The following is a 143,529-nucleotide window of genomic DNA, read 5'->3' as shown; positions in this document are numbered from 1 at the left end:
GTGTCTTTGAATGAAAATGTGCCATTATTTACTCACACTGGGAGAAAAAAAATGGTAAACAAATTTTTTTCTCAGAAATGGCTGGTAAATTCCACACATAATTAGAAAAGGATGCCAATTAACACATTCAATTAAATGTGACATTTTGAAGAAAGACTTACATAAAACTCAGATAATCTCTTTTTTTTTTCTTCTTTTTTTTGACAATCTTACAGTGCACCACAAACTTGTATGATTTCCTCCTGTGCAACACAAAAGCAGATGTTTAGCTGGATGTTTCATCACATGAAAGTCAATGGTTTCCATGGGCTGGCATGCACAAGAAAGCATCATAAATATTGTACATATGACTTATGCACTATATTCCAATTGTTCTGATGCTATATATTTTAGACTTAACCCTTGCTTTGTTTTCTGGAGAGGATTTTGCTTTTCCCAAAACTGTAAATGTCATCGCATTGGACAAAAACTTACTGACTTGCTCACACAGTGTATAAAAACCGGGTATAACAAATTTTAATATCGTGCAAAAGTTCATTTATTTCAGTAATTCAACTTAAAAGGTGAAACTAATATATTATATAGACTCATTACATGCAAAGTGAGATATTTCAAGCCTTTATTTGTTATAATTTTGATGATTATGGCTTACAGCTTATGGAAACATTTTCACAATATTCTCATTTTGAACTGTAAGCTGCAAAATTATAACAAATAAAGGCTTGAAATATCTCACTTTGCATGTAATGAGTCTATATAATATATTAGTTACACCTTTTAATTTGAATTACTTAATTTTCAAATTTTTCAAGTTTAACCTGTAAATATATATACACTTGTGGTGTTCTTGGTCAAAAATGACCCACCTACATAAAAAATTGCTTTTAAAGTCTTGTTATGCAATGTTATTGCCAAATATTGGATTCAATCTTTTTATCAACTTGTTTTCTTTCGATTAGCACAGGTTTTGTGTTTCTTTATGATCAACTGATCGATTATGGGCCTCGTTGATCTGAGATGATCAGTTTTTTTGAGGTAAATAATCTTGAGTGAACTTTTTCCCTCAGACACTGAGCTGATCAGCTCAAGCTAAAATACATATAGCACCTGTGCTAATCAAAAGTTGACAGATTGAATCCAATATTTAGTGATAATGAGCATAATGAGATGTACAAGCAAAAGGATTTTCAACACCGCACAATGTTACATTTCTGTTTATCATCACTATCATCAGAGGAATATAAACATAGTGCATGAGTCGTATATAAACTACTGTTATAATGCTTTTGCTCATTCACTGCAAAAAGTGCAAAAAATAGTATTTTCTAAGCATTCTTTAAAAAAAGATATGGTTATCTTTTCTGAGAAATATATCAATTTTAAGTGTTAAAATTCTCTTAGAATGAGATCTGCTGTTAACACAAGTTTGACTGTTCAGTTTTACAGAATGAATGTTTTATGTTGTCTTGTAGTTTATTCTCTATAATATGCTGAATACAAGCACGCATACATCAGTGTGACGGTTTACAACAGCCCTTTCCTAAGTGTTTGACATGTCTATCATCTCATCCCTCTGTTTCTCTTTCATCCCGAGCTTTAATCCTGATCTAAACGCCCAATCTCTCACTTTTCTCTTTAACAACCAGCCGAATGCTATGGATTAGACGCAGGTAACGCCATCTGTGTGTTTCTCTCCGTTTCTTTTCTGGTTTTCTCTCTCCGTCTCAGTTTTGCCGTGTGCTTGTGTTGTTTTAGTAGCAGGTTCCTTCTCGTATTATTGGCAAATGCAGGTTTTCATAAAATGTGTCAAATTGTGTCGTATGGGATTCAAACCCTTGACCTCGGCGCTGTTAGCGTTACGATCTACCGGTCAGTCCGGGACAGAAACAGCCTTTTAACATGGCATATGGCTTCTTTAATGCTTTATATTATTATTAAGCATCTTTGTTTTATTATTATTATTATTAATACAAATAATATGATTATTAATAATAACCAAATCATAACCAAATATTAATACAAATAATATGATTATTAATAATAATAACCCATGAGCTTAAATACTTTGAAACTGAAAACCTGCAGAAGTCATTGATATGTAGACAATGAATAGTTTTTTGTTTTGCTTATTTATATTTCTTAGTTTTATTGTTTGTTTGTTTGTTTTAATAAATGGTGAATTTTTTGGATTTAATGATTAATTATTATTTTTTACATTTAAATTTTTTTTTACTATGATATTCAGCAAGGACACATTAAATTGAACAACAATTTAATTTATAATGTTACAAAGGATTTACTTATATTTTTTTATTTTGCTGTATTATGATTTTTACATAACATTTAACACTTTATTGAATACTTATTTGAATATAGGTTATGTACAATAGTCAGGCTGAACGCCATATTTAATATGACAAATGAAAATGTCTGGCATATTTGTGCAGTTTGCTCAATCTTAATACTTCATCTTAATCAGCATCATCTTTCATCTTAATATTTTATGTTACCTTTAATTTTCATAACCAATTTTTTGTCATCTAGATTTTTTTTTTTTGGATAGACACATTTTCAATGTGTTGTTGGAACGCATTAAACGCATGTCTTTCTGTCGCTCACAGCCTCGTCTTGATTTGTGGATTATTAAATATGGCTTTTGTTCATGACCTCAGTGTTTCATTGGCAGCGTTTGGTGAACCGCTGAGTCGATATTGTGCTAGAAGTGTGTTGCGCTCCGCCAGAGCTGCTCGTGTGCAGTCGCTCCTCTGAACACACGTGCCGGTCAGGGTTTGTGATGTTCCCCTGATGATGAGCTTCAGGTTTGTGACGTTTGCTTCCTTGTGTCTTTCGTGTGTAGCTCAGGACTATGAGATCCAGCGGGACAGAATCGAGCTGGGACGGTGTATCGGCGAGGGACAGTTCGGTGACGTCCACCAAGGGGTTTACATCAGTCCGGTACACTGCATATCCATCATCATCCACACAGTCCAAACAACAGTCCACACCAAACTAACACTGTCAGGACCCGGGAGACGTATCACCAGTGGGTCCTTCCAGATTCTCATTTACGAGTAGAGTAAAGCCTGTGGTGAACATAACTTGACGATACTTTGATGTTTTGTACACAAGCTGCACACACTCATACTCGAAATGCACATTTTGAAGCAGTTATGTTTATTTTTGAAAACATATGTTTCTAATAAGTGACTAGATTTGGGCAGTTTACATTGTAGGACAAAACGTCAAAGTAACGTCAAGTTATTGATTATTATTTAAATTTATCGTCAAGTTATGTTTACCACAGGCTTTATTTTACTCACAAAAATTATCATTAAAAAACTCGATTATACAACCCCATAGGAAAATCTCGAAGGAACGAGCGGCGGATTAGTCTTCCTGGTTCTGACATCATCCCCGCTCCGATCTTTTCAAAGACCAAAAATTGTATTGTTAGAAATCTTATATAAACTATTATTTAGCATTAAAAGTAGCTAGTCTTAAACTAGTCTAACTGTAGTCTAATGCATTCATTAAGATTAACCTTAAAACCTTGTTATGATAATTAATTGTATAAAAAATTATCAAACAAATAGTTTTCTTTAATTAATGGAAAATATCTTTTGATAAATAAGTGTATTAGTAAGAACAAATAAGTTTAGCAAGTTATAAGTCAACATTTGGTCTCAAATTAGCGAGTCTAACAGAGTGAGATCTTAAATTAGACTAAATCTAACGCTGTTACCCATTCTTCTGTTTTGTCTTTTTTTTTATATACCGGTAGTTTTTTAATAAATATATTTGGAATTTAAAATTAATTTAAAATGTAAAAAATTAGTACATTTTTGAATTTATGACAATTTAAACTATTGATTTATGTATATATCTTATTGATTTTCATCAGAATTGTTAATTTTTATATTTTACGTTGTCTATTGTCACACAAATCAGAGTTTTAAACTGAATTTGTAATATAATTTTTTTTGTAATGTCCCAAAAGTGTTTTTTAACCTATTCCTTTTGCTTCCTTCTGCTCTTTACTGTGTTCTGTAACTGTTAAAACACACTAAAATGCCACTGTTTGTTGAAATACTGCGCTACTGTTCACACGGTTCTTGAGTCGCATGTGTTTGACATGATCATGTGCTCTTTCTGACAGGAGAACCCTTCATTATCGGTGGCCATTAAGACGTGTAAGAACTGCACGTCTGACAGCGTGCGTGAGAAGTTCCTACAGGAAGCTCGTGAGTATTAAGTGACGCTAGTTCACACACTAGTGACCTAAATCACTTCTGAATTATATTTAGCTGATTCAGTTCTACTTTAGGAGACGTTTCTTTTTTTTCACCCATGGTTATTCCGTCTGAACACATGACACATCGTAGAGTAATACAAATACATCGTTCTTTTGAAGTTGAATATGAGGAAGCTACGATGTACCACAGTTTCAGAGAAGTCAGAATCCCACAAAACCATTGAGTGTTGTTTGCATGAGAATGTTTGTGATGTAACGTTTGACAGTGACAATGCGGCAGTTCGACCATCCGCACATTGTGAAGTTGATTGGAATCATCACTGAAAATCCCGTCTGGATCATCATGGAGTTGTGCACGCTGGGAGAGGTGAGACTTGCTGTTGTTTTAAAGTGCCCCTGTTGTGCTATTTTAACGGTTCCTATAATGGTTTTGCAGTCTCCTACAATAGGTTTACACGCATCCAAGGTCAAAAACACGTTCATTTTCTCATAACACACTCTGCAGCATCAGCTCTCTTCTCACAGTGTCTGAAACGGTTTGATAAATTATTCAGTCTCTCTAAACCCCGCCTTTCTGAGAGCCTGCTCTGCTCTGATTGGCCAGAAGGCCTAATCTGTTGTGATTGGTCGACCTGCTTGCAGTGTGTGCTGGAAAACCAAACGCAGTTTTGTATATCTGAATTTCAGCTCTTCCTCAGAGCTTTATACACAGTGATACGCACAAAGGCGTCGGTTTTTCTTTTTATCAATCTCATCCTTTGAAAGTTGAGCAAAGTGGATTTGCTTTGGCAGCAGAAAACAGCGTCTTCTCAAAAACCAAACTCTTCCAGTCTCAGACACAACTACAGTGTTTGAGGGTCAAAGTAGACATTGTTCACGAGACCATAGACCATACCTGTCAACACTCCCGTTTTCCCCGGGAGTCTCCCGTATTTCACACCCATCTCCCGCCCCCCTCCCGTTTTGTCCTTTCTCCCGTGAAACTCCTGTAATTTGTATTCCCAAACGTTGTTATATGAATAATCACATCAACGGTTGCCCAGTTGCCAGATCTTGTATGAAACCCACCCTACTCGCGCAATCAACACATCATACACATTTCAACCCATTTCTGAGCTCAACCTGGCAACCTACAACTCAGTAGCGCTGTTGACGTGCGCAGATCGACGTTGGAAATTGAATAAAGCGTCACTGGTAGAAATGGGAAGAGAAGACTCTGTGGTAAATATTTAACGTAATTAACGCAGCATCCGTTTTTTCTGTCATCCTTTGGCTGGCGTTACATTATATGATGCGAATGCTTTTAAACCATTCACGCAAAGACAAATTGAGCGCCAGAATCAAGTTCTCTTTCTGCTTGAAGTTGACCGAACTAACACGTCTGTTTTGTCGAGTATCCTCATAAGAGCAGACTGAGCACTCTTAAACGAGTTAAATAAAGTCTTAAATGAACATAAAGAGTTGTGAGAGAATGAGGCGCGTGTGAGATCCTCTGTCAGCGGCGGCTGCTCTTAAAGGGACAGTAGCCAAATTAAGCTTTCTGCCAGTAAAGTTAAGAACAAAGGGAACAGAGAAAAACACTCACTGCTCTTGACTAAAGAACATTTGCAACTTTAATAAGGATTAATCTGTGTATAATTTAACATTTAGGCAGTGCAAACTGTTTGGTAACTTTATTACATTTCTGTATATTTCCTACCTTTTAGACAAATACTTAAAATATACTGTCTTTGTTGTTTCTACATTAATTTGGAGATTAAATGTGAAATTATTACATTATAAAATATATTAAAAACATAAGTTTTTTAATGGCGATTCATCGGGAGTAATCACAGAATTTTTCATTTTTAACCAAGCCATCCAGCATTGCCATAACCCATAGACTGACATGCAAATATGTTACAAATGTCATATCAGGCAATTAAGAATCGCTTCTTTATAAAACAATAACTCGATTTATTGAGTATTTTGTTCTTTGAAACATTGCAGAGCTTTTACATTCACACTGCATGAAAGATTATATCTAAAAAAGCATAATAGAGAACATCATGGTTGAACATCATCTAGACTCACTGGAAACCCCTCTGGAAATCACCATTGTGTTTATTTTTTTAGCTGAGGTCGTTCTTGCAAGTAAGGAAGTACAACCTGGACCTGTCCTCGCTGATCCTGTTCTCCTACCAGCTGAGCACAGCGCTGGCGTACCTGGAGAGCAAGCGCTTCGTGCACCGGTGGGCATCAGTTTGAAGATCTTCACAAGCGCAACTCTTTTCTGATCCCGATGCACTGAGATAAACGTGTGTTTTCCGCAGGGACATCGCTGCCAGGAACGTGCTGGTGTCTTCCACGGATTGCGTGAAGCTTGGTGACTTCGGTCTCTCCCGATACATGGAGGACAGCTCCTATTACAAAGGTGATTCACACTGCCATTTAACAAGCAATTAACCACAAAACAACATAATGTACTTAAAGGAGAACTCCGGGCATTTTTTAAGTTAATCTTGATCGTTATACCTTTGTGAGTCCTGTCTATAGAAAAAAAAAACGAACCGGATTGTTGCTTGCAACACGGAGCTGCTACCGCTAATGCCCAGAGCTCCCATTTAGCTAACAGCAGTTATGGGGAATATTCATAAAGAGTGTTTTTGTGCCTCTTAATAGACACAAAATGTCTGTCCAACATGAACGGGGTCCTTACATGACAACAAGATGCGTTTAGCAACTTAGCCATTGTTTAAATTCACCTAAATGGTGTTTTAGACGGCTAGCTGTAGTCTCGCGCTGAAGTCCCGTTTAAGTTGCTAAACGCATCTTGTTGTCATGCAAGGACCCTGTTCATGTTGGACAGACATTTTGTGTCTGTTAAGAGGCACAAAAACACTCTTTATGAATATTCCCCATAACTGCTGTTAGCTGAGTGGGAGCTCTGGGCATTAGCGGTAGCAGCTCCGTGTTTCAAGCACCAATCCGGTTCGTTTTTTTTCCTATAGACAGGACTCACAAAGATATAACGATCAAGATTAACTTAAAAATTGCCCGGAGTTCTCCTTTAATATGGATGTGCAGTAAAAAACACTACAAGTCACAGAGGTTTTCATTATATGAGGTGAGTAAGAAAGGTACAAAAGCTACAGGTTAAAAAATTAAACTTGATCTGCCGTCCGCCTCAGAGGCTGACAAAAACTGATTTTAACCTCTCAAAAATATATAATTAATGCAAGAAATAAGCATGCCCAGAATAAGCAAATAGCGGCCTCTGGTGGACAGTGAAGGCATATTTGATTTGTTTATAGTCTGTAAAAACTTGTCTGTAAAACATGTTTTTAGTCTGCCTAATTGTTAATGCCATAAGATGGACCCAGAAAGTACATGTACATAATCTTTAATAAAGTTGTATATCTTTTGTAAAGTTGCATTTTTGGTTTATTGTTTGTAGAGTGTTGAGTCTGTATCTGTCGTGTAATGAGCTGTGAAGCTGATATGGCAAAACATTTAAATACAAAATACAAATACAGTGTGTGTGTTTTCCAGCTTCTAAAGGGAAACTGCCGATCAAATGGATGGCTCCAGAATCCATAAACTTCCGTCGGTTTACGTCAGCCAGCGACGTCTGGATGTTTGGTAACTGCTATTCTGAGACATTTCTAAATAAATGTTTCATCATGCTGTGTCTCACAGTTTGACTGCTCTTAAACACCATAAACTTATGCTTTGAACAACATCTTTCTATTATTAAAACAATATTAGTTTGTGTTTTCATTTTTTTATTTTTTATTAATTTGATAATTTTACTCTTAATAATAAAACATAATTTTTTTTTGATTTTTATAGTGGAGAAATTGTATAAATCCCACATAAGATGCAAGTTTGAGAAGTGTGCAGGATTTATATCTTTTTTATAAATATATTAAATATAAATTAATAAATATAAATACATTTATATAAAAATTATTTTAATAATAAAATATTATATTGGACTTTAATCCTACGCACCTATGAATGAATCGTGTGTGAGGGTCTATATTTTATTTTCTATTTAAATTTTTATTTTGTCCATTTTTGTGCCTCTTTAGATATGACAATAATTAGATTGGTCAAGCTTATCCTCTCTGATCAAATCATAATATCATTTATTTTTCATATATTCTCTAATAACTGTTTGATTGCATTTTTTACTTTGCCAAATGCAGTGTTTATTAGTGTGTTTGTGATCATGAGTCAGATTTCTGCTGGTGTCTCTCGCTCAGGTGTGTGTATGTGGGAAATCCTCATGTTCGGCATCAAGCCCTTCCAGGGCGTGAAGAACAACGACGTGATCGGGCGGATCGAGAACGGCGAGAGGTTAGCGATGCCCCAGAACTGCCCCCCGACCCTCTACAGCCTCATGACCAAATGCTGGGCGTACGACCCCAGCAAACGCCCGCGCTTCACTGAACTCAAGACTCAGCTCAGGTCAGTGTGTGTGTGTGTGTGTGTGTGTGTGCACTGCGCTACTCATGCTTCTGTAAAGCTAATCTGGATAAAGGCGTCTTCTAGATGTAATGGTCATAGTAAAGCAATCTGATGGTTTTATGCTTTTCTTGGTTTCTGACACTAGAGGTCTCTGTTTAGCTTTCAGAGTTTCACGGTCAAGCTCGAAAAATTAGAATATGGTGCAAAAGTTCATTTATTTCAGTAATTCAACTTAAAAGGTGAAACTAATATATTATATAGACTCATTACATGCAAAGTGAGATATTTCAAGCCTTTATTTGTTATAATTTTGATGATTATGGCTTACAGCTTATGAAAACCCCAAATTCAAAATTAGAATATTGTGAAAAGGTTTTCATAAGCTGTAAGCCATAATCATCAAAATTATGATCATTGTGGGGCTACTTTTGAGCCTTGTTAGTGGTATTAACAAGCGATTTCTTTTTACTTATTCTATGTCCCATTTACTAGCGTTATAAGCTAATCAGTTTTTAGAGATAAAACTCTTTACATTCTATAGACGTGTGGCGGCAACAGCAAAGGCTCTATCTCCCTTTTTAGACGGGAGCAAGGGATAGATAAAAGAGCCCTGTCTGAAGATCTTAAAGATCTAGTGTATGCGAGAGGAGTAAGAAGATCTCTAATATATAAGGGACATCAAAAGTCAGTCTAATCACTGCTCTAGCCAAATAAATGCAGAAAATGCTGTTTTTTTCCTCATTCTTCTCTCTCTCTCTGTGTGTGTGTGTCCCTTCAGCACGATCCTGGATGAGGAGAAGGCCCAACAGGAGGAGCGTTTCCGTATGGAGATGAGGAGGCAGGTCACCGTGTCCTGGGACACTGGCAATTCAGACGAGGCTCCTCCGAAGGTGAATCTCAGTGACACACACATGTATATCAGAGATCTGCAGTACCCTGAGCAGATCTACAGGAAGTGTGTGTGTATTTATTAGTTCGAGGTCTGTTTTAATCAGTGGTTTTGGTTTTCACAGCCCAGCCGACCTGGATACCCGAGTCCTCGATCCAGTGATGGATATTTCCCTAGTCCTCAACATGCTGGTCAGATCAATCATTACCAGGTAACATCACTCCCGCCCACATCGGCATCTTCATGCAAACACACATGTGACCCTGGATCACAAAACCAGTCTGGAGCCGCACGGGTATATCTGTGGCAATAGCCAACTATACATTGTATGGGTCAAAATTATCCATTTTTCTTTTATGCCAAAAATCATTAGGATATTAAGATCATGTTCCATGAAGATATTTAGTAAATTTCCTACCGTAAATATATAAAACATGTATTTTTGTGAGTGAATGCAGCACAATCGTGAACATAAATGCACAACTTTAAAGGAGATTTTCTCAATGTTTAAATTTTTTTGCTCCTCAGATTCCAGATTTTCAATAGTTGTGTCTCGACCAAATATTGTCATATCATAACAAACCACACATCAATGGAAAGCTTATTTATTCAGCTTTCATATAATGTATGCATCTGAATTTCAAAAAATTTACCCATGTGACTGGTTTTGTGGTCCAGGGTCACATTTAACCCTCTGGTGCTCTTGGGTAATTTTTGACCGAAAATTGTTACTTTTATTTTTATTTTATTAAAGATTTTGTATTATTCTTCATCGGAATGGTACGGAACTTGGTAAAGATTTTGGCACTTTCTGTGTGAACAAAATGGACATGATTCGGACAGGTTAAATGGTTCATCAAAATTCGTCTTTGAAAAGAGATCAAACTTAAGTCTGTGCTCTAAAGCATTTAAGATTTACGACAATTTAACAAGTCTATGCTCAAAAAGTGAATAAATGGATTATAAATACAGCGTAAATATTATTTGGTACCATAAATCCCCTAAAAATGAAAAAAACATTATCGAATTAAAATATAGTACATTCCTTTCATTTAAAAAATAATAATAATTCAGTCGTTTTTAACCGACACGTGAAGAGCACCTGAGATTAATTAATAAATAACAAGAAATATAAATGTTGGGGTGCAAGTTGTGAATGACTTTTCTTCCCCTGCTGGTCACATAATGTCACTGCATTGGAGAGCCTGTTATTCATTCAACAAATACCCAAAAATATCATTCAAAAAACATACCTGACAAACTCAAGAAATACCCCAAAACTTCCCATCATAAACATTCAACAAACACCCAAACACACACACTTCAGAGAGCACTGCACTTCTCTCTAGCCACACACCCTGATTTACTTCTGTGTTTATTCAGAAGAGCGTGTGATTGGCTGGCTTCAGCTCGATGAAGTTATTTCACAGCTCGTCTCTGACAGCAGGCATTTCCTCTGGGCTCTTTAAAGACCATGCTATTGTTGACTCCAGATACATTCCATCACACACACACACACACACACACACACACATCACCGCTGTTATCGCAGCTCTGTTTTCATGCCTTAAAAGGCTTTTGTGCTCAATCTGCTGGTTGTTGTGTCCGGTTCTGAGAGGAGTGAGAGACGGGGTTCGAGACTCTTAAAGACGACCTGAACCGGCTTTCATAACACGTTTTACTTACATAATGTGACATTTATGAGAGTAAAATTATTTTTAACAAGGATATAAATACTACAGTACAGTATCAAATGGTAATATTGTTATCTAATGTTTTTAAAAATTCTATTTAAAAAAAATTCTATTTAAAAAAATCTATTAAAAAAATTGTCAATTGAAGCCTATCTGAAATAAAATATAAATGTTTTATGAAAAACTAAAACAAATGTTTTAACTAAATAGAAATAACTAATTAAAATGAGAAAAGCAAATAACAGCATTTGTTGAAAATGTATCTAAAACAAAAATATAAAAAATGAAGCTAATTCAAAGCTAAAATAAAAAGAAATATTAGATGAAAACCTAACTGAAATAAGTTTGTTAATATATTGTTTAAAAAACAAAGAGTTGAAAACAAATTAAAACTAAAGAGAAATATAAAAACTAATAAAAAATACAAAAGCATATTGCAAAATTAAAAAAAAAAAAATTAAATTTAAATTAAATCTGATAAATATAAAAATAAAGGTAATTCAAAGCCAAAATAAAAAATATTAAACACTACCTGAAATAAGTTTTAGTTGTATGTAAGTACTAAAATGACTAACTGAAAAGTAGTGTAAACTAATACTTCGATTAAAAAAATGATAATGTTAAAAAGTGAATAAAATAAATTAAAGCTAATTAAAATTACTAATAAAAACTATAATAATAATACTTAAAATAACACTGATTGCTACAGTATACTTTTTAGTATTTTTGAAAACTTTTACCTTTTTTTTTTATAAATAAATGTAAATGTGCTTTAAATCAAATGTCTTGTCATCTGTCCAGGGGTCTGGATATCCCAGTGCACTCGTGCCCGGAGCGGGATTCCCCCCGCAAGCCTCAGTCCTCGACCCACACGAGACCTGGAACCATCACAGACCCGACGCTCCCGTGTGGTCTCCCAACATGGAGGTGAGTGTGTGTGTGTGTGTGTGTGTGTGAGCAGAAGAGAGCGTCTACTCTGTGAATGCGTGTTCAGTAGCCTGACAAGCCAGGCCCACATCAAGATGTTGGGTCTGGGAACACACCATTGGCAGGGCTCAATCCGAGGGGCGGGATAAACGGTTGTTTATCCCGCTCTATCTTACACCCGGCGTAATGCAGCGCCTAGCGCGATGCAATTGTGTTTTGCTAGTGTCAGCCAGACGCAGTTTTCATTTTCACGTTCTGCGCCACGTTGTTTAAATAGCAAATGCATTTGCGCCCATCTGTGGCAGAGCTGGTCTGAAAACGAGGTGTGTGTTCAGGCGCATTGATGGCGCGTTGCTATTTTGAGGAACTGAAATAGACTGAGCCATTGACCAACTGAACCCTGCTCTAAAGTCAATGGCGCAATATATATTTTTTGTTATTTAAAGAGCGCGTTAGTAATGTGCACCTATAGGCGGGTCCACAACACGCGTACACTCTGCTTATTACACACACACTCTGCTTATTACACACACACTCTGCTTATTACACACACAGGGACGCACAGCAGCACACAAACATGGCAAATATTTAACATAAAAGGATTACAATGTAAAAGATTATTATTGTGTACATAAAGATATGGTGGAATCCGGCTTGTCCTGTAGAGCAGTGGTTCCCAACCATTTTTGTCTGAGACCCCCTTTTTCCCAAGAAAATATTTTAGGGCCCCCCTTTACATTTAATGATATTATCGCTCTTGTAAGCTTGCAGCAAGGATGACAAAATATGTTTTGTCAAATTTTCAAACAAACGGTATGTTTACTATAACCAGATATGTTTATGCACAAATAATAGCCTATAATATTGAAAATACAATAACAAAACATCAGTAGGCCCTTTGTAATTTAAAAACGTAATTCTAGGAGTAGCAATAACAAAATGCTAAAATATCAGTATTCACACTGGTGTGTAGGTAAAAAAGAAAGAATATAGGCTATTACTAAATGACTGCTGTCTGGAGCCTCAATACTTGCATGTTATCTGTGAGGCTTTATCAATGTGAGGCTTTAGGCGCTATAGCGAGTGATAATAAACTTGCGTTTATTAACAGAATAATGCGTCTTTCGTAAGAACATTGTAGCCGGAACTACTTCTCTCTGTGTACGTCTATGTCGAGTCACGCACAGGGCTACTCCGCATCCGAACCAGTGTAAAATAGTCCCAATGTAAACACTTATTATTGGTGTACCATAGTGCTTCAGGATAAGACAAAAACACAGTTTGGAAAATGGATTCATGATGAACTCGCTCATTAAATAATTGTTGTACATTTTTAACAGAAAAAAGTTAAGGACTTTTATTTAATGCTCATTGCTCAAAGCTTTTCAAACTATGACACGACCCCCCACAGAGCTCGCTGAGGCCCCCTTGTGGGCCGCGACCCCCCTGTTGGGAACCGATGCCGTAGATGGTCTGCTTGCGCACTTTTACCTCGCGCACGAGCAGATCCGTTTGCGCTCTGGAGACGCCTTCTATCTTTCCACTATCAAATTCTGTCATGTAAATACCGAATCCGCCATGGCGCGAGCGCAACTGGCATTTAAAGGGAATGGGAGATGAGACTCTGATTGGTTAAATGCACGTAAAACCCAAAACACACACATTACTCATTAAGAGAATAGAGACAAAACACACATTACTCATTAAGAGAATAGAGACAAAACACACATTACTCATTAAGAGAATAGAGACAAAACACACATTACTCATTAAGAGAATAGAGACAAAACACACATTACTCATTAAGAGAATAGAGACAAAACACACACATTACTCATTAAGACAATAGACATGACCCTTTTAGCAAAAGTGGATTCGGACACGCCCTAAGAACACTTGCGCCCTGCGCTTTAGACCATGCGCTTAGAATTAGATCGTTAAAATAGGGCCCGTAGTCCGGACACATCTTCCTTTTTTAAGAATGACTTCAGTGCCGTTCTCTGTTCTTTTCTCAAAGAAAAGCTCAACTCCAAGTCTTCCCGTCGCGGTTAAAGCCGATTCGAAAGGCCGCTGTTCGCCATCTTCTTTGCTTTCAAGTAGCAGGGATTCACGCGGAACCGTCGCAACCCTGCCGTCATTTTGTTAAGCCCGCCCACCGACCCTATACATGATGTGATTGGCCTGACTAGAGTCTGGGTTTTCCAGCTTTGCAAGCCAACGGAGAGTTGCCAGACGATCCTGGCTGCAAATTACATTTGCTGCCGCTAGTGTGCGTCTAGATTTCGAAGCTAGGTGTTCAGTGAGCGCGGTCATAAACGCTGCTGTGTTGTGTGTGTGTGTGTCAGGATGGGGCGGCTCTGGGGCGGGGTCAGGGGATGCCCGTCACACACCTGATGGAGGAGACGCTGATGAAGCAGCAGCAGCAGATGGAGGAGGACCAGAGGTGGCTGGAGCACGAGGAGAGCTTCTTGGTACTGACACACTCATACACCAGACTATTCAAATCTGACAAATATTAGTCAAATTAAAAATGTATGTAAAAAGTCCTGGAAATTTCTAGAGTGAAAATAAGAAATACATTTTTTTGTTACTATTTATAGTCATTAAATATATATAAAAGAAAACGTTCTAAATATTTATGGACATTTAAAAATAAAATATTCAGGGAATTTAAAAAACAGTTTTTTTAAGCCTGGAAAAGTCCGGCAAATTTGAGTTTAATTATAGTTTATGAATAATAGTCGTAACGGTCATGCTATTTAATTGTTTTTATAAACTATTTAATACAGTGCTTTGTTTGGTTTATATTTCTCATTATGCCTTCTTGTTAGCACACTCCTCTAACTAAAATTATGTCCTTAAAATTAGAATATTCTTAGCTAATATTAGTATCATTTTAGTAAAAATTCAATTTCTCAACCCTTTTGACAGCCCTAATACTATTGACACTGTTCTAGAATTCTCAAAGAATTTTAATGAATAGTTCCATAAAATCTTAACAATTTTTTAAAAATCCATAAATCTTAACTATTGTTAGTGTTAATGGTTCAACACTTTTCTAGCATTTTATTTTTCTCTCCTGTCCACTTATAATTTTAGAAAACTTAAATCTTATATTTAAATATAATAATAAATAACTACTAATAAAAATAAACAAAAAATGAAATAAATGTAAATGAATATTATTAAATAATAATAAATGTTTATTGCATCGCAGTCATAATTTAGTTTTTGATCACTTTCCACCCTCTCTCTGACCTTTAAACTACTGTACCTTTAAGACTGCTATATGTAAATTAGCTCAACTCTCTGCGTATGAAGATGTAATTCACATTCATATGTAAATATGTGATAGTCACGTTTGCAGTTTAGTTTCATAAGTGGTCTTGATGGACCAGAAAGGAGGTTTTGAGTTCGGAAAGTCACATTAAACATTTCAAATGAGCTGTTTTTCATGAAATGATTCATAGCTGTCATAATTCACTCCCTGCTTTTTTCTCTGGCTTGTTGGTCACTCGAGTGTGTTTGGCATCCATTGCTTCTGTTGTGGCGGTTGTTACTCCGAGAAAGAGAAGATGTCCCGTCCTGAAAACAGAGCTGTAAATCTGTGCGCACCTGCGAGTGAAACTCTTCTCTTCGCCAGAGGAAACTATATTATCACATCCCTGCCAAGCGCTCGCCGTGCCCGATGTCTTTCTCAAGCTGCTGCTCTCCAGATGATGTTTCCACTGGCTGTTTGTGTTGCTGAGACCAGAGAGAGGCGTTTAAAGGGAAGCTTCGCCGATTATTTATATCGAAAAACTGATATAAATCCGATTAGTATTTAAATTAATTTATCAACTAAATCGTCACGGAGACTCACGATAAAACGGCGTCTTTTCAGTTTCGAGTCAACTACCGTATTTTCCGGACTATAAGTCACACTTTTTTTCATAGTTTGGCTGGTCCTGCGACTTATAGTCAGGTGCGACTTATATATCAAAATTAATTCATACTGACTGAGATAAACCAAGAGAAAACATTACCGTCTACAGCCGCGAGAGGGCGCTCTAGTTAGCGGAGTTGTTCAGAAGCGACACCGAGGAAGAACTCAATGTATCCAGTGTTGAGGAATGAGATCGGGAGCTTGGTGAACTTGCTGACCGGTAACTTGTTGGACTCGCTGGCTAATGTTAGTTTAGCCTATTCAGCCTCAGCTATATGATCTTTATGCTATTGTGCAGCTGAATAACTGTTAATGTGTTACGCTAACACACCGGACACTATTCAGCTGTTGTTCTGTGTGCTGTTGTGGAGCTGAATAACTCGCCTTTCCAGATTAAATGTCTGTTCTTGGTCTTGGATTTTGTTAAATAAATTTCTAAATAAATGCGACTTATAGTCCAGTGCGACTTATAGTCCGGAAAATACGGTATTAACCTAGTTGTATAATTTCTTCCGATACTGGCCTCTGTAACCGGTAGGCGTGACCTCGTAGGGCAGCGAAGCAAGTGCATTCTGGGAGTTGTTGTCTTTCATCCACATGAGCCAAAAATACATTTTCTGGCTTTTCTCAGTCTAGAAGGCACCAACTTCTAAAATAAAGTCACATTTCTACTACATACATGACCCCATTTATATACACATTCATCTTTCCAGCGGTGAAGTACCGCTTTAATGAGCCGTTACCAGATGTGGCACTCAGTAGATTTCCTCCGCCGGCTGAAACTTTAGATTTGAGGCTTGTACTCAGCGGAGATGTGACTGTAATATCGCTCTCTGGCCAGTGGAAACTTGGGCGCCGCTTCACGCGTGTATCATAAGTCATCGTTTCATTTGGCAGCAGGGGTTTGTGGGAATCGGTGGAAACCCGTGTGGTTCGTGCCTTCCTGAGAAACGCTGGTTTCTTCTCATTCTTCAAGGAAAAAATTAAAAGCTTTTCTCCAAAGGAAAGAATCCGAGTGTGTCTGGAATGAACACATATATACTGTATACTTCATGATATTATTTAAAATGGTGTGATGTTACTAAAATCTCATGATTATTACGTATTACAGCACAATATAAATATTTATTACTGGTTATTCAATTTAATTTTTTTTAATTTTTTTTACAATTATCTGTCAAGAATTCAGTAATTTCAGTTATAATTACAACTTCAATTTCTATAAAGCATAAAAATATATTATTAAGTCAATTATTCAGTGACCTTATTCTATAGTTTCATATATTTGACTGAATATTAATGTCTTTAATCCTCCAGTTGTCAGTTAAATACTGTACAGCTGAAAAGTGCTTCATCACATTTTACTATTTCCTCTTTTATTGGGAACTTTATGGACGCAAATCAAAAGATCAGACGGTTCATAACACATGAATGAGTCAGTCTGAAGTCAGCGAAAGTTCAAAACAATGTAATTCATATTTTAAAACGGTTCAGAAGCTTTTGAAGCCGTTTCAAAGTAGTGCATATTTTCCACCTCGTGCAAGTTCATCCCCATTTTGAGTTGTTTGGAAAATAAGTTAATGTCAAATTATCATCTGAAAAAATTAAATAATCAAAATAAAATAGTGTATTCACATTTTTTATCTAATTTTGCATATAAAGTCTCCCCCCCCCCCCCCCCCCCCCCCCCCCCCCCCCCCCCCCCCCCGCCAGCAGTCTGATTAAATAACAGCAAAAACCAAGTGTGACTGATCCGGTTCGGTTCATTCACAGGTCATTCATTGCACAGGAAATGGAAAGTCAAGTCGAGCGCAATGCATTATGGGATAAAGTGTTCCATGCAGTTGTCTGGTTGTATTCTTGGTAAATTCAGAAGGTCATTGGTTTTTCCATGCATGCACATTTGCATACTGCATATTACTCTCTGCGTATTAAAATAGTATGTAGTTGGTGCTTGAGATCGAGCGTTCAGCAGCGCATACCAGGAGCTTTTCTGTTTGAGGAAAACCAGCGGGAGGAAAGGAAAGCGTGGGATGTGAGAGAGAGGGAGAGAGCGAGCGGAGAGTTTTCTTTAGCAGGAATCTGAAGGCATCTCGCATGGAGACACACACACCGCGCTCACGCTCCGCTCAGAGGATGCATCTCTTCAAGTTCTGCTTCGGGAAGCCGGTAACTAGACTTCTGTAGTGAGGGACTGAGGAGCTCTTCATGTTCTTCATGTTCTTCAGCTTTTCCAGATCCAGCATCGTGTGGGGAAAGCTTTACTTTGTGCTTTAGCAAGTTGTGAAGTTTGTTGCTTTTCTTGAGGCTTTGAGGTCTGTCAAAACGGAAAGTGGAAAATCAGGAAAATTTTACTTTGTCATTCAAGCCTGGTAAAATCATGCATATTTATATAATCTTAAAATGTGATACGCATTTCTAAAGTTAAAATCAAGTTTTAAAATCAAGTTTTAAAAAATAATACTTAAATAAAAAATAAAAAATCTAAATATGTTTAAAATAATATAGATTTTAATATTAAAATGTTGTTTATTATGAGTAGTAGCAGTAGTAGTATTTATGTGTGAAATTTCAGGGAATTAAAAAATTTGATTTCCAAGCCAGGAAAAGTCATGCAAATTAATATAATCTTAAAATGTTTTGTACATTTCTAAAGTGAAAATAAGAGAAAAAAAAATACATTCAATGAAACATTAAATATTTAAATGTAATATATAATTAGTAAAAAAAAAATGGTGGACATATTTATAAAATATTACAGATATATAAATATCAAAATGTTTAATATTATATATTTATCAAAACCTTGAATAATTAGATAATATGAAATAAAGTAACCTTTATAAATAATTTGTATTTATACTTAAATAAAAAAATAGATAAATAATTGTCAATTAATGTTAAAAATAAAATTAAACAAATTTAAATGTTTAAACTATTGCTGTCATATCGATCAATCACATAACATTAAAGTTTATAAATATATATGTGTGTGTGTATATATCTCACATATATAATGTGTTTACTAACTTTTATGTTATATGCAATTAATCGATTTGACAACACTAGTTTACATTTTATTTGAATTATTATTGTTATTATTGTTGTTGTATGATTTTAATCTAGTAATCACAAATGTCATAGAAATCCATCAGTCATGTGATGTGGGAACCTGATGATGACATAATCATATGGAAGTTTATCTCATGAATATTTGTGACCCTGGACCACAAAACCAGTCACATGGGTCAAAAAAATTAAAACTATTGAAAATCTGGAATCTGAGGAGCAAAAAAATGTAAACATTGAGAAAATCTCCTTTAAAGTTGTGCATTTATGTTCACGATTGTGCTGCATTCACTCACAAAAGTACATGTTTTATATATTTATGGTAGGAAATTTACTAAATATCTTCATGGAACATGATCTTAATATCCTAATGATTTTTGGCATAAAAGAAAAATCTATAATTTTGACCCATCTATTGCCACAGATATACCGTGTGTCATGTGACTGGTTTTGTGGTCCAGGGTCACATGTGATAAATCCTCATCTTGAGTGTGAAGCGTGATTTGGAGTGTGTGTTTGATGAATGTATTGTGTTTGTTCAGAAGCCGGAGTCGAGGAACTCGAGGGGCAGCATCGACCGGGAGGACGGCGCTCTCCAGATCCCGGTGAGTTCCCATAATTCCCTGCTTGTTTTTGTTTCTTCCCAGAGGGAGATTTACAGTGCCACAGCGAGGACACGATCTGCTCCTCACTTCCTGTCCGAGTCGCAGCCAAACTCTTCCAAACAGCTGAACAGTGCAGATCCTGAACTCATTCCTGAACACACTCATTCTCCGAAAGGCTGAAACCCTGAGAGGAGCAATAACAGCAGGAGGGCATCATGGGAGCTTTACTGCGGTCACAGATGGCCAGCATCATCTCTGGTGTGTAATGAGTGAAAAGCAGCGTCGCTCGTGTAATGGCCGACAGAAGATCTGAGCGGGTGCAGGGCGAGCGCGCTGTGTTTGCTCAGAGTAGTTGAGTGAAACTCATTTTTGGATTTGGCCTGAAATATGCCTGGCTTTCCCACAAACTACCCACAATTCCACAGGGCAGCAGGAACCCAGTCTGCAGGAAAACCACTGTGTGTTTTTAAACGCGTGTGTGTGATTGTGCTTTCTTTCAGATGGGGAAGCAACACGTGTACCAGCCGGTTGGGAAAGCAGGTATGAACACACAATCCAACTCTCTGAACCTGAATACACCTTTTCATTACAAATTATACAATAACTTGAACTAGTTATCATCTTTTAGTTTTCTTACTCAACACAGATTGTTCATAGCAAGAGCGTTTCCACGGTCAGGACATCTGGAAATAATCACAATTGTGATTTTCAAGTCTATATATATTTATATATATATTTATACAACGTTATAAAGTCTAAATAAAGTTAATAAAATAAAACTTGTGGAAATTTTTGTAGTGAATAGAATATATATATTTATTTATTGATATAATTTATTAATCATGATTATTTACATCTAACATAAAAGTAATAATATTACATAATATGATGTATGTATGCATTATAATACTGTATGTGGATGCATATATACGTAGGTGTGTGTGTGTGTGTGACAGACGTGCACACACACATAATACATACATGTATATGCAAATATAATAATAACATATATTAAATAAACACAAACTGTTATGTTAAATACAATTACGATTAATTGATTTGACAGCTGTGTGTGTGTGTGTGTGTGTGTGTGTGTGTGTGTGTGTGAACTTGTGTTATGTTTATTATAAATAATAATAAAATAAAATAGAAAACTAAAAAAGGTCTTGTTGCACAGTTTGGCTAAAAGACACTTTTTACACATAATTGTAATATTTTTGTGGTAGGTTTGTAATAAATCTAATGTTTATGCAAATTTGATACATTTGAAGACCAACTTTAGTAGAGTGAATAAAATGGCAGTACTTGCATGTCGGTATCTGTGTACAGTGTCTGTTAATGTCGAAATATAAACTATAAAGCCGTCCTGAAAGAATGCTATTGGCTGTTTTAATAGCAAACTTTTATAATGAGTCTATAGAATTATTATATCTTAAGAGGTTTGCAGTTCTCAGGTAATTTTTTGCATTTGTGTAACACACAGTAGTTGTAACGTGGTGAGACGAAAATATCAATAATGGTCATGGTAAATATGATTTAGCTTATAGTGGGAACTGGCAACACCCGTCCACTTCTTTCTTTCTTTATGTGTGTGTGTGTTTTGTTTTTTCAAACTGTTCTATTTATTTATTTAACTTATTATTTATATTGTTACCATTTATTGGTAAACTGTGTTGTTTTATGTATATTTTTGATATAGATTATATATATATTTTTATGCCAAGTACATGATTGTTTATATAATTTATTCTTTGCAAATGAGAAAAGCAAAGTACAAATCATAAAATGATTGTTTTATAATGACTAATATGTTCATTGTAGCCCAGAATATGAGTTCATGATTTGGAGTAACTGATGGTTTCTGTGTCCTACAGATCATGTGGCCCCCCCGAAGAAGCCGCCCCGTCCCGGCGCTCCGAGTCACCTGACCAACCTGACGCCCGTGGACAGTTACAACGAGGGCGTCAAGGTACCTCAGCGATCCTGCGTGAGCGGAGCGAGTCTGAGACGTGTGCAGCATGCGGATTGGCTGTTGTGTTTTGCATGTCGAAAAACTAAACTCCACAAATGCTTGCGTTTCCCGCACACACACACACACACACACACACTCAGAGTTCACATAGAGTTGATATTCGTCAGCAGAACCCGGTCCAGTGGATCTGAGCTGCTAAATTGAGGCGATAGTACAGCCAAACCTCAGAGTACGAGCACACACACACACACACACACGCGCTCGTTCAGTCAGAAGTTCAGGATCAAACACACATCATGCTGTTTACTGAGCCTCTCCTGACTAATTTTAGTAATGACATTTTTTTTGTTTTAGTTAACTATTATAACCCTGCGTCTCACACACTCTCTCACACACACACACACACTCGTATACAGACACACACACACACACTCGTATACAGACACACACACACTCTCTCTCTCTCTCTCTCTCACACACACTCGTATACAGACACACTCTCTCTCTCTCTCTCTCTCTCTCTCACACACACACTCGTATACAGACACACTCTCTCACACACACACACTCAATCACATACACACACACACACTCTCTCTCTCTCTCTCACACACACTCGCATACAGACACACTCTCTCTCACACACACAACACACACACTCTTTCTCTCTGTCTCTCTCTCTTACACACACACACACACATACTCACATGCACTCACACACACACACTCTCAGTTGCGGTAAGAATGTTTCTGGTCGTGTGTTTATGTGTCCCGTAGCTCTTATCTAAGAGGTCAGCTTCGCCTGCTTCTATTTTTTGGTTTTCCTGTTTTCTTAAAGCTTCCAGTGATTCTCATGAGAAGCCGTTGAAACACTGCAGATGATCGAGAGAAGATCACGTACTGCGTCTCACACACACACCTGTCTGCAAACGTCTGCTGAACAGTGTAAATGTCATGTGATGCGAAATATTCCTAGTTGATCTCCCGAATATATAAAGTTCACCAACCCAGCAAACAACAATGTGTTCGAAGAATGTTTTGCTAACTCTCCATTGAGTTCCTGTTCTTCTGATCGTTCAAAACCTCCAGTTTATTCAACGTTTTTTTTTTTTTTATTGGTTCTGCGAACATTAAGTGAACATTCTTGTGCAAATCCCAATGCTTAGATAATTCAACGGCATCAACAGTCCACAGAGAAGCTGAAGTAACAGTCATGTGACTCCGTCCGTGTTTCTTCTGGATGTAACGTGACACGGGACACACACTCTCAGCCGCGGCCACTCTGTACTTGAGATGCATGACTTTATTAGTTTTGGTTTGTTTGCTTGTTTTGGACTAATAATGATTTGTTCTGTTTTCCTGCATCCCGCTTCCTCCACACACACACCCGCTCACCTGCTTTATCCTGCACTGTTGCATGTAGCCCTGGAGGGTAAGACCTGTGTGTGTGTCTCTGTGTGTGTGTGTGTGTGTGTTGTGTGTGTGTGTGTGTGTGTGTGTGTCTCTGTCTGTGTGTGTGTGTGTGTCTCTGTCTGTGTGTGTCTCTGTCTGTGTGTGTGTTGTGTGTGTTCACTGTATGACCAATAGTGGTCGCTGTTTTCACACACATCTGTTTAGAGTCAACAATGGTTGTTTTTGTTTTTACATTATTTAAATATTATTTTATCTTAAAGAGGTTGTGTGTATTAACGAGCTTAGTATTTTTCAGTAAATGATCATGTAGAGCTTGACACTTTCAGTATTACATCTAAAAATCCAGATCTGATCTGTTTAGAGATCAAATAAAATCCACATCTAGTAATAATAAGTATTAAAAGTGTTTGATCTGTGGTTCAGTGGATGATGTGGAGCTGCCGCCCCCTGCTGTTTAACTCCAGAACTGCATCACAGACGCTGATGCTCGTGTGTGTGTGTGTGTGTGTGTGTGTGTTCAGATCCAGCCTCAGGAGATCAGTCCTCCTCCCACAGCAAACCTGGACCGCTCTAATGATAAGGTGTACGAGAACGTGACGGGTCTGGTGAAGGCCGTCATCGAGATGTCCAGCCGGATCCAGCCGGCCCCCCCGGAGGAGTACGTGCCCATGGTGAAGGTCAGGAAACTGGGAATGCTGGGATAATCTCACTGTGTGGAGTGTGTGTGTGTGTGAGTGTGTGTGTGTGATGAGCTCATCTGGTGTTTCCTCAGGATGTTGGACTGGCGCTCAGGACGTTACTCGCGACGGTGGACGAGACCATCCCGGTGTTACCGGCCAGCACACACAGAGAGGTCAGAGCAACACACATTTTAATAAAGTATTATTTAATTTCCTAATATCACTGTAAAGCTGCTTTGAAACTGTGACCCTGGAGCACAAACCAGTCTGGAGTCGCACGGGTATATCTGTGGCAATAGCAACTACACATTGTATGGGTCAAAATTATACATTTTTCTTTTATGCCAAAAATCATGAGGATATTAAGATCATGTTCCATGAAGATATTTAGTAAATGTCCTACCGTAAATATATAAAACATGTATTTTTGTGAGTGAATGCAGCACAATCGTGAACATAAATGCACAACTTTAAAGGAGGTTTTGTGGTCCAAAGTCACATATTAGTAAAAGCGCTATATAAATGAAGGTGACTTGCCGTGTGTGTGTGTGTGTGTGTGTGTGTGTGTGTGTGTGTGTGTGTGTGTGTGTGTGTGTGTGTGTGTGTGTGTGTGTGTGTGTGTGTGTGTGTGTGTGTGTGTGTGTGTGTGTGTGTGTGTGTGTGTGTGTGTGTGTGCGCGTGTGTGTGTGTGTGTGTAGAGTTCTGAGAATATGAGGCATGCGTTCAGAAAATGTGTGTAAACAATCGAGAAAAACTAATACATTTGATTCATTACACTTTTTTTCCCCTTGGTCGAACATTATTAAAGTTAAGAGTTTATTTAGAGCGGGGAAAAGCCCGTAAAAGTCCCGGCAGAAAGCGATGCAAGGTTGTAGTGTAGCGACGCCCAGTTCCAGGAGTGCACTAATATTTTGTTGATAATACCAGTTTACAACAATTATTAGTTAACATTAATTTGTCAACACTTCAGAAAAAATAATCATTTTGTTGTGTTGACTCAGATCGAGATGGCCCAGAAGCTGCTGAACTCTGACCTGGCTGAGCTGATCAGTAAGATGCGTCTGGCGCAGCAGTACGTGTTGACCAGTCTACAGCAGGACTACAAGAAGCAGATGCTAACCGCGGCTCACGCGCTAGCCGTCGACGCCAAGAACCTGCTGGACGTCATCGACCAGGCGAGGCTGAAGATGCTGGCGCTCTAGTTCCTCCGGATGACTGGATCATCAGAGGAGAGCGTCGCAAAGAACTGCTTTTAACGTTACAAAACAGAAACAATTTTTAATAGAGATTTCCACCAGGAGAGGATATTGCAGAACATATTTTTGTTTAGAAGCGTCATGTTGGTTTTATTATGTATCCAGAAATGAAGTTGGTCTTACTCAAACCTGCAACTGGAACTCGAGCCGAGGGCTCTCCAATAATCCAAAGGCTTATCGACACGTTATTTTGTATTGCCGACGTCAGACGTCAGTGATGGAGGAGCATCGAGGGCTCAACAACATCCTCTGAGAAACTCAGGGGTTCAACGGCTCACCGTGACTCTAAAGCCAAACCACAGTCATATTTTTTTAAAGGAATCACAACTGCTTGACAAAGAGGGAAAATCAAGTCGCCCGACGTGAGCATAATACTTTACGTCAGGGACGGAAGCGAATATATATTAGTCACATATCAGTCACTTGAAGCACATAATAGTAAATTGATATAATCAAAGCTGCCTTCTGATTTCATTTCAAGAACTTTTATTCTGTAAAATCATGTTATTTTTTACCACACACACTAAGGGTTGACACGACCCCGTTGAGTTTGGACTTTTGTGTACAGAACAATCGTGAAATCCATGTTGTCGTTGATATAAATTATTCTCAGGAAGAAGCAACTGTACAGATCTTTTAACTAATAAAATGTTATCATTATCTTTAGCTGGATGTATGTTGGTCTCATCTCTGCTCGACTCATTTCTTCTGATTTCACTTTTTTGTGTTGGTAATTAAAGGTTAAACTGGTAATGATTGGGTTTTAAAATGATTCCATTATAGTTCATAGTTGTTGAATTTATTACTCTATGCAAATGGAAAATTTGAGCCATGTTTGGAAACCAAAACTCCTGAACATGCTTCGGATAAAAGCATCTGATAAATTATTTGATGCAATGGAAATATGGGCTTATTAAAGAATCTAATATATTTAACACAAAAAAAACTATTTGCATCATGTATAAAAAAAAAACTAGGCATATCATATTCCTATAAAGATAAACATATTCCTTAAACATGTTTAACACTATAATAATTATTGTCTTGATTTCTGACCAGTCTTTAAAAAAGAAAAGGACAGTAAAGCAGAGTAACCTTTCTGCACTGAAGCCTTTAAACATTAATAATAAACTTGTTAGAATAATAAATTCTAACAGTTCTTAAGCTGTATTAGTTATTTTAAGTGTCATTACTCGCATATCAAAGCTGGCAAACTTACAAAAAAAAAAAAAAAAAAAAATCTGAAAGCAGTGCTCAATGATATGGTGTGAAAACATTTAGATTTCTGGTTATAAGTGTTTGTTCCCTATAAAGTGCTTTCATTTCAGAAGAAAAAGCACAAGGAACTGAAGTTTCCTCAGTGTAAAGTAACTGATGCAACGCAAAGAACAGCAACACTTCACAATAAGACTCCATTAGTTAATGCATGAACATTAAAAATGAATCGATTTGTTATTAAAGTATTTAACATTTATAAAACAACTGTTCATTGTTCATGTCAGCTCTGGACAATTAAACATCAAGATACCATGTTGAATGCATCATCACACATAGAACACGCTTTTATAAGAGCTTTTTCCCAGCCACAGTGAGACTCTTGGCCAAAACAAAATGAACTATTGTCTCCAGGGCCTGTGCAATAATACTAGTGCACTTTATAACGCTACTTTGTACTATAATATAATATATTGTGTTGTCTATGGGGCCTGTGCAATATGCAATATACTCGTGCAATTTTATAATGCAAATTTACACTTTTAATGGGTTTTGTGCAATTTATAATGTATATGTTTTATAGATTTTTGTCTTCCTTGTGTGTCTTTTAAACGTGACTTGACTCTCTGAGCAATAACCGCACAAGAGTTCCTGTGTGCAAACACAAATGGCAAATAAAGTTCTCGACTCTTGAAATGCACTAAATGTTGAAATTAACACCAAGATCAATAAATGCTTTAGAAGTAAATTTAGTAAATGTGAACTTATGTAGTTAAATGAAGCCTTATTGTAGCATTACCCAAACTTTATTTTAAAAACATGACTAATTCTGTCAGTAATTACTCACGCTCATGTTGTTCAACCCCGTAAAACCTTCCTTCATCTTCTGAACACAAATGAAGATATTTGTGATTAAATCTGAGCTGTCTCACTCCTCCATAGGCTGTCCAAGTGACTACAGTGGCTCAACCTTAAGTATTCTTGTCGCTTGTAGTCACTTGGACTATTAAACATTGTCTTTAATAACTTTCTGGGCCGGCAAGTTTCAATTACAATAGAAGCGAATGAAACAACGCTCAGATTTAATCACAAATATCTTCATTTGTGTTCAGAAGATGAAGGAAAGTCTGACGGGATTGAACAACATGAGGGAGAGTCATTACTGAGAGTTTACATTTCTGGCTGAACTAACCCTTTAACTTCTTTCGGACTAGTGAACGCTTCGCTTGACTAGAACTAAACCCCAAACCAACAGTGAGACAAACAGCATTTACAGTTTTTATGTTTTTTTATTAAAAACTGCTTTAGTCGAAAAGACCGAAGCCCATGTCGTCATCAGACTCCTCAGACTCGTCTTTCTTCTCCTCTTTCTTCTCTTCCACCTTGGCTGTAATGCAAACAGAAGACGGGTTAGTGTGAATAAGAGCAGATGCAGGTGTGAAGCGTCTGAATGAGTGTGTGTGTGTGTGTGTGTGTGTTACCTGGGGCGTCTCCTGCGGGAGCGGCAGCAACACCAGCGGCAGCGGCCGGAGCGGCTCCTCCACCGGCTCCAACATTACAGATCAGACTCCCGATGTCAACACTGGCCAGAGCCTAACACAGGACATACATCACACACGTGCACTACTTAAAGGATAGTTCACCCAAAATTACAATTAGCCCATGATTTACTCACCCTGAAGCCATCCTAGGTGTATATGACCTTCTTTCAGACGAATACAATCGGAGTTATACAGCCGAACGCAAGTCGACTTAAGAGTACCGCTACAAGAGTACCGTATTTTCTGGACTAGAATTCGTAAATTTTTTCATAGTTTGGCTGGTCCTGCGACTTGTATATCAACATTAATTCAGACCGAGATGAACCGAGAGAAACATTACCGTCTACAGCCGCGAGAGGGCGCTCTAGTTAGCGGAGTTGTTCAGAAGCGACACCGAGGAAGAACTCAATGTATCCAGTGTTGAGTGAGATCGGGAGCTTGGTGAACTTGCTGACCGGTAACTTGTTTGACTCGCTGGCTAATGTTAGTTTAGCATATTCAGCTTCAGGTATATGATCTTTATGCTGTTGTGGAGCTGAATAACTGTTAATGTGTTACGCTAACACACCGGACACCTTCAGCTGTTGTTCTGTGTGCTATTGTGGAGATGAATAACTCGCCTTTCCAGATTAAATGTCTGTTCTTGGTCTTGGATTTTGTGAAATAAATTCTATTGAAACTAAATAAAGTAAGACTCAAGGTAAAGTTTTAAATATGGATATTTTTTACGCATCGCTTAACTTCAAAAGGCCTTTATTAACCACCAGAGCAGCATCGAGCACTTTAATGATGGATGGATGCGCTTTGATGGACTTCCAAAAAAATATACCCATCAACTCCCATTATAAGGCTTGGAAGAGCCAGGACATTTTATAACAACTCCGTCTGAAAGAATAAAGTCATTCACACCTAGGATGGCTTCAGGGTGAGTAAAGCATGGGCTAATTTTCATTTTTGTTTAATTAACAATGCTAATTCCTCTGTAGAGCCAACTTGATAATTGAAGCTACAAAGTTTCCCAAACATCCACATTGAACCATTTCCATTATCCTCGAAGGATCTTATAGATGCAATGGCTGAGACGAACTCACCTTAGCGAAGAGGCCAGGCCAGAAGGGCTCGATGTTCACACCGGCGGCCTTGATCAGGGCATTGAGCTTGTCCTCCTGAAAAACAGATCAAGAACACATCAGTTCATGCTGGGATTGGGATGCAGAACAACAGTAGTGATGGTATCAGGTGCTAATAACATGGTCCTGTCAAAAATAAAAACACATGGTAGTACCACGGTACAGAATAATGTGATACAATTATATCACATATAATATTCTTCCTAGAGTAAGATGTAAATACCATGATATAAGTTTATTAATCAAAGTATATGGTCAACAAATGTTCATCATGCCACTACTTAACTTACTAACTAACAGTAGTGTTGTGATTAGCATGGTAAGTCACAGGAATATAAAATGGTAGTACTCTGTACTTAACTACCAATCACAATTGTACATTTTAAGAATAAAGCACTTAAACTGAATTATAAAGTGTGTAAAAAAATGGTATATTTTAAAACAGAAACCGCGCGCGTCTCTTGACTTATTTCCCACAAGTTATTCAAACGGTTTTCACACACTATTTAGGTTCTAGTAACACACTGAACATACGGAGTAACAAACTAATATATATACAAATGTTAATCTCTTAAATTCACTCAATTGTGAGCGTCATTATGTACACAGATAGTGTCAGAGACCCGGATGTTCATTTCGCGCCGTCAGCGCGCGCTCAAACCCCTCACTCACCGTAACGGTCACTTCATCATCATGGAGGATGAGAGCGGAGTAAATACAGGCCAGCTCGGATACAGATGCCATTGTTCTTTCAGGAGGTTAAGGTTTCAGACGTGGATGCCTAAATTTGACGGTGCTAGTCGCCGGATTCAAAGGCCTTAGCTTCGGAGCGAAGAACCGAGCACCTCAAACACAGCGATGTCAGTGAACGGAAAGGGCCGAAAGGGGGCGGAGCGATGGTTTATATAGCATTAGGCGTCACTTCAGTGGGCGGGACTGACACAGTGAAGCGAGGATGTGATTCGTCCGTTTTTTCTGTCAGTTATTTTTGACATCCGCGTGGATGTAAGAGCGTTATATTTATTAGATATATCATTTAAATATAACTGGAAAAATATAAAAAAGTTAAACATAAAATAAAAATGTTAGTTTTTGTTTATTTATTTATTTACATGGTACATAAAATGTACATGGTATTTATATTGTACTTCAAAGTATACCATCTAGAAACATGGTAATACCATGGTACTTTTTTTTTAGATTTTTTAATGTATTTGTTTATAATTATTAACACACAGTTGGTTCAGTAGGTAATAATAGGTCAGTTACTGCTGCACTGTCATCATGGACAAGTAACATAAAAACTTCATGAAAGAATAAAGGCAGTGGAAGGCTTGGTTTGTTTAATAAAGTCTCTGTAATTAAGCAGTTAAATCACAGAAACACTTTTATTGGAATGTAACGCAAAGACAAACATACATCATTCTCTCCCAACACACAAACAACAGTCATGTTACTAAAATTAATTCATATTCGGAAACGAAACAGATAATTAATCTGAAACTCTGGTCTTTTGGCACCCTTGTGATGTGGTCTTAATTACAAAACACTTTTTGAGACCGAATTAAAGGTCCCATCAAAATACATTCTGTAAATGTACACAAGCTTTTCATAGTTTTACTTCTTAACCTACAACTCAATATATAGCAACCGTTTGAACTGTGAAAGACGCTCCGACAGAGAGTAGCTGCTCAAAATCCTCTGTTTACTGGAGCAAAACTGAGCTCAAATAGACAAATGCAGTGTTGTCCTTCGTTTCTGAATCCGATGTCTGATCTCATGATAGAGCTGAGCTGTCCTGCTGTGCCGATGTCAGTCTTTATGGGATTTTCCTTTGGGCTCTTCATCGTAGGACACGCCGTACTCGTTCACTCTGGTTTTGTCCACTGGATAGAGCCTGAAAAACATCAACATGTCCTGCATCATCCGTACGAGTGCAGAGTCAGATCAACACACACGTCAGACTATAAGGGTCCTCACCATCTCTGATACAGGTACACGAGGAACACCACGTCGTCTCTGAAGCACGCCAGCCGGTGTGACGCGGGCATGGTGATGATGAACGCGAACACGTCATCGATAAACGTGTTAAAAGCCTGTGAGAAAAACAAGTGTCAGATTATAACAAAACTCAAACCTCCAGACAGACAATGATCTTTAGTTTTTGGTCAATAATTCATTTAATAATCTTAAAAACTAATATAATATATATTTTTTTTTATTAAATTGATACACTATCTTAAACTGTATATAATTTGAGGATAATTGAATACATTATATTATTTATATTAAGATTTATATATAAATATATAATATAAATATATAATATATATATGTATATATAATATATAATAGAGATATATATATATAAAATCTTGATATAATTAATATAATAAATATTATAAATATAAATATGTAAATATTATATATATATTATAATATAATATATTTAATATATTATGATTTTTATTATTAATATAATTAATATACATTTATGTAATTTGTATTTATTTATATAAGATACACTATTACATATATAAAATATCAATAATTTATACAATTTATTTATAATTATTATATACAAAATGAGGACGATTTAAACACTTAAATTTTAATTTCACAAAATAACAGAAAAACAATTAAAGTAATGTGTACTCAGTATCATGATTTTCATAAATTATGATAAATTATAAAATGTATTGCATTTTGTTAATTTTTTGTTGTTGTTTTATTTATTAAAATGTTTTTAATATTTAAAAATAATGTAAAATCATATAAAATATGGAAAATTGTTACATAGAAAACAACAGGTATTTAGTTTTCATACTGGCAGTTTATATATATATATAAATTATATATATATATATATATATATATAAATATAATATATATAGATAGATATAGTTTTGGGGGTTTAAAACTTTGATAAAAATATTGTCTCTTATATATATCATGCATTATTAAAACGAACAGCACGAGAGAGGTTCACTGTGAACGATCATCTCTCACCTTGTACATAAAGGCTTTCCAGGGCAGATGAGCGACTGATTTCATCTGTGAAAAACAAATGCATTGATTACAAACCCAAACATGATTTCACGACTCTGAATGGAAAAGCTCATTTAGACTCAACAAACCTTGAAGTTTACAAAGAGTTGAGGCAGCATAAAGAGGAATCCGAAGGCGTACACTCCTGAACGACAACAACAATTACACTTCCATCTTTAATGTTTCTAAATCATTCACTCAGATAAATGATAAAACTACAGAACGACACTTACCGTTGACTAAACTGTTAATAATCCAGGAGTACCAGCTGTGCAAACACATCAAATATTAATCATTTGTGCACCTCAAATACCTTTCTCAGCAAAACAAGTTTTAGCAAATGTGACTCCTCACCTTTTGTACTTGACGAACACGAGAGCGTAGCCCGCCCCGCCGAGGCACAGAGGATACAGCAGATAGGACAGGTACTTCATCGCCTGAGGGAGACACACGATTCAAAAGTGATATATATATCAAAACATGATCATAAGACTGCGTTCTGGATGAAGCTTGTGCTCACCAGTGTGTCATATTCCCCTGTTCGTTTCTCAGATTCGTCCTGTTTCCCAAACTGAAGGACAGATCGGGAACAACTCACGGTTAGAGAATCATCAGTTTTTAGTAACGAAGCGATTCAGAGCAATAAAGAAAATACAGAAGAGAAACCATTCAACTTTACCAGGAATGTGGGAGTCAAGCCCCTCCATATGATGTGGATTTTAAAAGCCTTTTTCACTTTCCAAACCTGAAATAAACACACACACACACACACACACACACACACACGAGCTGTAGGTGTCATTTCATTCAACACACATACAACGTATTGTATACAACGAATTTGACATCTCTCATAGAAAACAAACTGTATTCATCCATATTACCCACATATACACACATAAAAATAATTAGTTAAAGCAATAAAAACAGCTTAAAGTGTCTTGTGCATGTTATTGCAACCATATGGCATACACGTCCGTTCAGTGTAGATTGTAGATCAGTGTATGTCCAGTGGATTGAAATAATTCTGCACAGAAAGCACGAGTGAGATGCGACTGTACCTCTATCAGAGAGCCGATCCCAGCGGGAATCAGAACCAGGAGACTCGTCTGCTCATCCAGCAGATACAGGAAGATCACGATCGTGCTGAAACATCTCCACAGCACTGACACACACACACACACACACACACACACGATACATGTTAACAAATTCACTGAGAGATCGCAGTCATGTTGTGATAACCCATGCAAACCATGTCTGATTATTATACACATTTATGAATAACTATAAAATGGAACAACTATCAAAAACTTATATTTATATAATATTTATTATTAGTCATATTTTAAATATGTATTTTATATATATATATATATTACATTATTCTATATATTATTATTTTTTACAAATAAAACATAACAATTGTTTAAAAAATATAAAATACATAATAAATAACTAATAAATAATAAATATTTAAAAATGTAAATTATTAAAAAGTATTATTACAATTAAAAGTAATTTTTTTCAGAAAATCTCAAAAATAGGGGTGCTGTTTAAGAGGTTAAATTAAAATTGTCCTGAAGTATGAAATATTATACATAATAACTATAAATAAATTGTATAAATTAGTGTGTATAATAATTTATACACAATCATTTACCACTTAAATTAATTTTTTACAAGATAACAGAAAAATAATGAAAGCATATTGTACTCAGTATCATGAGTATTCATAAATGTTACTATATTATATAATTTAGTTTGGTGTATGAGATGGTCGCTCATTTGAACATATTTGCAATAACACAAAACAGTCCTTCACTTCCTCAGCAACACTTTGCATGTGTGTGTGTGTGTGTGTGTGTGTGTGTGTGTGTGTGTGTGTGTGTGTGTGTGTGTGTGTGTGTGTGTGTGTGTGTGTGTGTGTGTGTGTGTGTGTGTGTGAAAGAAAGGTTATTGAGCTCAAACCTGCTTTGCTTGACATTCCCACCATGCTCTTCTTGTGCTTCCAGAAACTGATGTCATTTTTGAACGCCAGGAAGTCAAACAAAAGCTGGACAGAAACACAGTAATGTTATAAAGCATAAACCCGCTCAGACTCAGCAGTGTGAACACGAGTAAGACAATACGACGGTGAGTCTAAAACACATGAACTCACGTGGAAAGCGGCCACAAAGAAGGTGAGGGCGAGGAAATACAGATTAGTGTCCACAAATATTCCCTTGATTTCATCCGCATCCTTTTCAGTAAAGCCTAAAATACAAAGGAAAAATATCCCTGCGACTTTTAGTTTCAATATTAATGTGAAGTGTGTATCAGTCAGATGATAAATAAATCATATGGCGTGATGGAAATATGATTTATCTAAATGAATAATATTATTATTGCAGTTTTTCTCAATGGTTTACACACTAATACTGGTACTTGAGACACAATGACCACAACATGTAACTCATGCACCAACCCCCTGAACCAGTTCTGCTGCTAAACTACAAGCACAATTCCTGCTTTACACTCAGATTGCAGCTCTAAAACACACTTTTTTCAAAACACTGCACACAAATCTCTGCATTTGGCACAATTTTCATGCAGAAAATCTCGTTTTCACAAGGAACACACTGCCATTCAAATATGCACACTGACTCAACACACTGGCCCTCATTTATGAAAAGTGCGTACACCAAATTTCCAGCGTACACTCAAAACACGGCGATTTATCAATATGGACGTTGGCGTACGGCACGCTCAAATCCTACGCCAGCTCAGGAGGTGGTGTACATGTACGCATGTTTTGAGTTAGTGCTGAAATGCGCAGAAAAACAATTCCTAACACCACAAAACGCACTGACAAACTAAAGATATGATATATTATGACCCACTGTAAAAAAACAAAAAAACATAGAAATTATAAACTTGTTTATTTTTGTGAGTTAAGCCCGGCAGGTGCGCACGGACTGGGTTCAGGAATGAAAGGCTCTCAATGACCAAAAAATAATTCAGACTGACAAAATAATTAAAATGACATTCTTCTTCTTTTAAATAATAATACAAATAATAATAATAACAAAGACATTCTTCTTCTAAATAACAATAAGCGTCATTAATAATCAAAATCATAATACTAATAAGAAGAATATTACAAATTGTCATGCAATTATTCACATCATCATCATCACTTGTACACCCCATTACATGTGACGTCATGCGAAATTCAGCGCTAATAGTTTCAAAACACGTGCTGTAAAATAATGCATTGTTGTGATAGGTCATTTGCTCAACCAACCAGCGATTTAAACTGGATTTCCACCGGAGAAGTTTCTCCTCTTTGCCGTCTTCCGTGTGTCCATGGCGTAAAATGAGGGCGTGGGGGAGGCGGAGACGTGAATATATAGGGGCGTGATAATCTAATGACGATCGTTTTCAGCCGCCGCATTTATCAAGAGGCAGGTTTGCGTACACCTGAATTTCAAAGGTACGCACAGCTTCATAAATCGGACGGTGAGAGGAGTGTAAGCATAATCTTACGCCAACATATGCGCCCGTTTCGACGCAAGATTGATAAATGAGGGCCACTGTGTACTGTGTACATTGTTTTTGTTGGAAAAATAAAATATATTTGTTACCGTGTATTTGTGTGTTCTGAGTATAAAAACAATATTCTCAAATATTTTACAACACACTTATATATGTACTGTCTGTAGTAAGTGTACACTGAACAAAAAAAGGCTTAAGTCATTATGATGAATGGAGAAGAAGTGTTTTACATCGAGCACATCAGTGTTCAACTGGTTCTTATTAATGACCATTCATATGATGGTTTGTGTGTGTCATTTGAAAACAAAATACCATTTTGAGAAGAAATAACATTGTTTTGAATGTAAAGTTTCATTTTGCAGGAAATTTGAGGGGCTTTGCCCATTGTGTGTGTGTGTGTGTGTGTGTCTCTCTGTCTGTGTGTGTGTGTGTGTGTGTCTCTGTCTCTCTCTCTGTGTGTGTGTGTGTGTGTGTGTGTGTGTGTGTGTGTGTGTGTGTGTGTGTGTGTGTGTGTGTGTGTGTGTGTGTGTGTGTGTGTGTGTGTGTGTGTTTTGAGAATATGAGGCATGCGTTCAGAAAATGTGTGTAAACAATCAAGAAAAATTGTAATACATTTTTTCGAACATTATTAAAGTTAAGACTTTATTTAGAGCGGGGAAAAGTCCGTAAAAATCCTGGCAGAAAGCGATGCATGAGGATGAAGTGTAACGACACCCACTTTCAGGAATACACTAATATTTTGTTGGTAGTACCAGTTAGCAATAATTATTAGTTAACACTGAAGTTGTCAACACTTCGGAAAAAAAGAATACTTTATTTGGGATATACCCAAAAACGTTTTCAGCAACACCGCGTGATCGCGTGAGACTTTTACATATTTTGCATCCAAACTTTTTGGATATGGCAAAAAAAAAAAAAAAAAAAAATCAGCAACATCGCACGAGACTTTTACAGGCTTTTCCCAAATCACGGAAGTGACGTCGACGTCCGGGTTAGCGGCAGCATACGCCATCATCAGGCAAGTGTTATTTAAATAAACTCCTGATGTACTTACACACTTTACAATGCCTCGTTTTATGAGTACAGAACATATTTGTACAACTGTAGAAGTGTGGTGCCATCCGGGCATTATTAGTGCGGTAATTTACCAGATACAACCTTGGATCCATTAGCGCCTGCACTAAACCATTCGGCTGATATCTCTAAATTAACTCTAACTTTAATAATGTTCGACCAGGGGGAAAAGCGTCTGGCGGGGTTTGGCTCGAGGTCATGGTGCAGAGGACCCTATCCGAACCGTCCCTTTAAGAAAAATCATTGTGACCCTTAATTTCACATCAAACCTTGATAAATCCACTTTAACACAGCCCTGCATGGCTTATTGCTTTAATTACCCATAAGTCCACAGGCTCTTACCAAACTGCTGCAGTGAATAAACGGCGTCCTGCATGTGTATCCAGAAGCGCAGTTTCCCCAGAGCGATGGAGTCGTACGAGATGGTCAGAGGCAGTTCGGCGGAGCTGCTGTTGATCTCCTGCATTAAACACACTCACACGTTCACTACAGGACCTGAGAGAAAACAGCTGGAGTGTAGAGGATTAAAGACGCAGTACCATCAAATCCTTCACTCGGTTACTGAGCTCGTCTACGAACAGCAGCGGCAGGTAAATCATCTTCTTGCCGTCCTGATACCTGAGGACAGAGAGAGAGGAACATCATGACCACAACCTTTCATCACAGTACAGGATACATCACACAAACTGTATCATCACACATCTCTGTGTGTAAAGTTACATATATATATTATATCCAACTTCATCCACATACAGGTGAAGCTGGAACAACTAGAATATGGTGCAAAAGTTCATTTATTTCAGTAATTTAACTTAAAAGGTGAAACTAATATATTATATAGACTCATTACATGCAAAGTGAGATATTTCAAGCCTTTATTTGTTATAATTTTGATGATTATGGATTATTAGTTTAATCTTTTAAGTTGAATTACTGAAATAAATTAACTTTTGCACCATATTCTCATTTTTCACCTGTATACAGTACTCATTATACTTTAGCAAATTTAAGTTCCTTGATTTTTTTATATCGTTGCAAAATGTAAATATATTATCATCCAGCTCTTATATGCCAAATTTGACTATACAAGGCATGAAGAAAATATTAAGATATTATAAACATTAACATCATGACTTTCTGTAAAGCTGCTTTGTAACTCTATGTGTTTTGTGAAAAGCGCTATAATAATACCTTTTATTTATAGGCGCCTTTCAAGGCACTCAAGGTACAACATAAAAGCAAATCAGAAAAATACAAAGCTATGCAAAAAGACAGACATACAGATCAAACATAAAATCAACAAATCAAACAATTCTAAACAGATCAGTTTTAATCTGAGCATTAAAAATGGAAATTGCAATAAAAAGGGCTATAGCAATAAATATGACTTGACAATAATCATCAATAATAAACTTATAAGTATAAGTAGGGGTGTCAAAAGATGAATCACGATTAATCACATCCAAAATAAAAGTTTGTGTTTACATAATATATGTGTGTGTAGTGTACTGTGTATAATTATTTATATATATATAAACACTCACAATCATGTATATATTTAAAGGGCACCTATTATGGAATTTTGAAATTTACCTTTCATGTAGTGTGTAACATAGATCTAAGTGAACAAAAACATCCTGCAAAGTTTGAAATATGAAAGTGCACCGTATATAAAGTTATTGTCTTTCAAAAGTAAGAGTCGACTCTGAGTCATTTTTATGAATCGTTAGAAGACCGAAGCTTTTTCTCTGACTAGATGACGTCAACTTGTCAAGTTATTTGAATACGATACGCCCACTTATTGCGCTCCAAGGCCAGCAGGGAAAACTTGAAAACATCATGGCGACGAGACGCTGTGTTCTGAAGTGCGACTCAAAAGACAACTTTTTACATCTGCCCAAGGAGGAGCATTTGAAGACTAAGTGGCTACAATTCATATATACAACTATACCACAGAAGTATAGTCCGAGCCTTGTGCTTTGTTCGCGCCATTTTGAAGAAAATTGCTTTAAATGCAATCAAACTTGGATTCGCGAGCCGGCTGATATTGAGGAAGGTTCAGTTCCAAGTGTATTTGCATCAGCTTCCTCCTCCGTATCACAACCTGTAAGTGTTATTAATAAGTGTTGCTTTTATGTTTTATGTAGCATGCTTAATAATTATTTAGTTTGTTGTGTAAGCACCGTTTAGCTTCTAGGTCTTCAATGACAATTGTATTGAGATATGTGAAGTGTTTGTCGTTGTTTTCGGAGTTGTCTTAACGAATAGAATAATACCTCGTAGTAACGTGACTGCATTTTTTTTTTGTAAAAACGTTGTTTATATGCATCGGGCTAACGCAAACAAAGACTGATTGTGCTTTTACAATATGAACTCTGGGCTATGCTCGCTAACATAACATTAAATTATTTATCTTATTTTTTGTTTTTTACTACAAACTATAAAGCAGTGGACTATAATCATTATTATAACACGATTTAATTGATAAAAGCATCATTGTACTCCGTGTTAAAAATAAGTATTATCTCTGTAAACACTGCTGGGTCATCTGACCAATCGCAAATTAGCGTCGCGCAGAGGAGGGGTTTGGAAAAACGAGTCGTTGAACGAATCATTTGGGAGTCGTTGAGCAAATCAGGTAAAAATAAATGCATATTATACGACAACAAAAGTGTTTTTTGTCATTGCATGCATGTAAAACTGTTGTTGGGGACTCCCTAAACAACATTAGGAACATTTTAAATGTCATAATAGGTGCCCTTTAAGAAAAATTGGTTATATTTATATATAACATATTTATATATAATATAAATTATATAAATGTATATACAGTATATAAATGCAAATATTTCTTAAATATATACATGAATGTGTGTGTATTTATACATAATAATTATACACAGCACACACACATATATTATGAAAACACAGACTTTTATTTTGGAAGTGATTAATCGTTTACAGCCCTACTTATAATATAAGTGATTATTGTCAAGTCAAGTCAAATTTATTGCTATAGCCCTTTTTTATTTGATTACATAAAATTATAGCCCTAATTCATTGAATGCCATGTGTGTTACAGTGATTTGACCACATTTAAAAAGAATATTATGCTTAAATGTGGTAAAATCACAGTAACACACAGCAACTCTCTCACGGCTTGTTGTTTTATCTTGAAAGAGCGGCTGGATGTGTGTAATATGAAGAAACTCACACTCTCATGTAGCGGTGCACGTCTCCAGGAAGAGCCTCTCGATCGAACTGGAAGTTTTCGGACACCACGTTCAGCGTCAGGCGGGAGCGCCAGTGAGAGACGGGCCGCTCCAGATCGGACTCGCTGCTCTGCTTTTGCTGATCCGGTTTCTGGATAGCAATCGGATTTATTGATATAATGCAAACAGCTCTTTGTTCAGGAGCAGGAAGTGGCCCAGCAAACAGTTTTGTCTAATAGCCGTCCAAACACAGCCCAGACGTCTAATAAAGCAATAAGCCCCGCGAAGCCGTGATTTACAGAGAATTTAGAACAGCCCAAGAATAGACTAGTTATCAATTAGATAACAAAGACATAAAAATAAATGACTAGTCTATTCTTGGGCTGTGGTTTAGACGTCTATTAAATTGTCAATGACAGCCCAAATTTTGCCTTGTTTTATAGACCATATGCACCAGAGAAACGAGCGCGCCGCCATCTTTATAATATTGTCTTTGAACTTCCGTTTGCAGTCGCTCTGTATATCTCTATGGCATCGCTGTCCAGGAGTAATTAGCTTTTAAAGTGGATTTACTTAATGTAAAGTTAACGAAAGTTATCATGAGGATTGTAATGTTTAAATCAGATGTCTTAACAAATGTCAGTGGACCGGGAAGATTTTAAAACGAGCCGTTCATTCATAAATACGCAAGATCGCTGTGACAATACAGAAACGGGAAGACGATAGACAACGAGCGCAGCGATGAAAAGGGGCGGAGCTACATAAGGTCTATAAAACTGAGAGTTCCGGTCCTTGATTCTGATTGGTTGAGCCGTGTTCGAAGCCGAAATTACTCAACAAACACACCTGTGAGCGCATTACATAAGTGTTACTACGCAACTGCCGTTTGTGATTCTTTGTTGCCTCATGTGTTGCTTAGCAACCTCTCTGGAACTACATTCCTTGGCGGAGGAGTAATGTGTTATAACGTAAAAATTTTGTTGCTGGTGTTTATTTTATGAATACAATAAATATTCAAATGAATATTTTTATGGAGTAACCGTTTTATAAAAGCAATAAGCCCCTTGAAGCCGTGATTTACAGTGAATTTAGAACAGCTGAGGGGGTTTTAGACACTCCGCTCCGCGTCGTAGCTAACAACGGCCCTTAGCTGTTCTATATTCACGGCTTCGCGGGGCTTATTGCTTTATTACTGTGCGTTCACCCCGGACATGAATAGTGCGCCAGGAGCGAGAGATTTCAATGTTAAGTCAATGCAAAGACGCGTTACGCGCGGAAAAAATCCCAGCGGCTCGAATGAGGCGTAGAGTGCGGCGCGGTAGACGCGAATAAGCCTTATTCGCACGTCAAGTTCGCACGAATGGAGCGTCTGGCGCGTTAAGCGCGAATGATTTTATAGTGCTTTTTGTGCTTTCACGCGATTGACGCGAATTCGCGAGAGTTGAAATGTCTGAACTTCTGCGTCAATTCGCGCCGCGTTAACCAATCGGAGCCTGCTTTCTGCTGTCACGTGGTGAAGTGACGTGATAAACGGGGGCAGGCCCGCTTTTCAGATTATAATGTCATTTTAAATGTTTGGCCTCAATAACTTATTTATGCCCGCGTGAAAGAAGGAATGACATTGTTCAGATGTTAACTATGAATGTGAGTGTGACACTGAACACTTGCAGTCATAGGCTACATTTCTGAATGAGATGAAGAAAAACTCACATAATTAAAGAAGTCGTTTGACCAACGTCATAACGAGTCATTAATGTATTTCAACTTTAATAACAGAACCGAAGCTATAGATTGTGAATTTAAACATTTCTGGTTTACCAGCGGCAGACGTCAGGAGGACTAGCTGAGGTGAGGCTGCTCCAGCGGGTTACATGAGCGCTGAGCGCCCGGTGATCGCCTGGATCTCACAACTCCGAAACATCAGATCAAATTTTTTAAATAGGCGCTATCTTTATAAACAAACCACAGATTTGAGCTTTAAACAACTACATTCTCGACTGAACAACTCTTAAAACTACATTTCGTGACACAATAACAGTAGTATTTTTAAATTTCGCAGCCTTTCTTGCAAACAAACCACCGTCTAGCACTTGCCTCTCCCAGAAGAAGCGGATTTCGTCTCGGATGCGCGTCAATTTCGCTTCAAACGCTTGCTTTTTACGTGCGTCCATTTCGCTTTGGACGCGCGAATGCATTAAAAATTTTCAAGCGTCAAACTAGACGCGAATTTGCCGCTCTATTCGCGTTTGGTGTGAGCGCAAGATTAGACGTCTGGGCTGTGTTTGGACGGCTATTAGAAGTCTTTTAAACATAAGATTGCTTGCTGGGATGTTTGCTGGGGGTGTCCGCTCACCTGCGGGTCGTCCTGTCCCGTGATCAGGCTGATCTCGGGAGGCTTCGGCATCATGTATGTGGTCAGTTGCGTGACTAAATGAACCTGATGCGGATCCTGCCATGGCGTGACTCCAGCCTGGTGCAGGAACACCATCGCGTACAGCGTGCCGTTCTTGCGTGTCTTCTTCGGCACAGACACGTTAATTAACCTTAAAAAGACAGAAGTGTAACTGAGAAAGCTAATCTGGAAAGCAATAGATCTCTAGAGAGAAAACAAATGAAGCCCTACAGGACAGGAATGCAGAGTAACAGTGATATGATGAGTTAGTAGATCCTGTACCTCTCAAACCTGGTGTTCACATCGAACTCTTCCTCTCTGTGGATCAGACTGTGTCCTCCGTCAGCATTCGGCCTCAATGCAGTGTACACGCTGAGCTGATGAAACACACACAATATATCTCCGTTAGTGCAAATCTTCCTATTGTTTACCGAAATATATTTTGTACTGTATAATGTTGATTATATATGTCTCTTCTAATGCAGGGGTTGTGGTCCAGGGACGTGTTTGGAGAAAAACAGTGTGAATATACTTTTTATACAAATGAAATTAAATAAATAGGTTTGAAATAAATAAAATAAATAAAAATCTGATTAAATAACAAGATAGAAATAGATGCATAGAAATTGGATTAGAAAAATAATTATTTGAATAAAATACATAGATATATAAATAATTTAAAATTAAATAGATAAATACAAATTATATTGAAATAAATCCATTTAAAACTTATTAAAAATATATGAATTAATAAAAAAATAAAAAAATACAATTTAGATGAAAAGAAACGGATAAAAAAATTAAATTGGAATAAAAGAAAATAAAAAATATATTAAAAAACATAAATATTTAAATAACATAGACATATATAGAATAAATAGATAAATAAATTATTGATAATTAAAAATTGAAAATAAACTAATTAAAACATCGAACAGTACAGAACTATGAGTAGCAATAATTAAATTAATAGAAACTAAATATTTTCCAATTAATATTTTAGACATATTTATAATATTAGTTTTTCACAGTATAACCTGGGTCTTTATACAAGAAACTATATACATTAAATGTTTGAATAAGGGCCCTCATATGAAGATGATCGTGGGTCCCTGGCATCTAAAAGATTGAAAACACCTTTCTCACATTTAATATTACATACATTAATATTTATATGTATGTTATTTATTAATGTATAGTGCCCATCGTTTGATATATAAATACGTCCTGCATAGGCCTGGTTTCACATGCACTGTTTCTAAGATAAGTTGAGATAAGCACACATGTAACAGCAGCTCGTGAGAGTCTCACCTGCAGTCGAGGTTTGCCGGCCAGGTAGGGTGAGATACAGCTGTCAGTCTTGGGGTTCTCGCAGGGTTTCGTGTAAACGATCCCATACATGACCCAACATGTGTGCAGCACATACAGGAGGAAAACCCCCACGATCAGGCTCGTGAACGAGGTTTTAGGAAACATCATCAGTGCATCAATGCCAGCGCACAGCTTCAGTGGACAGACCTGAGCAGACACTGCTGATCAACATGCTGTTCGGACGGCAAATAATGAAGAATGAAGAGCAGGATTAGATCAGCTGTCAATCAGTCCTGGTGCACTGCCACTAACACACGTCACTCTAAACACACACATTACAACATCTGCAGTCTCTTATTCTGATGTGTTTGATTCGCTTTTCACTCCAGCATCCTCAGAAATCCCGTGTAAAGTCATCGGTGATCCCTCATGATGAAACGCGCGCGTTTAATTCCTTCAATTTATCCCTCGATTCAATTTTGACGTGATGTTTCAATGAGCGCTCATTTCCGGGATTCACTTCCTGTTGCGGGGTTGCCAGATTTATTCAACTCAACCATTTAAATCGCAAATAATTTTGCCAACAAAAAACAATGGAAGTTCGTTAAAACCCTTAAAAACGATTAATTACGACACTTAGGCCCAATCCCAATTCTACCCCTTTCCCCTTCGTCTACCCCTAACCCTTCGCCTTCCCCTTCCCCTTGACCCTTGAAACAGAGTGGCAAGGCATAGGGGTGAAAATATTCCCCTAAGAAATGGGACACCACTACTACACCGTTACACGTCATTATACGTCGTCGCCTACGTCACAGGAGATGCGCCGATGTTTATCACAAACTTCCAAGATGCACAGGACTTGTTTTCTGTGGTGTTGTATTAACACGTTGGAGGTACAGACCTATGTTTGTCCTATTTATTTATTTACTGTGTTAAACTGTGTGAAATACGACATTGTGTGGCGTTCATGTGCGTTCAACTCATAAATACGATCTTTACGAGATGACTTGAACGCACCAGTAGCTTGTGTGCTTTGTTCGGGGGAGAGGAGATTTTTTTACAAACGTTTCTTTGAAGGAACTGACCATAAATATGAACACAAGATTGAATGTAACATAAAGCAAATCATTATTTGTTGTTAAAATACTTATTAAAGTCAACAATTCTTACATTTATGGTCTAATTTTTTGCTTGGGCAGCCATTTTGCGTCTGTAGCCGGTGTATGCAGTGACATTTCTCATACCCCTTCGTTTGAAGTGTGGTCCCGAAAAATCTTCGTTTGAAGGGCTATCTGGCCCTTCCCCTTAGCCCTCCCCCTCCAACCAAAAGAGAATCGAGACAGCCCTACCCCTTCACATGCACGAGCAAAACAGAGGGGAAGGGGTAAGTGAAGGGGTAAGGGGTAGAATTGGGATTGGCCCTTATTTGGAGTTCCACAATCCATCCGCTGATATAAAGACTTTTAAATGTATTATCATAATAAAAATGTATATATACAATAATATTCAACCTCATTTTTATCCACATAATATATTAATTACGATTAAAGCTACATATAAATAAGATTGTATACGTATATTCTATTATGTGTAAAGATTATGTTGATTTGGGGAGTGTAGTGGCAACACTTGCGTCGATGATTCTGCTTCCGTTTCGCACAGGAAGTGATTCCTCTCATTGCCTCGGTAGCGTCCGACGCTTTTTTGTCGTTTTGCGCTATAATTTTTTCTCACTTCGGTGGAGGATTTTCACTCAAAGTCCACCGCCAGCATGAAACTCGTCAGGTAATAAACCTCTATAGGTCTCATATAATCAATATGCACAAAGTATCTGCAGCGACATGCAATCTAATGTAATGGATGGCGTCAGATTTGATGTTGCTGTCGGTTAGCTGTTAGCTTAGCTGTTAGCTTCGACAGGCGGGAATGAATGAATGTGTTTGTTTGTTTGAATTTCTGTCTCATTAATGGCGTGTTTTAAACGCAGCTGTGTGTTTAACTTACAGTTCGTGGGTTTATCCCTGGATTGATGAAATTATGAATGTGGGACATTAGTTTGTAGATGCTGGGCCTTAAATCTAACAAACGCAGCAACAAAAACAACCACTTTTAAATGCCAGTATCTTTTGATGTACGTTTTACTACAGATGCAATCTGCAAAACACATATATTTTATGTTATTAGGCAAATATTATACAAATAAGTGTATAGGTTTAAACTAAGTATAGTTTAGCAATCAAATTTCCTACAAAAATATGATAAAACAATGAAGACTCAATATTATGTAATGTCTCTCATGTGAAGTTTGTTCTGCTGTAAGATCTGTGTGTTGTTGTGATGAATATGTGCTTCAGTCTTTGTTTTTGATTGTAATCCCACAGGTTTTTGATGAAACTGAGCCATGAAACAGTCACCATTGAGCTGAAGAATGGCACACAGGTCCATGGCACCATTACAGGTAATTATTATATAAAATATTGCTAAGTCGGACAAAATATTTATATATATTATTTTTTTTACACTGGTCTTAAGGTATCTCCTTCAAGTTTGTGTTTAAGAAGAAATCTGAAAGGGATAGTTCACCCCAAAATAAAAATTATCACATTATTTACTCATCCTAGGTGTATATGACTTTCTTCTTTCAGCCGAACACCGTTATATTAAATAATATCCTGGCTCTTCCAAGCTTTATAATGGGAGTGAATAGAGCCTGAGTTTTTGAAGCTCCAAAAATCACATCCATCATAAAAGTAATCCACACGCCTCCAGTGGGTTAATACAGCCCTTCTGAAGCGAAGCCATTGCAAGACAAATATCCATATTTAAACCTTTATAAGCTATAATCACTGGCTGTACACACTTTCATGAGTCAAGTTCTGCTGGAAGGGTGACCTCTGACCCCACGTACAATATATGCATACCGTAAAGGCCCATTTATACTTCTGCGCACAGTAGGTACGGCGTAGCATACGCATAGACGTGTACCATACGCCGTACCCTGACGCGCACCTCCTCAAAGATGTAACTACACGTCGCGACGACGCGGACCGCAAGATCTGTGATTGGTCGGCTTGGTAGCATTGCGTTTCCTCCTACGCGTTTCCGGCGTGTTCTTCAGCACCGCCCGCCATTTTTAAATTCAGAAATTTCACTAGAATTGACTTTTTCCAACTCGATAAGCTCCAGCTCCAACATGATCCGCTCTTTCAGTCGCCATTGCTTGCAGTAGCCAAATCAAAACGGCCACGAGGAATCTGTACACAGTGGAACATTAAAACCCGCCCCGCCAACTAGCGTTTCGGCGATGTAACTTCAGAGCAACGCAGACATAAACGCAGAAGTATAATTGCTCACGACGGCGTAGCCTACGACGTACACCCGACGCAGAAGTATAAATCCGCCTTAAGCTCAGGTGAGAATTGATAAACACAGAAGCGCAGAAGATAAAGCCAGACAAAAAATCGGTCTCGAAGTCTAAAGCAAGAAATTTTTAAGAAAAATGTCAAAGGGTTTTGATATAAGAGAAGAGCAGCTACGTCATGTTGGGGTCAGAGGTCACCCTTCCACAGGTACTCGACTCTCTCATGAACACGTGTACGGCTGTTACATAAACCAGTGATTATAGGTTATAAAGTTTTAATTAAATATGGATATTGTTTTCTCACAAAACGCATCGCTTCGCTTCAGAAGGCCTTTATTAACCCACTGGAGTCTATGGATTACTTTTAAGATGGATGCACTTTTTTGGAGCTTTAAAAACTATTCAATGCCATTATAAAGCTGGGGTATCTTTTAATACAACTCAGATTGTGTTCGTCTGAAAGTAATATGCACCTAGGATGGCGTGAGGGTAAATAATGGGAGATTTGAGTGAACTATTCCTGTAAGTTGAACAATGTCTTTACACTTTCTCTTTGAATCCTATGAACAGGTGTGGATGTCAGTATGAACACTCACCTCAAAGCTGTGAAGATGACCCTGAAAAACAGAGAACCCACTCAGCTGGAGTCCCTCAGTATCCGCGGCAACAACATCCGCTACTTCATCCTGCCCGACAGTCTTCCTCTGGACACGCTGCTGGTCGACATCGAGCCGAAAGTCAAGTCTAAGAAGAGAGAGGCTGGTGCGTTACGGAAAATATCATCTAGACCAGGGATGTTCAACTTCGGTCCTGGAGGGCCACTGTCCTACAGAGTTTAGCTTCAACCCTGACAAAAGCTCTTTTCTAGTAATCCTGAAAACATTGATTAGCTTGTTCAGGTGTGTTTAATTAGGGTTGGAGCTAAACTCTGCTGGACAGTGGCCCTCCAGGACTGAAGTTGAACATCCCTGATCTAGACTGACTTTGGCCTTGAAACTCTGGCATTGATTAATTAATTGTCTATGAAAATGTATAATTGTTTTTTTTCCTTCCCGTTCTTGCAGTTGCTGGCCGCGGTCGAGGAAGAGGACGGGGTCGTGGCAGAGGAAGAGGACGCGGCCGCGGCGGCCCGAGGAGATGAAAATCTCAAGCCACTGTACATTAGTGCGCTTTGTACAGCATTTTTTTGTTCTTTATTTGGAGAATATTTTGATTCTGACTTGTTTGCATTTTGTACATTAAATTCATTTCTTTTGAAAGCTGTTTTTGAGTCTTTTGTTTAAGTGCTGAACTGTTTGTGCTAATATGTGGCAGTGTCTTTTTCTACATTATCAATAAAAACTGCTCAATTGAACTTGTCCAGTTGTGTACTGAAGAATGTTTCATTTATTTATAATATAATGGTGAGTGTTGGGAATCTGAAAATATTTGTTCAAAAAGTGAGTTTAAACATTACCTAAATTAAATTTCTGTTCAGTTTATTCAGTGTATTTGTTGAAGTTGCTACTGAAAACCTTTCCATTCACCATCACGTATGCTGGTCATGGGAAATTGAAATACAGGTTACAGTTTTAATACACTTTCTATAGCTAAGACACTTTTCTCATGTTCATATTTCTGGGAACTGTATAATTCAAAATATGTCTTAACATTTATATAACATTCCTTTGGCTTAAAATGATGTACCCCAACATTTCCTAAACGTCGCTTTTACACCGTACTAGTTTTAGTGCTTTTATTTTGAAAATTGTGGTCGTGACGCCGCAGGGGCCAGTTCTCCTGTTTAGCGAATCGGGTTCATTTCAATGAGTCGATTCAAACCTTTTTTGCATTTCGTTGTTCAAAATGACAATTGTTTGTTAATTATCATTAATTGTATTTTAATCAAATACAGTGAACGAAGTTCGCACCTCTACAAGGAGTATAATTTCCCCCTTGTGAAAGATGCCGAGTCATTCATTCTAAAGAATCGACTCACGAGAACGATTCTTTAACGAAGGTTGTGAAAGCCCTCAGGGTTTGTTTTTGAAGCGCTTGTTGTTTTTCTACCTTTAACATTTCTATAAGCACGGCGTTAGTGAATATGTCATTCAGGGGTTGTTTCATGTATTTTGGTTATGGCAGTAATTTACTGAAAAAGAGACTTCAACTGAAAAACCCATCAGCTGTGTTTCACTCCGTCGGCATGATACAGGTAAACATACACATTATTTGATGAATAATTACCATATTAGTCTGTTAATGAAAAGACATAAGCACCTAGTAAGACAAACTTATAGCCATAGAAGTCTAGTCGACCTTAAATTTACTATGGTACCAGGTAAGTCTGCGCAATATATCGAATTTATCGAAATATCGCAAATGTATATATCGCAATATGCATATCGCAACAGCTTGCAATAAATGGGGTCATGAACAAAAGACAAAGTTTTGTAGCTTTAATAAGTATCAGGATATATTTAATTCATACAGTGAAAACTAAGCAATGTTTTATTTTTATATTTTATGATTCAGTATCTTTTATTAAATAAAGCTAATGTAGGATAACCTGAAGCCCTGTGGTTTACACTGATGTTAAAATAACACTTCTGCTACAGTAAAACACTGATGTTCACTTTCACAAGTTATAAGGATGTTTTCTTGTCATAAAAAGAATGTGAAACACATGTAGGTTTATTTATTTTAAATATATTTTAAAGATAATTTAAGTTTATTTTACACACTTTAAGCATTATCGTATCGCATATCGAATATCGCATTATTTAAGGAGTTATCGCATATCGCAGTTTTCTTCAATATCGCACAGCCCTAGTACCAGGTTATAGAGAGCCTAAGTCCCTCCCTTTCCGGTCGACCAGCATGGGACCTTATTTCGGAAAAATATTGTATGGTAGTCAATGGCGAGAGACAACAAATCTCGTTTGAATTGTGCCCTGATTTACACATATGATGTTTGTCAATTTAAAAGATACATTTTAAAGTCAAGAAAGTCGCAGTTTGATGTAAAACTGTTGAGGTATAAGACTGTGAAAATACGTAATTACAAAGACTACAAACCCAGAAGGCGCACATGCGACGTCATATCTTTTCTCTCAATGAAGCTAACGTCTGTCATTTTTTCTATATATTTTATTTTTTATTTTTTTTTTATTCATTCAATGCCACAAGAACAAGAGGTATTACATATTCACAATATCACATTAACATTAGCTGCCAGGAAGAGAAAAAAAAAAAAAAAAAAAGTAATATAATTTACATAAAATCCAGTGCTTTCAAAGCATTACATGTTTTCATTGCTTTTTTGTTTTTAGTTTGTTCCAAAAGATGTACATATAGGGTAAAGTCATTTATAAAATGTGGAAAATTTGGTTTATCTTGAGCCCACTTCTTTTTATGTATATGGTATTTTCCTAATAAAACAAATAACTGTATAATATGTTGTTCTTTACATTCCAAATTGTCATTCTGAGTATAAAAAAGCACATCAAAAACATTAATTTCCATCATACACTTCAGTTTTCTATTAATAAAGGTTTCTAAATCTTTCCAAAATAATCTTGAGTAAATACAGTGAAAAAACAGATGCAAAATTGTTTCTTTTTCTATTGCACAAAATTCACAAGTATATGAAATATTTAGTTTAAATCTTTCCAAAACATGCTTAGCAGGATAAATTCTGTGAAGTACTTTGTAAGACACTTCTTTAATTTTGTTATTGACACAAAACTTACTTGGCAATTTCCATGCTTTACCCCAAGAGATATATCCAAATAAAGAAGACCAAAAGAATCTTGCTGCAGGAAAAGACACAGAACCAAGAGCATTCCTTATAATCTTATTGCTGCATTTTTGTTTTAAAACATTAACATTATCGATGAAAATCTTACTACAAAAATTATCCATGTTGATTTCCACTGACTCAGCATTTTTTAAGAGTAACATCACACTCTTTGGGATCGCGTCAAGAACAATGGCAAATTCTCTTGGTTTAACTGGTAATTTAATTTTTTGTAGAAATTCAGTATATGATAACAAATATCCATTTGAATTAATCAATTGTCCTACGAGTATAATCCCTTCATTGAACCAAGTATGATAGAATAGTGATTTGTTTTTGAATAGTATGTCTTTGTTATTCCATATGAAATAGTTGTGTGGTGAAAAATTGTGTTTATATGCCAATTTCCATGCTAGCAGGGCTTGTCTGTGAAAATTGGCCAATTTTACAGGAATTTTGTCAGCAGAAAAGTTACATTTCAACAAAAAATCTATGCCTCCAAGAGTATTAAATATATAATTAGGAAATACGTTCCAAAGACTTTCTCTATTCTTCAAAAACTCTATCAACCATTTAATTTTGAAAGTGTCATTAAGTGTGCTATAATCTAAGACCTCAAGTCCTCCTTGCTCTTTGGTGTTACATATTATCTCCTTTTTTAAATAATGTGGCTTTTTCCTCCATATGAAGTCATAAAGTATCTTATCTAAATCTTTAATCACCTTAGGAGGCACATCTAATGATAAAGATGTATACTGATCTAGATATACCTTCCGCCTTTGATAATAATACCCTCCCGAATATTGATATATCCCTCATTAACCACAAATTAAATTTCTTTTTTGTTTTCTCAATAATTGGTTCAAAATTTAGCTGACTTCTCTGTTTTTCATTTTTACAAATTACTACACCTAAATATGTTAATTGGTGTTTAACTGGGATGTTTTCTATTTCTGTATAGGAGCAATCTTTGAGGGGAAACAATACAGATTTATCACAATTCATTTTAAGGCCTGATACAGCAGTGAATGCCTCAATACAACTAATTATTTTTGGTATCTCAAATTTGTTTTTTAAAAAAATTGCAGTGTCATCAGCAAACTGGCTAAGTTTAAATTCTACACCTAAAGCTGTGATACCATTATACTGATTTCTTTTGACATGCATTGCCAAAACCTGGGTGACTAACAAAAATAAGGAAGGAGAGAGAGGGCAACCTTGCCTGATGCCACGATGAATATCAAACCTTTGTGAAGTACCATGAGCAAGTTTGACAGAACTATTACAACCATTGTACAATGTTTTAACTGCTTTCAAAAAAACATCTCCAAAACCTAACAATTTAATAACTTTGAAAATAAAATCATGATTCACCGTATCAAATGCTTTATAAAAATCAATAAATAAAATAAAACTATCATCATTAATAAATTGATTATAATCTATCATGTCTAAGATTAGTCTAATATTATTCCTAATATAACGGCCTTGCATAAATCCAGACTGCTCCATATCAATTATTTTATCTAAACCTTGTTTAATTCTCCTAGCAAAAATCATTGCAAACAACTTACTGTCATTATTGAGCAAACTAATAGGCCTCCAATTTTCTATGAGTAACTTGTCCTTGTTAGGTTTGGGGATCAGTGTTATAACCCCTTGTTTTAATGAAGCAGGCAATTCACCTTTTTCTATAGCTTCTACAAATACTAATAATAAAAAGGGTGAAAGTTCTTTTGAAAAAGTCTTGTAAAACTCTCCTGTTAGTCCATCATTGCCTGGAGATTTGTTATTCTTAAGCAAGTTAATGCACTCTCTCAACTCCTCAATATCTATTTCTTTATCACACACATTTTGGATGTTCTGATCAATTTTTTTGGTATCATTCATAAAGCTATTTAAAAAAATATCAATGTTGGAAGTATCCATTGTAGAAGAATACAAATTACAAAAAAACTGAGCAACATATTTTGAAATATCTAAAGAATTATCTACTATTTTGTTGTTAATCATTAATTTTGAAACTGAGGCAAAATCACTGTTTCTTTTTTCGAGGCCAAAAAAATATTTTGTATTTTTTTCCCCTTTTTCTAACCATTTAAGTCTAGATCGAATAAATGCTCCTTTTGCTTTATCCTCATAGATATTATCTAGTTCAGTATGCAATAAATTTAGTTGTTTTAAATCCAGATCATTCAAGGTTTCCTTCCTCTGTTTATACAAATTTAATATTTCCTCAATAATTGAATTTTCCTTCCTTTTTTTATGTTTTGCTTCCAATTTTCCTTGATTAATAGATGCCGTTCTGATATCAAACTTCATTAATTCCCAATACTTTCCATACGTATTTTCTATAGCTGCAATTGTCCTATATTTTTCAATAATATGTTGGATTTTTTTCTTTAGGCATTCATTTTCAAGCAATTTATTGTTTAATTTCCAGTAACTATACGTTTTTTTAACTGATTTATTGTGCCCCATATTTATTCTTAGGATTATTCCTTTATGATCTGTCATTATGCAAGGTTCTATAAGTACAGAGGTCACACTATTACTTAAATCATTAGACACTAACCAATAGTCAATACGAGAATGAAGAGATGAGTCCTTATTACTCCACGTATATTCCTCCCTGCCTGGATTCTTATCTCTCCAGACATCAGTGAGGCCCAATCTTAAACATACATTAACTAGTTCACTCGAAGGGCCAGGCCTACTTTTAAGAGGCCATCTATCAATGGTTGCATCAAACACCGTATTGAAATCTCCTCCCCAAATAACTTTAGCTAAAGGATATAAAAAAATAAAATGCTGAATTCTAGATTCAATATGCAAAAAGAGTATATCATTGTTCATGTTGTTATTGGTGGCATAGCAATTGACTAATACAAATTGTTCGTTATCCTTATCTACCACAAGTAATATCCATCTACCACAATCATCCTTTTCAAAATTTAGTATCCGCCCTGTAAATTTATCTTGCAAAATAGCGACCCCCGCTGATCGATTACTGCCAAATGACAACCACATTTCTTTTCCCCACTGATTTTTCCAGAACATTGCATCTGAAGGACATGCATGCGTTTCCTGAATTAAACATAAATCTACACATTTCCCTTTGCAATACAAAAATAAAGCTTTTCTCTTTAGGATATCACGAATACCTCTGGCATTGATAGAAAATAAAGAAAGAGACATAAAGTGTCAAAAGTGACCAAAAATAAATAAACCACAAGAGTAAGTAAATCGCCTAAACTTTAACTTTAACATAATGGGATTCCCACAAACAATCTTCAAAAATGATAACAGTTGCAAACATTTCAATAAACCTTAAACTGCATCCGTTATTTAACTAACTGATTAAGAATTTAGAAACAACCACATCTTGTCCAGAGGGGTTACCAGGATGTCATGTTTGGGGGGGCATTTGGCTTGTTTGGGGGGGCAACATAAATAATTGAAAAATTCGGTGCAAAATTATGCTATAGCTAGGCTACTACACACGATCTGTTTTAGTGCATATTTTTGTGAAACTATAAGAATTTAAATTATGATATGATTAGCAGAGGCAACATAACTTTTTTTAAATATAGTTTTTTTTTTTTTTGTGGTGCTTGCCATATGCAAATATTATTATTATTTTACCCTTTTTGTGAACTATTGTAGTATTCATGGATTTCATCAGGTCCCTGATACATCAAGTGCCTATCTATCTACAGGATTTGTATTAAAATTTAAATGCAAAAGAAAAGGTATTAATCTGCTGTTTTTGTCAATTTTAAGTTTTAATTTTAAATGTTTGCGAATCAGATTTTAATATAAATACATGGTTAGGCATTAAAAAAAAGTTTGGTTCCGGTTGGTTGTCAGTGTCACGTTACGCTAAATAGAACCCAAGCGCAGACAGTAACTTTCACAAAGACGGTTTATTTACAAACGAAAACAACAACCCACGATGGGGCAAACAAACAATAACTAGACTTGACAATAAACAGAGCTGGAACATTCACAGACAGACCACAATACTCACAGAACCGAATGTTAACAAGACGAACCAGCACTGAGGAACAAACACCGGGAGCTTACATAGAACACATAATTACAAAGGTACAGGTGACACTGATGAACATCAATACTAACGAGGGAACAAGGAACGTGGCAAGGACACATGATCACAATCACAGGTGACACTAATACAACATTAACTAACATGGAAACGAGGTAAACACAAGACAATGCAAACACAGTCAAAACAACCAGCCATGTGTTTGCACATAAAACAAGAGACAAATACATGACATAACCTCCTCCTTACGGAGCGGCTACCAGACGCTCCACATGGGACATAACCAACTGTAAACTAGACATAAACCAACAAAACAGAACAACCATTAACAGTGGCAAACACGAAAACATAACAGTAGGATCGGGATGACAATAAAAATAACACATGATGGAGGGGGGGTGGGGGAACAAAATAGTTTGTAGGTGGAGGCCCAGAGTAGATAGGTGGAGGTCCAGAGTGGGTGGGTGGAACAAAAGTCCTGGATTCACTGTACATGGGCACTGATTGAGGACACGAAAACCGGGCAGTTCTGGGTGGAGACACATGAGGTTCAGTCTTGGGAGGGACAGGTCGGGGCACAACAGGAACAGGGGTAATCGGGGAAACAACAGGGGACACAACCGATGTTGCTGCAGCAAGCAGAGGAGCCGATACAGAACCCAAAACTGGGGGCGTTGCCACTCGCAATGGAGCTGAGACAGGAGGTACCACAGACGGCTCAGCGTGGACAGTCCTAGACTCCTTAGCTGGGACAGGGCTAGACTTGGTCACTCTCCCATCTACCTCAGCGTGGACCAGACTGACAGAAGCAACCTGGAGAATCGGCACGGAGCCGGGAAGGGACGGAGATGGTGAACCTGACGATCTCTTCCTCCTCCTCTTTGACCGTGGTGCAGAAGCCATAGCCGGACCGAAGACCGGTACCAGAATCCCCGCAATGTCCGTAGCAACAGCTGAAGGACCTTTTGTAGACGTCGAAGTGGCGAGAACGTGGTTGCCAAGCGTTGTCGTGGCTAGGACGCGACTCTCCGGGATCGCTGGCAATGCAGAAACTGACAACGTCCTCGTGGGGTCCTGCCGCTCCTTTCGACGCACATGGTCCACCACCTCTCGAAACGGGCGTCGGATCAGCCCCTGCCGTTCAGCCAGCGGAGGAGGTACATTGAGCCCCGCGATGAAATAAGAATTTAGGAGGACCTCCGGTGTAAAATTTCTCCTCTCCTCTAGGCCCTGGGCATATCTCTCCAGGGATCTCTCTCCCTGGGGAGCAAACGGAATCTTGCCCCTCCTCATGTCCTCGATAGTCGACTGCCACCATCGCTCCTGGTCACCTAACTGGCTACTGGCGGAACAAGACATAACCTATTGTCTGCTGGGTTCAAAAAATGGCTGGTTCGTTCTGTCACGTTACGCTAAATAGAACCCAAGCGCAGACAGTAACTTTCACAAAGACGGTTTATTTACAAACGAAAACAACAACCCACGATGGGGCAAACAAACAATAACTAGACTTGACAATAAACAGAGCTGGAACATTCACAGACAGACCACAATACTCACAGAACCGAATGTTAACAAGACGAACCAGCACTGAGGAACAAACACCGGGAGCTTACATAGAACACATAATTACAAAGGTACAGGTGACACTGATGAACATCAATACTAACGAGGGAACAAGGAACGTGGCAAGGACACATGATCACAATCACAGGTGACACTAATACAACATTAACTAACATGGAAACGAGGTAAACACAAGACAATGCAAACACAGTCAAAACAACCAGCCATGTGTTTGCACATAAAACAAGAGACAAATACATGACAGTCAGTTGAGGTCATGGGTCGGTAGGGATTTTTTTTTTTTTTCAGTGGCAGCAAGGGATAGGTTGGAAATTATTATTGTGTATTATAACAATGTTGTTGATGATAAATTCAAAGTTATTTTTTTTCCCAAAACGCTATAAATCGATCCATTTTATTTTTTTAAACGCTATAAATCCATATATTTTTTTCCAAAAATGTAGCCTATGGTTTGTCTTTTTTTAAAAGTATTTTGTCTTTTATTTTTCGTGTTCGCATTTATGAGGAAAAAACAATGTTAGGCTACGTGACAGTTCTCCGTTACGGACGCGACCGCTCTGAAAGCAGCACTAAAATAATTTAAAACGTTCACAGAGACCTCAAACAGAAAGCACAAAGCCTTTCTTTAAAGCGAATTTCGTTTTGTATTAATTGTATCTTAATTTGAATCAATGTTTCATTAACCAATTTCCTGGATTTAATAAATAAAAAGTAAATATAGCAGACTAGCAGATAATCACGACACGGAGACGCCGGCGCCTGCGCCTTAACTTGGCTTTCATCCATGAAACGAAACTCAGCGTAGCTATAAGGTAGACTACTCAACTCACAGACCTAAACAATTTAGAAATATATCTATTATTTAAAGAAAGCTTGAAATCTTTTAAACAGACCCATTTAAAACAAAATAAAACTATGTAATCCGTAGGCTATGAAATGTGCATATCTCTCCGGCGCGTTCACTAGCCTACTGCGAAGATCGCGAGTCACGTCAGTATCGTCAACTTCATCTTTGCAGGCAGCCGACACAGAAAACACTTGTTTATTAATAATAAACAATTAAAATGTCTCATTGCAATATTTTACATATTCATCATCATTAGCCTACTTTGGCTGGTTCTCATACAGCTTTAGGTTCCGTTTACATGAACGCGTCTACTGCATCAGCGCCGAAAACATGGAGAGAATAAGATTTTTGTTGACTAATTATTTTGAGGAATTATACAAACATACAGCTGTTAAGAGCGCCGCCAAGTTGGATTGCGTAGAACGTTCAACGAATTCTGATTAGTCGAGAGGATTTATCGCGTTAAGGTAGAGTTACACTCACAGGTCACTGCACTTATTCGCAATCACAAAAGTTCATTATTTGCTCGTGCTTTAGAGCTCTGCCAGGTAAACATTTCATTGGCGTTCTGTTCTCACATGATGCACTTTTTCTGAGCGTGTACGCCCGAAGCGATGGAAAAATATGCACAAAACAATCCACTTTTAAATTTTAATTTATCATCAGATGGACAGATCATTTCTCAGGGGAGGCAGGGCTTATCCTAGGGGAGGCACTGCCTCCCCCAGCCTCCCCCTAGACACGCCCCTGATCTTGTCTCTAATAGAGAAGATTAACCTTGACTTGCAGTATACCGCCAACTGCAGACTCCTACAAGTCTACGAAGTTCCGTTGCCCTCCTCGAGATGAATCTCTTACATCAACGAAAGCCCTCGCTCCACTGAAGTATGCGCTTTTGCCCTCCTTCCTCGCTCTCTCCACAGCCGGCCACAGACGACTCCGTGCTTCAATGTCAAAAGCAGTCAAGTCCTCCTTAAATCGCAGCCCCTTGGTGGTCAGATATTCGTTGTTTTTAGAATTTTTCCAGATGAAATCTCTGGCTGTGCGGGAAATGAATCTCATGATCACCGGTCTTGGTTGAACTCTTCTGCCATCATCCGAGGTTTTAAGTCTACCAAGACGATGAGCCACATCCAGAGCATCCGCTACCATACGCCTGTCCGCTGTGTCAGCGGACACTTCTTTGCATATTTCCATAATTCTCATTTTCACGTTTTCATTGGATTGCTCGGACAGTCCGTATAAACGCAGGCACCATCTGCGGCTGTAACGTTCCTGGTCGTGAATTTTCGTGTTCATTTCCTTGACTTGTTTTCCTAGGAGGGCATTTGCATTTTTTAGGATTTTATTTTCTTTTTGCAGCTCCATTACATCATCATGAACTGAGGTAAGAGATTTGCTCAAAACTTCAATGTTGGAAGAATTCTCCTTCACCATTCTTTCAATCTGGTCGGATCTCTCGTTAATCTTCTCAGAGAGAATTCGGATGATATTCTCTTGCACGTCACTTAAAGAGAGTTCACTTTCTTTGGCAGAGGAGGCCACAACATTCTTATGCTTTTTGGAAGGTTGATTTTTGCTCGGTGTGTTAGGACACGAATCACAACTTCCTCCGTTTTTTACTTTACAGGCATACGAGTGGGTATCGCTGAAGTTTCTCTTCTCTTTTACAATCTCTACCTCCATCTCTGCGCCAAGATTAGCATCCTCTGTCATTTTTTCGAACTGTGTAGCAAAACAGCTGCTTTGGTAATTGAACTGTTCGCACCGCTCTAAATTCTATATAATCAAATGCAGCAACCAGTAAAAGTATTAGTTAGCAACTTTACGAAAACTGTATCTTCATTTGTGGGGAAATACCCGAATCCCGATATTGTTTCTCAGCTTGCAAAATCACATGCCGTTCACAGCGCCATCTTGAGTCCGCCCATTTTTTCTATAGTCTTACATTATAATCGTAACGTTACGCCGTCATGCCTGAGTCGTGTTTTGAGCCAGAATACACATACGAGCAACGGATCTTGTGACGTAGGCTACATAGTGCGAGACGAGAGATGTAGTTCATCGAGCGATTTTCACATACAACTAAACGTCACTCTTCTGTTTTATGACAAACTGCGACTTTCTTGACTTTCATAATTACCTTTTAAATTGACAAACATCATATGTGTAGTTCAGGGGACAGTTCAGACGGAATAAAAAGATAAGTTATCTCTCGCCATTGACTTCCATACATATTTTTTCCGAAATAAGGTCCCATGAGCCGGAAGCGGAGGGGCGGGACTTAGGCTCTCTATTAATGGGTTAACTGCGATCAAATTGTGTAGAAACTGCATTTGCCACCACTGTCATAAAAATAACTAATTTAAAATAAAATAGAAAGGTTTTGTAAGAAAATAGCATTTTGAAACAATCTTTCCCATGGTTACTTACCATTATTTAATATATATATATTATATGTATTTTATATATATAAATATATATAAATAAATATATTTATTTATTGTTGTACAAAGACTGTGAAATGTTATATTATAAATATGTCTAAATATTATTTGGAAATTATTTAGTTTCTATTTTTCTATCCGTCATAGCACTGTACTGTTAGAGTTATTATTTATTTACTTCTAGTTTTTATTTAAATCAATATTAATTTTAAATTTTATATATATATATATATATATATATTATTTAAATCAAATATTAATTTTCAATTTTTTATATATATATAAATGCTACACAAATATGTTAATCTGTTAGTACTGTGGTATATTATCATTGTCTTGTAAGGCATGTACTGTGTCTCAGGACTACCGGCTGGATTTCGGTCTATGGGGCGACTGCACGGACTGCTCTTGGCACGGTGGAGTCGCATCGATACAGGAGAGTGAAGGAGACGAGGTGTGGGGGGTCGTGTGGAAGATAGACGACCAAAACCTGCCCACTTTAGACCGGTGAGATCACATGGCATTGTGATGTCTCTCAAAAACACTCTTTCATCTTTAAAGATCATAACTTTCTGAATTTATGATCAGTATTGTATTGGATATTGCAAATTTTCCACAGAAAAAAACAAACTCAAATCAGTATTTCATGTCCAATTATTTATTTTGTAAGCAGCTGTTACTGCACATTATCTCCCATATACATATAGTGGAAAAGAAAACTGTTTAGTACTTTTGTTAAGATAAAATAGTATACTTGTTAAAAAAAAAAGCCATGATCTGCTTCCATCGTTTGCTTATCCAGATCAACACATAGGCAGATGCAGATATAGTAACCAATATATTGTGCATCCCTATTACACACTGTACAAAGCATCTATATATGTTGGATATGTTTTACACAGGAACTAAAATATCTGCATTTAGGCATGCATTACAAATCTTGCACATGTTTCAGACAGGAACAGGTTCATGAAGGAGTGTACAGCCCATTAGAGGTCAAAGTAGAAACAAAAGATGGTCCGCTTCTCTGCCGGACGTACAAAATGAACAATTTCAGAGCCTGTCCACCTTCACCACAGTATAAAAAGGTACATTTTACTGCCATTAACTAAGGCATAAAGTTTAATTACACATCACGAAGTGAACAACCGACCCCTCTGATCAAATATTAACAAATGTTTTAAAGTGTAACATAACTGGAGATTCAGATGTTCTCAATATAGTTGTCTTTTAATTGGTAACTGTCTAGTTGCACACTGTAACTATAATGATAAGTGTCAATGAAGAGTCACCTATTCATATATTAACTTTGTTTATCCCGTCATTCTTCATCTAGGTTGTGTGTTTAGGGGCTCAACAGAACGGCTTGCCTCAAAACTACATACAGAAGCTTCTTTCACTGGAGACAAACAACTACAGCGGCACTTCCATACTGGACCAGATTACAGACATCGAGAAATGAACTGCAGGAAATTACATGTATTTTTACCTTATCAAGGTCATTAATAATAAATACACAGGTCTTAACCTTTGTGTTAGGTTGAAATCTTTTGTAATATGGTTTGAACAGAAGATACACAGATTGTTATATTCTACATTGCTGCAACGTGATCTCATGAGAATACGTATGCATATTTACGTAAAGTGTAGTTCTACCATACGTACATTTATTTACGTTTTATACACACAGAAACGTATATTACTGACGTATTTACAGCACTAAAACGTAAAATATTTACGTATTGACAGCACAAAAACGTAATTTATTTACGTATGAACAACTCTACCGACGTACAAATTTGTACGTATTCCCATTTATGCATATTAAAATCGTGGCATTAATGTTTTGACTCTTGCATTCAATTGTCTTCACGTTTTCAGTCGCATTTATTAATGCAGTTTACTCGTAATACTCATAAACAATAACATTTCGCTCTGATCGTGCCTTCTGCTGCAAACTTGTTTCGGATTGGCCTAACGTTACATGGTGTTAAACAAGAATACAATTTAAAACCTTAAAAAGATCGTCTTTCATCGTTTAACCATTTTGTAATATTAGTTTATTTACCGTGAGACACAAAAGGCGTTTTCTCCTATAGAACCATAATCAGGGCTCTACGCTAACTTTTTTCCCAAGGAGTACATGTGCTCCTAAATGAAAAAATTTAGGAGCACACAAAGAAATTTAGGAGCACAGTACAAAAAAGTTAACCGCCTTTTAGCCACACTCCTAAAAATATCTTCTTTTGTGTTCAGCACAAGAAATACATTAATACAGGTATTTAACAACATTAGAGTGAGAGTAAATAATGACAGAATTTTTATTTTTGGGTAACTGTCCCTTTAAGGACAAGCGGCAGCATGTTTACTATTAGGGCTACTGTCACTTTAAGATCTGCGCGCAACGAGTCTACACGCATTTTACAACCAGATTTTTTTCTTATTTTTTTTCTACTGTTCTTTCACTTTAGACATAACCAACTTTGTATATGTAAACCTTGTGTGTATTTGACAGTATTAGCGCAATACGACTCGAAAGATAACTTAGTCCAGTATCTCTGTTAACAGGCTTTAAGTGCATGTGCGCGTCGGGTGTATTGCGCTCGTTAGAACAGCGCATCAGCAGCAAATGACATGTTTAACCGGGAAGGCTTTAAAGCACATGCAAATAATAAATTTTTATGATCTACAGTGTCCCGTTCCTCTGCATTTCATGTGAATATACGTCGTGCTGTACAGTATGTTGAGACGGAGGCGCCAGAACTGCAAACTGATAGAATGCACGATCCTACGATGTTTCTTCAAAAGCAGATCGTGGAGACATTTATCATCCACGATCAAGAGATATCGCACAGCCCTACTTCAAGTTCTAATCAGCAACAAACCTTTAACTTAATAAACAGTTGTTTGTGCCATGTAGAGGATGACACATCACCTAATAGTTTTAGTTTTTTTATTTAACATCACCTAACCGCGCGTTTCGCAAAATATGTGACGTCATCACCTCACCTGTATGCGGCGATCTGATCTCACTGACCGACTACGCCGTTGTTTTTTTTTATTCGTAGGCTAATGGGGAGGAAAATAAATATATTCATGCATACTTTTTGGAGTCAAAATTCTTTGGACAAAGCTTGAACAAAATTGAATACCTCATTAAATCGGGATTAAGACTTTTTAATACCTTTTAAGGGCCTTAATTTTCCTAAAATGGATTTATCAACTTTTAATACTTTTTTTTTAAGACCCCGCGGACACCCTGTTCCATATCCCCCTCACCTGATTCCTCTTTCTCCTCATCTCTTTTTCGCTTAAAATAAAAACTTATGTTCTTCATTTTTAACTATTGTACCAATATTTTCTTTCCAGTTTTTACCTCACTTGACTCTCTCACTTAAAATCCAGCAGTTCCCGCACATTCCCACACTATTTCAGTGATCGGCTCATTGGTTGCGAATCGTCGCTCTCATTTGCATAAAGTTAAGCGCCTCATCATGCTATTTTCGATTTTCACACTGTCTACGTGTTCACATCGCGCAGTCGCGACGCTGTCACGTCCTCTTGCTCTTTTATATACTAGCCGTTTCTCAATGTCAAGGAAGGATCCTCGGAAGCCGGAATTTCGAGGATGCTACGTCATCGACATCCGTCGAAGGACTGTTCCAATGTCGAGGATCCTCAGAATTTCAACCAAGGGCGGAGTCCTTCGTTCGGAAAATATCCCATACACAGGAAAGTGTGCATATGTGTAGACTTCGCGCACTTCGCGCTCTCAAATCGCCCACAATCCTATGCGCGCAGCTTTGCTATCTTGTTTAAAAAAAAATACAAAATGTTGGACGTTAGCGGAGTCGGAGCAATATGCTTTTAAATGTAGCCTAAGTATATTTACGTTACCATACATTTGTTATAACCGTCATATAAGTAAAGTTTAACATTTAAATGCCAGTACAAATTACTACCGTATTGATATTACAAATTACGTTATGGCTAACCTGTCATTTTAACAATTGTTAGCTTGTTTGCCGTCACCAGCATTTCACATATTTTACCATTGCATGTGTTTTAACAGCTAGAATGTGGACGCAGTTCTGTTCACTCAGGCAATACAATCATTTTTAAATCAATAAACTCCTTTTTAAATCAATATTTTGTCTCAAATTATTTATTTATTATTATTGATTTATTTTGTTAGGTAGGCAGCCATGTAATAAGCGGGATAATGTTATAGCGAGCCAGTTTTTACAGCGAATACAACCCTTTTAGGTTTATTCAAGACCCCTCCGCTTCGCGTTAGAGTTCGCGGGGTTTCACTGACGGACGCAACGTGCACTTGCTAGAATGTTCCATTTACGTGTTCTCTCGAATCCTAAAGAGGATCCTCGCCTAGCCTCTGAAGGAAATGACTTGGAAGGACGCGTCCTGCCAAGGAAGTATCCTTGACATTGAGAAACACCTAATGTCTATGTTGCTCAGTTCCATGTGAAATCAATGGAATGCTTTGCTTCATCACGCTGTTGTTCAGTGTATTGAGAACAGCCCGTCACTCGCACACTGTGCTCGTAAATTATTTTTCAAGTTCGCACATAACTATTTTTAGGCGCAAATGCGAGTGAAACACTCGCACTGTAGAGCCCTGATAATACACTAAAACACAACATACATTCACAAAAAAACATCAATTGTATTAGCTTGATGTAATCCAAATCTGTAGAATCTTGTTCGCAAGAAACAGATTCAAATTCAGCCCTTTATCCAGCGATCTTCATCTCCATAATCAGCAGCGACCGTAAACGTCAAATCCCGCGCTCGTGATGAATTCAAATTCAAAAATTGCGCCCTCGAGAAGCGTTACGACATGGTTTACGGCAGTAATATCAAGCGCCCATTGGCTCTCTCCCCTGCTTCGTCACAGATTGCGACATGCCGTGTTTCAATCGGTGACGTGTAGTCGTGTATATTTGAAATGGAGAAGCGCGCGCGCCTTCACAGAAGCCGGATTAACATTTTCATGGATTAATAATTTAAATTCTGATCTGTACCTCATACAAACCTATATTATATACTGCCAGATAGGACTGCGACTGCAACTGCAAACATCGTCATGTGAACGACTTTTGGGTACCTGTTTAATAATAAACAATAACGTTAAATAAATGATTGTGATTAACGTTACACTTTTCTGTCTGTTATGTTTTTCTTCATAATTTTTAGCCTAATGTTAAGTAGTTTTAAGAAATGTTTACAGGTAGGTTTAGGAGTAGGATTAGTAGCCATTATGTTTTATCATTTTTATATTATAAAATGGGTATGTTTAGGTTTAAGAGTAGGGTTAAGGGATCTTAAATTTATCTATAACGTTACAATGGAAATTTTACAGATATCGTTGATATGAAATATTCGTAAATAGTTTACGTTTTGTAGCTGTAAAAACGTAATAATGTTACGTTTAAATGTTGCTGATACGTCCATATTATACGTTTCAGATCTATCCAAACGTACAAATAAGTACGTTTTCTATCTTCGAAAATTACGTATGAATACCTACGTATTAACAATGAGACCAGGCTGATTATTGTGTAAAATGAAGTGCCAGTACAAATGTCAGAACAAACAAATTGTTTCTTTGTTTAATTTTGGATTAAGGATTGTATCATTCTGTAAAGTTACACAAACACATCTGTGTGTGATGATCATTATGGGTTTGTGTGTGTTGATTCGGTTGAATGTGTCTGTAGTGGCTCTTTATTCACCATCAGCTGATCCAGAGAAACTCAGACTAACATCTAAAACCTGTAGGTAAAACACAGTCAAATGTGTGTGACGTTACTGCATTGTCCACTTTACAACAACTAAAATAAAACTATATATCACTATTAGTGAGAGACAATAACCATGTGATACATGGTGTCAACTATAGTTAATAGATCTGTATAAGCCATTTTAAACATTCAGATTTGGACCTTTGACTTATCCATAATAATACTTTTTGTGTCAGATTGTTTTTATGATAACGAAAGTGCCAAGTGGTTATACATATTTATCAATATATTCTATTGAAAAGGACAAAAGCAGAATTCTCTTAAAATACACCATTGTGAAAAAAAAAAATTGGAAATTATTATATTCTTGTTTTGAAATAAAATAAAACATAATTTTTTTGGCATATCAATAATTAATGCATTTGTGGGTTAAAACTTAAACATGATCTTCATCATTAAACTCATTACTCACACAAGCGTTTGCAGTTCATAATGTGGATCATCCTTTAGATCAGAGAGCAGCTTCACATCTGAGTATCTTAGTTTATTTCCAGACAGATCCAGTTGTCTCAGGTGTGAGGGGTTTGATCTCAGAGCTGAAGCCAGAGCAGCACAGCCTTCATCTGTCACTCCACATTTATTCAACCTGTAGAAAACAATGACACTCTTAAAGGATTAGTTCACCTCAAAATGAAAATTTCCTGATAATTTGCTCACCCCAATGCCATCCAAGATGTTTATGTCTGTCTTTCTTCAGTGGAAAAGAAATTAAGTTTTTTGAGGAAAACATTTCAGGATTTTTCTCCACACAATGGACTTCAACGGTAACCAAGATGTTGAAGTCTAAAACAATGCAGTTTCAAAGGGCTTTAAAGCGCTTCAAAGGGCTCTGCACAATCCCAGCTGAGGAATAGGGTCTTATCTAGCGAAACGATTGGTCATTTTCTTTAAAAAAAAAAAAAATCTATATATATATAATTTTTAACCACAATTGTTTGTCTTGTGCTGGTCTGCAACGCGCCTGGCATTACGTCATCACGTTGGAAAGGTCACGCTGGACATAATTAAACATCCAGGATAGGCACACGAAAGGACCATTTTAAGCAATAAACTGACACAGACATTAATATATCATTCAACATTCAATAAAATTCTAACGATCCTCCTTCTCCACGCTAGTAAACAATGGGGCGGTACATACGACTACCTCCAGCTTGACCTTTCCAACGTGATGAAGTAATGCCCGGCGCGTCGCAGTCCAGCACAAGACGAACAATTGTGGTTTAAAAGTATATAGATTTCCTTCTTTTTTTTTATGACCGATCGCTAGATAAGACCCTATTCCTCAGCTGGGATTGTGCAGAGCCCTTTGAAGCACTTTAAAGTCCTTTGAAACTGCATTGATTTGGACTTCAACATCTTGGTTATCGTTGTGGAGAAAAATCCTGAAATGTTTTCCTCAAAAAACTTAATTTATTTTCCACTGAAGAAAGACAGACATGAACATCTTTGATGGCATTGGGGTGAGTAAATTGTAAGTAAATTTTCATTTTGAGGTGAAGGAATCCTTTAAGTCTCTCAGTTCAGGATCTAGAGATCAGATCAGCAGGAGCTTCACAATCGGACAGAGAGACTTAATCCATGACACGATTAACAGGTCCAGTCTAGAAGCCCACTTCTACATGGTGCTTGAAGAGGTTAATTTCAATATCATTAAAGTGTCAGAACCTTTTATTTTTTTCATGCGAGTAAACCAAAATCCTCAACACAACACATTACATACATTCAAATCAGTATCAGTGAGTGTGTGACTCTCAGAGAGATGATTTACCTCAGTGTCTCCAGTTTACAGTGATCCTCCAGTCCAGCAGAGAGCAGATTCACTCCTGATGTTCCTAGTTTATTTAATGACAGATCCAGTTCTCTCAGGTGTGAGGGGTTTGATCTCAGAGCTAAAGCCAGAGCAGCACAATCTCCACCTGTGATGCCACAATTAATCAACCTGTAGAGAACAATGACACTCTTCAGTCTCTCAGTTCAGAATCTACAGATCAGATAAGCAGGATTGAGCACCGCAAATGCAGTCACTGCATTATTTTCCTCCTGATTATTTTCTTTTTTCTTTTTATTCCATTGTAACAGTATGAAAAAGACAACATATATTGCACATTTGTGGTTTGCTCTCCTGAATTACTTTAAGATATATCCCATGGTTTTGGGTTCCCTATCAGTCGGTCACTACTACGTAGGTCGTGACCGACCAATAGGAATCTCGCTAGAGAGCCGATCTACTTCGAGTGAAACTAAACGAGCCAATACACATTGGCGTGCAATCATTTGCATCAGCTGCGCAGCCTCGCAGCGCGGGTATATAACGAGCAGCTGGTGATTGCACTGTAGCTTTTTGCTTCGGAGCCAACCGATGCTGTTTAATCTATCTAATATTGAGTGATCAAACAACGAGCAAGCTCTTCAGGAAGATCTCTCGTGTCTGGTGCGGGCGATACAGCGCGGCAGCGGGGTCGTCTTTATTTTCTCTTTTATTTTTGTGTTACTAAGCCAAAAAAAAAAAAAAAGCTGTTTTCACAGCTGGTAACGGTGTGCCAAGAGCGTTAAATAGCCGTTCTTACGGCTGGTAAGACCGCCGTGAAGAGAGACAGCGCACGACAGGTTGCACATTCCTGTCTGTGTCCGCTGCGACCATTCCCCTGCGTGCTTCAGTACCAAGAAGAGCATTCACCTGAAAGAGCTTACATGGGTGTGAGTTGCGTCTTTCTAAAGATGACATTCCACCCGTGTGTTTCTGGATGCGGTCGTTTCCTGTCCTCACTGACGGCCACGATCACTCTCTCGCATGCCTGGGAAACATGTGAGACTGTGTTCGTGGGTGGTTCATGTTTTCACGGGAACATGACCACGTCGGCACGCCGGTTGACTCAACTTTCTCCGGAAAGCTTGAGTCCCCTCTGTTGTTGGCCAGCCGCTGCTTGTGTGTGAAAGCACAGCTGCAGGTCTGCTCGACACTCTGGGACACCAGCGTGTCGTGTGCCGTCGAGCTGCCGGGCTGCAGCGCGGGTTGTCACGGCAACCCAGCGCTCGCTCGGCGCTCTAGGTGCGCGGTCCCCATGTCTATTCTCCGTTGTAGCGCCCTCCCTGGTGGCCACCAGGAGAGGTCTACTTCAGTAGAATAGCTTGGGTGAGAGCTGAGGGCTTCTCCTTCGGGGAACCAACCCCCTAGGGCCCCTCCCTCTCTAGCGCATCACAAGCTGTGCAGCTTCTGGATGAGATTGCTGGTCCTTCAAAAAAAAAAAAAAAAAAGGAGGAACCTAGCGTTTCATTCAAGGCTCCAGCTGAGGGCAGATGTCGATTGCTACATCGGAGAGAGGGACTGTTTCGTTCTGGAAATGAGGATGATGTTAAGTTCCCACTGTAATGGTGTGTGTGCTTATGCTGAATCAGATTCAGAGCGGACAGCCATGCTTTCCCGGGTCTTTCTCGGACGTGCATTGAAAACTTAGCAGTATGGAGCTATATTGGTGCCAAAAATATGGAACGCCAAAAGTGCCAAATTCTGCATAAAGTTTTCACCTCTCTCACTACCCTCGATGGTGGGGTGGTTGTGCCTCTGGCAGGCCACCTCTACCCTGCATGCGAGGCCAAGGCACTCTTATTGCACGAGGGTAGTTCTGAGCCGGGGTTGAGCTGCGCTTGTCGACTGACCGTGTTCAAGTCACGGTGCTGGCCCTCGATCAGACGATGTCCACCTTGGTGGTCCAGAAACCCCCCTGGCTGTCCTTGTCGAGGTGTGAGAGCTCGTCAAAGTACGCTTTCTCGATGCTCCATCTCATAAGGTGGCCTTTTCAGCGACACTGTTGAGAACTGGCCCAGCAGTTCTCCACAGTCAGCAGCAGACTGAAGCGCTTCCCCTGACGTACCACCAGAGTACCTCGTGGGCTGCCCCTCAGTCTACTCGTCGCCAAGGGTGTCATCCCCTGCAAAAAAGAGAAACTCCCGCACAGTCTGCTCTACTGTGTCCGCTGCAGGAGGATGACACCACCCGGCTCAACCACTATTTAAGTGGTCGGTGAAACAATCACTGGAGACGGGTGACCCGGAGATGGGTGGAGCTGCTCTCTCCCAGTAGAGGGCTGGGAAACTAATCTTTTGAGTCAAAATTCTGTTCCACCACTGGAGTCACAGTGGTTCCCAAATTCTCAAAAAAAAAAAAAAAAAAAGAGCAGATCCTCATCTCTGGGTCTGAAGAGGGTCTGGAGAGTAGTGGGAGGAGAAAATCCTCACCACCCTCATCCGCCTCTTCTGTCGCCAGCGGGCAGCGCAGTGTGTGGTTCGAGAACGCAACCAAGCCGCCTCCTGCACCTCCTGCCTCGTGGAACCAGGTAAGTGCTGCACAGCACACTTAGACCACGCTACGGACCGCCTCCCCAAGAGAGCCTCCCGGGCCGCGTCCCTGTGTTCCACCTCGCTGCCCCACTCCGGGTACGCCTACGGTCCCTTTGGTCCCGCTTGTACGGTCTCTGCGAGCCTGGTTAGTGCTCCCCAGTCCGTCTCGCTGGCTCATTCGGACCATCAGGCTCGGCTATGCGATTCAGTTCGCCCGGCATCCCCCCAAGTTTCGGGCCATCCACTCCACTACAGTGAGAGCAGCCGATGCCCATGTCTTGCATGCGGAGATCGCAGTCCTACTGGCGAAGGACGCGATAGAGCCGGTCCCTCCAGCCGATATGAGGTCAGGACACTACAGTCCCTACTTCATTGTACCCAAGAAAGGTGGTGGGTTACGACCGATCTTGGATCTGCAAGTTTTGAATCGGAGCCTCCACAAGCTACCGTTCAAAATGCTCACGCAGAGACGCATTTTCAGATGCATCCGTCCCCAAGATTGGTTTGCAGCGATCGACCTGAAGGACGTGTACTTTCATGTCTCGATTCTTCCTCGACACAGGCCGTTTCTGCGCTTTGCGTTCGAGGGTCGAGCATACCAGTACAAGGTCCTGCCCTTCGGGCTGTCCCTGTCTCCCCGTGTCTTCACGAAAGTCACGGAGGGGGCCCTTGTTCCCATGAGAGAACAGGGCGTTCGCCTCCTCAACTATCTCGACGACTGGCTCATACTAGCACACTCTCGAGATCAGTTATGCGAACACAGGGACCTCGTGCTCAGGCACCTCAGCCAGTTGGGCCTTCAGGTCAACTGGGAAAAGAGCAAACTCGCCCCTGTGCAGAGGATCTCTTTTCTCGGTATGGAGTTGGATTCGGTCGCACAGACAGCGCGCCTCACAGAGCAGCGTGCCCAGTCGGTGCTGAACTGCTTGAACATGTTCAAAGGCAGGACGGCGGTCCCACTGAAACTTTTTCAGAGGCTCCTGGGGCATATGGCAGTGGCAGCAGCGGTAACCACGCTCGGGCTGCCACATATGAGACCGCTTCAGCACTGGCTTCACGGCCGAGTCCCGAGATGGGCGTGGCATCACGGCACTCACCGGGTGGCAATCACACCGGCGTGCCGCCAGACCTTCAGCCCGTGGTCAGATCCCTCGTTCCTACGGGCAGGAGTGCCCTTGGAACAGGTGTCCAGGCATGCTGTGGTATTCACAGATGTCTCTGCCACCGGCTGGGGCGCCACGTACAACGGGCATGCAGTGTCAGGGGTGTGGACGGCTCCCCAACTGCATTGGCATATCAACTGCCTCGAGTTGCTAGCAGTACATCTCGCTCTGAGCCGCCTAAAGAGGCCGCTACAGGACAGAGACGTGCTGGTCCGTACGGACAACACAGCGACCATTGCGTACATCAACCGACAAGGTGGTCTACGCTCCCGTCGCATGTCGCAACTTGCCCGCCATCTCCTCCTCTGGAGTCAGAAGCATCTGAGGTCGCTTCGAGCCATGTATGTCCCCGGTGTGCTCAACCGTGTGGCCAACGAGCTATCACGAGCTGTGCTCCCGGGAGAATGGCGACTCCACCCCCAGGCGGTTCAGCTGATTTGGAGAGAGTTCGGGGAGGCTCAGGTAGACCTGTTTGCCTCCTCAGAAACCACCCACTGCCAGCTGTTTTACTCCCTGACCGAGGGAACACTCGGCACGGATGCACTGGCACACAGCTGGCCCCGGGGCCTCCGCAAATATGCGTTCCCCCAGTGAGCCTACTTGCACAGACCTTGTGCAAAGTCAGGGAGGACGAGGAGCAGGTCCTTCTGGTGGCTCCCTAATGGCCCACCCGGACTTGGTTCCCAGAACTCATGCTCCTCGTGACAGTCCCTCCCTGGCCCATTCCTCTGAGGAAGGATCTTCTGACTCAGAGACGGGGCACCCTGTGGCACCCGCGTCCAGACCTCTGGAAACTCCATGTCTGGTCCCTGGACGGGATGCGGAGGTTCTAGGTGACTTACCCCCAGAGGTACTTAACACCATCACTTCTGCAAGGGCACCGTCCACGAGACGTGTGTATGCCTTGAAGTGGAACCTGTTCGTCGAGTGGTGCTCTTCTCGCCGAGAAGACCCCCGAAGATGTTCGATAGGGTCCGTGCTTCCTTCTTGCAGCAAGGGTTGGAGCGAAGGCTGTCTCCCTCCACCCTCAAAGTACATGCTGCCGCTATTTCAGCTTATCACGACCACATAGATGGCAAAACAGTTGGGGAGCACGACCTGGTCGTCAGGTTCCTTAGGGGGGAGAGACGATTAAATCCTCCTCGACCCCCCTCCATACCCTCTTGGGACCTTTCCCTGGTGCTTCGAGCACTTCAGGACGCTCCCTTTGAGCCATTGCAATCAGCAGACTTAAAGCTTCTCTCCATGAAGACTTTGCTGCTGGTTGCATTGGCCTCTGTCAAGAGGGTAGGGGACCTGCAGGCATTTTCGGTCGACGAATCGTGCCTAGAGTTCGGGCCAGGTGACAACCATGTTGTACTGAGACCCCGGCCTGGCTATGTGCCCAAGGTTCCTACCACTCCCTTCAGGGACCAGGTAGTGAACCTGCAAGCGCTGCCCCTGGAGGAGGCAGACCCAGCCCTGGCTTTGCTCTGTCCCATTCGCGCTCTGCGTATGTACGTGGACAGAACTCAAAGCGTCAGGACCTCAGACCAGCTCTTTGTCTGTTACGGAGGCCAGCAGAAGGGAAAGGCTGTCTCCAAGCAGAGGATGGCCCACTGGATAGTGGATGCCATCGCCTTGGCTTACCAAGCTCAAGGCGTGCCCTGCCCGGTTAGGTTGCATGCACACTCCACGAGAGGCGTTGCATCCTCCTGGGTGCTGGCACGTGGCTCCTCGCTAACAGATATCTGTAGAGCTGCGGGCTGGGCGACACCTAAAACGTTCGCTTGATACTATAGCCTACGTGTAGAGCCGATCTCAGTGCTTCTACCCGATCTAGACGGGTAGAAGCACTGAGAGGCCCGGCTCTGTCGGCTTGCTGCACCCTACTGTGCACCCTTATTCTCCAGTGTGAAAAACCTGTGAGTCCTCCAAACACCCTCGGGCCGGACATGGCGGAGCGTCCGGTGCCAGGCCTGTATCCGCTGAATCCTTGAGAACCGGATATAGGCTGGGTCCCATATGTGTGACCCTACGGGGATCCCATATGTGTATATTCTCCACGGCTGCTCCTAAATGGAAGCCCGTGTCTTTCCCTTGGGCTAAGTCACCCATTACTCATATGCTGTACAACCCTCGGGTTAGTCCATATGTTATCTCCACTTAACTCCTTGAGAATGTGGCTTCCGCAGCGTTCCCCTCCTTCAGTTCGGGCACGCTTCCCAGTGTTATCCAATAATCTCACTGTATGGGTTATCACGGAACAACAGTGACAGGTTCACTCTGTGTAAGCCGCCTCCTATCGCCTTCCAGGCAAGAAGGTGTAGAGGCTTGCACAGGGCGCTGGATGGGGTGCAGCAGCTGTGGCGCTTTGGTAGGGATTCCTATTGGTCGGTCACGACCTACGTAGTAGTGACCGACTGATAGGGAACGTCTCGGTTACGTATGTAACCCTCGTTCCCTGAAGGAGGGAACGGAGACGTAGGTCCCGTCGCCACATCTGCTGCCGCCCGCCGGGGCAGCCAGCTTATCGGCTTGGCTCCTCAGCAAAAAACTACAGTGCAATCACCAGCTGCTCGTTATATACCCGCGCTGCGAGGCTGCGCAGCTGATGCAAATGATTGCACGCCAATGTGTATTGGCTCGTTTAGTTTCACTCGAAGTAGATCGGCTCTCTAGCGAGATTCCTATTGGTTGGTCACGACCTACGTCTCCGTTCCCTCCTTCAGGGAACGAGGGTTACATACGTAACCGAGACGTTATTCGTGGTCTGTTTTGTTAAAGGGGTGGTATAATGCTCCTTTTACAATATGTCCCCAGAGTGTGTCTGTGAAGTTTTAGCTCAAAATACCCCACAGATCATTTTTTTATAGCATGTTAAAATTGTCCCTTTTTGAGGGTGAGCAAAGACAAATTGTGTTTAAATGTCCCTTTAAATGCAAATGAGCTGCTGCTCCCTGCACAGAGGGCGGAGCTTCAAGAGCTTGTGTGTGTTAGCAGCTCCAATTACGTACACATACTAAAATGTCAGTTATCTTCTGCCTTTTATGTTTAAACTGGAGTCTGACAATAATGGAGAGACTCAAGAAGACGTGACAACATGTAGAATGCAACAGGATGTTTCTGAATGGTTAGTTGATGAATATATGTAGCTCATGTGGAGTTAACTATCTTCAAATATTTGATTAGCATAATCTGTCATGATAATCTATAATCTATTGCTCTTTTGGGAACTGTTGTAAGATGCCTACAGATTGACATGCTATTGCATTTGTGTTGCGTACTGTTTTGCAATAAATTTGAAAAGACGACAACTTGAGCAGACTCCCAAATGTGGTCTACTACAACTACTCTTCCTCTTCTCATGGACTCACCCCCTTTGTTGCATGTTCCCGGGGGCGGGGTTTATGTCCCTATTAGTCGTTTGTTGTAGTCCTTAAAAATGATTTCTTTTAAAGCAAATATCTCCCTTTGTTTTGAACTTTGAGCATTGTAACTTTGCAGATGTTGTTTATGCTCAAACAGCAACATTACATACTAACTAAAGTTAGAAAAGTTAAATATAACAGCGCGTCACCGCTCGTCACTCCCAGATAACAGAAAATGGGCCAAGAGGCGGGTCTTGGGTGGAGCTGAGGTGCCTGGTTAATGAAACCACGCCCACCTCGACGTGTGATCAAGTTATCTCAGGCTAAGGAGCTAATGCTATATGCTAGTGGCAGTACCGTTGTAAGTACTGTGCCGAGTGGCCGACCGCGCTAAAGCGAAAGATGACTTGATGATATAAAGCCAATAGCTGAAGTTCATGTTTTTGCCCCTCGAAATATTATAATAGTTAAAACAGTTAACAGTTAAAAATGTATTATAGACGTTTTTAAATCTGAAAACTCCAAAAAGCAACATTTGATAGACATTCGCATTTGATAGACATTCGTAGCGCCATATAAACGTCTCTGGGCAATCGTAAACCACGCCTCAAATACGAGAAAATTAACATGTGGTTCCCAGACCACGTCTCAATGAGACGAGGTCTGACGTTAGCCAGGCTATGTTCACAGAGGACAACAACTGAAAAACACTGCTGGTTGTTCTCTCGATACTCAACGACGACGCAATCCTGAAAAAAGCTCAAACACAGCAGAGATGCCGAGTTCAGCGGCTGAAATGAGTTGACGTGACACTAACAGATAGCAGACGAACGGCTAGATTGCCAGCAGTGGCAATCCACCTGTCACTCAAGTGGTCACGCACTTAATTATGCAGAACGTTAAGGCTTAATATAATTTAAATGGATGAGATATAAAAAAATTCACCCCCCTCGCAGATGTCACGAAGGGCAAAATTAGCTATATAGACCAAAACCACTTTTTGCACTGGCTGTAATCAAGTTTTATTCTGCTGTAAAGTTGGACATTTTAACATGGGAGAGATACAGATTTAGCTCCCTTTTGCATCCAGCGGCCAGTCGATGAATTGCAGTGTAAGTCACTTCCGTGTTGGTTTCAAGAGAGAGACAGGGAGGTTGCCGCTCGGTCAGAACTGATACAACTATAAACTAATTTAGAATATTTCATTGTGAGTTTCAGTGAGTGTGTGACTCTCAGAGAAATTATTTACCACAGTATCTCCAGTTTACAGTGAGGATCCTTCAGTCCAGCAGAGAGCAGATTCACTCCTGATGATCCTAGTTTATTCAATGACAGATCCAGTTCTCTCAGGTGTGAGGGGTTTGATCTCAAAGCTGAAGCCAGAGCAGCAAAACCTTCATCTGTGACGCCACAATTAATCAACCTGTAGAGAAAAATGACACTCTTCACACTTGTAGATCTCTCTCAAATACTGGTAAATTTCAATTCTGGTTCTAATTTCAAGTATGGGTAGGTTGGTACAGTTCCATGTCAGGTGGTAAAACTACAGTATATACTGTATATATACGCATACAACCATTTGGTTGAAGCACCTGACATAAAAACAATCAAAATTTTAATTAAAAAACTTCTTAAAACACATTGTTCATGACTCAAAAATATGCATAACGTCAGTTTTGAAAAGTTTTTAAAAAAACACAATTTTGGAAGCTGTAGACTTTTATAGCCCTGAATTTCGATTGTTCAGTATCAGTTCTCGTTTATGCTTATGATCTCTTGCGTGTTCATTTTGATTAGTTAATAAAGACTGTTCATTTTGGACACTCCTTTGTTTCTTTGTGCAATTTATACTGCCACGTTACACTAACAGTTAATGAACATTTTTGATGTGTTGCTTAATACAGACATATAACTAATGTGATATTTAACACATCCATATTATTGCTGCAAAAATAATTAAGCTTTTGCGTTATTCTTGGTTTGTAATTTGTTAATGCTTTAACACTTTTAAATGTCTTTTTAATGTTCAATGGTTGAAGGGTGAGCAGAATAATGTAATCTCATTGTGCCCAGTTTTTGAAAAATATTTATATTGCGTTCTTAGAGCGAGCCTTTTGCTAATTGTTCAGTTTAAAGGAAGTTACTCCCATAATTCGAGTAAAGGGTAATGGGGTATAGGAAAAAGGTGGATAGCTGTGCTAGTGTTATCTTATATTACTTCTCAATCATTAAGATAAATACCTGTGAGATAATTTGAGTTTTATTCTGTCATATTTCCACCTCATTTTGTGTATCCTGTGAGTTAATGTCCTAAATGTAGAGGTGAAGACAGGTGAATGAAACGTCACCAATCAGTTAGTTATTTCCTTTCTGAACATTAATGAGCTTTTTTAAGGGTAAACCCGGCACTGATCTGGGGCTGCAGAAACTAGGTTTGACACTCCTGATTTTTTTTATAAGCAGCCATGTAACAAGGATAATGTGCAGGTGGTCTACAATTTTCCACATTAGTTTGCAAATAATATACAACTCTATTTTACAGATGAGACATGGATAATGGACATCAGGATGGACAGGGAAATGTTATTCAGCCATAGACTCCTCGTCTCTGAAAGCCAATAACCATATGTAAATGAGGAACCATTTTCAACAGCAAACTCACAAACCACATGTGTTTGCAAAAAAGCTTATCAGTTTCACAACATCTCTAAGAAATAAAGAGACTCACCTGTGTTGTGTGCAAGACATTTTTGTAACAGGTATTTGTCTTTCCTTTTTACACTTGATACATGTGGATACAACTCTACAGATGATCTTACATCCCTGTCAGAACTGATTCAACTATAAACTAATTGAGAATTAGTCTCAGAGAAATTATTTACCTCAGTGTCTCCAGTTTACAGTGAGGATCCTTCAGTCCATCGAAGAGCAGATTTACTCCTGATGTTCCTAGTTTATTTCTAGTCAGATCCAGTTGTCTCAGGTGTGAGGGGTTTGATCTCAGAGCTGAAGCCAGAGCAGCACAACCTTTATCTGTTACACCACAATTAATCAACCTGTAGAGAAAATGACACTCTTCAGTCTCTCAGTTCCGGATCTGCAGATCAGATAAGCAGGATTGAGCACCGCAAAATACTCATCTGAATAGGAATAACGTTCCATAAAAAAGTACTGAAAAACTTCTGTAAGATATTAATAGGATAATATTGTACATGTTAATTATTCTATATTCATAATTTTTACTGACTTAACTTCAGATTTCCTATATCCACCCTTTTCCTAACGAGCCTACTGCGTTTTAGATTATGGGAGGCACTTCCGGTTTCGGGAAGTTCCACTCAAAAAGATTGAAACAAATAATTTCAAATCATAAGGTTAGGCTACTAATAATTCTTATTCGTCAGTTTGACTGAATGAGCTGTGAGATTTCCTTATCTATTTTCCATCAAGAGAATAATGTGACATGGTATGACATGAATATCTGTAGCAACAGCTCTTTTAAGTCACTGCATTATTTTCCACCTGATTATTTTCATTTTTCTATGTATTCCACTATAACTGTATGAAAGACAACATATATTGCGCATTTGTGGTCTGCTCTCCCAATTTACTGTAAGATATATCCCATGAATAATTCATTAGAATGCACTAAGAATATCTTGTTTTTCTCCCCAAATCCTCACGTCTCTTTCCAGGCTAGATTGTCTCCCATTTTCACCTCTAATCTCTATTAGCAGTACTATCTGGGATTTCTTTAAGCAGGTAAATACAATATTTATGTCAAATGACAGAAACCACTTTGAAATATTATCACTCATTGTTACTGTCACAAGCATTAGTTTCACTGAGTTTTGGTTTGGTTCTGTTCTGTTCCTGTTGGCCTGTGTTCCCGATCCTTGTTGGCTTTTATGGTTACCGATTATGTCTTCGTTTGTTTTCATACCCATCAGTTTCAGCTGTGTCTAGTTTTGTTTCCTTTGTTCTATCCCTGTATTTGGGTCAATGACATGATGTAAATATTTGTTTTTGTCCAAGGGCCTTTTTTTCTTTTTAAATTAATTATTGTATCCACGCTTTTATTGTCTCTGTGTTTGCTACATATCGAAGTCACTTAAACATCTTGATCTAGCGATACCATTCATTTACCCTGCTAGTACTTTATTTACTTTAGCTGGAAAAGGTTATTTTTTCTTGGCCAGGAAGATAATATATTTCCTAGAATTAATAATTGATTATGCTTTCTGTTCATTGGATGAACTGATTAAATAATTGTGCTATTAATTCTGCTACATGATTAATTATATATATATATATATATATATATATATATATATATATATATATGGTAAATGGACTGCATTTATATAGCGCTTTCACAGACCCAATGGCCACTAAAGCGCTTTACATTGCCTCACATTCACTCATTCATACACCGACGGCGGTGTAAGCCATGCAAGGCGCCATCCAGCTCGTCCGGAGCAGCTGGGGTTAGGCGTCTTGCTCATGGAGACCTCGACACTTGATCAGGTGGAACCGGTGATTGATCCACCAACCTTCCAGTTTGTAGACAACCTACATGAACCACTGAGCCACTGTCGCCCATATAGCTAAATCCTGAACAAAGTGCTTTCTTTACCTAATTATATTTAATTATTTAACTATTAACTTTAATTAATTATTTGTATTAAAAAGTTACGTATTTAACAGCAAAATATATTTCCTAGAAAAAACAAGAATACAAAAGTGCCGTCTGAAAAAACATTCCACAAAGTTCACAAAGCAAAAAACTCCAGAGAATAAATAGCAGAGAATGGTTTGAATATTCATGATCACTGTAACTTCTACTTTCTATTACAGTTAATGTAAAAAATAAATACAAATGAAACAAATAGGCGGTGGGTCGCTTTGAAGATAATTGGCCCCGGGGTCTTTGTCAGTAATAATCCACCCCTGCTGCTAATAATGGAATTTGGTGAAAATTTCCACTTTGATTGTATTGGTAAGAAAGCACATGCTAAAATCATAAATGTGATCATGATTTATCAGTGTAGTGATTGCTGTCAGTGTGACTTACTGAACTGATCTGGATTCTTTAACCACAGGCAGCAGCTTCTGAAGAACTTCATCTGCTGTATTTTGTGCTCCAATGAATGGTTTTAGATTAAAAACATCCATCTTCTGCTCTGATGTCAGCAACACATAAACCAGAGCTGACCACTGTGAAGAGGAGAGTTTGGTTCCTCCTATTTTTTCAAAGTTTAGATACACTTGGATCTCCTGCATCAGTGAATCATCCCCCAGTTCATTCAGACAGTGGAACAGATTGATGGATCTCTCTGGAGAGCGATTCTCCCCGATCTTCTGCTTGATGTACTGAACCGTTTCCTCTTTGTTGTAGGAGCGGCTTCCAGTCTGTGTCATTAAATCTCGTAAGAGAGTCTGATTGGACTCCAATGAGAGACCCAGAAGAAAACGCAGGAAAAGGTCCAGATGTCCATTCTTACTGTGTAAAGCCTCGTCCACAGCTCTCTGATGAAGACCAGATAATGGATTAAATGACACCCAGTGTGCATTTATGCAGTTGTTTGTAAGGGAGAGATGTGCATACAGAGCTGCTAGATGTTCCTGGATGCTCAGATGCACAAAGCTGAAGACTTTCCCCTGATTCAAGCCAAACTCCTCTCTGAAGATCTGAGTGCACAATCCTGAGTACACTGATGCTTCTGTCACATCAATGCCACACTCTCTCAGGTCTTCCTCATAGAAGATCAGGTGGCCTTTCACAAGCTGCTGGAAAGCCAGTTTCCCCAGTTGGACAATCATGTCTTCTTCATCTTTCACTCTCTTCTCATAGTCCTTCTCATGTTTGATGTTGGTCTGAATGATCAGGAAGTGTGTGTACATCTGAGTGAGAGTCTTGGGAATCTCTCCACTCTCTGCTTGACTCAACATCTCCTCTAGGACAGTGGCTGAGATCCAGCAGAAGACTGGGATGTGGCACATGATGAAGAGGCTTCTCGAGGACTTCAGGTGTGTGATGACTGCATTGGCAAGACTCTGATCACTGATTCTCTTCCTGAAGTATTCCTCCTTCTGTGGGTCATTGAATCCTCGTACCTCTGTCACTCGATGGACACACTCAGAGGGAATGAGATCCGCTGCTGCTGGTCTGGAGGTGATCCAGATGAGAGACGAGGGAAGCAGATTCCCCACAATGAGGTTCACCAGCAGCTCGTCCACTGAGGCGGATTCACTCACATCACACAAACTCACATCACTCTGAAAGTCCAGAGACAGACGACACTCATCCAGACCATCAAAGATGAACAACACTTTATATTCATCACTGGATATTTCCATTTCTTTTGTTTCAGGGAAAAACACATGAAGAAGATCTGAAAGACTGAGTGTTTTGTCCTTCATCAAGTTGAGCTCTCTGAAAGGAAGTGGAAATATGAACTGGACGTCCTGATTGTCTTTCCCTTCAGCCCAGTCCAGGATGAACTTCTGCACAGAGACTGTTTTTCCAATGCCAGCGACTCCCTTTGTCAGCACAGTTCTGATGGGTTTGTCTTGTCCAGGTAAAGGTCTAAAGATGTCATTGCATTTGATCGGTGTGTCCTCTGCTTCTGCTCTCCTGGACTGTGTCTCAATCTGTCTCACCTCATGCTCATTATTGATCCCTCCACTTTCACTCTCTGTGATGTAGAGCTCTGTGTAGATCTCATTCAGGAGTGTTGGGTTTCCCTGCTTTGCTGTTCCTTCAGACAAACACTGAAACTTCTTCATCAGACTTGATTTAAATCTGCTTTGGATCAGTTGAGAGTCATGACTGAAAGAATAAAACAACAGATTGAAATAAATGAAAATGGTTTAACTTGATAAAATACATAAACTATTTAATTCTCCAATTTCACACTTTCAGTCATGCTGTCGGTTTGAATATCACTATGGCTGTGATTCGTTTGTCCACGCTGTGCTGATATTCAGACCAACAGAACGATTGAGAGTGTGATATTGCTTTTAAACAAAAGTTCAATAACCAAGCAATGATTATTGAACCGCATACAAATGTTGTAATCATATTCAGAATTGGAGTGAGTCTGTCTAGACTGAAATGTTATACCTCAGATCAGCTGATGTGTGTTTTCCCTGTAATGTTTCTGGTTTGTCCTTAGACCGGTCACTCTTCATGGACACACAGCTGGACTCTGGTGGGTTTGATCTCTGACTGTGGATTTTTGTTTAATAGTAAAGAGACCATACATTTAAGCTACATGTATTTATTTAAGTTAAATACAGTAAGTTAAATTTACCATGTGATAAACCTCAAATAGAAAATCAATCCATCTATCCTTTTGATTTTTACTATGTTGTTGTGTTTAAATTTCCCCAATAAGCAATGTTTTTGTGTTTAACTTCCACTATAATCTGGTTGAATCAATTGAGTTTGGCAGTATTGTTCTGGTCCAGATTATTAGTGTGATGGGGTCAGTAGATGCTCTGGATCAGCTGTGAGAAGAAACCTGATCCTTTGGCTTTATAATATTATGAGTCACCGAGTTTTATTACCGGTACCTATTTCTGCATTTTAACAATTAGTGGATATTTGCCAAATTCTGCCCTGCATACATTTTGTGCCAGTGGTCTTTCTGTCTGTACAAAAAGAAATGTTGTACCTCAGATCAGTTGATGTGTTTCTTCCCTTCAATTTTAGTGGAATCTCTATTGACTGGTCACTCTTCATGGACACACAGCTGGGCTCTGGTGGGTTGGATCTATGACTGTGAAATTGAGTTTAATACAACAGAGACAACAATTTATACCATGTATAATGGATTTTATATGTAGATGCAGAAATGTTGAAGAGTGATGACATTGCACAAGAATCATAGCACCCATCAGTCCATCTGTTTACATAGATCTGGGCTCTTTTAGTTTAGGGCAGTGTATAGAGCCTTAAGCCTGTATAGAGGGTCTTATATCTCAAGACCAGAATTAAAAATTTAATTTAATAGTAAATAGACAAGAAATCAATCAGTTTAATTTGCCTGATAAACCTCAAATAGAGAATCAATCCATCTATCTTTTACCATTTATTTTTAATCTGTTGTATTTGAGTTTTCCAAAATTTGATGTAGTTGTGTTTTATTTGTGCTATAATCTGGTTGAATCTATCGAGTTTGGCAGTATTGTTCTGGTCCAGATTACCGGTGTGATGGGGTCAGTAGATGCTCTGGATCAGCTGTGAGAAGGAACCTGATCCTTTACTCTGGATAGTGCAGGGCTTTGTAATATTATGAGTCACTCATATGAATCAGTTTTAAATGCTTCAAGAATTTGATTATCTATTTCTGCATCTTGACAGTAAATGGATATTTGCCAAATTCTGCCCTGCATGCATTTTGTACCAGTGGTCTTTCTGTCTGTCTAACACAAATGTTGTACCTCACGTCAGTTGATGTGTTTCTTCCTTTCAATTTTAGTGGAATCTCTATTGACTGGTCACTCTTCATGGACACACAGCTGGGCTCTGGTGGGTTTGATCTATATTGATCTCTAAAATTGAGTTTAATACAACAGAGACAACAATTCATACCATGTATAATGGATTATAAAGCTACAGTTGTTTTTAGATGCAGAAAAGCTTCAGAAATGTTGAAGAGTGATGAGATCGCACCATGATCATGTCACCCATCCACCAATCTATTTATTGACAGATCTGGGCTCTTTTAGTTTAGGGCAGCGTATATGACACTCAGGGTCTTAATTATATCTCATCACCAAAATATTATTTCATCATCATTATTATTAATTATTTAACCAGGATTTAACCCTCTCTGAGATTAAAAATCTGTTTCACAGGAGTGTCATGTCATGGTCAAGATGGACAGCAGTACAATCAGTTTCAAACACAGGTTTACAAAAAAACAACAACAACAAACTAAAACACTTAAAAACAATTGCACATCATTGTGTCATCTTCCAGTTGCTGAATAATAGATTTAAAATCTTCCATAGATACCAAGTTTTGTTATTTCCATTTGAATTCTAATATGATAGAGACAACAACTCACATTTCCTTATGACGACTTTGACGTAACTTACCTGGATTCTGGAGAAAAATCTTCATTGCTGAATGTTTCTTTGTTCTCCATGATTTATTCCGTATGAAGCTGCACTAGTAAGTCTGATGAGTCAGAAATACTGTTTCAGACAAACTGACAAAAAAAGTATTACATTAAATTTCTAATTACAATTTAAACTGTAACTTACTTTAATATTTTTCCCAAAATGTTTGCTGCTTAAAAAAGACTAAATGTATTGTATTTGTTTAAATTGAAATGCTTCAAATGAAATGAATAAATAAAAAATAGGGGGTGTTTATTTATTTTATAGCTATTTATTTTATAAAACTATTTATTTTATTTTCTGAAATAAAATATTTCAGTAAATTTGACGAACAAAATAAATGCATGTACAACCCAGCAGCTGTTTCAACCCAGCCTACCCGATGTTACCTTCACCCTGGCGAGGAAGGTTGTAGCTCTCAATATAATTTAGACTGAAATTACCTAAATTATTTCGAAGTTTAAGACATGAAGCAAAAAATTATAATAATTCAGGTTACGTTACAACACTCCCCTATCTATATAGGCTATGATTTTCTCGGTTATTTTTTTTGTTTTTAGAACATCGGGGTGATTAAATGTAGGCTAATTGTCCCCAACCGATCTTTAAAATATAATTTGTATAGGCCTACTACCTATGTCACAACAAAAAGCCAATTTCTTTAAGAACTTCATGTTTAAATACTTCAAGAAAGCAGTTCAAGTTAATGAGGAAGTAACCTCACCTGACTAATGCTCACTCACCTTGATTAAAATGTTACTGTAGTTTACCACAGGTTTCAAACATGTTAATGGTTTCCCATCGAGTGATTCCAACCACCAAAATTCCTGATCATCAACCAGAACAAAAATCTTGAATATATACAATCAAATACTTTTTTTTCCGATTTAAAGAATCTTCTTACATCCTGGTGTAAAATGGCACACAGCAAAACTGAAAATGCTTTCACCTCTGCTGGCAAAAGTTGCCAAACCCGTTTGAAGAGAAATATCGAGCACATCCAGTTCTTAAACACTTTGTTTACAAGAGAGAGAGAGACAACCTCACTAGTTTTGATTATCCGTAATCATAAAGTAATGTTCAAGTAGGCCTATGATTTATTCTTTATGTAGCAAGTAAATTAATGTAAATGTAGGCCTACTAAAAGTATATATACGTAAGTGTATTTCAATACTGCTTGGGACAAAATGTTTTGTATATAAACTTTTTAGTTTATAAAAGTATATTGAAGTTTAGCTACTAAGTGTAACAGAAGTAAACTTTAAGTGCACAAGTTCACAACAACATTTCTCATTTGTACTGCATCTGTAGCCTACTACAAGTGACCTCGTAACTATAGGCCAACTAGTAGTTTACTATTCTAATACTAGCAGTAATTTTTTTTAGTGCTTGCACATGTTAATCATTTTGATACTATATTCATCCCATACAAGTTTGTGTTTAGAGGAATTCTTAAAGGGATAAGCTACGTGATGGGCGGCCGATGTTGTGTGATCACTGCAGAGGTTGTTGGAATGATATGGTGAATACCATCGCATGCGTCATTGACTGTAAGTGCTCTATTGACTTGTTGTGCTTGTTGTGCTCTGATTACATTAAAGGGTTAGTTCACCCAAAAATGAAAATTATGTCATTAATGACTCACCCTCATGTCGTTCTAAGCCCGTAAGACCTCCGTTCATCTTCGGGACACAGTTTAAGATATTTTAGATTTAGTCCGAGAGCATTCTGTCCCTCCATTGAAACTGTATATACAGTATACTGTCCATGTCCAGAAAGGTAATAAAGACATCATCACAGTAGTCCATGTGACATCAGTGGGTTAGTTAGATATTTTTGAAGGATCGAAAATAAATTTGTCTAAAAATAACAAAAACTACGACTTTATTCAGCATTGTATTCTCTCCCGGGTCTGTTGTGAATCTGCGTTCACGACTCCGCAGTGACGCTCGGATGCACCAGATAACACGTCAGCAGCGTCTTACGTCAGCAGCGTCACTGTGGAGTCGTGAACGCAGATTCACAACAGACCCGGAGTTGTGTAAATATAATAAATATTGTATATACCAATATGGTAAATATTGTTGAAAACAATATTCATAATAAAAAAATATATATAAAATAATATTCATCCTCATTTTTATCCACATAATATATTATTTACGTATAAGCTACATATAAATAAGATTTTATACGTATATTCTCTTGTGTAAAGATTCTGTTGATTTGGGGAGTGTAGTGGCAACACTTGCGTCGATGATTCTGCTTCCGTTTCGCACAGGAAGTGATTCCTCTGATTGCCTCGGTAGCGTCCGACGCTTTTTTGTCGTTTTGCGCTATAATTTTTTCTCACTTCGGTGGAGGATTTTCACTCAAAGTCCACCGCCAGCATGAAACTCGTCAGGTAATAAACCTCTATAGGTCTCATATAATCAATATGCACAAAGTATCTGCAGCGACATGCAATCTAATTTAATGGATGGCGTCAGATTTGATGTAGCTGTCGGTTAGCTGTTAGCTTCGACAGGCGGGAATGAATGAATGTGTTTGTTTGTTTGAATTTCTGTGTCATTACTGGCGTGTTTTAAACGCAGCTGTGTGTTTAACTTACAGTTCGTGGGTTTATCCTTGGATTTATGAAATTATGAATGTGGGACATTAGTTTTGTCACAGTGTCTGGTTTGAGTTCCCTGGGTCACCACTAGATGTCCTCCTTCCCCACGGTGTTTGTCACATTCTGAACTACATTCCCCACGATCCTTGTTCTTCATTGCACTCAGCTGTCCCTTGTCACTAATCATTGCACTCAGCCAATTCCCCATTAGCATTGTCATTTCCCTGTGTATATAACCCTGTCTGTTTTAGTATGTGTCACGGAGTCCTTGTTATATATCACACCACTTCTGAGTTCTGCTTTGTTGCCCGTTTTGTATTGTTTTATGTTTTTGGATTGCTTCTCTGGTTTTGACCCCTGCCTGGACTGTTTACGAGTACGGATAACCCAATAAATACTGCAAATGGATCTAACCCCTGCTTCCCGTGTGTGGTTCGTGACAGAAGGACTCCGTCATGAATAGATCCAGCGGTAAGGGTTTTCGTGGCTCTTCCCCAGCCATCAAGAGGGGAGGTTCGAAGGAGGTTCCACCGCGGATGAACATTTTTCAATGTTTTGCGCTATGGGCCCATCAAACGGAGGAGATCATGGCGACCAAATCCCCTGAGCCTCCTTCAGTCAGACAGGAATCTTTTGAAGGAACCCGCCTGGCCAAGTTTTCTGGGACCCGTGGAGGCCGCAGGGGAGGAGGTACTAGAGGCGACTTCCAGCACCACTCTTCGCCTCAGTCTCTCTTCCACCCTGGGCCGGTGATGCTCAACCCAGAGCTCCCTTCACCGTTGTTCCTGTCCCGCCTGGAGCCTACTCCTCGCCATCGAACACGGAGGAGGAGGAAGACTTCCTGCCTCCTTAATGACCCGGAGACCGTCCCTGGGCAGATCGCTGTCGTCCCAGTGGCCGTGCCGGTGCAGCCCGCTGTCGTCCCGGAGGCCATCCCCTCCGAGCAGCCCGCTGTCGTCCCGGAGGCCGTCCCCTCCGAGCAGCCCGCTGTCGTCCCGGAGGCCGTCCCCTCCGAGCAGCCCGCCGTCGTCCCGGAGGCCGTCCCCTCCGAGCAGCCCACCATCAGTCCTGCCACGGCCAAGAGAGCGGTCTTCCTCTTTTATGCGGTGGCGGTACTGCATGCGTGGAGGAGGCACAGGATGTCTGCCGTTCCAGAGACTGTCCACGTCACGTCTGCCGTTCCAGAGACTGTCCTCGTCACGTCTGCCGTTCCAGAGACTGTCCACGTCACGTCTGCCGTTCCAGAGACTGTCCACGTCACGTCTGCCGTTCCAGAGACTGTCCACGTCACGTCTGCCGTTCCAGAGACTGTCCACGTCACGTCTGCCGTTCCAGAGACTGTCCACGTCACGTCTGCCGTTCCAGAGACTGTCCACGTCACGTCTGCCGATGCAGAGACCGTTCCTGTGCCAGACGCTGTTCCCGTAAGTCCTGCCATGGCCAAGAGGGCTGTTTTCATTTTTTATGCATTGGCAGTACTGCATGCATGGAGGGGACAAACGTCTGCCGAGCCTGGACTTCACGTCACGTCTGCCAAGCCTGAGCTTTACGTCAAGCCAGTTCCCGAGCCGGTGTCTGTTGCAGTTCCTGAGCCGGTGGCGTCTGTTGCAGTTCCTGAGCCGGTGGCGTCTGTTGCAGTTCCTGAGCCGGTGGCGTCTGTTGCAGTTCCTGAGCCGGTGGCGTCTGTTGCAGTTCCTGAGCCGGTGGCGTCTGTTGCAGTTCCTGAGCCGGTGGCGTCTGTTGCAGTTCCTGAGCCGGTGGCGTCTGTTGCAGTTCCTGAGCCGGTGGCGTCTGTTGCAGTTCCTGAGCCGGTGGCGTCTGTTGCAGTTCCTGAGCCGGTGGCGTCTGTGACTGTTCCTGAGCCAGGGTCTGTCTCTGTTCCGCCTTGGTCTTCACCGCCATGGCCGCCCGAGTGGTCGGCTTCACCCTGGTCGTCTCTGCCATGGCCGCCCGAGTGGTCGTCTTCGCCCTGGTCATCTCCGCCATGGCCGCCCGAAGGACCTGCCCCGTCCCGGCCGCCTGCACAGCCTGATCCGCCCTGGCCACCTGAGGGAGGATCTCCGGCGTGGACGCTTGAGTGGTCACCCGAGGGGTCTTCACCGCCCTGGCTGCCCGAGGGGTCTTCAGTTTCGCCCTGGCCACATGATGAACTGTCTGCTTCGCCCTGGCCGCCTGATGTACTGTCGTCTCCGCCCTGGCCTCCCGATGGACTGTCGGTTTCGCCCTGGCCGCCGGCTAAGTCGTCACCCCTTGTTCCTGTTCCTCTCCATGGACCTGGCCCCCCGTCCCGCCCCCTGATCCTCCACCATTTCACCTCCCGCCCGGACTTTTGTTTTGTCTGTTATGTCTTGGAGCGTCTGGTAGCCGCTCCGTAGGAGGAGGGTTATGTCACAGTGTCTGGTTTGAGTTCCCTGGGTCACCACTAGATGTCCTCCTTCCCCACGGTGTTTGTCACATTCTGAACTACATTCCCCACGATCCTTGTTCTTCATTGCACTCAGCTGTCCCTTGTCACTAATCATTGCACTCAGCCAATTCCCCATTAGCATTGTCATTTCCCTGTGTATATAACCCTGTCTGTTTTAGTATGTGTCACGGAGTCCTTGTTATATATCACACCACTTCTGAGTTCTGCTTTGTTGCCCGTTTTGTATTGTTTTATGTTTTTGGATTGCTTCTCTGGTTTTGACCCCTGCCTGGACTGTTTACGAGTACGGATAACCCAATAAATACTGCAAATGGATCTAACCCCTGCTTCCCGTGTGTGGTTCGTGACAAGTTTGTAGATGCTGGGCCTTAAATCTAACAAACGCAGCAACAAAAACAACCACTTTTAAATGCCAGTATCTTTTGATGTACGTTTTACTACAGATGTCCTATGTGTATATGACTTTCTTCTTTCAGCCGAACACCGTTATATGCAATAATATCCTGGCTCTTCCAAGCTTTATAATGGGAGTGAATAGAGCCTGAGTTTTTGAAGCTCCAAAAATCACATCCATCATAAAAGTAATCCACACGCCTCCAGTGGGTTAATACAGGCCTTCTGAAGCAAAGCCATTGCAAGACAAATATCCATATTTAAAACTTTATAAGCTATAATCACTGTCTGTACACACTTTCATAAGAGTCAAGTTATGCTGGAAGGGTGACCTCTGACCCCACGTACAATATATGCATACCGTAAAGGCCAGTTTATACTTCTGCGCACAGTAGGTACGGCGTAGCATACGCATAGACGTGTACCATACGGCGTACCCTGGCGCGTGCCTCCTCAAAGATGTAACTACATGTTGCGACGACGCGGACCGCAAGATCTGTTATTGGTCGGCTTGGTAGCATTGCGTTTCGTCCTACGCGTTTCCGGCGTGTTCTTCAGCACCGCCCGCCATTTTTAAATTCAGAAGTTTCACTAAAATTGACTTTTTCCAACTCGATAAGCTCCAGCTCCAACATGATCCGCTCTCTTTCAGTCGCCATTGCTTGTAGTAGCCAAATCAAAACGGCCACGAGGAATCTATACACAGTGGAACATTAAAACCCGCCCCGCCAACTAGCGTTTCGGCGATGTAACTTCAGAGCAACGCAGACATAAACGCAGAAGTATAATTGCTCACGACGGCGTAGCCTACGACGTACACCCGACGCAGAAGTATAAATCCGCCTTAAGCTCAGGTGAGAATTGATAAACACAGAAGCGCAGAAGATAAAGCCAGACAAAAAATCGGTCTCGAAGTCTAAAGCAAGAAATTTTTAAGAAAAATGTCAAAGGGTTTTGATATAAGAGAAGAGCAGCTACGTCATGTTGGGGTCAGAGGTCACCCTTCCACAGGTACTCGACTCTCTCATGAACACGTGTACGGCTGTTACATAAACCAGTGATTATAGGTTATAAAGTTTTAATTAAATATGGATATTGTTTTCTCACAAAACGCATCGCTTCACTTACTTCAGAAGGCCTTTATTAACCCACTGGAGTCTATGGATTACTTTTAAGATGGATGCGCTTTTTTGGAGCTTTAAAAACTATTCAATGCCATTATAAAGCTGGGGTATCTTTTAATACAACTCAGATTGTGTTCGTCTGAAAGAAGTCATATGCACCTAGGATGGCGTGAGGGTAAATAATGGGAGATTTTTGAGTGAACTACTCAAAGTTGAACTATGTCTTTACACTTTCTCTTTGAATCCTATGAACAGGTGTGGATGTCAGTATGAACACTCACCTCAAAGCTGTGAAGATGACCCTGAAAAACAGAGAACCCACTCAGCTGGAGTCCCTCAGTATCCGCGGCAACAACATCCGCTACTTCATCCTGCCCGACAGTCTTCCTCTGGACACGCTGCTGGTCGACATCGAGCCGAAAGTCAAGTCTAAGAAGAGAGAGGCTGGTGCGTTACGGAAAATATCATCTAATCTGACTTGACCTTGAAACTCTGGCATTGAGTGATTAATTGTCTATGAAAATGTATAATTGTTTTTTTTCCTTCCCGTTCTTGCAGTTGCTGGCCGCGGTCGAGGAAGAGGACGGGGTCGTGGCAGAGGAAGAGGACGCGGCCGCGGCGGCCCGAGGAGATGAACATCTCAAGCCACTGTACATTAGTGCGCTTTGTACAGCATTTTTTTGTTCTTTATTTGGAGAATATTTTGATTCTGACTTGTTTGCATTTTGTACATTAAATTCATTTCTTTTGAAAGCTGTTTTTGAGTCTTTTGTTTAAGTGCTGAACTGTTTGTGCTAATATGTGGCAGTGTCTTTTTCTACATTCTTATCAATAAAAACTGCTCAATTGAACTTGTCCAGTTGTGTACTGAAGAATGTTTAATTTATTTATAATATAATGGCCAGTGTTGGGGGTCGGATAATATTCTTTCAAAAAGTGAGTTTAAACATTACCTAAATTAAATTTCTAAGCAGTGTATTTGTTGAAATTGCTACTGAAAACCTTTGTTCACCATCACGTATCCTGGTTTATGGGAAATTGAAATACAAGGGTTACAGTTTTAATATGCTTTCTATAGCTAAGATATCTTTCTCATGTTCATATTTCTGGGAACTGTATAATTCAAAATATGTCTTAACATTTGTATAACATTCCTTTGGCTTAAAATGATGTACCCCAACATTTCCTAAACGTCGCTTTTACACCATACTAGTTTTAGTGCTTTTATTTTGAAAATTGTGGTCGTGACGCCGCAGGGGCCAGTTCTCCTGTTTAGCACATCGGGTTCATTTCAATGAGTCGATTCAAACCTTTTTGAATTTCATTGTTCAAAATGATAATTGTTTGCTAATTATCATTAATTGTATTTTTACCAAATACAGTGAACGAAATTGTTCGCACCTCTATAAGGAGTAACGTTATAATTTTCTCCTTGTAAAAGATGCCGAGTCATTCATTCTAAAGAATCGACTCACGAGAACGATTCTTTAACGAAGGTTGTGAAAGCCCTCAGGGTTTGTTTTTGAAGCGCTTGTTGTTTTTCTACCTTTAACATTTCTATAAGCACGGCGTTAGTGAATATGTCATCCAGGGGTTGTTTCATGTATTTTGGTTATGGCAGTAATTTACTGAAAGAGAGACTGCAACTGAAAAACCCATCAGCTGTGTTTCACTCCGTCGGCAGGATACAGGTAAACAAACACATTATTTGATGAATAATTACCATATTATTCTGTTAATGAAAATACATAAGCACCTAGTAAGACAAACTTATAGCCATAAAAGTCTAGTCGACCTTAAATTTACTATGGTACCAGGTTACTAATGGGTTAACTGCGATCAAATTGTGTAGAAACTGCATTTGCCACCACTGTCATAAAAATAACTAATTTAAAATAAAATAGAAAGGTTTTGTAAGAAACTTGCATTTTGAAACAATCGTTCCCATGGTTATTTACCATTATTAATATATATATATATATATATATATATATATATATATATATATATATATATATAATATATATAATATATATATATATATATATTGTTGTACAAAGACCACATTTTTACTGTGAAAATGTGATATAAATATGTCTAAATATTATTTGGAAATTATTTAGTTTCTATTTTTCTATCCGTCATAGCACTGTAGGCTACTGTTAGAGTTATTATTTATTTACTTATAGTTTTTATTGATTTAATGTATTTAGTAATATATATAATTATTTATTTTAAGTAGTCTTGTCTTTAAACAATATTAAACACTGTAAATAATGTATAAATAACACAAAAAGTTTCATCATAATACATCATCATGCACTGTGGTACTGTTTGAAGTACCTTGAAATACATTGTACACACAAAAATGGTACACAAATATGTGAATCATACAGTACTGTGTGGTACAGTATATATCAGTCTTGTAAGGCATGTACTGTGTCTCAGGACTACCGGCTGGATTTCGGTCTATGGGGCGACTGCACAAACTTCTCTTGGCACGGTGGAGTCGCATCGATACAGGAGAGTGAAGGAGACGAGGTGTGGGGGGTCGTGTGGAAGATACACGACCAAAACCTGCCCACTTTAGACCGGTGAGATCACATGGCATTGTGATGTCTCTCAAAAACACTCTTTCATCTTTAAAGATCATAACTTTCTGAATTTATGATCAGTATTGTATTGGATATTGCAAATTTTCCACAGAAAAAAACAAACTCAAATCAGTATTTCATGTCCAATTATTTATTTTGTAAGTAGCTGTGTATAATGCTGATTTACTGCACATTATCTCCCATATACATATAGTGGAAAATATAAATGTTTAGTACTTTTGCTAAGATAAAATAGTATACTGGTTAAAAAAACCCATGATCTGCTTCCATCGTCTGCTTATCCAGATCAACACATAGGCAGGTGCAGATATAGTAAACAATATATTGTGCATCCCTATTACACACTGTACAAAGCATCTATACTACATGTTGGATATGTTTTACACAGGAACTAAAATATCTGCATTTAGGCATGCATTACGAATCTTGCACATGTTTCAGACAGGAACAGGTTCATGAAGGAATGTACAGCCCATTAGAGGTCAAAGTAGAAACAAAAGATGGTCCGCTTCTCTGCCGGACGTACAAGATGAACAATTTCAGAGCCTGTCCACCTTCACCACAGTATAAAAAGGTACATTTTACTGCCATTAACTAAGGCATAAAGTTTAATGACACATCACGAAGTGAACAACCCACCCATCTGATCAAATATTAACAAATGTTTTAAAGTGTAACATAACTGGAGATTCAGATGTTCTCAATATAGTTGCCTTTTAATTGGTAACTGTCTAGTTGCACACTGTAACTATAATGATAAGTGTCAATGAAGAGTCACCTATTCATATATTGACTTTGTTTATCCCGTCATTCTTCATCTAGGTTGTGTGTTTAGGGGCTCAACAGAACGGCTTGCCTCAAAACTACATAGAGAAGCTTCTTTCACTGGAGACCAACAACTACAGCGGCACTTCCATACTGGACCAGATTACAGACATCGAGAAATGAACTGCAGGAAATTACATGTATTTTTACCTTACGTATGAAATTCATTAATAATAAATACACAGGTCTTAACCTTTGTGTTAGGTTGAAATCTATTGTAATATGGTTTGAACAGAAGATACACAGATTGTTATATTCTACATTATTATGTAAAATGAAGTAGCCGTTAGGGATGCAAACGATTAATCGATTATCGATTAATTGTCGATAATACATTAATCGATCAAACTTATCGATCATCGATTAAGCAGGTTCATGCGCGTGCGTGCTGCTCAACCGCGAAACACAAGCGAGCGCGCCAGAGTTATGTTTGGGACTGTTTTACACCTTCATCATGACTATAAGTTTGCGTGTGCATTCGCAGCCTTTTGTTTTGTGCAAATGTAAGTTGTAATAGTTTATTATGTGTACGTTTATTATGTGTATCTATATCTGATTTATCTCATAGCCTATATTGGATGCATTTGGTTAAGAATTGTTGAAGCGTGATCTTTAGCGCGCGCAGCTCAAACGGCAATGCACGACTAATAATGACTATTGGGACTGTCATATTACATAACATTATAAAGAGAACAATAGTGTAATAAAACATTGTGAAGTATTTGGGTTTAGTTGCCGTGTCGCGTTGTTCCAGGAAGAGCGCGTCCACAACATGAGTCATTCTGAATGGCACGTAACTCAAATTCACTTGTGCATTCGCGTCATTTTGTGCAGATATAATTTGTAATATTATGTTTATTTTGTATATATCTGACTAATCTCATATAGATTGCGCTTCTTTGAGTTAAATAACGCGCTAGCAAAGTGCTCAACGGTTATTCATTCAGCGCGCGCCGCTCAAGCAGCATTAATGCACGACTAATAATAACGATGATTAATTTGGGACTGTCATATTACATAACATCAGAACACTATTTTATTAAATCGTTGTGAATTCATTGGGTTTAGTTGCCGTTTTCAGTGCGTTTCAGTGCACGTCTAACGTAACACACTGCAAGCACGCATCTGAGGCGGCGTTGGTGACACGTTGTATTATTAGTCGTTATATTTGATTATTAAATAATTAATTTAATTATCATTCACATCGAAACATTTTACAATCCTACTAGCCCTTTATTTGGATTAAAAAACATTCTCATTCATTTGGTGAGTAACATAGCGTTTTGAGCAAACCTTGTCATGCTGTTGGCCATATGCACTGCAGCAGACGCATAATTGATCATTAATTTAAATTACGATCGATCATGGGAATTTGTGAAAATTGACATCCCTTCAGTTCTATATTTGAAGTTTCCAGGTCTAGTAATCTTACTGTTACCTTTCTCAGACCAAGCATCAATAAGTGCTGCTAATGTTTCAAGTTTTTCAAGTTTTACCAGATAGATTATTATGTAGACTTAATATAGTTTAGGCTAAGCCTACCCATATAGATTTTTATTTAACATTTATTTTATGTTGCTTAATGTTTGCAACAGGTGAGCCAGTGCACAATTATTTTTTATGTATTTTAATTTTCTGTGCATAATTTATTTTGTTAAACTACATAAATGCCATTCTGTACCGTATCCCAACTGTTACAATAAAACATCATTTGAGCAATATAACATGCATTTTCGTTCAGTATATAAGCAATATTTTGCTTTTTATGTTAAAGACACTATTGATACCGTGAGAAATGTACATTCTCAGGAAAATAGCCGCTTATCAGTTAATCGTTAATCGATCGATAAGGTCAATCAATTAATGATTAATGAATTAATCGATAATTTGCATCCCTAGTAGCCGTACAAATGTCAAAAGAAACAAAAAGGTTTCTTTGTTTAACTTTGGATGAAGGATTGTATAATTCTGTAAAGTTACATAAACACATCCGTGTGTGATGATCATTATGAGTTGAATGTGTCTGTAGTGGCTCTTTATTCACCATCAGCTGATCCAGAGAAACTCAGTAAAATGTATGACGTTACTGCATTATCCACTTTACAACAACTAAAATCTATATATCACTATTAGTGAGTTAATAACCCTGTGATACATGGTGTCAACTACAGTTGATAGATCTGTATAAGCCATTTTAAACATTCAGCATAGGACCTGTGACTCTTATCCATAATAATACTCTTGAGTCAGAGTTTTTTTTTTTATAACGAAAGTGTCAAGTGGTTATACATATTTATCTATATATTCTATTAAAAAGTACAAAAGCAAAATTATTTTAAAATAAACCAATTTGGTAAAACTAATTATTGCAAATTATTATATTCTTGAAATAAAAATTTTTTTGACCTATCAAAAATGCATTTATAGGTTGAAACTCAAACATGATCATCATTAAAGTCTGCTTAATATAACAAAATTATTAGCAAAAACCAGAGCAACACAACCTTCATCTGTCACTCCACAATCACTCAACCTGTAGAGAACAATGACACTCTTCAGTCTCTCAGTTCAGGATCTACAGTTCAGAGAAACAGGAGCTTCTCAATCAGAAAGATTGACTTAATCCACGACATGATTAACAGGTCCAGTCTAGAAACCCACTTCTACATGGTGCTTGAGGAGGTTCATTTCAATATCATTACAATTTTAGAATATTTTAATTTGTTTCCACCGACTGCGCTGATCAAAAGCATGATGGGAAACGACTTGCTGACGACACAGCTTAATGCTCATTGGTTTAAACAACCGTGCTGTATTGTTCTCTTTTAAAATGTTTGATTTTAAAACTCTGATATCATGTTTTATGTGTATAAATTATGTGTGAAATTATGTGTGAATAATCCCAAACTCTCTGACAGTGCGATCTCTAAAAATAGAGATAAGAAAAAAATATTGATAAACACGTATTTGGAATGGGATTAAATAACAAGTGCTTTGGGTGTCTTGTTCATTATATTTATTTTCATATAAAAGCAACAGAATTTAAATTACATCCAGTTTATTAGCAACACTGTGCACAAGCATGAATCCCGGGATATCCATCTTTGATCTCACAGAGAAGAGAAAACTGTCCGGCTTGGGCTTGCCTGCACTTTTTTTACTCCTCCCCTAACTTCAGCCCCTCGACTACATTTCAGGCGAGGCAAGGCGCATCTACAAACAAGCCTACTGATCCGAAGCGTGATTCAAAACACCCATGTCACGTGACTACGGCTTAATGAAGCTTCGGAGTGTTTCACAAGTGTTTCGATAGGTGGCATGGTCCGTCGAATCAGCGTTTGATTAACAGAGTCGGGAACAGACCACACAATCACACATCTGCATAAAAGTAAAGTGAATTCAAAGCATCTTGACCTCGTGGGTTTTTGTGAGAGGAGTTTGAGATAGATAGATAGATAGATAGATAGATAGATAGATAGATAGATAGATAGATAGATAGATAGATAGATAGATAGATAGATAGATAGATAGATAGATAGATAGATTATAGGCATTAAACATAACGGGGAACTGCTAAACATGGGACAAGACGGGAACACAGACATGAATCATGATAGAAATTAAGAGACTCACCTGTGTTGTGTTATGTGATATTTTTTGTACCAGGTATTTGTCTTTCATTTTAACACTCAATACTTGTGGATAAAACTCTACAGATGATCCTACATCCATGTCAGAACTGATACAACTATAAACTATTTGAGAATATTTTATTGTGAGTATCAGTGAGTGTGAGACTCTCAGAGAGATGATTTACCTCAGTTTCTCCAGTTTACAGTGAGGATCCTCCAGTCCAGCAGAGAGCAGATTCACTCCTGATGTTCCTAGTTTATTTCCAGTCAGATCCAGATCTCTCAGGTGTGAGGGGTTTGATCTCAGAGCTGAAGCCAGAGCAGCACAACCTTCATCTGTGACGCCACAATATCTCAACCTGTAGAGAACAATGACACTCTTCAGTCTCTCAGTTCAGGATCTAAAGTTAAGATAAGCAGGATGGAGCACCACAAAATCCTCAACATATCTGAATATGAATAACATTCCAAAAAAATTGTATTCCACTGTAATAGTCTGAAAAAGACAACATATGTTGCGCATTTGTGATCTGCTCTCCTGAATTACTTTAAGATATATGACATAAATAATTCACTAGAATGCACTAAGAATCTCTCGTGTTTCTCCCCAAATCCTTGTGTCTCTTTCCAGGTTTGTTTTCACACGTTAAGCAGGTAATTGCAATATTCGTGTCAAATGACAGAAACCACTTTGTATTACTCATTGTTACTGTCATGAGCATTATTTAGTTTTCATTGTGGTTTGTTTATTTTTTTATTTTTTTTATTTTTTTTTTATTTTTTTTGGTTTGGTTCGCCTGTGTTCCCGATCCCATCCTGGTTGACTTTTATGGTTAACGATTATGCCTTTGTTTGTTTCCATAGTTGCCCATCAGTTTCAGCTGTGTCTAGTTTGGCTTTCTTTGTTCTAACCCTGTATTTGGGTCAATGACTAACCAGTTAGTAGGCTAGTACATTTTTTTAGTTTATGAAAATACACTTTGAAGTAGGACCTATACTCACAACCGGCGCAACGTTATAGAATCTCTCTGAACAGATTCACGCCCACACTTTTAGGGGAAAACAAACCGCCATACATTATCAGATCGAGAAAGTGGACTAACCACATGCCAAAGAGTTGTTGTGTGGTTGGGTGCACCAGTAATGTTTGTAAAAATATGTCTGAACTAGCCCAGGCTACCTGTCATCATCATCCATATCTTGCTGTCATCGAAATATCATGAATTACGGATGATGCTATCGAAAGCTAAGTCAGGCTAGTTGTATGGCTGGGCAGAAAAGTGCACTCAGTACTCTAAATATAAAGACATCATATATACATTTAAAGATGTTTACTTAAAAAAATTAAGTAAAATCATTCACTGGGTTACCTGGTGACTCGATGAGGTATGAGTAAATGTCCGGGTAAAAGACACCTCTGGCAACTGGGTGGGGTTGTTACACCAATTTGACGCTGGGAGGATGAAGGGACACGTTTTTAAATTGACCAAATTAAGTTTGTGGATGTATCTTTCATGCTCTATGACAGGCAGGGTGGACATATAATTACTTGACATGTTTAATCTTAGTAATTTTTTAAGTTATTCACGCTTGCCGGCTGTGTACGGATGTTGTTTTGTGCCGCTATATTGTGTTGAAGTCTGGGAAGTCTAGTTTATTTTCCCCTAAAAAGGGGTGATGACGAAATTGACAAGTTCCCGGATGTGCCGGTATAACCTATACTCTCTGTAACCTTTTTTTTATTTGCATTTTGCTTAGGTAAGATAAGGTAAGAAGGTACATTATCAAATCTCTGAATATAACCGCAATTGTTCAGCCTTAGTTTGAGTATAGCTAGTACAAAGAACAGAAAACTCACAATAGAACAAACATATAATTAAATAAAAATAAATACAAAAATAAATAAAATGAAAAATAAATCAAAAGTAATTTAAACGCATCCAAAAGATAAATCAATATAAGGGCTTTCTGATTTGTAACTAATTTTAAAGATTTGCAAAAGAGTGTAACCTCATTCCTCCACTGATTAAGTTGGGTTTAGATTTAAACCATCTGCATTTATGAATGAAAAACTTTCCAAAACATAACAAGAAATTAATAACAAAATCACACTCTTTGTTTTCCAGACAAACACCAAACCTAATTAACTTTACCGTGAAGGGGTGGGAGTTCAACCCCCCTAGACCTTGTAGGAAACTCAGAAGCGAAGACCAGGAGACATGGTTGTATCTTCAGCAGGACTCTTTATTGAGAACACGAGCTGTCGGTAACAGCAGTTGTAGCACCCTCACCCCCTGATTAGGGGAGATATATGTATTAATTCACAGGACACGGAGCTGCTGCTGCTTTAACCATCAGTGTATTGTTTGAGCAGCGCACGCGCCCTCCTCAACCAGGCGAACACTCCCCAAGGGAAGAGCAATCAACTAATCAATCAATTGACCAGGGAACATCAATCGTCAAAGAAATAAACTGTACAATACATTTAAGAAAGAAATAAACACTGTGAAATACATTTAAGAAATACATTCTCTTGTCACATCTTACATATCACATATTTATTTAATATTATTTATCTATTTTTGGAACAGTCATCAAGTCTAACTAAGGCAGTTTACATTGTAGTTTATATACCTTTCAAGGGGGAGGGATTTACAAAGAGATGGAGACACTCTAAACAAAGCATGTAAATGAAGTACACGAGTCAGATCATTACCGGAATTTCCCTGATCTCATCAGCATAACAGTGTCATTTGTTGTGGCAAAAACAATATTTAACAAACACAGCATTCCCAGGCAAAAGAGACCATTCTAGCCACAGAGGCCAGCTGCAGGCTGGGATGAAACCCCAGCCTTCACAGACCAGTTTGCAGGCAGAAGTGAGACACAGATAGGTGCTTTACTGGTAGTTTTATTATTGTTCTCATCAAAGCATTCTCTAAACACCCACCCCAGAGGGCAGGAACTGAGAACCCCCATGGTTGCCTCAACCCCTCCCTTGCCTGGGGTCTCATCACCTCTGTCTCAGTGTCACACACACAGCTGTATCAACGTTGCAACATAAAGCTCAACATACAGAACACATGGCATTAATTTGTTATCATTGAGAAAACAAAATAAGAAATAAAAGATTAAAATTGCTACTACACATTCAAATGCATAGATGCTAATCCAATATATATTTCATATATATATTTTTCCTACTATGGAAGTCAATGGGAACCAAAAACTGTGAGTCTGATTCCACCATTGATTTGATAACCTGTGATTCATCGTTGCCAGACCATATGGCAGCAGTGATCCGGGGGCGACATACTTTCCCCCTTTGGTCCAGCAGCTGGATGAATCCACGGTGGCTCCTTTGTCTAACCATGTCTATGCTTCATATAGAGGAACGTCTTTGTACAGATCAATGTTTGATTCAGGAGGCAGAATTGTCTTCTGTGCTGTAGTACATGAACACACTTGTACAGTTGCACAAGGAACACGCCTGTTTAGCCGCTACATCAGCAAGAGCATTACCTTTAGCTTCCGTAGTATTAGTTGTGAGATGTGCTTTCACTTTGATCACCGCTAATTTCTTTGGAAGTTTCATGGCAAACATTAGATCTTTCACTAATCCAGCATGCTTAATGGGGGACCCAGCAGAAGTCAGAAACTGTCTGCTTTGCCAAATGACACCCAAAATCATGAATTACCCCAAAAGCATACCTGAACTCTGTGTAGATATTTGCAACCGATCCTGAAATAAGCGTCCATGCTCTAGTTAAGGCTATAGTTCTGCAGCTTGAAAAAAGCTGAAAACTTATCTGGAAGACGACCTGAACCTGCCACTTCAGAGGTGGACGTTACTGCATAACCTGATAACTCCGCAAATAACTGCAATTGCAGATTTCGAACAGAGATGGCGGCAAAGATGAAAAACTACGGACTGCAGCTTTAAGTAGTTTTGTCTTTAAAACAAATGGCTCTTTAAAACATACTGTAAATAACAAAAAGTGTCATTATAATACATCATTATGCACTGTGGTACTGAACCACCTTGAAATACACTGTAGTTGTACACACAAAAATATTAATCATATAGTAGGGCCTACTGTCCCTGTGGTATATATCATTGTCTTATAATGCATGTACTGTATCCCAGGATTACCGGCTATGGGGCAACTGCACGGACTGCTCTTGGCACGGTGGAGTCGCATTGATGAGTGAAGGAGACGAGGTGTGGTTAGACTGGTGAGATCACCTGGCATTGTGATGTTACCATTTTTTCATCTTATAATTATGACCAGTATTGTATTGGATATTGTACCTTTTCCACAGAAAATAAACAAACTCAAATCAGTATTTCATGTCCAGTTTTTTATTTTGTAAGTAGCTGTGTATAATGCTGATTTACTGCACATTATCTCCCATATACATATAGTGGAAAGGATAACTGTTTAGTACTTTTGTTAAGATAAAATAGTATACTGGTTAAAAAAAGCCATGATTTGCTTCCATCGCCTGCTTAATCAGATGAACACATAGGCAGGCAGGTGCAGATATAGTAAACAATATATTGTGCATCCCTATTACACACTGTACAAAGCATCTATATGTGTTGCATATGTTTTACACAGGAACTAAAATATCTGCATTTAGGCATGTGTTACGAATCTTGCACATGTTTCAGACAGGAACAGGTTCATGAAGGAGTGTACAGCCCATTAGAGGTCAAAGTAGAAACAAAAGATGGTCTGCTGTACAAAATGAACAATTTCAGATCCTGTCCACCTTCACCACAGTATAAAAAGGTACATTTTACTGCCATTAACTAAGGCATAAAGTTTAATTACACATCACGAAGTGAATAACCGACCCCTCTGATCAAATATTAACAAGTGTTTTAAAGTGTAACATAACTGGAGATTCAGATGTTCTCAATATAGTTGTTCTCAATATAGTTGTCTTTTAATTGGTAACTGTCTAGTTGCACACTGTAACTATAATGATAAGTGTCAATGAAGAATCACCTATTCATCACCTGCATATCACCTATTCACATCGAGTCGCATACTAAATGTGTGGTTCCAACAAATGAATGATGTAAATGACACTCTCACGAGTCATGAGAAAAAAGATATCTCAAAAAGTACACTAACGCGCTGCGCTAGAGGACTTCCCGTATCATATAAAGCTGCAATCTAATCTTGTTTACATGAGATACGCCTGCTCCCGAGCAGGTTTAAGCTTACGGAATTGTTGCTATGGCAGCAAGTCCAGGATGAGCGTCGAAGAACCAAACAATCCAAGATCATGCCAAATCGCCAACAATCAAATCCAGCTAACTAAGTTAGCGACGTATGAAGAACGGACCCCAGTACAAATGTCAAAAGAAAAAAAGGTTTCTTTGTTTAATTTTGGATGAAGGATTGTATCATTCTGTAAAGTTACTCAAACACATCCGTGTGTGATGATCATTATGAGTTTGTGTCTGTTGATTCGGTTGAATGTGTCTGTAGTGGCTCTTTATTCACCATCAGCTGATCCAGAGAAACTCAGACTAACATCTAAAACCTGTAGGTAAAACACAGTCAAATGTGTGTGACGTTACTGCATTGTCCACTTTACAACAACTAAAATAAAACTATATATCACTATTAGTGAGAGACAATAACCATGTGATACATGGTGTCAACTATAGTTAATAGATTTGTATAAGCCATTTTAAACATTCAGCATTAGACCTTTGACTTATCCATAATAATACTTTTTGTGTCAGATTGTTTTTATGATAACGAAAGTGCCAAGTGGTTATACATATTTATCTATATATTCTATTGAAAAGGACAAAAGCAGAATTCTCTTAAAGGATAATTCCGGTATTTAACACCTTGAGTCTATATTGTAGTTTGTTTTGGATGAACAAGAGTGGTAGACAACATTTTTTTGTTTTTTACTATAAAAGAATTGGCCATGGACCCATTTAAAATTGGAGTCAATGTGCATGTCCGAAAATGTCATTAAAACAACCTTTAACATTAGTTTTCAAAACTGTGCAACTCACCGAGTGATTAGTGATGTTAGTTGATGTTCCAGAAACAAAAAGTGTTGCGAAATTCAGTTTCTGTCGTGTTTTATTCGTCATTTTGTAAAATCCCATTGAATTCTGTTGAAGGACTGAGTGCTCGTTAATATCAGGTTAATATAAATGCGCTACCGGTAACGGAAAGGGGGCTGTTTACATTTGGTCGATGTAGTCTTTTTCCTCGCTTCCGTTTCTCATAAGGCTAGCGAGCAGAGCAACTGTGCTCCGGGAGAGTAAGCGAAATAAACAAACAAAACCTTCATTAATTGTTACTTGTAATATGAAGTTGAACTCGACTGTGACCGTGAGTGTCCCGCGAGACATAAACATCGGTTATCGCCATCAAGTGGTCGGGAGTGTGCTAACGCTTCAGATTCAAATATTGAGCGGAAGTTACACGGTTGTGAAGTGTCTGAAAAAATAGTTCCACTATAGCAAAATAAACGGATTGGAATCATATATTGCAACGATATATTGTTTATAATCATCAATGAACACCACTAACCACTCGGTGAGTTTAACAGTTTTGTAAACGAACATTATTGGCTGTTTTAATGACATTTTCGGACATGCACATTGACTCCAATGTTAAATGGGTCCATGGCCAATTCTTTTATAGTCAAAAACTCGAGAGAGGAACCATTGTCAAAAAAATTTTGTCTACCACTCTTGTTCATCCAAAACAAACTACAATATACACTCAAGGTGTTAAATACCGGAATTATCCTTTAAAATACACCAATGTGGTAAAAAAAAAATTGGAAATTATTATATTCTTGTTTTGAAATAAAATAAAACATAATTTTTTTGGCATATCAATAATTAATGCATTTGTGGGTTAAAACTTAAACATGATCTTCATCATTAAACTCATTGCTCACACAAGCGTTTGCAGTGCATAATGTGGATCATCCTTTAGATCAGAGAGCAGCTTCACATCTGAGTATCTTAGTTTATTCCAGACAGATCCAGTTGTCTCAGGTGTGAGGGGTTTGATCTCAGAGCTGAAGCCAGAGCAGCACAGCCTTCATCTGTAACACCACATTTATTCAACCTGTAGAGAACAATGACACTCTTAAAGGATTAGTTCACTTCAAAATGAAAATTTCCTGATAATTTGCTCACCCCAATGGCATCCAAGATGTTCATGTCTGTCTTTCTTCAGTGGAAAAGAAATTACGTTTTTTGAGGAAAACATTTCAGGATTTTTCTTCACACAATGGACTTCAACGGTAACCAAGATGGTGAAGTCTAAAACAATGCAGTTTCAAAGGGCTTTAAAGCGCTTCAAAGGGCTCTGCACAATCCCAGCTGAGGAATAGGGTCTTATCTAGCAAAACGATTGGTCATTTTCTAAAAAAAAAAAAAAAAAAAGATATACTTTTTAACCACAATTGTTTGTCTTGTGCTGGTCTGCAACGCGCCTGGCATTATGTCATCACGTTGGAAAGGTCATGCTGGACATAATTAAACATCCAGGATAGGCACACGAAAGGACAGACATAAATATATCATTCAACATTCAATAAAATTTTAACGATCCTCCTTCTCCACGCTAGTAAACAATGGGGCAGTACATACGACTACCTCCAGCTTGACCTTTCCAACGTGATGAAGTAATGCCCGGCACGTCGCAGTCCAGCACAAGACGAACAATTGTGGTTAAAAAGTATATAGATTTCCTTTTTTTTTTTATGACCGATCGCTAGATAAGACCCTATTCCTCAGCTGGGAAGTGCAGAGCCCTTTGAAGCACTTTAAAGTCCTTTGAAACTGCATTGATTTGGACTTCAACATCTTGGTTATCGTTGAAATGTGGAGAAAAATCCTGAAATGTTTTCCTCAAAAAACTTAATTTCTTTTCCACTGAAGAAAGAAAGACATGAACATCTTTGATGGCATTGGGGTGAGTAAATTATCAGGAAATTTTCATTTTGAGGTGAAGGAATCCTTTAAGTCTCTCAGTTCAGGATCTACAGATCAGATAAGCAGGAGCTTCACAATCGGACAGAGAGACTTTATCCATGACACGATTAACAGGTCCAGTCTAGAAACCCACTTCTACATGGTGCTTGAAGAGGTTAATTTCAATATCATTAAAGTGTCAGAACCTTTAAATTTTTTTCATGCTAGTAAACCAAAATCCTCAACACAACACATTACATACATTCAAATCAATTTTTCATGTCCAATAATATTTAGTTTGGTAAGTAGTGGTTTAATAAGCGGGGTAATTCCCACTTTTCATCAGTATGCAAATTATATACAGAACTATTGTTACTTAATATCAGGATGGACAGAGATATGCAATTTCACCACATCTAGACTCCTCGCCTCTGAAGGTCAGTAACCACCTGGAACTGAGGAACCATGTTCAACAGCAAACTCACAAACCACATGTGTTTGCAAAACATCTGATCAGCTTCACATATCAAATAAATTAAGAGACTCACCTGTGTTGTGTTTGTGATATTTTTTTGTGACAGGCATTTGTCTTTAATTTTTACACTTGATACTTGTGGATAAAACTCTACAGATGATCCTACATCCCTGTCAGAACTGATACAACTATAAACTGTTTAGGAATATTTCATTGTGAGTATCAGTGAGTGTGTGACTCTCAGAGAGATGATTTACCTCAGTATCTCCAGTTTACAGTGATCCTCCAGTCCAGCAGAGAGCAGATTCACTCCTGATGTTCCTAGTTTATTCAATGACAGATCCAGTTCTCTCAGGTGTGAGGGGTTTGATCTCAGAGCTAAAGCCAGAGCAGCACAATCTCCACCTGTGATGCCACAATTAATCAACCTGTAGAGAGCAATGACACTCTTCAGTCTCTCAGTTCAGAATCTACAGATCAGATAAGCAGGATTGAGCACCGCAAATGCAGTCACTGCATTATTTTCCTCCTGATTATTTTCTTTTTTCTTTTTATTCCATTGTAACACTATGAAAAAGACAACATATATTGCACATTTGTGGTTTGCTCTCCTGAATTACTTTAAGATATATCCCATGGTTTTGGGTTATTCGTGGTCTGTTTTGTTAAAGGGGTGGTATAATGCTCCTTTTACAATATGTCCCCAGAGTGTGTCTGTGAAGTTTTAGCTCAAAATACCCCACAGATCATTTTTTTATAGCATGTTAAAATGGTCCCTTTTTGAGGGTGAGCAAAGACAAATTGTGTGTTTAAATGTCCCTTTAAATGCAAATGAGCTGCTGCTCCCTGCACAGAGGGCGGAGCTTCAAGAGCTTGTGTGTGTTAGCAGCTCCCATTACGTACACATACTAAAATGTCAGTTATCTTCTGCCTTTTATGTTTAAACTGGAGTCTGACAATAATGGAGAGACTCAAGAAGACGTGACAACATGTAGAATGCAACAGGTTGTTTCTGAATGGTTAGTTGATTAATATATGTAGCTCATGTGGAGTTAACTATCTTCAAATATTTGATTAGCATAATCTGTCATGATAATCTATAATCTATTGCTCTTTTGGGAACTGTTGTAAGATGCCTACAGATTGACATGCTATTGCATTTGTGTTGCGTACTGTTTTGCAATAAATTTGAAAAGACGACAACTTGAGCAGACTCCCAAATGTGGTCTACTACAACTACTCTTCCTCTTCTCATGGACTCACCCCCTTTGTTGCATGTTCCCAGGGGCGGGGTTTATGTCCCTATTAGTCGTTTGTTGTAGTCCTTAAAAAATGATTTCTTTTAAAGCAAATATCTCCCTTTGTTTTGAACTTTGAGCATTGTAACTTTGCAGATGTTGTTTATGCTCAAACAGCAACATTACATACTAACTAAAGTTAGAAAAGTTAAATATAACAGCGCGTCACCGCTCGTCACTCCCAGATAACAAAAAATGGGCCAAGGCGGGTCTTGGGTGGAGCTGAGGTGCCTGGTTAATGAAACCACGCCCACCTCGACGTGTGATCAAGTTATCTCAGGCTAAGGAGCTAATGCTATATGCTAGTGGCAGTACCGTTGTAAGTACTGTGCCGAGTGTGCGACCGCGCTAAAGCGAAAGATGACTTGATGATGTAAAGCCAATAGCTGAAGTTCATGTTTTTGCCCCTCAAAATATTATAATAGTTAAAAGACATAGCTAAAAGTGAGACTGTGTTTATAGTGATGCTGTATTATTCTGCCAGTTAAAAATGTATTATAGACGTTTTAAAATCTGAAAACTCCAAAAAGCAACAAAATTGTCATACATCTAATAGTGCATGTTCACAGTATCCTGGGTTTCCCCATGCTGCCTTGCGCGCAGCTCGGTTTTATTCACGCTGCTACGTCATCATACAAATCATACAGGCGCATTTGATAGACATTCGTAGCGCCCAATAAACGTCTCTGGGCATTCGTAAACCACGCCTCAAATACGAGAAAATGAACATGTGGTTCCCAGACCATGTCTCAATGAGACGAGGTCTGACGTTGGCCAGGCTATGTTCACAGAGGACAACAACTGAAAAACACTGCTGGTTGTTCTCTCGATACTCGACGACGACGCAATCCTGAAAAAAGCTCAAACACAGCAGAGATGCCAATTTCAGCGGCTGAAATTAGCTGACGTGACACTAACAGATAGCAGACAAACGGCTAGTAGTGACAGCAGTGGCAATCCACCTGTCACTCAAGTGGTCACGCTCTTAATTATGCAGAACTTTAAGGCTTAATTTAATTTAAACGGATGAGTTATAAAAAAAATACACCCCCCTCACAGATGTCACGAAGGGCAAAATTAGCTATATAGACCAAAACGACTTTTAGCACCAGGCTGTAAACAAGTTTTATTCTGCTGTAAAGTTGGACATTGTAACATGGGAGAGATACAGATTTAACTCCCTTTTGCATCCAGCGGCCAGTCGATGAATTGCAGCATAAGTCACTTCCGTGTTGGTTTCAAGAGAGAGACAGGGAGGTTGCCGCTCGGTCAGAACTGATACAACTATAAACTAATTGAGAATATTTCAATGTGAGTATTAGTGAGTGTGTGACTCTCAGAGAAATTATTTACCACAGTATCTCCAGTTTACAGTGAGGATCCTTCAGTCCAGCAGAGAGCAGATTCACTCCTGATGATCCTAGTTTATTCAATGACAGATCCAGTTCTCTCAGGTGTGAGGGGTTTGATCTCAGAGCTGAAGCCAGAGCAGCAAAACCTTCATCTGTGACGCCACAATTAATCAACCTATAGAGAAAAATAACACTCTTCACACTTGTAGATCTCTCTCAAATACTGGTAAAAATTAATTTTCTAATTTCAAGTATGGGTAGGTTGGTACAGTTTCCATGTCAGGAGGTAAAAAATGTTGTATCCTGTGAGTTAATGTCCTAAATGTAGAGGTGAAGACAGGTGAATGAAACGTCACCAATCAGTTAGTTATTTCCTTTCTGAACATTAATGAGCTTTTTTAAGGGTAAACCCGGCACTGATCTGGGGCTGCAGAAACTAGGTTTGACACTCCTGATTTTTTTTGATAAGCAGCCATGTAACAAGGATAATGTACAGTTGGTGTACAATTTTCCACATTAGTTTGCAAGTGATATACAACTCTATTTTACAGATGAGACATGGATAATGGACATCAGGCTATTTAGCCATATCTCGACTCCTCGTCTCTGAAAGCCAATAACCATCTGGAAATGAGGAACCATGTTCAACCGCAAACTCACAAACCATGTGTTTGCAAAACAGCTTATCAGTTTCACAACATCTCTAAGAAAAGAGACTCACCTGTGTTGTGTGATAAACATTTTTTGTGACAGGTATTTGTCTTTCCTTTTTACACTTGATACTTGTGGATAACTACAGATTATCCTACATCCCTGTCAAAGCTGATACAACTATAAACTATTTAGGAATATTTAATTGTGAGTATCAGTGAGTGTGTGACTCTCAGAGAGATGATTTACCTCAGTGTCTCCAGTTTACAGTGAGGATCCTTCAGTCCAACAGAGAGCAGATTCACTCCTGATGTTCCTAGTTTATTTCTAGTCAGATCCAGTTGTCTCAGGTGTGAGGGGTTTGATCTCAGAGCTGAAGCCAGAGCAGCACAACCTTTATCTGTGACGCCACAATTAATTAACCTGTAGAGAAAATGACACTCTTCAGTCTCTCAGTTCAGGATCTGCAGATCAGATAAGCAGGATTGAGCAACGCAAAATACTCATCTGAATAGGAATAACGTTCCATAAAAAAGTACTGACAAACTTCTGAAAGATATTAATAGGATAATATTGTACATGTTAATTATTCTTTGTATATTCATATTTTTTACTGACTTAACTGAAGATTTCCTATATCCACCCTTTTCCTAACGAGCCTACTGCGTTTTAGATTATGGGAGAATATTATTGAGAATATTTCATTGTGAGTATCAGAGAAATGATTTACCTCAGTGTCTCCAGTTTACAGTGAGGATCCTTCAGTCCAACAGAGAGCAGATTAACTCCTGATGTTCCTAATTTATTCAATGACAGATCCAGTTCTCTCAGGTGTGAGGGGTTTGATCTCAGAGCTGAAGCCAGAGCAGCACAACCTTTATCTGTGACACCACAATATCTCAACCTGTAGAAGAAGAAAAAAAACACATGCATGATAAACTAACACTAGTTTAAAATAATAATAAATGAATTGACTTCACTTTAAGAATGTAAAGTATTAGGCTACAATATTTCATCTAATTTCTGCTAGTCATTCATAAACTTTTATAAATTATTGATATTTGTAGTTTTACTTTTACGTCAACTACTAGCATTTAGGCCTACAGAAACATTCAAATTCAATCAAAGCTTTACTGGCATGATTGTTGGGCATATAGAATGGTAAGCCAAGGGGATGGCATCCACTATCCAGTGGGCCATCCTCTGTTTGGAGACAGCCTTTCCCTTCTGCTGGCCTCCGTAACAGACAAAGAGCTGGTCTGAGGTCCTGACGCTTTGAGTTCTGTCCACATACATATGCAGAGTGCGAACGGAACAGAGCAAAGCCAGGGCTGGGTCTGCTTCCTCCAGGGGCAGCGCTTGCAGGTTCACTACCTGGTCCCTGGAGGGTGTGGTAGGAACCTTGGGCACATAGCCAGGCCGGGGTCTCAGTACAACATGGTTGTCACCCGGCCCGAACTCTAAGCACGATTCGTCAACCGAAAATGCCTGCATGTCCCCTACCCTCTTGACAGAGGCCAGTGCAACCAGCAGCAAAGTCTTCATGGAGAGAAGCTTTAAGTCTGCTGATTGCAACGGCTCAAAGGGAGCATCCTGCTCCCTTATATTATTATTAAAGGTTAAATAACTCAAATTAAATAATACAAATATAATATAAATGCCATACAGTGCACATATTTAGCAAAATACTCCTCTCTGTTAGCTCATTTTTCTAGCCAACTAACGTGCAATGGTTATTAAATGGCTTTCTTGATCCCGAGGTAACGTAACTGTTACGTTAAACCTAAACGTTGTGACAATTTTCTCCAGCTGTTTTATTGACACCTTTCCGCGTTGAAAAACACTGATTGCTCGATATTAAGTATGAGGCATATACATTTTGGTAAGTTGTACTGGATCTTTCAACATGCTGATTCGTGTTTATTTATTATTTACTAGTTGTAAAGAGTGAGATGATCTGTCACGTCACATTTACAAGTGCTAAAGCGATATTTATTGTTTGAATTTCGTAATACAATTTACAGAATCGGAGCGCTGAGAATTTGCTTATCAAAAGTAACCTTCTCTTTGTTGTCTGTCAGTGTCCTCTTTGCTTCGCGATTTTTCCCTGCGTGAGAAAAGCGTTTTTCAGTTTACTTTTGACAGAAATTCTGTCAATCAAAAGGAGATGACAGACCCTCCAATCACCACGCAGACGCCCGGAAGTCCGGGCCCGCCCACTCCTCCATTCCCCGCAGAGATGCTGAGCGTCCGTGGGCGGGACATAATTGCAGCATTTATCCAATGACCGTCTAGTTTCGGAGCACTGAAAAAAACTGTTCAAAGCAGCCCCATTGAAGTCAATGGACACTCGGCTTCAATAGAAAAATGCACTGTGACGCTGCGGGAATGAATGAGAAAGGAAATCGAGTCAGATGACCAGCTGCTGATTCTGAACGAACTCGTCTTCGAGATGAACGTGTTCTAAAGCATTGTTAGTCAATAAAATGTTAATAAAATAGTAAATTTATTTGACCATTAATTGTTGACATTATAGGGGAAGCCGAGTTTCCCTTGCAGTCTTAAAGAAATCGCCACTGGTGCAATCACAGCTGATGCGAACGATTGCATGCCAATGTGTATTGGCTTGTTTTAGTTTCACTCGAAGTAGATTGGTCTCTCTAGCGAGATTCCTATTGGTCGGTCACGACATACGTCATAGTGACCGACTGATAGGGAACATAAAACTAAGCTCTACTCTATACTGCTAAAAACTTGCGTTTGAAAAGTCAGTAGCAAATTCTTACATTCGCAAACATACAAACTAAACTAAACTAACATTCCAAAGTTCACAAAATTTCAAAGTTCACAAAGCAAAAAACTCCAGAAAATAAATTCCAGAGAATGGTTTGAATATTCAAGATCACTGTAACTTCTACTTTCTATTTCAGTTAATGTAAAAAATAAATAAAAATTAAACAAATAGGGGGTGGGTCGCTTTGGAGACAACTAGATCCGGGGCCTTTGCCAGTGATAATCCACCCCTGGTGCTGATAATAGGATTTGGTGAAAATTTCCCCATTTGTGTTGTGTTGGTAAGAAAGAACATGCTAAAATCATAAATGTGATCATGTTTTATCAGTGTAGTGATTGCTGTCAGTGTGACTTACTGAACTGATCTGGATTCTTTAACCACAGGCAGCAGCTTCTGAAGAAGTTCATCTGCTTTTTTTTGTGCTCCAATAAACTGTTTTAGATCAAAAACATCTATCTTCTGCTCTGATGTCAGCAACACATAAACCAGAGCTGACCACTGTGAAGAGGAGAGTTTGGTTTGTTTTATTTTTCCAGATCTCAGATAATGTTGGATCTCCTGCATCAGTGAATCATCACCCAGTTCCTTCAGACAGTGGAACAGATTGATGGATCTCTCTGGAGAGTGATTCTTCCTGATCTTCTGCTTGATGTACTGAACCGTTTCCTCTTTGTTGTAGGAACAGCTTCCAGTCTGTGTCAGTAAATCTCGTAAGAGAGTCTGATTGGACTTCAATGAGAAACCCAGAAGAAAGCGCAGGAAAATGTCCAGATGTCCATTCTCACTCTGTAAAGACGCATCCACAGCTATGTGATAAAGGCCAGATACTGAATAATTTTTCTGTCGTTTTAAAAACATAGAAAAAAGACTTTGTTTGGTTTGGTCAACAACATTGATGTTGTCGTTTGTAAAGCAGAGATGCACATATAGAGCAGCTAGATGTTCCTGTATGGTCAGATGCACAAAGCAGAAGACTTTCCCCTGATTCAAGCCAAACTCCTCTCTGAAGATCTGAGTGAACAATCCTGAGTACACTGATGCTTCTGCCACATCAATGCCACACTCTCCCAGGTCTTCCTCATAGAAGATCAGGTTGCCTTTCACAAGCTGCTGGAAAGCCAGTTTCCCCAGTTTGAGAATCATGTCTTCATCTTTCACTTTCTTCTCTTCATCTTTCACTGTCTTCTCATAGTCCTTCTCATGTTTGATGTTGGTCTGAATGATCAGGAAGTGTGTGTACATCTGAGTGAGAGTCTTGGGAATCTCTCCAGTCTCTGCTTGACTCAACATCTCCTCTAGGACAGTGACTGAGATCCAGCAGAAGACTGGGATGTGGCACATGATGTGGAGGCTTCTCGATGCCTTCAGGTGTGTGATGACTGCATCGGCCAGACTCTGATCACTGATTCTCTTCCTGAAGTATTCCTCCTTCTGTGGCTCATTGAAGCCGCGTACCTCTGTCACACGATGGACACACTCAGCGGGGATGAGATCAGATGCTGCTGGTCTGGAGGTGATCCAGATGAGAGACGAGGGAAGCAGATTCCCCACAATGAGGTTCATCAGCAGCTCGTCCACTGAGGCGGATTCACTCACATCACACAAACTCACATCACTCTGAAAGTCCAGAGACAGATGACACTCATCCAGACCATCAAAGATGAACAACACTTTATATTCATCACTGGATATTTCCATTTCTTTTGTTTCAGGGAAAAAGCGATGAAGAAGATCTGAAAGACTGAGTGTTTTGTCCTTCATCAAGTTGAGCTCTCTGAAAGGAAGTGGAAATATGAGCTGGACGTCCTGATTGTCTTTCCCTTCAGCCCAGTCCAGGATGAACTTCTGCACAGAGACTGTTTTTCCAATGCCAGCGACTCCCTTTGTCAGCACAGTTCTGATGGGTTTGTCTTGTCCAGGTAAAGGTCTAAAGATGTCATTGCATTTGATTGGTGTGTCCTCTGTTGCTGCTCTCCTGGATTGTATCGCAATCTGTCTCACCTCATGCTCTTTATTGATCCCTCCACTTCCACTCTCTGTGATGTAGAGCTCTGTGTAGATCTCATTCAGGAGTGTTGGGTTTCCCTGCTTTGCTGTTCCTTCAGACAAACACTGAAACTTCTTCATCAGACTTGATTTAAATCTGCTTTGGATCAGTTGAGAGTCATGACTGAAAGAATAAAACAACAGATTACAATAAATTAAAATGGTTGTAATCATATTCAGAATTGGAGTGAGTCTGTCTAGACTGAAATGTTATACCTCAGATCAGCTGATGTGTGTTTTCCATGTAATGTTTCTGGTTTGTCCATAGACCGGTCACTCTTCATGGACACACAGCTGAACTCTGGTGGGTTTGAACTCTGACTGTGGAATTTAATTTAATAGTAGAGATACAATAATTAATTTAGTTAAATTGATCATGTAGATAAACCTAAAATAGAATTGAACCATCTATCCTTTTGATTTTTAATATGTTGTTGTGTTTAAATTCTGTTATAATCTGGTTGAATAATCAGTTTGACAGTATTGTTCTGGTCCAGATTATCAGTGTGCTGGGGCCAGTAGATGTCAGTGAAACATCAGGACTGAAGCTCTGGATCAGCTGTGAGAAGGAACCCGATCCTTTCCTCAACTCTTGATTTTGCAGGGCTTTATAATATTACGAGTCACTGAGTTTTAAATGCTTCCAGAATAGCTTCTCTGAGATTAAAAATCTATTTTATAAGAGTGTCATGATGGACAGCAGTACAATCAGTTTGAAAAACACAAAAATTACAAAACAAAAATCAACAAACTAAAACACTTAAAAACAATTACACATCGAGTCATCTTCCAGTTGCCGAATAATAGATTTAAAATATTCCATAGACACCCAGTTTTTTTATTTGATTAGAATTCTAATATGATAGAGACAAGGAGTCACATTTCCTTAAGAAGACTTTGACGTACCTGAATTCTGGAGAAAAATCTTCATTGCTGAATGTTTCTTTGTTCTCCATGATTTATTCAGTATGAAGCTGCACTAGTAAGTCTGATGAGTCAGAAATACTGTTTCATACAAACTGACAAACAAAAGTATTACATTTAATTTCTAATTACAATTTAATTTAAAATCTTTCCCAAATTGTTAGCTGTTTAAAAAAGACTAAATGTATTGAATTCGTTTTAATTCAAATGCTTCAAATGAAATGAATAAATTCAAAATAGGGGGTATTTTTTTTTTTTAATAAAATATTTCAGTAAATTTGATGAACAAAATAAATGCATGTACAAAATTAAAACAGATGTTTATTTCAACCCAGCCCACCTGATGTTACCTTCACCCTGGCGAGGAAGGTTGTAGCTCTCTTTGTACCTGACAATGTCACAGAATATATAATTTAGACTGAAACTACTTAAATTATATCGAAGTTTAAGACATGAAGCAAAAAAAAAAAAAAAAAAAAAAAAAAGAGATTACGTTACAACACTCCCTATCTAAATATGTTCATTTAAAATCAGTCGGTTACCTTATTTATTTATTTTTTAGAACATTGTCCCCAACCGATCTTTAAAATATAATTGGTGTACCTATATCACAAAAAAAGCCAATTTCTTTAAGAATTTCATGTTTACTTTTTCTTGTATATATTTCAAGAGAGCAGTTAATTGTTAGCTACCTAAGTTAAAGGTGCTATCAGCGATCTCACACGTTTTTTAGGCCTTTTTTTTCCCACATACCGCAAACATCTCCTCACTATCCGCTAGCGGCCTGTCCCCTGAACACACTAAAAAAACGCGGTCTCTGCACACAGCCCAGGCTCTACAAACAGCAGCAAAACAAACGGAGCAAAAAACAGAGCAACCCACAGCACTAAACATAACAAACTGTTCCAACAAACCGACAAGAATGATGTTGGGTGGGGTTTGGGGGGTTATTGTGCAGATGAGGAGGAGGGAGGGTCTAGCTAGCCTCCGTTTTGTTTGATAATAATTCAAACATCAACAAGAGGTTACGCCGACCGAGATCGCTGATAGCACCTTTAATGAGGAAGTCACTTAAATGCAGCTCACCTGACAGATGCTCACTCACCTTAGTGTTGTTGATGGTTAATGGACTCCAACCACTGAAATTTCTGCATCTGCAACCAGAAATATTCTTGAATATATACTATTAAAGACCTTTTTTTCAGATTAAAAGAATCTTATTACGTCCTGGTGTAAAATGGCACACAGCAAACCTGAAAACTCTTTCCCTTCTGGTAGCAAAGGTTGCCAAACCTGTTATATGAGAAATATCCAGCACATCCAGTTTATGAGAGAGAGACTAGTTAACTCACTAGTTTTAATTATCCGTAATCATAAAGTAATGTTCAAGTAGGCCTATGTTTTATACTAATGTCAAAGTACTAAAAGTATTGTAAGTGTAATATTTCAATACTGCTTGGGACTAAATTGGCCCACTTTTTAGTATATAAAAGTATACGTTGAAGTGTAGCTACTATAAGTGTAACAGAAGTAAACTTTAAGTGCACAAATTCACAACAACGTTTCTCATCTGTGTACTGCATCTGTGCTACCTACAAGTGAACTCATAAGTATAGGCCTACTAGTTGTTTACTATCTTAATACTAGCAGTAGCCTACATTTTTTTAGTTTATGAAAGTACACTTTGAAGTATACTCTCAGTAAACTACTAGTTTAATCGTTTTATAGTGTATAGGCCTACTTGTAAGTTTTCTTTAAGTGAACATTACATCATTCTTATGGTTTATTATTTTTGCACGCAAATGTTCCTATTTAGCTTTATACTCGAAATATAGTCTAACTTTAACGGCAAGGCAAGGCATTTACTAGCCATTAACTCGCCGTGCTTAGAGTGAACCCTTGGTATTTCTAGCTGATGTGATCCTAATGATCTGAGTGATCTGTTTGGTTTATATTCAGTGAGCATATCTGCAATGTATTGAGGTCCTAGGCCATTAAATGATTTAATACTTTAAAATCAATCCTATATGTAATTGGGAGCCAGTGTTGTGACAATCAGCGGCTGGAGTGCCCGCGTGAGCCACTGGGAGGCACTCCTCTAGTTTTCATTCCTCCTTATGGTTTTCCTTGGACTGATTATGCTTTATGTCTTTCACCTGTTTTTGATTATGCTTGTTAGCTTCTGTGATTTAAGCCTTGGTTTTCCTTTGTCTCTTTGCTAAGTGTTGTTAGTGTCATACTGCAAGCTGAGTGTTTTCCCAGTTCCTTCGTGTTTCCTAGTTTCACAGTTCCTGGACTCCCTGCCTGTATCTGGTTTTCCCGTTTGCCTTATCCCTTGCTGATCTGGACTGCTTACCTGGTTTTTGACTTCTGCCTGTTATCTGGTACCTGTTTCTGGATCTTCCTCTCAATAAAGCCTGCATTTGGATCTCCTCTGTCTGCGTCCTCGTGCAGTTTCATGACAGAACACTTATGCCTAGTTCACACTACAGGATTTTAAGCCCGATTTAAGCCCGATTTGCAAACGTTGAGCTCGCCGACAGGTCGGGGTGTTATCGTGTGCAAACCGCGGGGGATTAGCGGCCGATGAACGCTCGCCAATCTGTTAGTATGAAAGAGCCAACAACGCATCAAAGACGCTCGCAGACGCGTCACCGAGCCCAGAAAAATATCTAGCATGCTAGATATCCGGAGCTGTCGCACGACTCAACCACATGTGATGTCATGAGCTACAGCCAATCAGAGCAAGGCATGGGTTGAGGTCACCGGGAATATGCGGTTTTTTTTCTTTCAGAGCAAATCATCGCGCAAACAGTTTGCAGCACTAATTTCTGTCTGACGTCCATATTCAAACAAATACTCGCGTGTTGTGTACTTGTGTTCTTCTTCACTGGGTAGTGGCGCGCGTGCTGTATATCGTCATTTCCGGTTCGTTTTATCGCGTGATTTTTCGTGACAAAACGTGGTTTGTAGACAAGATATAATCGTTGGGTGACAGAGTTGTTGTCAACTCGTGTAGTGAGTTACCTCCTGTTGCGGATCAATCATGTTGTCGTGTGGTGTGAACAGCTCAACAACTTGAACACTCCTGATTTCACAGAGAGCAAGTCATGTAGTGTGAACCGCACAGTTCAGCCCAACGTTTCAAAATCCTGTAGTGTGAACTTGCCTTTAGCCACTACTGATCCAGCGGCTGAGAGAGAGACGGACCTCGTGATGGATCCCACAGCGCAGTAAGCCTCCGTCAAGGAGAACGTCCTCAAGGTTTTTGTGATAGATTTTTTGAAGCTCTCTCGTCAGTCCTACTTAGATGATTTCTGTTTAATGATGTTCTTTCGGGGAGGACTATCTGAACCGCTCGGCTCTGCTATACCGTTTCCGAGTTCAAGCTGTACACCCCATTACATGTGACGTCATGCGAAATTCAACGCTAACAGTTTCAAAACACGTGGATTTCCACATAGACAGTATATAAACTGGACACAGCGACCCCATAGGTTTCAACGGAGAGAAATGAAGTCAATTAGAAGCACTCACTTCCTGATCGCCAGGCGAACTGCGCAGGCTCAAACTGAGCTTGACGACGTAGATGTGACGTGAGCAACCTGCAGGTCTTCTAGTAGCTGTGCCGAGAGAAATCTGAATCATCCCCTTCCGAATCTCGCAGAGACGGAGAGCGTGAGCATTAGCTGTCCATGAGCTAGCAACGGGAGCAACTTTATCACTCTCTATGGGCTTCTCCCTTGACTTTATGCCTCCACGTCCTCCCGATTGCTTGCGAGCTTCTCTGCCTGTCCATACGGTAATTTTTCGACTTGTGCGACAGAGTCGCGCGGTTGTGACGCAATCGTTAGCCTATTTTTACAAAAACTGCTTCTACGGGTCCATAACGTAAGATACAAGGTAATGGAGCCTTTTATACATTTTCGTGTTTCTTTAGAAATAAACAATGGACAAACGGTGTCTTTAAACGCCTCAGATGTAAAGTTATTCGCTGTCAAAGTGACGCCAAAATGAATGGGAGTCAATGGAATGCTTACAGCAGGTGGGGGTCCGCTAGCCAATGGCGGCGCCCGGGGATGCTTCAGTGTCTTCCGGAACACTGCCCCCCTGGATTTCCACCGGAGAAGTTTCTCCTCTTTGCGTCTTCCGTGTGTCCATGGTGTAAAATGAGGGCGTGGGGGAGGCGGAGACGTGAATATATAGGGGCGTGTTAATCTAATGACGATCGTTTTCAGCCGCGGCATTTATCAAGAGGCAGGTATTGCGTACACCTGAATTTCAAAGGTACGCACAGCTTCATAAATCAGACGGTGAGAGGAGTGTAAGCATAATCTTACGCCAACATATACGCCCGTTTCGACGCAAGATTGATAAATGTGGGCCAATGGCCCTTTTCATTTATAATCATGAATTTATGCTTGATGAGAACTCATGGGAATATTATAGATTATTGCATTTTGTTTATTACATTATTATTATTATTTTGTTCATCACAAGTTTATATACAACACATTGAAAAAAAAATAACAGCACTTATAACCATTAAAAGGTAAATTTCTTGTAAAAGTAGGCCTAATAAAAAAAAAATTTAACGTTACAAAAAATGAATTAATCTTTCATTGGTTTTCCTGACATTCTTTCATTCATCTTCCTCTATAGTTGTGTCTTTTCTATAAAAACAAATCTCTTCCTTTGGGTAACAAACAGTTCGTATGTGGTTATTGATCATGAAACACTATGTTCTTCTGGACATGAAGCAGTAATGCTGTAGTCCATCATCTGATCCCTGAAGATCTACATGGTTAAAGATAGCGGCTCGATTACTGTAAAACAGCCTTCAGGTCTGATAATAGAACTGTGTAAAGTATATTATGCATGATTTCATTCAGATTTGGCACAACAGGTTTTAGCTCCATATTAAAAGTCTCAGATGGTGATGGATTCATCTTCTAGTGTCAAAGCTGCTCAGATCCTGGAGAAAAGATCAGCTGAGCTCTTTTCTGCTGCTCTTCTTTACTGGAAATATCTGCAGGAGTAAAAATACAGTTTTGTGCGGAATGTTGTATGAATATGGGACTGGGCATGAAACAATGATTTTTTTAAATTATTAATTAGAAAATAGCATATCTAATAGTTATGACAACTAAAACTTTGGATTTGTATAATCTGAAATCCCTCTATCAGTGTAAAGTGTGTAACATCTGACCTGTTTGAGTGTATATCTGTGGGATGTTCTGGACACGACCTGTTGACCTCAAACCATTCATCAATACACCTGGAGGAGCAGAAGATGAGATGATTTACACAGACGAAAGTGTGTGTGTGTGTGTGATTGGGGGGGTTGAGTTGGGGGCTCTGACCCCCTAAATAAGGCTTTAATCAAAATAAATACATTTAGAGATACATGTAGATATATATTTTTCTGGAAAAATAAGTGTTTAAATCTATAGGGTTAGTGAATGTAAATATATGAATATAAGTGTATTCCATGCATTTGCTACACAGTTCATCAAAATTAAATGTTTAATGTGAAATGGTGGTTTAGGTTTACGTCTTGTGTGTGAATGAATCATAAATAATAAAATACTGTTAATTGAAATAGCATTCAGCTCTGAATTTTAAAATAAAACACATGGAAGTTATGTCCTTAACTATTAACAGTATATGTCAGTGCGTTCTTGATCATCCTTTTATCTGTGAAATGGTTAGGAATCACTTTATTATACATTTACACACTGAGATGGTGTATCATAGATTTTTTTTTTTTTGTAAAAAATGTTGTTGTTTTTTCCAAATGTTTTATACCAATATTTTATCATTGTGTAAGATGCAAATCTTCACTCACAAATACAGGCTGCTTTTGATCCAATATCTGATTTATCCAAGCAGAGTTTAAGTTAATAATAAATTGAAAGCAAATGCAGTGAGCTTTTCATATTTAAATAACAGAGACCTTTATTGCACTAATATTTCATTCAACACTTGGTGATGTCATGAGTAAGAGAACAGCAGCAGACATAAGGCAGTGTTTTACTACGGTAAACCGCCAGCTGTCTTGGCCAATACATACATGTACAATGTTTAGAAGAAGTAGAGGTGAAACTGTTCTGCAGTTTTTTAGAGCTATTGTGTACAACGTGTAATAGTTTTCTGCATATTTTTGTTCAATAAATTAGATCTAATTGAATTCAAATTGATTGACTTGATTCACGCATACATTACATAAACTATGTAAACTGAAAAAAGTAAATATATAACTCGCACACTGTGTGTTAGTGAATGTTTCTCATACCCTTTGTGGTAGATGCAGAGACAGGGCAGTCGAGCGATGGTGTCGCCCTGAACCATGTCATCCAGACATATCGAGCACTCACCAGAGTCCTGGGATAAAACATCATCTACAGAGAGATAAACATCACTATCAGCAGCAGAAGCTGAGCGCAGGAGGCAGAGGATGACACACGAGGGCGCTCATACACAACTAAACAAATGAGCTTTAAAACACTGTGGAGGACAAACAAGCCAGTCCAGCATGAAATATGTTTTTATAAGTGAGAGCTCAGGATTGCAGAAGCAGGACAATGATATAGTGTGACAGTGAAGTTGTTCTCACCATTATAATTGAGTCTGTGTTTGGACAAACACATGGGCAAATGATCATCTATTTCATCCGAGCAGACAAACTTTGAGCAGACGGGACAGTCAAAGCCAACTGGAACAAACACAACACAAAAATCATGCTTAACCATTGTCATGTTTGTATGATTGATTTCCTCTACATTATATAGGTCAGCTGAAAGATAACCAAACATATTTATTTACTTCCTCTCAGTGAACAGCGATTATAAGATTACACGGCTATAAAAAGCCATTTTGGAAATGTTGTAATCTCGTCTGAGTCGATTTACTGTAATGTGCATCACTGGGTTATCGACACAATATAAACAATATCTGATACATAAAATCCACAACACGTGCTTGAGCTGCACATGGCTGAATGACTGTAAAGCAGGATTTCAAATCTTCATTATAAAGTTGTAAAGTGATTACAATGAATCCTCTCAGACAAAGGTCTGATTTAGGAGTGTAACGACACACTCATGTCACGATACGATACTATCATAAAACATTTAAGGCAAAATAAAGTTCTGGTTTTTGTTATTATTAGTTCCAAGACATATGGTAAAACGTTAACAAAAACATACTGTAGATTAAAATGCTAAATGTGGTTTTCGGCTACATCAGGGGTGGACTCCTGATCCTCAATGTACAGGGCAATATGACACCAGAATAAAAACATTCATAATTCTGAAGCTGAAAATACAGAATTATGTTAGACATATAATGCTTGCACTCTGTCACTCACTATATTTAAAATAATGTAGGTCACTTATACAGGTAAAATAAGACATTTGGCATAATCAGGACACATATATATTCCCTATAGCATTATTATACATAATTGTCAACATTATAGTAGTTTATTAGGGCCCAAGCCTTGAAAAGGCGAAGGCCCTATTGTTTTCCTTCGGATTATTCTTCATTATTATTATATTACTACCTTTTGGGCACTTTTGGGGGCCTTAACGTGCTCAAAAACTCTTGAAACTTTGCACAAATGTCAGAACCCGCGGCCATTAGAGCCGGACTGAAGCTGGTACCCGGGCGTGGCAGGGGGGCTCGACAGCGCCCCCTGGAACGCGGTCCGAAAACTTGGTCCATAAATCAAACACGCTTGCGTGTAATAATATGAAACTCGGTACACTTATAGATCTCATCGGTTCATATATCCTTCGTGCTCTGACTTTTTACCCCAGCCCAACAGGAAGTCGGCTATTTGCCGTAGTTTAAAAAACACATGCAATGGAATTTAAAATACTCCTCCTAGACGATTCAACCAATCACCACGAAACTCGGTGTGCATGAAGTCAAGACATGGAGGATGATAAATTGCGAGGGGATTTTTGATATCTCGAACGGTTTGGCCGTGGCGAGGAAACGAATTTATGGCGAATATTGGAAACAGGAAGTGTGTTATAACATCCTCATACATTAATTGATCTTGATGAAACTTCAGCAGTGTGTTCGTTGTAAGAGGCCGATCACATGGATGTGACTATTGTGAGTCAAAGTTATAGCGCCACCAACTGGCAGCAGGAAGTGTGTCACTTTCAAAATGCTTTGAATTCACCCTCTTATTTTTACCCCATTTGCTTCAAACTTTATGTGTATAATGTAAACACACGGCAGATGTAGACATGTGAAAGAATTATTGATATCTTAAATACTGTTGCCATGGCAACGCTTTAAACTTTTATATTCTTTTTGGGTGCATTTGAGGCTCTTAACATGCTTCAAATTGCATGAAACTCAACATGCATATCAGATTTATTAGGTACTAGGCATGTGTGAAGTTTCAGAAACGGGCGTGGTAAGGGGCTCAGTAGCGCCACCTTTAGTCAAAAATGGGGTATTAGTTTTACCTACAGTAACAAAAATCGGTATTTATATTTATCTCCCCGAGCCGGACAACTTTCTAATTTACAGTCATTAGCTCCGACCAACAGGAAGTCAGATATTTTGGTTTGAATGTGATTTGATGGGAATTTTGCCAGTCTCTCTCAGTGTCTGTGTGTGTGAGAGAGGAGGGGGGCTTTATTTTAACCCTTTCTCTGCTGTGTGGGACTTCTCGGGAACTTTTGGGGCCCTTAACGTGCTCGAAAACTCTTGAAACTTTGCACACAGGTCAGAACCTGCGACCATCAGGGCTGGGCTGAAGCTGGTACCCGGGCGTGGCAGGGGAGCTCAACAGCGCCCCCTTGAACGTGGTCCGAAAAACTTGGTCCATATATCAAACACGTTTGCATGTAATAATATGAAACTCGGTACACATATAGATTTAATCGGGCCGAACAACTTTCGTGCTCTAAGTTTTACGCCAGTCCAACAGGAAGTCGGCTATCATGGGCTGTATGAAAATGCATGCCCCTGGAATTTGATATACTCCTCCAAGAAAAATTATCCTATCGCCACCAAACTCGGTCAGCATGAAGTCAAGACATTGAGGACGCTAAATTGCGGACGGATTTTTGATATCTCGAACGGTTTGGCTGTGGCGAGGAAACGAAGTTATGGCGAGAAAAGAAAATACAATGTGTTATAACGTCTTCATACATTTATTGATCTTGATGAAACTTCAGCAGTGTGTTTGTTGTAAGAGGGCGATCACATGGATGTGACTATTGTGAGTCAAAGTTATAGCGCCACCAACTGGCAGCAGGAAGTGTGTTACTTTCAAGATACTTTTGACTAAAGTGGGTGGGTTATTTTTACCTACAGTCACAAAACTCGGTCTGTATATTGTGCTTATCGATCCGGACAACTTTCTCATTTACAGTCATAAGCTCCGACCAACAGGAAGTCAGATATTTTGGTTTGAATGTGGTTTTGTCTCTCTCTGACAGAGTTCCCCCTGCCATTCTCTGTGTGTGTGTGTGTGTGTGTGTGTGTGTGTGTGTGTGTGTGCGTGTGTGTGGGGGGAGGGAGGGAGGGAGGGCACACACACAGACAGCCCCCCCCCCCTTTTCTGTGTGTGTTTGGAGGGGAGCAGAAAGACTCACACTGATGCAAGCTCTAAAGCAGACTTCTTCTCGACAGTCAAAGCGGGGTTACGTTATTGCCCGTCGTGCACAGGAACCCGAAAGGCAACGGGGTGGCGGCTTTTTATATATATATATATATATATATATATATATATAAATATAAATAAATATAGCTGCAAGCAGCGATGGAGGGCCCAAGCCGGTGGCAGCGCCAGCCCGGTGCCTTTAGTGTAACTAAAGGCACCAGGGTGGCGGTGCCACCGGCTTGGGCCCGTAATCGCTGCTTGCAGCTATATTTATTTATATTTATATATATATATATATATATATATATATATATATATATATATATTTGTCATTGAAACTCAGTAAATTTTCATTTTTTTCTCTCATGCAATACACTCAAGCTTTCAATAAGCATTCGTTGGATCTCTAACACAGACTGTGTATAAAAGATATCCGTGTATAATTCTGTGCATGAAAGACCCAACATACACATCAATGTAAAGATATGCTTATAAATTATGCAATAGAACTCAATACAGAGAATTAGAAGCATATTATTACTTATAATGCATTTGTGATGTGCATGCAGAGTAAAAACTTGAATCAAATGTTGTAGAGATTTGCAGCAGTAATGATAGTTTAGTGTGTTGAACATGTTTGCAGTTTCTTTGCAAGACTCAGGTTTGAGTGAGAAATCATTTATGCATTGACCTGGAAATCACTAACTAGATAAGCAGGCAAGAGGCAAATGTTATTACTTAGAGTCTAAACTCTCTCTCACACACACACACACACACACACACACACACACACACACACACACACACACACACACACACACACACACACACACACACACACACACACACACACACACACACACACACCTTTATAGGACATGCATTGACACAATGCAATGTATATAGCAGTTTACCCTAACCTTACCCATCACAACTAAGTGCCTAACCCGAACCATTACCCTAAACCTACCCTTAACCTCATTATAACCTCATCCCTAAAACCAGTCTTGACCCTCAAACAGGCCTTTATAGGGGTCTCAGAAAATGAGGACCGGCCAAAATGTCCTCACTCCAATGGTCTAAAACTCAAACTGGTCCTCACAAAGATAGTTGTACGAGTATACACACACACACATACACACACACACACACACACACAAAACAAAATACAGGTCAGCTGTGTATTCATGGGAAGGCGTCTTCAGACACACATCAACATCTCAAGACTGATTACAGTCACAAACACTCAAAAGCAAGTCAATCTATAAGACAGGTGTGTGTGTGTGTTTATGTGTGTGTAGCCTAGTTGAATCAAGGTCTACAGAGGAACTTTATGCTGTTGTTTGGGGTTAAAGGTCAAATTGAAACACATGCCTGAGTTATGATAGCAAAGGTTGGTTAAGGATCATTGCTGTCCAAACAACATTGTCTAGAGTCGGGCTGGGTATTGACACAAACTTCACAATTCAATTCGATTTTGATTCACAAGATTTCGATTTGATCTCGATTTCATTTGATTTAATATCGATTCATTTGGATATACAGTATATACCAGGTACAGTACAGGGGGAAAAAACTCTCTCAACACATGCTGTAATTATACAGGGAATCTCAAAAAGGAACCTAATTTAATTTTTTTTATAAAGTTAATAATTGCAAAAAAATTTGGCAGCATTCTGTTTATATTTAGAATACACAGTGGGTGCACCTAAAAAACAATGGCAGGTAATGAATCATGTGCCCATCAAGTCAGTCGCAACAATACTTTGTCTAATAGTATAAACATTATGATTATTATGGGTAATCTGCATGCAGCACAAATAGAGGCAGGATGAAAGTGTTTTTCATTGAGTTGATCAGCGAGTCTTTGGCAACAACTATCATAAAAAATCAGATAACACCAAAACCTGTCATGTTCTTCTTAAAAAAAAACCTCTTAAAAGCAGATTATATAGCAGCCCAGAGGCCGTCTGACTGACATGTGACGCAATCAATCACAGCTCGTTTTGTTTCGCATCATGTTTAGGGGTGTGTAAAATGTAACATGTAAAATGTAACTATGTCCCTACAATTACAGACCGGTGTGTAAAACTCTTGGACGTATTTTATATGCTGCAAACTTTCCATACTATACTTTTGAAAATTCAGCGTTTGGTTGATCTTGATAAGCCTCATTGTCACAGTGGTAAACACTATGGTTTTTTTCTTCCATAAGGTGGTTTGGCATCACACGACATGTTTTCAGGCGGACCGTTAAAGAACGCGACACACACGTCTCCTGGAAATCATGTAGAAATTAACCAATCAGACGACGACTTCAAAACTCCTGAAGTTTGTTCCAATTTTGTGTGCCATATGCATCAGACGATCAGCCAATGATCCGTGAGCGTGACGTCTGAGGTTGAGAATAATGAACAGTAAACTGGGTTAAGACAATGCATTTTAACATAAAAAAATCTTACATACTTCACCTTTAATTTTGTTTTTAATTTATTTTTAAGAATTGCACTTGGGAACTTTCTTACAAACTTCAAAAAATGTATCTTAAGAGACTCCCTGCTCAAGGTTTTCGTTAATCTAGCCACAGATCAGATATTTTGCACAGTATGTACTCAAAAAGCTTAAAAATAAATGAGGTTGGTTAGGCTAGCCTGATATTGAAGGCAATGCTATTATGTTAACAGGTCAGCAACAATGCTATTTTGGCTGAATTAAGTACAAGCTTTAAAAACAAAACAAAAGCATCAAATTCAGTTTATGCACATTCTGTTCGAGATCTGTAATTATGCTATTGTCTGAATTTTCTCATGTCTGTTTGAAATCACTTTAAGCTCATGATCTGAACTGACGAGAATAATATTTTCCACACAGCAACTCATATTATTGGCAGAGAACACATGACACACACACACACACACACACACACACACACACACACACACACACACACACACACACACACACACACACACACACACACACACACACACACACACACACACACACACACACACACGCCTCTTGCACTTTGACCTTCACACTCTAATTTGACACATAAAGTGCAGAAGAATGTCCCTTCAATCTTTGCTGTAAATACACCATTTGTAGGTTGATTTTCTGTAAAGTAAAAGTGTCTTTGTCAGGTTAGTGTGTCAGTGTTCGGGAAACCAGACATTTCAACCAGACTTTTTTTTTTTTCCTTTTCTGTTTGATGCTAGTTTGATGCTACAATAGAATAAAAAAAAACTTCTACAAATAGCTTTATAGAAAAATAGGCACTTTATAAGTCAGACTGAGCCTCACAAATCAAAAAGCTGACAACCAAACACTTGATCACAGTTATTTCCAACACGACTCATAAAGAAGGATTTCAACAGGAACTATGGCTCGTAAACGTCATGTTAACAAATACAATAACTGTCAAATAATGAAAAGCAATGCATTACTGTATGACTGATGCAGATTCTCTCACGTTCATGTGTGTTTGTTCCCAATCAGCAAAAATTCCCTCGGATTCTTATCAATCTGACCTACTATCAAAAAATGTAATAAAAAATGTATTAATGATTTATTTAATATACTCTGTCATTATCAGATTATATTAAATAACCATTGTATCATTCTACTTAAAACAATAAAGGTTTGCTATCTATTGCCACTCAAAGGTCACGAAAATATAACATTTTATATAATATAATATTTCTGACCTTTTTGACCCGACCTTAATCTGAATAGGCAAACCTTTTAGCAAAGTACTCTTTTATTTTCATAATATAATATGTTTCAAAGTCTTTCAGCCAACATAAAGCATCAGCAATAATAAAGAAATATGCTCAATCCATTTCCATGTTCTCTAATTATTGAATGAGGAAGTCTCTGTGTTTATACCGTAACATATCCACAACAACACAACGGTCATCGCTCAGTTCTGCTCTAGATCACAGACTGTTCAAAACATGATCTACAGAAACACACACACACATACCACTGAAAACCATCAAACATTCAGTCAAGCAAAGGTGGACTTGTAAAACTTTAAAACCATGTATTAGAAATCTCTCTCTATCGCACATTATAAAATATATATTTAATGGACTATAATAAGCTCATAGGGTCAATAAGATGAGTTATATTATAATGCATATATGCATATAATATATATATGCATATAATACTGTCATATGATACAATAAGCCTTAAGCAATCACATAATACCAACAAGGTACATTATAATATTATATTGTAAATGTATTGGATACATGGACTTACTGGCATCATTAAATGACCATATCATAATCACATATCAACTATGACCAAATGATAAGGTTGATAAGCTACATTATAATACATAACAATACATGACCTTGTGTTGTGATGATAATTAATTCATCATAAAATGTCAACAAGATTCATTATAATATATTTTAATGCATATGACTTTGATCATATGGCCATATATAAACAAGTAGAACAACTATATGGTCTTTGTCTTTGATTATGGTTGTGATTTGATTGTCTTTGATTGGCCAAAAGGGAAGGGGTTTGTGGGAGCATTGTTAGAGAGTGCATGTGTATGAATGTGAAAGTCAATGTATCTAAATGTTTGTTATAGTCCTATGTTGTATTTACTTTAATTATGATTTTCTATTATGATGTTGGTTTCGACTGTAAGGACCCCCTCGAAAATGATATGGCTCATCTCAAGAGACTATCTTTGAAAAATAAATAAATAAAAATAAATAAATAAACATATTAGGCAAATAAGAGACGCTTGACTGCATTATACAACCAAATCATAATCAAAACCAATGGTCAATAAGCTACATTATGATATGTCATAGGGTGAATTCAGGTTAACTGGGGCCATTTTTGCCATTGAAATGACTGGGAAAAGTGTCCCAATTAACCTGTAATTATATATATATATATATATATATATATATATATATATATATATATATATATATATATATATATATATATAAAATGTATTGATATTCATTCTAATATTTTTAAAAATCATACATGTTATTGCATTTGCGTGATCTGAGCTCTTACCGCCCAGCATGTGAGGCGTCAGGTGTGCAGGTAAAGAGCCGATCATCAGTGTTCTCTGTCCGTCAGTCTCGTCTCTCCGGCCGCTGGTGGGTATAATCGCGCTCTGGATGAATGACCCGGGTCTGTGTGATGAATACTGGACCCGTTCACCGATCTGACCCGTTGAACCGCCCGCGTAATAGCGCAGCACCGCAGCTCGCGCGCTCCCGCTGTTCACATCGGACCCGGAGTAAGATCTGACCCGGACACCCGCTGACGGACTGCTCTGTTTCGGACCCATCCTTTAATAATATCAGTCTTTAAAACTCCTAGAAGCCACGAACTGAACCTGCAGCCTCAAATTATCGATAAGCAAAAACCGATAAACGCAAAATATGCATTAAACGCTCTGTAGAGCGAAGCCCAGACAACTTTTCACACTTCCCGAAGCAGATGTGAGTAAATCCAGTCGAGCACACCGCAAACTCACTCAAACAGAGTGATGTCAAGATCACGTGGTCTGCTGCTGCTTCCTCATGCCTGGTTGCCTTGTCTCATTGCTTTTGCAATAGTATTACTGCTTTCCTAATAACGGTTTTTACTGTTTTATTTGAAGTTCTCTATTATTACATTTCAGTTAAATATTTAGATGCTTATCTACTACTTCATTACCTTCTTATCCAGCATGCAGGAACCAAGAAATGAAATATTACTGCCCATGTTATTACGTAACTTTATCTATTTCAAAATTTCTAGAATTATGTCTTGGCTGAATTGTACAGATTGACAATCTGAGCATATAACTCCCTTCTCCGAGAGCCAATCTGAAGCTTTTTTTCTAATAATTATCAAATAATTGTGGAATAAATGCTGCTGCACATATTCTTTTGATCCTTTAAGCATCTATAAAGAGATTTGTCATATTACTATATTTCTACTCAGTGTAGACATTAACACCTACTTCAATTACTGACTTAATGGGTGAGTTGAAACTTGCAACCCCATTCACATCTCATAACATACAAAGCCTAATATTTAATGTCAAATTTACATCCAACCAAAGTCCAAGAATATGTCATGTGTTCGTTCTGCTGAAGAAGGTTACAGCTTAACAGTGATCGAATAATTATGAAAACACAGAGCTAAGAAATACAGAATACACTCATAAGGTTCAAATTTAATTGCTGAATTTGAGGTTACAGTACATGCTGACCCAAACAAGTTTTACTCCAGTTTAATTCTAAATGACTCTAAACAACAGGCGGATCAATATTCATCTAAATCAATGACAATATTTCCAATTACCACATTGTAAGATTTGAACAATCTTCTTAGAAATTAAATGATTAGTTATAAAGGTGACTCAAATATCATCCACAAATGGATTTACACACACAAAAGAGTGAGTAAATAAATAAATATAATAAAAGGGTCAAATATAATAAACAATAGATAAATATTAATAAATAATTGAAATAATATGAATAAAACAGGAATCAAAAATCCAGTACAGAACTTTAGCTGTTACATAAGTACATAAAGACAAAAAAAAAATAAGTTTAAACAAACAAATACATTTTATGGTTAAGTAAATTAATCAAAATTAGACAAAACGTGATTAATTTGAGAAGTTTATCAATAAACACTTTTGGACAAACAAAACCAAATCAAAATCACAATCTGGTACAGAGCTTTGACGGTTACATAACTACATAAAGACAGTCAGAAAAACAGCAGCTTTGATCTCAGCAACACACTTCCGTATAATGTTGTGTGACTTCATCTCTACGCTCGACGTGTGCAGGAAGACACTATGGAAGCAGAAGACGGAGGAGGTTCAGCGTCAGCACATTCACGTACAGTATGTCCTGGAGTCCTTCAGGCATCATCATGATGAGATATGAGACAGCAGAGGGATCAATGATGCTTTACAGAGGTCACGTGACCATGAACCAGCTGATGTAGACTCTTCAAAATAAAGGTTCCAGGGATTAACAGGAAAATTCCACAAAGGACTTTTCATTCTTTAGTTCTTAAAAAAGAACATTCTGGAAAGTTCTGGTGGATTATAGATCTTCATAATTTGTCTAATCAACTCAAGAACCATATGAGGCCCCCCCAAAAAAAGGTTCTTGATAATAAGCGCTGAAGAACCTTTATTTTAAGAGTGTGAAACAGAACTTGTTTTCTTGAATTAGATACACAGTTTTATCTTTCTCTGGTTAAGCTCGGAGTTAAGCTTTCTTAACTCAGAGGACTAGATACAATATGTTGATTAATACAATCAAAAGACAATCAAGGCAAAGAGAGGATTAAAACAAGAGCGGTTGTTAGAAACTTCACCCATCCGAACACACGATAACCTCATCACTCTTCCTCAGGGATGATCAGACTTCTGATCTGATCCTTCACCACGGATGCTTTGTATGCGCTTGCAATCAGCTTTGGTTATTTGTCATTTAGCGAGTGATTTAAAGAACATTTCAACACAAGCACAATCCCACAGAAGTGACCCAGGGTTAAAAGTCTCATTCAAGGATACAATAAATCCACAATCGACATCTAGATGAACATGAAATCAAAATTCACCCTAATTACTTTCATATTGCATGTTCCTGGCTTTATTGTGACGGATGCATTGGTGCATATTAATATTCTCACCAAAAACAAAGACTTTTCTTATGGCGTCATCTTTAATTATTCAACTTGAGCAAATTCACAATTATTGTTATGTTCAGAAGAGCATACTCTTACTATTTTGCAGTATATATAATGTTAATTTTGTGTGTTGCATGGAATATCCCAATGATATTCATAATTTATTAAAATGTGCAGTTTTTATGCAAGGGACTGTATCCCATAATGCAATGCATTTACCTTCCATTTGCAATTTGATGATGAATAGGAATTGATGTATGCAATTATTTTTTAATTTGATCAGATTAATTAAGATGTTTTCACCACATAATTGGATTCATAACATCCTTATTTTTGAAGATGACAACCGCACGCCACTCGCTGAATTAAACATGCAACGTAATCATGTGACAACAATGCAGAATTATTCAATTCTGAACATATTTACTACCTTACGATGTCACCTCCAGTCACATGATGGGTTAGGGAAAGCAAAGAAAAGGAGAGAGCTGGGAATGAGATATTTGTTTTATCTCGGCTTGAATGTGATTAGAGTTATCATGACATGACAAATATTGACATGAGAGTTAATATAGATCAAAATAACATGATCATTCAGGGTGCAGGAAAAGCTGTCCAGATATTAAAGGGTGTAATGGTGCAGTGTGTGTGTGTGTGTGTGTGAGGTGAAGAGAGCAGGGCTTGATGCAGAGATTATTGCTGGCTCACACCCATCTGCTGGTGGTCTGGCTCTGGTTCCTCCTCCACGTCTGCATGATACTGATCGAATGTGTCGTCATCGATATCTGGAAGACCCAGGAGCTGCAGGACAGTTGCACAATCATTCCATACACAACTCAATAGAATAGAATGTTCAGATGCAACATGCATTCCATTAGAAGATCGTAAACCCTTCTGGCTCTGAAATCTGATTGAATGATCATGTTTGAAACATCTGAAAAATACTTAAAGGAGAACTCCGGCGCAAAATGAACCTTTGGTCTAATTACACATTGTTACCTAGTCAACCGTTATCTGAGATTTGTTTTCATGATAATCGAATGTAAATAGTTTTATCTCTAAAAACAGTTTAGCCTATAACGCTAGTATAACGCTAGTATATAGGGCATTGAGTAATGACAAATAAAAATCGCTTGTTAATACCACTAACAAGGCTCAAAATAGCCCCACACTAACACGGTAGCATAATGAGGGTCCCTACCTTCAAACCGAAGCATTGAGAACTGTGTAAGTGTCCAGACAGTTTAATAAGAAGATATTTTATACATACAGTCAACTTCGCGTATACAGGCAGAAGCCATCTTTGAAAAACAGTCTCTATCAGTCGATCTAGGAACGCCGATCCAAGTGCGCTGAACCATATGAGATTCTACATAGTTCAGCGCACTTGGATCGGCGTTCCTAGATCGACTGATAGAGACTGTTTTTCAAAGATGGCTTCTGCCTGTATACGATTAACAAGCGATTTTTATTTGTCATTACTCTATGCCCCATATACTAGCGTTATACTAGCGTTATAGGCTAAACTGTTTTTAGAGATAAAACTATTACATTCTATAATCATGAAAACAAATCTCAGATAACGGTTGACTAGGTAACAATGTGTAATTAGACCAAAGGTTCATTTTGCGCCGGAGTTCTCCTTTAATATGCACACATCTCTGTCTGCATATCAATCACATCTTATGACAATGTGCAGTATACAGTTAAACCAATGAGTTATGCCTGGCTGAATAATAGTTTATTGTGATCATTATTCTTGATAAATGTGGAGTGAGAGAAACTTACAGGCCTGAAGGATCTGAAGACTTTGTCCAGCACCTCCAGCAGTGTTTTCTTCCCGCAGGACGAGATGTAGTCCTGTGCCAACTGCAGGAACGGTAGACAGTCCTCGCTCTCACTCCACACGTGCTGAAAACACACACACCATTAGATTATTCAACACGTCATTTCACCAGCAGTTTCAGTCCAAATATTTCACTCATAACTACATTTAACATTTACATTTATAGTTGAGACAGATGTTCGTGAATTAGAATTTTGATATTTATTTGATATTTTATTTTTGTATCTACCTGTGTGTGTGTGTGTGTGTGTGTGTGTGTGTGTGTGTGTGTGTGTGTGTGTGTGTGTGTGTGTGTGTGTGTGTGTGTGTGTGTGTGTGTGTGTGTGTTTGTGTGTGTGTGTGTGTGTGTGTGTGTAAATATTTATTAAACCAGATTTCAATCCTGCTAGCTTTATATACTTATTTAACTAATGGTGTTTTTCCATACTGTTTTTATGTACCTCATAATATATATATATATATGTGTGTGTGTGTATTTGATTCATGCATTTGGCAGATGCTTTTATACAAAGTGACTTTGCATTTGATATATATATATATATATATATATATATATATATATATATATATATATATATATATATATATATATATATCTTGAATGCAAAGTCACTTTATATAAAGCATCTGCCAAATGCATGAATCTAATTTCTATATTTTTCCTCAATGGAGTTGCAAAGCCCAATAAACAAAGGTTAACATGTTCCTGACAAACCTTTAAACATCTAGAAATCATTCGCAATGGAGAGAATTTGTAAAATGATATCTGCACTGATCTCCTTTGGAAAATCAGCTTACAAACATGCATGAGTAAAAATATTTTTATGAATACAAACTCCCTGGTATAATTATTTTGGGATTTCTTAAATAGGTACAGTACATACGGTATATGGATAAAAGGACTTCTCTGAACTCAAAGTTGAGCTTCCTGCAGAGAATCTGGGACACTAAAACTCTTTGTCCCGTTATAATTATCCGAGCGAGAGGGACAGTTTTTCAGGAGATGGCCCAAATAATCTTCTCCTCCCAAACGGCGTTTTTTCCTAATGAGGAAACAGAACCGGACTCGAATACAATTCATCTACAACTAAATAAGCTTACAGTGTGTTCATTTGTGTAAAACCTGATGGTGTCAGTTAGTAAAAGTCAAATGAACTGTGTTATAAAGTACATTTCTGTTGTTTATTGTTTATTTACTGATACTGGCACTCAGAATATCCGAGAGAGCGATAACAATAAATGCTGAAGTTTGTGCTGTTAAAACTTATAACTAACATAGATCAATGTTTTGTGTGTTGAATGCTGCACACTTCATGCAAAATGATATAAGGACAGTTGTAGTGCATGTGTGCTCTGCATTGTGGGAGATTTGAGAACAAGGACATGATAGGCTTGAGATGCACTGAAGAGCGTGCTGATATCTCAATCATAGGTTATCTGGACTTCACAAATATATGATCATCTCAAACCTCATCAGTTCTGTAGCTGTTAATGCATGTCAGTTTGAGGCTATCACCATATGCATGTCTTAGAAACAATTGTTTCAAGTATTTTAAAGTTTACAGTTCTAATGCTCAACCAAAGCTATTAATATTGATATGTCCTACCCCAACTTCCTGTTTCAACAGGGAATGTCAACATATGGTGAACAAATACACACTCTGTCTTTCTCTTGAGATCTTGCCTGAAGCAATGGAAATAAAAACTTTCTTTTACTGATTTCAGAGATTATTAATGCTCTGATCTGTCCAGTGCTCTCAGGAACAGAGTTTCTTATAATGTTAAAATGTCTTTTTCATGAGTAACTGTTCAAAATTGTAAAAAACTCACCAGAATTTCGCCAACCCAAATGGGTAACACTTAACAATAAGGTTAACTAATACATGAACTAACAATGAGCAATACATTTGTTACAGTATTTATTAAAAATACGACTGTTCATTGTTAGTTCGTGCCAGCTCAGGTCCATTATATAATATTAACAGATACAACTTTTGAGCATGTATTAGTAAATGTTTAAATGAACATAAACTAATATGAATAAATGCTTTATAATTATTTTCTATTGTTAGTTCACATTAGCTGATGTTGTAAACTAATGTTACGAAATGAAGCCTTATTGTAAAGAGTTAACACTAAAAGCAAGCTTGCTAAAACCACAGCTATTTGGAAATTGGTTATCAATCACTTGCACAGCACTTTTAGTCTGAGGCCGCTAGCAAACATGCTTCTTTTTCCATCCTTTAGTATTTCATTATATATTTTATTATCACCATAACCATCTAAGTGAAAATTCAAACCGAAAAATTGCTTGCACCAATGTACTTATTTTATAAGTGATATGCACAATTACTGATTTTACACCATTTAAAGAAAAAGAAAGAGGAAAAAGAAAATACTGTTTATTTCTAAGTTTAAATGGACAACAATCCCAGATTCTTTAATGTTTAAAAAAACTTTTGGACCTACTGTATTTTGATCTATTAATAATGTAAAATCTCTCTCTCTCTCTCTCTCTCTCTCTCTCTCTCTCTCACACACACACACACACACACTCTCTCTCGCTCAGTGACCCTGCTGATGGTGGTATTGATCCGTCTGAGTAATAAGAGCCGTGTGCTGCTGCTGCGTGAGCTCTGGGACTGCAGGGATGCGGTCGGTCTGATCATGTGCTGTGACTGATGTCAGGGAAACTACAGTAAACTGTTGTTGCACACACAGAAACCAAACATGCATCCAGCAGACGTGTGCAAGGTTAATGCAAATGCAGCATGTGTTTTTACTACATCACAACACCAAAAAAACAGAGAATATCTGCACTATTTATCCCTCGATGACAGGGAACTGTGCAGCTTTAGGCCTTTGTGCTGATGAAACACATTAACACACACCTCATGGCCCTGAAATGGCTGATGCAATACCTGTCTGACCAGCACACATGCATCAGTCTACACACACTGCATATCACACTTGTATTGCAATTGTTGGCAGATGCATCCTACAACCCGACAGCATCCAAAACATCCAGCCAAGCATAGAGAAAGCACTGCAGTCAAACACAGTGACATCATTTCATTGGCTTTCAGACAAAGGCCTTAAAAACACATGCAAAAAAATAAAAAGTATATCGGCAATACCAGTAGTATACAACATCCACGCGCGATTTCCATCTCATCCACTCCAATAAACAGGCCTGTGTCTAATAACATGCTAACACCATAGTAGCATGTCCAGAAATCATGGTACTTTTTATAATTGAGACCAGAGACTGTTTAGATTATAACACAGCAGTATTGACACACACACACTCGGGCGCGCGCACAGCTCCCCCTCCCCCCGAGGATATTACTCGATTATGTCATACTTACAAAATTGTCGGTTCCTCCCGTGAGGTTGTCCGGGCAGAGCACGTAGAACGAGATCCCGGGCTCGGCGTAGAAGTCCAGCCGCCTCTCGTCCACATCCTCGGCGAAGATCAGGTCGAAGGGGTTCCCGGAGCACCACTTCTCCGCGGTGTCCACCAGCGCTTTAAACTCCATCCCGATGATGCTGATGCTGCGGATGCTGAGCACTAGCGCTGCGTCGTCATGGTGATTAGAGAGGATTCGTGTTCGCTGAGGTCTCACTGTCTCACATCGGCCTGTATTCGAGTGCTCCTGAACTGGACCTGAAGGACCGGACCCGGTTCAGCCCGCCTGTGCGGAGAACAACGCCTGTCCTCTAGCAGGATGACGTCACACGACAACACATGCGCCCCTCGTCATCATCTGCATAAGAGACCATCTCTAAAGAGACGCCCGTTTCCTCACTTGTTACTACATGTAGGCCTAAAAATAACCACATCTTTTTTGATGCTGTAGTAAATATGAATTATTATTAACAACAGCAACAACAGCAACAACAACATTTCAAGTATGCTGACGTCTTTTGTAAAGAAATACGCGATTTATATTTGTTTAAATATTTTTAGGAATTTAAATAATTTAAGAGTAAATCTTTAAATCAATTTATATTACATCATAGATATAATTAAGATTAATTATTTATAATGTTTAAATTGTGTGTGTGTGTGTGTGTGTGTGTGTGTGTGTTTTGAAATGGCACTGTGGGTTATATCTATTGAGCTCCACTAGAGGGCGCCCTTAGTCCAGTGTTTGGAGCAGTGGCAGAACAGGGGTCAGATTCACGAAAATTTGAATCGTAACAATTATACATAAACAATTATAGAATTTACGATTATTGTACATTTTAACAACATTCTTTTTTAGTAATTTTCAATCTTAAGTTATGTCTTGAGAACAATCTTATGGAAAAATGTAAGAACATTCACGCAATCTTGTGGTGCAGGTTGATTCCTTAAGCTCCATCCACACACAAAATAGAATCAGCATTTTTTTTAAGCCATTACATCAACACCTTATAATGGGAGTGGGGGAACAGATTCCGACAGCTGTTTCTTTTGCCCCATATTTCCCCCCCAATGTTAAGGGTCATACCATCAGAATAGTCATGGGTGATTTCAACATTTGAGAAGCAGAAGTGTCTATTTTTCTCACACTCCAACAGCTTGATTGACAGTTCCTTCTGTGGCTTGATTTGCTGCCAAAAATCCCTGAAGAATGATCATTGACAGCTTGGAGCATGTGTTGAGTGAACAATTCACAAAAATACCAGTTCTCAGCTGACATATCTCTGAAAGATTGAATTAAAACTAGTTTTAATAGTTTACGAGTTGCTCACATTTGAAATGTGTACATTTGCAAAGTAAGACACAATACAATGTCTAGCATTTAAGGGATTTGTTAAGCGTGTCTTTTCATGAAAGCAACATATTTAGACCTATATAAACTCATGTTTATTTGATCATAATTAAATGACAGTTTTTATCCTTAAAACAGCTGAGCGAACTTTTACAATGTTTAAATTTGAAAATAATAATAAAAACATTAGGAATTACGTGCAGAAAATGCCCTATTTTCCCTCCCAGAAGACAGCATGAAAATAGAAATTCATTCCCTTTACATGTAAAAAAAACCCCTACTTTTAAATGAATATATGCATTTTAAGAATTATATTCTTGAGGAATTGTGCAAAATCAAGCTTATCTTTAAATTAACCTATACCCTAAATCGAGAGTGTGCTATAATTGCAAATATGAATATATAAGCTGTTTAATTTGTTACAGCATGCCTTGCTGAACTCTCACGTCTGGTTGATATATGATTAAAGGATCTACAGGAAAAGTCGTAATATTTTTCCCATAATAATGAGGCCTGTTGCTTGTAGATGCGACTCAATGTTTGATGCACTTGAAGCTGTAGACGGAGCAGCCGTTGGAGCAAAAGCTGGAATAGAAAGATTAGCAAATTAGCTGGAAAAGATCAAATATAATTTTTTTTTTTTTGCTTCATTCAGGTCAAAATGAGAAACAAAGTTTGGGTTTTGTATCTTCTAGACCCTATGATAATAACATTACAGAAAAATGGCTATTGAATAGTAATGCTTACTGGAACCATTGACAGAAATTGTCTGAGAAATGATGTTCAATGCATTGACATTTCCTGTTTCTGCTGCTGTCAAAAGGGTGTCTGCAATCTCTTTTCTGGATGGTAAAGATTGGTTGAAGCTGAAAACTAGTTGTGTTATCGTGATGATTGACCCTGGTCTGAAATATATTAAAGGATGTTATTGGGGAATCCATTTGGCAAGCACGTATTATTAAAAGTTCAATGTTCATGCTCAAAACACACACACACACGCACGCACGCAAGCACACACACACACACACACACACACACACACACACACACACACACACACACGATTGCAATATGCTGTATTTACCTGAATCCTTGGACAATCACTCCAAGAAAGTTAACATACTTGGGTTTGTAGACGGCTTCAAGCTGGAACAAACGACACACAATAAGGAATATACAAAGTTAAAGTGTTAGTCACTTTATCCTCTGTTAGAGTGTTTTACAATCGCTAGGACATTCCTCAATACTTAGGTCACCTTTTCAAAACTCTTCACACAGTTCTCATATAACCAACTTTCTTCTTGGTTGAAAGTTGGTTACAGCAGTAAAATCATCATGTCTCAAATCAACTCATTCTTCCAGAACAAGAAACAACAACAAACACACACTTTGTCAGTCATAAAACAAAAACCTAAAAACACAACAGCAGTTTGCATAATGTTTTCTTTTGTAAAATGTCTCTACAAAACAAGAATGATTCTCTCTACTGTTCAGAATTCACTGCAGTTTATGTTGCGGTCCATGTTTGTATTACAGTACGACAGTATTCCTAAGTTTCAGAGTTTTGGTGGTGTTTGTGTCTGAGTGAGAAAATAATTACAGTTTTTTCCAACTGCTTACACACGTTTTCAAAACCATGTCACGTTTTTTCAAAACTCTACACACAATTCCCCAAACTGCACACACAAAATGCAAAACGCCTCACATCTCCTTCAAAATGTAAGACTACATTCAAAATGCCATAACACACGTCAGAATCATAGGTCAGAATGAAGCATTTGCATCAAATGGTAAACACTTCTTTCATAATAGTGCATTTTGGATAAACCATGTAAACACTGTTGTTCTAAATCTAAAGCTCTCTGGTCTTTCACAGGCTTATATCTACACTTCAATACAATGTTCTACAGTGACAGTAATCTGCTGAGAGAGGAACAAGTACACTGTAAACACCAATGCAATGTAGAAACAGAAAATATTTACATTTACATTTATTCATTTAGCTGACGCTTTTATCCAAAGCGACTTACAATTGCTATATATGTCAGAGGTCGCACGCCTCTGGAGCAACTAGGGGTTAAGTGTCTTGCTCAGGGACACATTGGTGTCTCACAGTGGATTCGAACCCGGGTCTCTCACACCAAAGGCATGTGTCTTATCCATTGCACCATCACCACCCCCATTTTTGGGGCACCCCCTATTTATTAGGCCAAACATTACTGTTGTATACAGTAGCATACAAGAAAACCATAAACATATGTAAACCAAAAGTATATTAGAATACAGTAAAGAACAAGTGTGTGTGTGGGGTCACTTCCTGTTAGATTTTTGTGTGTTAGGTCGAGAATTGTGTGTAGTGTTTTGCAATTAAGCAATTGAAAACTGAGTCAAAGGCTGAGAAATAGCTCATGGTTTTGGAGATTTGGTGTGTAATTTTGCACTTTTCGAGTGAGAGGTTTCAAAAATCGTGTGACATGAAAAGATTTTGTGTGCAAGCAGTTGGAAAAAACTGTAATGTATTCTGAAATATGTTGTTATTGAATGCATCAATATTACAGTTTTTCTCAGTTGCTTTGGTGCATTTCTCACATCACTATTTACATTTGCACAACAGTTAATGCAGTTCTCAAAACAATTAGTACAAACTGCAAAACCTAGTTGATAACCTGCAAAAGCGTGTCACTTGCTCAAAATGGATCGCTCATTCCTCAAAAGCAAGTATTCATGTCAATGAAAGTGTCAGTGTCATCAAGATGAAAAGTCTTGACACCATTGCTTATGAACAAGATAGTCAAATGGCTTTGTCATGTTTTCATTATGACAGTTTACTCTGTAAATGTTTTCCAATGCAAAAAAGTCAGATATTGGTGACACTACCTGAAAATGCTCAAGACGGCACTATATACTATTTGCACAGCCATTTGAAAAATACAGTAAAGTTACACATTACTGTATTTAGTGAGGTAACTACAAGACACTGAATGTTTCACATTTTTACTGCATATGCTCTTTGCAATTCTAATTTGTTCACAGCATTGTGCAAAAGAAAACATACACCCTTATTTACAACAAACATAAACTCCCTTTGGGTAGAGCTGTGCACAACTGCAAACAATACTGCAGTACATATTGGAACTGAACATACAACATACATAGTACTGTAATCATTCATGCACATCCAGACGTCCCTCTCTGTCTGGCCACATAATTTCATCTACATCACAGCAAATATCATCTCTTGCAATGCAATCCAAAACAACAACATGCTTGCTCAGATGGTCTCCAGTTAGACCCCTCTCATTCTCAGGGATTATGTCCCTGTAAAGAGTGTCTAACAAAGTCAGCAGATGTTGTGTGTTGTATGGAGCAAGACTGGGGATATGCCATTTATACACACCTGTTCTCCCGACGAAATGTTTGAATAATTGAATTTACAGTGGTTCTCCCAACATCTGGCTGCACCCTTCGACCAGCCTCAGCCGTTGTGAGGCCGTGATTGACAACATGATCCACAATTGTAGCCCTGATTTCATCAGGGATCCGCCTATGTACTTGGCCTCTTCTTCCCCTTCCCCTTCCCCTTCCCCTTCCCCTTCCCCTTCCCCTTCCCCTTCCCCTTCCCCTTCCCCTTCCCCTTCCCCTTCCCCTTCCCATTCCCCGTCCTGCACCCTCACCCGCACCCTCACCCCTCTTCCACGAGGCTGGCCTTCCATTTCTGTGTCACAGTATTGTAGAAATGGTACTATGTCCTGCTTGGTTCATATATGCTTGTAAAGTGGGGGTATATGGGATTCAGCTCTGACAGTGATTGTAGAGAAGTGGCTTATCATTGGTTGCAACTAATGCTTCACACACCCCTTCGCATCAGTGAAAGTTGAGATTCACCTAAGATAAATTGTTCAATTTAGGAGACATTTTCAGGGAAAAAAAAGATTAAATGTTTTTTGTAAAATTTGCTTGACAGATTTTAACAACTAGTTCAACATTTTTGTATGTAATGACTCAAGCAATGAAAGGAGGACTATTAGTTTTATATGGAATGACTATTCAGCATTCACAAGTATAGTTCATTTTGACTGACATGACATAAGCAAATGATAATGTTTGAAAACAGCAGAGAGTTGTATGAAAGCAATTGATGCATGTCCAAAAGCATTTGCAATTTGTTCGAAGGAATGAGAAACTGCTACTATGATGTGCACAACATTCAATCTTCAATCGCGCCTTATAAATCAGCCTCAATTATCACCCCGCAAGAACAATTACAGTGCTTTACAACTATAGAACAAAAAGAGCTAAATAAACTTATCACTTCATCTAAAACAACAACGTGCTTATTAGATCCTATACCAACTAAACTACTGAAAGAAGTGTTACCTGTAGTGGAAGAGCCTCTTCTCAATATCATTAACTCGTCTCTATCTTTAGGTCACGTTCCAAAAACATTTAAACTGGCAGTTATAAAACCTCTTATTAAGAAACCACAATTAGACCCACATAATCCAGCAAATTATAGACCCATTTCAAATCTTCCATTTATGTCTAAAATATTAGAAAAAGTTGTGTCCGCTCAACTGAGCTCTTTTTTGCAAGAAAATGACATCTATGAAAAGTTTCAGTCTGGATTCAGGCCGCACCATAGCACTGAAACTGCGCTCGTTAAAATCACTAATGATTTACTTTTAGCTTCGGACCAAGGCTGTATCTCAATACTAGTTTTACTTGATCTTAGTGCTGCGTTCTATACTATAGATCACACAATACTCTTAGATCGACTACAAAATTATACTGGCGTTCAAGGACAAGCATTAAGCTGGTTTAGATCATACTTATCTGACCGCTACCATTTTGTCTATTTAAATGGAGAAAAATCGATCATATCTTCAGTAAACTATGGAGTGCCGCAGGGATCTGTGCTAGGCCCTCTATTATTCTCAATATAAATGCTGCCACTTGGAAATAT

At 38.6% G+C, this 143,529-nt stretch overlaps 11 protein-coding genes across 38 annotated transcripts in view; 5 read left to right on the top strand and 6 right to left on the bottom strand.

Annotated features, from left to right (window-relative positions):
• Window positions 1-25,800, top strand: part of ptk2aa (protein tyrosine kinase 2aa) — a 111,901-nt gene extending 86,101 nt beyond the window's left edge. For 11 of the 23 annotated variants that reach the window (XM_079591103.1, XM_079591117.1, XM_079591115.1 and 8 more), the window contains 18 exons: window positions 1,647-1,670; window positions 2,858-2,955; window positions 4,157-4,241; window positions 4,519-4,619; window positions 6,368-6,483; window positions 6,565-6,665; window positions 7,784-7,873; window positions 8,500-8,704; window positions 9,483-9,594; window positions 9,718-9,804; window positions 12,089-12,214; window positions 14,560-14,685; window positions 19,751-19,813; window positions 20,314-20,353; window positions 21,688-21,782; window positions 23,720-23,875; window positions 23,971-24,051; window positions 24,880-25,800. In XM_079591103.1, coding sequence (XP_079447229.1) covers window positions 1,647-1,670; window positions 2,858-2,955; window positions 4,157-4,241; window positions 4,519-4,619; window positions 6,368-6,483; window positions 6,565-6,665; window positions 7,784-7,873; window positions 8,500-8,704; window positions 9,483-9,594; window positions 9,718-9,804; window positions 12,089-12,214; window positions 14,560-14,685; window positions 19,751-19,813; window positions 20,314-20,353; window positions 21,688-21,782; window positions 23,720-23,875; window positions 23,971-24,051; window positions 24,880-25,080 — 1,907 coding nt within the window. In that variant the 3' untranslated portion in view covers window positions 25,081-25,800. Of the gene's footprint in view, window positions 1-1,646; window positions 1,671-2,857; window positions 2,956-4,156; window positions 4,242-4,518; window positions 4,620-6,367; window positions 6,484-6,564; window positions 6,666-7,783; window positions 7,874-8,499; window positions 8,705-9,482; window positions 9,595-9,717; window positions 9,805-12,088; window positions 12,215-14,559; window positions 14,686-19,750; window positions 20,165-20,313; window positions 20,354-21,687; window positions 21,783-23,719; window positions 23,876-23,970; window positions 24,052-24,879 lie in introns of all 23 variants that reach the window. The other 12 variants (XM_079591107.1, XM_079591108.1, XM_079591102.1 and 9 more) reach the window with 8 other exon arrangements.
• Window positions 25,801-27,618: 1,818 nt separating this feature from the next.
• Window positions 27,619-29,899, bottom strand: rplp1 (ribosomal protein lateral stalk subunit P1). The gene is made up of 4 exons (XM_079591176.1): window positions 29,693-29,899; window positions 28,982-29,056; window positions 27,831-27,942; window positions 27,619-27,736 (listed from the first exon to the last, which is right to left on the bottom strand). Exons 1-4 carry the CDS (start codon window positions 29,762-29,764, stop codon window positions 27,654-27,656), a joined length of 342 nt encoding a protein of 113 aa, XP_079447302.1. The 5' UTR covers window positions 29,765-29,899; the 3' UTR covers window positions 27,619-27,653.
• Window positions 29,900-30,343: 444 nt separating this feature from the next.
• Window positions 30,344-44,920, bottom strand: clptm1l (CLPTM1 like). Of its 3 annotated transcripts, none has more exons than XM_079591143.1 (18): window positions 44,839-44,920; window positions 43,595-43,827; window positions 42,566-42,660; window positions 42,245-42,434; window positions 39,894-40,042; window positions 37,219-37,297; window positions 37,022-37,139; window positions 34,230-34,324; window positions 34,040-34,124; window positions 33,130-33,233; window positions 32,748-32,813; window positions 32,589-32,639; window positions 32,423-32,505; window positions 32,302-32,336; window positions 32,158-32,213; window positions 32,030-32,074; window positions 31,001-31,116; window positions 30,344-30,917 (listed from the first exon to the last, which is right to left on the bottom strand). In XM_079591143.1, exons 2-18 carry the CDS (start codon window positions 43,760-43,762, stop codon window positions 30,833-30,835), a joined length of 1,620 nt encoding a protein of 539 aa, XP_079447269.1. In that variant the 5' UTR covers window positions 43,763-43,827; window positions 44,839-44,920; the 3' UTR covers window positions 30,344-30,832. The 3 variants fall into 3 exon arrangements, with proteins under 3 accessions (XP_079447269.1, XP_079447268.1, XP_079447267.1); XM_079591142.1 differs by having other exon boundaries at window positions 44,765-44,919; XM_079591141.1 differs by lacking the exon at window positions 44,839-44,920 and adding an exon at window positions 43,929-44,322.
• Window positions 44,921-44,966: 46 nt separating this feature from the next.
• Window positions 44,967-48,313, top strand: LOC306987128 (small nuclear ribonucleoprotein Sm D1-like). Its single transcript, XM_079591175.1, has 4 exons — window positions 44,967-45,379; window positions 45,976-46,052; window positions 47,526-47,717; window positions 48,020-48,313. Exons 1-4 carry the CDS (start codon window positions 45,366-45,368, stop codon window positions 48,094-48,096), a joined length of 360 nt encoding a protein of 119 aa, XP_079447301.1. The 5' UTR covers window positions 44,967-45,365; the 3' UTR covers window positions 48,097-48,313.
• A 415-nt stretch (window positions 48,314-48,728) lies between these two features.
• On the top strand, window positions 48,729-62,152 carry ggcta (gamma-glutamylcyclotransferase a). Its single transcript, XM_079591173.1, has 4 exons — window positions 48,729-49,149; window positions 60,042-60,187; window positions 60,636-60,768; window positions 61,017-62,152. The coding sequence occupies exons 1-4, from the start codon at window positions 49,039-49,041 to the stop codon at window positions 61,140-61,142; spliced, it is 516 nt and encodes a 171-aa protein (XP_079447299.1). The 5' UTR covers window positions 48,729-49,038; the 3' UTR covers window positions 61,143-62,152.
• Window positions 62,153-65,327: 3,175 nt separating this feature from the next.
• Window positions 65,328-84,444, bottom strand: LOC306987105 (NACHT, LRR and PYD domains-containing protein 12-like). 2 transcript variants are annotated; one of them, XM_079591128.1, is made up of 11 exons: window positions 84,232-84,444; window positions 83,465-83,577; window positions 82,805-82,915; window positions 82,036-82,140; window positions 81,483-81,587; window positions 79,431-81,188; window positions 77,239-77,412; window positions 75,606-75,779; window positions 67,274-67,444; window positions 65,915-66,088; window positions 65,328-65,473 (listed from the first exon to the last, which is right to left on the bottom strand). In XM_079591128.1, the coding sequence occupies exons 2-11, from the start codon at window positions 83,512-83,514 to the stop codon at window positions 65,467-65,469; spliced, it is 2,829 nt and encodes a 942-aa protein (XP_079447254.1). In that variant the 5' UTR covers window positions 83,515-83,577; window positions 84,232-84,444; the 3' UTR covers window positions 65,328-65,466. The 2 variants fall into 2 exon arrangements, with proteins under 2 accessions (XP_079447254.1, XP_079447253.1); XM_079591127.1 differs by having other exon boundaries at window positions 83,465-83,546.
• Window positions 84,445-90,269: 5,825 nt separating this feature from the next.
• On the top strand, window positions 90,270-90,800 carry LOC306987130 (small nuclear ribonucleoprotein Sm D1-like). Its single transcript, XM_079591177.1, has 2 exons — window positions 90,270-90,494; window positions 90,606-90,800. The coding sequence occupies exons 1-2, from the start codon at window positions 90,317-90,319 to the stop codon at window positions 90,680-90,682; spliced, it is 255 nt and encodes an 84-aa protein (XP_079447303.1). The 5' UTR covers window positions 90,270-90,316; the 3' UTR covers window positions 90,683-90,800.
• A 464-nt stretch (window positions 90,801-91,264) lies between these two features.
• Window positions 91,265-95,503, top strand: LOC306987125 (gamma-glutamylcyclotransferase-like). 2 transcript variants are annotated; one of them, XR_013795096.1, is made up of 5 exons: window positions 91,265-91,738; window positions 92,496-92,641; window positions 93,104-93,236; window positions 93,485-93,766; window positions 95,387-95,503. XR_013795096.1 is itself a non-coding variant. In XM_079591172.1 (4 exons), the coding sequence occupies exons 1-4, from the start codon at window positions 91,628-91,630 to the stop codon at window positions 93,608-93,610; spliced, it is 516 nt and encodes a 171-aa protein (XP_079447298.1). In that variant the 5' UTR covers window positions 91,265-91,627; the 3' UTR covers window positions 93,611-95,204. The 2 variants fall into 2 exon arrangements, 1 of the variants encoding a protein (XP_079447298.1); XM_079591172.1 differs by lacking the exon at window positions 95,387-95,503 and having other exon boundaries at window positions 93,485-95,204.
• A 5,965-nt stretch (window positions 95,504-101,468) lies between these two features.
• LOC306987104 (NACHT, LRR and PYD domains-containing protein 3-like) lies at window positions 101,469-115,923 on the bottom strand. Its single transcript, XM_079591126.1, is given in 12 exon segments — window positions 101,469-102,678; window positions 104,071-104,149; window positions 104,152-104,243; window positions 105,827-105,997; window positions 108,221-108,394; window positions 109,120-109,293; window positions 109,601-109,774; window positions 112,020-113,834; window positions 113,927-114,031; window positions 114,617-114,698; window positions 114,975-115,022; window positions 115,740-115,923. Coding segments are annotated over 10 exon segments (2,841 nt in total). The 5' UTR covers window positions 114,667-114,698; window positions 114,975-115,022; window positions 115,740-115,923; the 3' UTR covers window positions 101,469-102,671.
• Window positions 115,924-119,027: 3,104 nt separating this feature from the next.
• On the bottom strand, window positions 119,028-129,861 carry znrf2a (zinc and ring finger 2a). Its single transcript, XM_079591170.1, has 5 exons — window positions 129,324-129,861; window positions 121,251-121,349; window positions 120,930-121,035; window positions 119,844-119,912; window positions 119,028-119,663 (listed from the first exon to the last, which is right to left on the bottom strand). Exons 1-5 carry the CDS (start codon window positions 129,601-129,603, stop codon window positions 119,651-119,653), a joined length of 567 nt encoding a protein of 188 aa, XP_079447296.1. The 5' UTR covers window positions 129,604-129,861; the 3' UTR covers window positions 119,028-119,650.
• Window positions 129,862-130,318: 457 nt separating this feature from the next.
• mturn (maturin, neural progenitor differentiation regulator homolog (Xenopus)) lies at window positions 130,319-137,613 on the bottom strand. 2 transcript variants are annotated; one of them, XR_013795097.1, is made up of 4 exons: window positions 137,175-137,613; window positions 133,749-133,871; window positions 132,414-132,761; window positions 130,324-132,316 (listed from the first exon to the last, which is right to left on the bottom strand). XR_013795097.1 is itself a non-coding variant. In XM_079591174.1 (3 exons), exons 1-3 carry the CDS (start codon window positions 137,343-137,345, stop codon window positions 132,654-132,656), a joined length of 402 nt encoding a protein of 133 aa, XP_079447300.1. In that variant the 5' UTR covers window positions 137,346-137,613; the 3' UTR covers window positions 130,319-132,653. The 2 variants fall into 2 exon arrangements, 1 of the variants encoding a protein (XP_079447300.1); XM_079591174.1 differs by having other exon boundaries at window positions 130,319-132,761.
• Between the last annotated feature and the right edge of the window lie 5,916 nt (window positions 137,614-143,529).

The sequence above is a fragment of the Phoxinus phoxinus genome, assembly GCF_949152265.1.
Source record: "Phoxinus phoxinus genome assembly, chromosome: 19".
Taxonomy (NCBI): Eukaryota; Metazoa; Chordata; class Actinopteri; order Cypriniformes; family Leuciscidae; genus Phoxinus; species Phoxinus phoxinus.
The sequence above is the reverse complement of the archived record's forward strand: the minus strand, read 5'-3'. Positions and strand labels throughout refer to the sequence as shown.

Excerpts from the sequence above, each read along its gene's own strand:
- rplp1 (XM_079591176.1), bottom strand. The coding sequence starts at position 29,764 with ATGGCATCTGTATCCGAGCTGGCCTGTATTTACTCCGCTCTCATCCTC. Across the intron at positions 27,943-28,981 it reads GGCCTGGCCTCTTCGCTAAG|GCTCTGGCCAGTGTTGACAT; the intron begins GTGAGTTCGTCT and ends GTCCTGTGTTAG. Across the intron at positions 27,737-27,830 it reads TCCCGCAGGAGACGCCCCAG|CCAAGGTGGAAGAGAAGAAA; the intron begins GTAACACACACA and ends TTTGCATTACAG.
- clptm1l (XM_079591143.1), bottom strand. The coding sequence starts at position 43,762 with ATGATGTTTCCTAAAACCTCGTTCACGAGCCTGATCGTGGGGGTTTTC. Across the intron at positions 32,814-33,129 it reads GGATCGGCTCTCTGATAGAG|GTTTGGAAAGTGAAAAAGGC; the intron begins GTACAGTCGCAT and ends TGTTTATTTCAG. Across the intron at positions 32,337-32,422 it reads GTGTTCGTCAAGTACAAAAG|CTGGTACTCCTGGATTATTA; the intron begins GTGAGGAGTCAC and ends GTGTTTGCACAG.
- LOC306987128 (XM_079591175.1), top strand. Across the intron at positions 46,053-47,525 it reads GGTCCATGGCACCATTACAG|GTGTGGATGTCAGTATGAAC; the intron begins GTAATTATTATA and ends TCCTATGAACAG. Across the intron at positions 47,718-48,019 it reads GTCTAAGAAGAGAGAGGCTG|TTGCTGGCCGCGGTCGAGGA; the intron begins GTGCGTTACGGA and ends CCGTTCTTGCAG.
- ggcta (XM_079591173.1), top strand. The coding sequence starts at position 49,039 with ATGTCATTCAGGGGTTGTTTCATGTATTTTGGTTATGGCAGTAATTTA. Across the intron at positions 60,188-60,635 it reads AACCTGCCCACTTTAGACCG|ACAGGAACAGGTTCATGAAG; the intron begins GTGAGATCACAT and ends CACATGTTTCAG. Across the intron at positions 60,769-61,016 it reads CTTCACCACAGTATAAAAAG|GTTGTGTGTTTAGGGGCTCA; the intron begins GTACATTTTACT and ends TTCTTCATCTAG.
- LOC306987105 (XM_079591128.1), bottom strand. The coding sequence starts at position 83,514 with ATGGAGAACAAAGAAACATTCAGCAATGAAGATTTTTCTCCAGAATCC. Across the intron at positions 82,141-82,804 it reads AACACATCAACTGACGTGAG|TCATAGATCCAACCCACCAG; the intron begins GTACAACATTTG and ends TCAATTTCACAG. Across the intron at positions 77,413-79,430 it reads AAAGAATCCAGATCAGTTCA|GTTGATTAATTGTGGTGTAA; the intron begins GTAAGTCACACT and ends TTTTCTCTACAG.
- LOC306987130 (XM_079591177.1), top strand. The coding sequence starts at position 90,317 with ATGAACACTCACCTCAAAGCTGTGAAGATGACCCTGAAAAACAGAGAA. Across the intron at positions 90,495-90,605 it reads GTCTAAGAAGAGAGAGGCTG|TTGCTGGCCGCGGTCGAGGA; the intron begins GTGCGTTACGGA and ends CCGTTCTTGCAG.
- LOC306987125 (XM_079591172.1), top strand. The coding sequence starts at position 91,628 with ATGTCATCCAGGGGTTGTTTCATGTATTTTGGTTATGGCAGTAATTTA. Across the intron at positions 91,739-92,495 it reads ACTCCGTCGGCAGGATACAG|GACTACCGGCTGGATTTCGG; the intron begins GTAAACAAACAC and ends ACTGTGTCTCAG. Across the intron at positions 92,642-93,103 it reads AACCTGCCCACTTTAGACCG|ACAGGAACAGGTTCATGAAG; the intron begins GTGAGATCACAT and ends CACATGTTTCAG.
- znrf2a (XM_079591170.1), bottom strand. The coding sequence starts at position 129,603 with ATGGGTCCGAAACAGAGCAGTCCGTCAGCGGGTGTCCGGGTCAGATCT. Across the intron at positions 121,350-129,323 it reads GACGCCTCACATGCTGGGCG|TTGGCTTTGACTGTCCCGTC; the intron begins GTAAGAGCTCAG and ends TGTTTGTTCCAG. Across the intron at positions 119,913-120,929 it reads CTCTGCATCTACCACAAAGG|GTGTATTGATGAATGGTTTG; the intron begins GTATGAGAAACA and ends CTGCTCCTCCAG.
- mturn (XM_079591174.1), bottom strand. The coding sequence starts at position 137,345 with ATGGAGTTTAAAGCGCTGGTGGACACCGCGGAGAAGTGGTGCTCCGGG. Across the intron at positions 133,872-137,174 it reads CGGGAGGAACCGACAATTTT|CACGTGTGGAGTGAGAGCGA; the intron begins GTAAGTATGACA and ends GTGTGTTTTCAG. Across the intron at positions 132,762-133,748 it reads TCTTCAGATCCTTCAGGCCT|CTCCTGGGTCTTCCAGATAT; the intron begins GTAAGTTTCTCT and ends ACTGTCCTGCAG.